This window comes from Nomascus leucogenys, chromosome 14 (assembly GCF_006542625.1).
Source record: "Nomascus leucogenys isolate Asia chromosome 14, Asia_NLE_v1, whole genome shotgun sequence".
Lineage (NCBI taxonomy): Eukaryota > Metazoa > Chordata > Mammalia > Primates > Hylobatidae > Nomascus > Nomascus leucogenys.
In genome coordinates, this window is record NC_044394.1 from 79,849,841 (window position 1) to 79,994,019 (window position 144,179).

Consider the following 144,179-nt stretch of genomic DNA (forward strand, 5'->3'; position numbering starts at 1 on the left):
CAGAAGTCATTTTCATAAAACGTCAGGTGTTTTCTCAGAACGAGATTGACTTCTATGATATTTGTGTTTGCTTCACCTCTTATTTAGTTTTTTTCATGCCTTTTAAAAATAAACTATTTGAGTAGTTTTAGATTCACAGAAAGGTGGCAAAAATAGTACAGAGAATTCTCATATAACCCACACCAAGTTTCCCCTGTAATTAACATATTAGCATGGCACTTTTTCATAAATAATAAGCAAATATTGATATATTTTCCATTTAAGTTCATACTTTATTCAGATCTCTTTAGTTGTTTAACTACTGTCATTTTTCTCTTCCAGGATATCATGGAAATATCACATCACCTTTGGTTGTCATGTCTCCTTAGTTCATCTCCTTAGCTCATATCAACTTCTTATCATACCAGTTTCTTAGTTCATATTAGTTTCTTAGACTTTTCTTGTTTTTGCACAATAGCTTATTAATTGTGGTAAAATATACATAACCTATAATTTATCATGTAAACATTTTCAGTGTACAATTTACTGAAATTAAGTATGCTCGCATTGTTGTGCACCCGTCACCACTATTCATTTTTTTTATTATACTTTAAGTTCTAGGGTACATGTGCACAACGTGCAGGTTTGTTACATACAAATACATTTGAATACATGTGCCATGTTGGTGTGCTGCACCCATTAACTCGTCATTTAGCATTAGGTATATCTCTTATTGCTATCCTTCCCCCTCCCCCCACCCCACAGCAGGCCCCAGTGTGTGATGTTCCCCTTCCTGTGTCCGTGTGTTCTCATTGTTCAACTCCCACCTGTGAGTGAGAACATGCAGTTTGGTTTTTTGTCCTTGCGATAGTTTGCTGAGAATGATGGCTTCCAGCTTCATCCATGTCCCTACAAAGGACATGAACTCATCATTTTTTATGGCTGCATAGGATTCCATGGTGTATATGTGCCACATTTTCTTAATCCAGTCTATCATTGTTGGACATTTGGGTTGGTTCCAAGTCTTTGCTATTGTGAACAGTGCCGCAATAAACATACGTGTGCATGTGTCTTTATAGCAGCATGATTATAATCCCTACACTGTTGGTGGGTCTGTAAACTAGTTCAACCATTGTGGAAATCAGTGTGGTGATTCCTCAGGGATCTAGAACTAGAAATACCATTTGACCCACCACTATTCATTTTTAGAACTTCTCCATCCTCCCAGACTGAAACTTTGTACCTATTGTAAACTAAAAATAAGTCCTGAGGTTCCACCAACTGAACAGACCCCAGCTTGGCCAAGGGGACCCCCAACATCCCTAAAACTGAGTTCCCAGCCACAATGGGATGGGCGGTCAGATGCACCTCTTTATGGTTATGCCTACACCATAGGTGTAGGCATAACCAGCATTAGTGTTAAAATAGAGTTCATGAGACTAAGACACCGAATTATAAACAGGACCTCAGGCCATGCCAGGCAAGGGTGAAGTCACAACTACACTTAAAAAATAAACTATATCCCTAACCGCCACAAGGTTTTTCTTTATCTCTAGCACCTAAATAAATACTATCCTTGAGAGAAGCAAGACTAAAACAATTACAACTCACCCAGTTCACAGGCATTTGACTGACTCAGTTCACAGACATTTGATTAACTGACCCCCTTTTCCACCAGTCTGAACTACAGCTTTCATTGGGTAAGTGACTGATTTCATTAACTTTCTCCTGATGAAAGACCACTGACCACGGACTGCTTCTGGGTTGGTTTACAGAGGTACTCACAGGCCTTTGTGTCCTGAAAGGACTTTTTGATGTAGAGAGCTTAACTGTAACACATCGTATGTTAGGCCTCCACCCCAAAGTGAACATGCGTGGTATGTTACACACATGTTTGTTCAATATGTGTGTCAGGACCACCTTCATGAATATTCATAGCTCTCCCTATAACCTATTGAATATATATGTTTAGCCACCCTGTCCAGCATAAAGCTCCTACCCCAAACACTACTCCTTCTAAGTGCCTGTTTCTGATCTTGGCTGGAAGCACACTTCTCAGCTTGTGGGATGGCCACCTTGCCCCCTGTAACCCTTTACAAGTCTTCTCTCCTTTTCTAAAATTATAAATTGCGAGTTTTTAAAAGTTAACACTATTAAACACTAACTCCCCATTCCCACCTCCCTCTAGGCCTTGATAACTATCATTTTGCTGTTCATATCTATCAATTCGTCTACTCATTCTAGATACCTCCATAAGTGTAAACCTATAATACTTGTTCTTTTAACCCAGCTTATTTGACTTAGCATAATGTTTTCAAGATTCATGTATTAGAATTTTCATTTTTTTAAAAGAATCAATAATATTTCATTATATGTATACTCCACGATTTGTTTATCCTTTTATTGATTGATGGACATTTGGATTGTTTTCACCTATGGCTGTAGTGAATAATGCTGCTATAAACACTGGTATGCAAATATCTATTCAAGTCCTTGCTCAATTACTTTGGGTATGGACCTGGATTATATGGCTGTTCTATGTTTAACTTTTGGTAAATTGCTCTACTGTCTTCCATAGTGCCTGAACTATTTTATATTCCTATCATCAATGCTCAAGTGTACCGATTTCTCCACATTTTGGCTAACATTTATTATTTTGTATTTTTTTGGATATGCCAATGGGTATAAAGTGGTCTCATTATGATATTAATTTGCATTTAATTAGTAATTCCTGATGTTGAATATCTTTGCATGTGCTTATTGTCCGTTTGTACATCTTTATCGGAGAAATGTCTATTTGAGTCTTTGACCATTTTTGAATTGGATTATTTGTTCCATTGTTGTAGAGTTTTAGGAGTTCTTCATATATTCTGGATGTTAATCCTTTACCAGTTATATGATTTGCAAATGTCTTCTCCCAATATATGGGTTGCTTTTTTGTTCTCTTAATAGTTTCTTTTGATACACAAGTTTTTAATTTTCATTAAGTCCATTTTATCTTTTGTTGCCTCTGCTTTTGGTATCACATTCAAAAAATTACTGACAAATTTAATGTTTTTAAAATTTTTATCTATGTTTCATTCTTAGAGTTCTCTAGTTTTATCTATTTATTTATATTTATTTATTTTTTTGAGACAGACTCTCACTCTGTCACCCAGGCTGGAGTGCAGTGGCATAATCTCGGCTCACTGCAACCACTGCCTCCCAGGTTCAGGCGATTTTCGTGCCTTAGCTTCCCAAGTAGCTAGGATTACAGGCGTGCACCACCATGCCTGGCTAATTTTTGTATTTTTAGTAGAGACGGGGTTTCACCATGTTGGCCAGGCTGGTCTCGAGTAAGAGTTCTATAGTTTTAGATCTTACATTTAGGTCTTTTATCCATTTTGAGTTAATTTTTGTACATGGTGCAAGGGAGGGGTACAACTTCATTTCTTTGAATGTGGTTATTCAGTTTCCAAACATTATTTGTTGAAGACTGTCCTTTCCCCTACTTAATACTCTTGGCATCCTTGTTGAAAATCTTTTGAGCATATATGTGAAGGTTTATTTCTAAGCTCTTTATTCTATACTATTGATCTATATATCTTCCCTTGTGGCAGCTACCACACTTTTTAAAAAATTACTCTACCTGCCCCCATCTATTTACTTTGTATTGTAGACTTTGGGGGGTTTAGTGTTTTTATTTTTTTAAATTAAAATAAATAAGGTAGTCCATCAGAAGATAATCTATTTGAGATGCACATTTATGTATTTATCTATCTTTACCATTTTCACCATTTTTAAAATTGACACATAATAATTATAAATATTTATGGACTCCATAGTGATGTTTTGATGTATATCATGTATAATGATCAAATTAGGGTAATTAGCATTTGTTAAAGGACACAAAATTACAGGTTGATAGGAGGAATACATTCTAGTATTCTATAGCACTGTAGAATGAACATAGTTGACGATGATATATTATATAGTTTAAAATAGGCTGAAGGAGGATATTGAATGTTCCCAACACAAAGAAATGATGCACGTTTGAAGTATACATTTAATTGAAGAAAATATATATATATACATTGAAGAAAATATATATATACATTTAATTGAAGAAAATATATATATATATATTTTTTTTGAGACAGAGTCTCTCTCTTTCGCCCAGGCTGGAGTGCAGTGACTCAATCTCGGCTCACTGCAAGCTCTGTCTCCCGGGTTCATGCCATTCTCTCGCCTCAGCCTCCAGAGTAGCTGGGACTACAGGCGCCCACTACCGCGCCCAGCTAATTTTTTTGTATTTTTAGTAGAGACGGGGTTTCACCATGTTAGCCAGGATGGTCTGGATCTCCTGACCTAGTGATCCGCCTGCCTCGGCCTCCCGAAGTGCTGGGATTACAGGTGTGAGCCACCATGCCTGGCCGAAGAAAATATTTTTTAAATTTGCTGCCATGAGTCACGTATTCTGCCTGTGGTTTGTTCTACAATCAAGATAAAGTTAGGGCTGTAAGATAGCTAGGTTTGTCTCATATTTATGGCCAATTCACGTTTTTAATGTGATTCACACCTGTGATAATTCTATCTCAAATAGTCTATTTTAGGATGGAGTTACCCAGGTGAAATCACCCTATCAACATCACATGATCCACCAAATCCTAATAATGTCAGTGGATATGCCTGAAAATGTCAATGGATATGGGGCAAACCGTTTTCCAGATCCGTCTATGACCAAGGTTCAGTTTTTGGTAAGTGAAAAATTTCAGATCTGCTCTTGGTCACATATTGGAGCAAATCCCATTAGTGCAGAATACCCCCTGATTTTAGGAACATGCTCAGTTGTTGCTATTAGTTTTGAGTCCCGTCAGGGATTTTCACCTTCCCAGAAGCTTTCTTTTTTTTTTTTTTTTTATTATACTTTAGGTTTTAGGGTACATGTGCACAATGTGCAGGTTTGTTACATATGTATCCATGTGCCATGTTGATTTCCTGCACCCATTAACTCGTCATTTAGCATTAGGTATTTCTCCTAATGCTGTCCCTCCCCCCTCCCCCACCCCACAACAGTCCCTGGAATGTGATGTTCCCCTTCCTGTGTCCATGAGTTCTCATTGTTCAATTCCCACCTATGAGTGAGAACATGCGGTGTTTGGTTTTTTGTCCTTGCGATAGTTTACTGAGAATGATGTTTCAACATCATTCTCAGTAAACATCATTCCCAGAAGCTTTCTTGTACTAAATGTACAAGAAATAGGACATTGAAGGATGGAGCTCTCAGAAACTTTTATTTTACTACCCTCCTAGTTGTCTTATCATGGGTTCTTATTAAACCATAATTCATTACTATTCTGGAGTTCCATGTCATGGCAGTGGAGTCTACAATGCACACAAAAAAGTCACACAAATTTTTGTTTCCAGTAACTCTTGTATTTTGTTATTTTAGTTGCAGATGGGAACATTTTGGGAAGAGACATCATTTAAAGACAACATACTTCCCTGGTATTCATTTGGTAATTATTAATTGATTGTAATATTATTTATTTATTTTTATTATAAATTGACTATTATTGTCTAAAATTTATGGAGTACAAAAATGCAATGTGGAGTAATTAAATCAAGCTAGTTACCATATCTGTCGCCTCAAATATTTAAAATTCTTCTAGTGAGGACATTTGAAATTACTATTGAAATGCACAGTACTCTATTTTATTTATTTATTTATTTTTGAGACAGAGTCTTGCTGTGTCGTCCAGGCTGAAGTGCAGTGGTGCGATCCCGGCTGACTGCAACCTCTGCCTCCCAGGTTCAAGCTATTCTCCTGCCTCAGCCTCCGGAATAGCTGTACAGGCGCAGGCCACCACACCCGGCTAAGTTTTGTATTTTTAGTAGAGAAGGGGTTTCACCATATTGGCCAGGCTGGTCTCGAAGTCCTGACCTCAGGTGATCCGCCTGCCTTGGCCTCCCAAACTGCTGGGATTACAGGCATGAGCCACTGTGCCCAGCCTCTATTTTTAACTATATTCATCACATTATGCAGTAGAACTCAAAAAGGAGGAAAAGATATTCTTCTTGTCTAATTGGGATTCTGTACCTTGTGGCCAACATTTCCTCATTTCCCCTGCCCCTTAGCCTCTGTGACCACCCCTCCAAAGTCTGCTTCTATGAGTTCAATTATTTTAGATTCCATACGTAAGTGAGAAGATATAGTATTTGTCTTACTGTACCTGACTTATTTTACTTAGCATAATGTTCTCCAGTTCCATTCGTGTTGTCCCAAATGAAAGAATTGTCTTTTTTTTAAGGCTGAATAGTATTTCATTTATCCATTCTTTATCCATTCATTGACTGATAGACATTTATGTTGATTCCATAATTTGGCTATTGTGAATAGTACAGCAGTGAACATGGGAGTGCAGATATCTCTTTGACAAACTGATTTGAAATCTTTTGGGCAAATACCCAGAAGTGGGATTGCTGGATCATATGGTAATTTAGTTTTAGTTTTTTGAGGAACCTCCATATTACTTCCCATAATGATTGTGCTAATTTACATTTTCCACCAACAGTGTGCAAGTGTTCCTTTTTCTGCACAGCTTTGTCAACCACGTGTTGTCATCCAGCTCTTCGATAAAACCATTAAGACAGGTGTGAGATGATATCTCTTTGTGGTTTTAATTTGCATTTTTTAAATGAGTAGCCATATTGAACATTTTTCCATGCATCTGCTGGCCATTTGCATGTCTTTTTTTGATAACTGTCTAGTCAGACTTCTTGCCCGTTTTTTAACTTTTTGTTTTGTTTTGTTTTCTGCTATTGAGTTCTTGGAGCTCCTTATATACTTTGGTTATAACTCTTTATCAGATATGTGTTTGCTAATATTTTCTCCCAACCCTTAGGTTGTTTTTGCAAACTGTTAATTGTTTTCTTTGATGTGCAGAAGCTTTCTAATCTGATGTACTCTCGTTTGTCTACTTTTGGACATGCTGCCCATGCTTTTGGAGTCAAATCCAAAAAAATCATTGCCCTGACCAATATCATGTAGTTTTCTTCCTCTGTTTTCTTCTAGTAGTTTAAGAGTTTCTGATTTTATGTTTAAATCCTTAATCCATTTTGGGTAGTTTTTGTGTATAGTGTGAGAGGTAGGTCCAATTTTATTCTTCTGCATGTGGAAATGCAGTTTTCCCAAAACCATTTATTGAAGAGACTGTATTTTTCACATTGTGTATTCTTGGCAGCTTTATAGAAAATCATTTGTCTGTAGGTATGGGTTAATTTCTGGGCTCTCTATTCCATTGATTTACATATCCTTTTTGCCAATACCACACATTTTAATTACTATAGCTTTGTAGTATAGCTTGTAATTAGATAATGTAATACCTCCAGCTATGTTCTTTAAGTGAGCCACTTTCAGAAGGCAGTTCACTATAATAAAAAGTAGGGTTAGTACCTCTTCTGTGTGATCATAACACTCAGTAAATAAATCAATGATTGCATTAGCCACATTGAAATGTAGGCCCTGAGTTTCTTGATACCTTTATCTTGGTCTTATTCTTATTTGTAAACTAACAGCACTTAATATGCAGGAGGTGAAAAATGAATGTACATTAAACTCACTATTGATCAAATAGTAATTTAACTTTTTCTGTATAACATGTATGCAGTCAGACACTGAAAACAGAATAAGAAAAATACATGTATGTGTGTATATATATATATATATATATATACACACATACACATATACATGTATCTGTAGTTATTGAGCTTATATTTTAAATGGAATATATTTGTTTTAAAATAGTCACCAAATTAGGACAATATTGTAAGTTGTGCTGTAAAGAAAAAAGTACAACATGTTTTAAGTGTAGACAATAGAACCTTTATTTTGTCTCTATGAAGAATGAATAAATATGGTGAAACATTTGTAATGTATATTTATATCAATAATTGGAAATACCTATAAAAAAACAAAATATGAATAGGCCAAGATTAGTTCAATTGCTGAAAGAAAGAATGCAGTAATTGACAAGGAAGGCTCATAAGTGCAATTAATTGGCAAAAGGTGTAAAATTAATGAAAGTCATTTAAGGAAGTTGGACGATCTTCTTGAGAGTCCATTTTTTCTAAATTGGTCACCCTCTGCACAGTGTGATTATCCCCGTTGTTTTTTGCTTGATTGGGCACAGACCTCAGAGCAGCCTGTGATGATGCACGCTCTCCTAGGATGGTCTCAGTAATGAACACGCATTGATGTAGTGAGTTCTTGTAGTAGCTTTGCTTTTCCTGGCAGAAAGAAATGTGCTTCATTAGAGTAAGTGCAGATTTTTCTCAAAACACTATAAATGGCCCTACAGACCTTCTTCTCAGATAGATAGATTGTGATCAGCTCTGAGGCCTTTTTCATCTTTTCATCTCTGCTTCTCTAATATCTATCAAGTACTCAATACTAATCGGTAATCAGCAAATGTTAGTAGAATAAACGAACATTTATATTCCTAAAATTGGTTAAATAGATAAATTGATATATTAACTATAGAATGTTTTAGTTAATAGTTGGTATTTAAATTTATGTTCATTTTTGACATTACCACATATAACTACATAGCAAGTAATTATAGAATATCCGTTTGTATGGAAAAGTTTATGGGTGAAAGCATAAATATGCCTGTAATATGTGCAAACATTTTTACCATATGTGTATACACATATGAACACACACATACAAACATGTATGGTGCCATTTTAATATAAGGAACCACTGCCACAAGGCACACGGCATTTCGCATATAGAAGATGTATAATCTCTTGCTGATAAATGCTTAGGCCAGTAATTTCCTGGAAACCTCATGTACAGGTTTTTGAAGACTTGAAATTCACTGGGTTTCCTCCCCCAAAAATTATGATACATTGTCAGGGTGGAAAGTTTATACACTTAAAATGATTAATTTAATTTGAGCTTCTTGTCCTCTTGTGGACAACTAATTATGCAAGTCACAATATTTTTTTCAAATTTTTTCTGATGTCATTATAAATAAATTTAAAAATATATATATTTCTGATGTCATTATAAATGCATTTTAAAAATGTATTTATATTTGTAGTTAATATATTTATATTAACTAATGTTTTTTGTATTATGAAAATCCAAATGTGTATCCCTAAGATATATATAACAATTCCAAAATACAGGTACATGTAACATTCACACACACACACACACACACACACACACGCACACACACACAAACACTATAAAAACCCAAATATCCTCTTATTTTGTCATCATACCCATCTCCTGGTAATTCTGAGCTGCTGCTAGAAACCTGTGCCACTTTATTCATTATGTCTTAGTATTGATGGCATGGAAAAAATACACTGAGAAAGAATACTAATTTCCCTCATTGCTACAGTATTTTTACTCTTCTTTCTACATATTCTGTATCTTTTTTTCCTATTTTCACAACTTCTATTTTCAAATCCCAAGACTCATTTTTATAAATTAAAATGTACAAAATGTGAAGATGATAATGAGATTTCATGGCAAAACCAAGTAAACACTGCAACATTTTTATACAAATGAATATTTATCCACATACAGGATATAGCCTATGATTATTTATTTTCAAAACAATATGTTTTCTAAAAATTCACACAGACTTCAGTATTTGTTTATATGTATGTTTTAAGTTATAGCTAAGAGGATAGTTTACAAGAATGATTAGGTATAAGATCCTCTGCAACTTAATATTTGTGGCAAAATCATAACTTAGGTGAAATTTATTAGAAGGTGAAATTGCATTAGGATTTTTAATGGAACTGGTGCCAGGTTCCATGTCCGCCTATCGATAGTTTTGTCCAATATACAATAGGCATGAAAACACAATGCTTTATGTTAATGAAACTTTGTTAAAAATGAAAAGTTATTTATCAGTGTCTGATAGCGTTAGGTGATACATACGTACTGACATAGGGAAACTTATATTAAGATTCCTGTCCTCCAAGGCAATGACATTAAATATTAGCAGGTAGAAAATTTTGCCTCAGATGCTGCCATTTAATGATAATGCTCATTTTACTTCAGCTCGTTTTGTGGATAATTTACACTCCACATGAGGTTAAGACCTAATCCATTTGCTTGTTATCCTGTATTTTTAGTTATCCCTGTTAAGCCAATATTCTGCATAATATCTGGAAAATCTTTGGAATCCTAGGCACTTAATTACATAAGATGAGTTTACATTATTAACATAGAAGCGCTATAGAAACAAATGAAGCTCTTTCAGTGAATAGGAAGAAGAAAATAAAAATTGATGTTTAAAGAGAATATTTAAGCTTATTATTTTCCTCCTCTGCTCCCTTCTTTGACATTTTAAATTGCCTGTTTGGGGATCTTTCCCTCATTACTAAATATCTTCAGAGAGCAACCCTGCTCTGCAGCTTCAGAATACAACAGGAAAAAAAGAGAACACTGAAATAGATCCCACAGTGGAGGACAATAAAACTTTATTATGTTCTCACAAAATTCCCTCCTCACTTTTCTTTCAACTCAAAGGTATACAGTTAAAGATCACGTAAATTTTATACACCCCCGAAATCCCTTTTTTTAACACGTCTAAGTTTCTGAAAGGTTAAGCACTTCCTAGTTGAGCAGTTTCTTAATGAGTTCCTGCATATAAACACAAACACATTTCTTTTGTGTATATCAAAATACATGTCTGAACTGACATTTTCTGTCCACCATTGTATCCATGCCTTACTTGTAAAGATGTGGGTGCAAAGGAATTTGGGCACTATTTTAAAAGGCAGCCACCTAAGCCAATTTCAGCAGCAAATTAACATTTAGGGACAATAAGAAACCTATGAATGTTGCAAAAGGAGAAAAGAATAGCACTACAGGGATAGGATAAAGCATATAAAAAGTTACCTTACTCTAGAAATGAAACCTTTAATTATGATGCCTGTGAGAAGAGTGACCTGAATGAAATGGAACGTAGTTGAATGAGCCATGGAAGGTTGAGAATTTGAGTCCCCTTTGTAGATGGCAATTGAAATAAATTCAGCCTTCCCCTCTCCTGTTTCTATCATCCTAAATATGAGGCTCTGTTTCTATATTAGCCTTTCAAAGATACTTTGTTTGATCTGCATTTTCCACTCAACCTTGTTTGCAGTTGAGTTTTGTTAAGTTGTGCTTAGTTATCAATAATCAGTCATAAAAGGATATTGGGAAACCCACTAAGGGGAAAAGTTCCACAGCAACCTGTTTCTTGTAGGCTGAAAAGATTGCTAAACAGATTCTTTCCTTACTTATTCACTAGCTTTTTTATTGTTTATTTGTTTGTTTGTTTGTTTTGAGACAGTCTCACTCTGTTGCCCAGGCTGGAGTGCAGTGGTGTGATCTTGGCTCATTGCAACCTCCTCCTCCTGGGTTCAAGCGATTCTCCTGCCTCAGCCTCCCAAGTAGCTGGGATTAGAAGTGTGTGCCACCACACCTGGCTAATTTTTGTATTTTTTGTAGAGACAGGGTTTCACCATGTTGGCCCAGCTGGTCTCAAACTTCTGACCTCAGGTGATCCACCCACGTCGGCCTGCCAAAGTGCTGGGATTACAGGCGTGAGCCACCTTGCCCAGCCAGCAAACTAGTTTTGACAGCATACTATACGTCAGCCACACTCTAGGCTCTGGAGGTATGAATACTGAATAAAACCACAGAGTCCCTTCTCATAAACTTTTCATTCCATGGGTGAGGGATAGCCATGAAGCAAACATGCAAGTATGCACTAAATTCCCTCCATTCAAAAATCCATAATTGTTCACATTTTAATCTTTGACATTGAGGTTCATCTTACAATTGAGCTCATCTTATATTCACTTTTGGCTAGGTGGCATTTGTGATATGTAAATTTAATTATAATTCTTCATATTTTAGATATTTAATTGAGTCATATGAGTTATGTCCATTGTACCACACATGTTGAATTTATTTGCCATGTAAAAGTATTTTCTAAGAGACCACATTATGACATGACTTCAACGCCAAAATTTTTATGCAGAAATGCACAGATATAAACCAGCAGGATATAAATTTAATATTTGTTAGACGAATATTCATTATTGGAAGAATACCTGAGTTCTATACTTTCCTGCAGAGCAATAAGCTTTAACATGCTGTGGCTGAGAAAACAAAGGTACCTATATATAAATAAACCTGTTGATTTATTTTCCAACTGAGATGTATGCAAAAGGCACTGAACTAATACAGACCAAGCAATTCATCAGAAGGCAGTGCCAAGACCATAATACGAGGCAAGGCCAAAGTCAAGGTGCAATTCAACCAATTTTAAATGCAAATAGTTTATTACTTACATCAATGCTAAAGGGGGGCCAGCTCCCTGCAGTCCTTGTCCTATGTACCAAAAATGATATTAAAACCAAAGATGCCAGGACACAATCCAGCGTGACTTTTGGGACATGCTGAGGCTCAGGAACACAATCTAGACCTTAGCTGAACAGTTGTAAGGTCTGAAGCTGTCCCTTTACGGGGAGGAGCAGAAACCTGAGAGGCAATGAGAAACTGACTTATGATGCCTCCCAAGCTAGACAGGGAGACCAATGCAAGGAACTTTTTGGCAGGGGTGGGAGGGTGAAGGGAGAAAGGGTCTCATTCTGTAGCTCAGGCTGGAATGCAGTGGCACGACCAAGGTTCACTGCAGCCTCAACCCTCTGAACTCAGGTGATTCACCCACCTCAGCTTCCTGAGTAGCAGGGACCACAGATGCATGCCAAGACACCCAGCTAATTTTTTGTATTTTTGTAGAGATGAGATTTGGCCATGTTGTCTAGGCTGATGTCAAACTCTTCGGCTCAAGCGATCCATTCACCTTGGCTTCCCAAAGTGCCAGGATTACAGGTGCAAGCCACCATGCCCTACCACAAGAAGCTTTTGAGGCAGCTCATTACAAGCCCCCCATCCTCTCTTGTTGCAGAGATCATAAGGTGTTCCTAGGTGGATTTGTGCAAGGTCACCATGGCACCATAGCAGAGCAGTTTCCCTACACGCAGCAAATGTGGCTATACCCCTTGGAGGAGAAAAAGATCTTCAGAGTAATAAGAGGCTGGTGTGACAGATTTATGTATTTGACTTTAGTCAAATCAAAAAAGCATCCATTAAAACTTGTACAATATTCAGGAGCAGAGAAGAAAATGCAAAAGTCATTACTAGAACATCATTTAAAAAAATGAATTATTAAAGCTCTTGAATGTACAAAATATGATACTGTGTAGAAAATCAGGGATATAGACAATTTACTCTTTCTTAATATGAACAAGTTTTAGGAATAACTCAACCTTTTTTGTTTGTCCTTTCCATTTTTTTATAAGTATAAGGGTGATAGGTGATAGAAATCCATGCTTAAGTACATCTAAAAGAGCTCTTTTAGTATGATTAAAATAAAAATTCAAATCAAATAAAGTATTGTTTCACAATTTAATTAGCAATATATTGTTGGGAATAGGCCCCCAAAATCTGGCCATAAACTGGCCCCGAAACTGATCATAATCAAAAATTTCTGTAGCACTGTGACATGTTTGTGATGGCCATGACGCCCACGCTGGAAGCTTGTGGGTTTACTGGAAGGAGGGCAAGGAACACCTGGCCCACCCAGGGTGGGAAAACCGCTAAAGGCATTCTTAAACCACAAACAATAGCATGAGCGATCTGTGTCTTAAGGACATGCTCCTGCTGCAGATAACTAGCCCAACCCATACCTTTATTTCGGCCCATCCCTTTGTTTCCCGTAAAGAATACTTTTAGTTAATCTACAATCTATAGAAACAATGCTTATCACTGGCTTGCTGTCAATAAATACATGGGTAAATCTCTGTTTGAGGCTGTCAGTTCTGAAGGCTGTGAGACCCCTGATTTCCCACTCCACACCTCTATATTTCTGTGTGTGTGTCTTTAATTCCTGTAGCGCCGCTGAGTTGGGGTCTCTCCAACCCAGCTTGTCTCGGCAGTATATTTTCTTTCTTAGTGATACATAAAATAACCATGTATCTTACAATCATTGCAACTTATATTTAATTAAATAGTTTATGTCAGGGGATGATAAATGCTATGGAGAAAAATGAAGTGTGGTAAGATGGAGAGAGAAGTAGGGAAGCAGAGACACTCTCCTAAAAGGCATCAGAGGAGCCCTCTGTGATGAAGTGATATTTGAACAGAGACCTGTAAGAAGTAAAATTGGAAGCCACATGGATATCTGGGAGAAAAAGATTCTAGGCACAGGTTACAATATTTGCGAAGATCTTGAGACCAGAACTGGCCTGATGCAACTGAGGAAGAGCAAGGAGGCCTGAGTGGCTCCAGGATTGTAACAAGGGGAGTGCTGTTTGGTGCTGGAGTCAGAGAATCAGCAAGGTGGGAGGTTGTACAGGGTCTTCAGTGCCATGGTTAGTACTCCGGCTCTCTCTTTAAGGAAGAGAGGAAGCCACTGGAGAATTTTGAGGATAAGAATGACATGCTCTGACTCATGCCTCAAAAGCGTCATTCTGGCCACTATTTTGAAAATAGTAATAAGGAACAAGTAGACAGTGAGGAGATCTTTAGTAGGTTTGAGCTTTAGTAGTGATGAAGGTGAACAGAAGCAGATACTGAACACATTTAAAAATTAGAGCCAACGAAATTTGCAGATGGATTGGATGTGGGGTATGTAAGAGAAAGAATTAATAAATGATGCTGAATTCTATGACCAGAGCCACTGGAAAGATGAAATTGCCACCTGCTGAGGTAAGGTGGATTATGGGGGGAAGATGAGGAAGCAGGAGCCAGAAGTTCAATTTTAAATGTGCTATGTTATAGGCTGGGCACTTGGCTTGCACCTGTAATCCCAGCACTTTGGAAGGCGGAGGCAGGTGGATCACTTGAGGCCAGGAGTTCAAGACCATCCTGTCCAACATAGCAAAACCCCATCTCTACTAAAAATACAAAAATTAGCCAGGCACGGTGCACGCCTGTAATCCCAGCTACTCCAGAGGCTGAGGCATGAGAATCACTTGAACTCGGGAGGCAGAGATTGCAGTGAACCGAGATTGTGCCACTGCATTCCAGCCTGGACAATACAGCAAGACTTGGTCTCAGAAAAATAAAAATGAAAATAAAAATAAATAAATAAATGTGTTACACTATAAATATCCTTAATTATCTATCCAGGCAGCAATGGCAAATTGAAAACTGGATGTAAGTGTTTGGTGGTCAAGTAACATATATGAGTAAGATGTTAATTTGGAAGTTATGAGTATATAGACTTCTTTAGAAACGTCTCCTATATTTCCTTCTAGTTTAAATTCTGGTGAAATCTACACCCATGCCCAAATACAGAGAAGAAGAGGGCCCTTATGCCACTCAGGTAAGTGCTGACAGATCCCGATTGTTGAAGAACCAGGCTTTCCTGGGGAGAGGCTGTTCTTTGGACCTTTTTCCCTTCTTTCCCTGCCTCTGAGGTTGCCAACTCTGTGACTGGTTCACCCTGCAGGGCCTGGCTGTCATCTAGCCACTTGAGTTTACAAGTACACCCAGTTTTATAAAGGCAAATCACACTGTAATTACAATTTTGAAAAATGTGAAAAATAATCAACCTGTCTTCAGTCCATTGACCACTCGAAAGGAACCACTGAAAGAAACTCTTCGTCAATGTTTGAATAAGCAGTACCAAATAACAGCCATCAGTACTACCAGCACTGAGTGGTCTACAGAAATATATGATACTCATTGAACCTTAGGTTTCTCATGAAATAACAGAATAAAATATGGTGATATTGTATGAGTAAAATAAACATACTATTTTTATTATTGCCAGCAATATTTATGATATAAAAGTGACTAGCAAAAATTTTTTTGTTAAAATGATAGAAAATTTTCTTATTGATCATGTATAAAGAATACCATGATGAAAACTACAATTATGTCTTTGGTTTTCATTTGTTTGGAATTAGCGAGTACTTCTGTTTCTGGTTAAAACCATGCCTTAATTCAGCAATTCTTAAAATTCCCCAGAGAAAGGATAAATATTTGAAAAGACGTTTTCATTCTACAGTGTACTGTACTTATATCATCAGGTAACTTTGATACAAATGTTAGTTTGGGGGATTAGGGAACAAAAGCAACATATTCAAATGAATTCCTATAATATTAAAAACAGATATCGACTAATGTACCAGGAATTTTACTCTTGCTATTTATTTGAAGTTCTATTCTGCCCTTGTAAATCAAAAACTCATCCAAATGATATTTTCAGTATGTGCAAATGTGAATATGAGCACTGTTGCTTGTAAATAGGGTGGATTTTCTCGGAGCTCAACATCACTACTGATGCATTATTTTATGTTAGAAATGTGGCAGTTGATTGGAAATCATGCCTAAAGTTTTTCTAGACCTCTATTATATCAATTTTTAAGTAATTAGTAACCACAGCTCCCCTTCCTATTTAGGTTTATTTATTTTAACAATAGAAACCAAAATCTTTTACTTTCCAGAAAATTTCAGGAAAATATCACTGATTTGGGAGCTTGGTTTAAAAAAAATAAGTTTCAGGAAACAAAAGGACTGGCAATGCTTAATTTCTTAAGCTAAGTGATGGTATGTGGATATTTATCATATTGTTCGCTATACTGTTTTGGAGGCTAAAATATTTCATAATAAGAAAAATGTGGGCTAGTAGTTGAGCCATTCAAAAAATGAGTATGTAAATAGTTTTTTACTTATGATGGTGACCATACATTTCTCCACCTATGTCATGGCTACATTTGTGCTCACAACTTAATTTGTAATTGACTCTATTTCAGGTTATGACTGGCAAAACCAAGGAAGACCGTTGAAGGATGCTTGACTTTCCAAAGTGGGTTAGAAATGCTTAAGTTGCTTCCCTGCCCCCTCATTTTAATTGCTTTATCTTACCTACAGCCAGACAGTAACAGCAGAGTACAGTTTGGGGAACATTCTGGAATGGTGTAGTGAGAAACTCTGTAAATCCAGCCCTCTATTAGAAGCACTGAAACTGTTGGCAAAAATTGTAAACATTAAACTTTAAACTTTTCCCATCTCTGGAAATTAACCAAAGGCTTACAACACTCTGAAAAGCATTAATTAAAGCAAAGTTGCTGAATCTGGTTAAGAATAGAAGGGTCAGTGGCTTTCACTTTGGCCTACTCCCATTCTCCTCTCTCAAGTGCCGTGACAACCTTGAAAGCTGTTTGCCTCAAAACCAAGCAGTTGTAAAAGCCAGAAGGCTGGAAGTCCCTGGATGCGGATGGAAATTCCTCAAAAGATGCCACCCCCAGTGCTTTACCACTATCTGACCTGTCTTGAAGCTCCCTGGAAAAGCCCCATTTGGGGGTATTGTCATTATTTGACTTGATTCAGAGCTTGCTTTGCAGAAAAAGCCCTATCTCTCGGGTGTTTCTCAACAAACCAGTCAGCAACAATTATTTAATATTGTAGCAGTCTGAGCTGCAATGCCAGCTGGGACAAACAAGAATCTGACTCAATAAAAAATAGAAAATATTAATGGACTCGTAACAAGTAAAGAGATTAAATTAGTAATTCAGAAACTTCCCACAAAGAAGAGACCAGGCCCAGATGGCTTTACTGCCAAACATTTAAGAAAAATTAATACAAATCCTTTACAAAACTCTACCAAAAAATAGAATAGGAGGAAACACTCCTCAATTCTTTCTATGAAGCCACCATTACCCAAATATCAAAACTAGACACAGACATACAAGAAAAACAAAACAAAACAAAAACTAAAGACCTAAATTCCTTATGAATATAAACACAAAAATCCTCAACAAAATGCTAGCCAACTGAGCCCATGATATTAAGAAGAATTATAGAGAAAAAGAAAGAAAAGAAAAAAAATTGATTAATTGGGCTTCATCAAAATTAAAAAACATTTTCTTTGTAAAAGACCCTAATAAGAGGATGAAAAGGCAAGCTACAGAATGGGAGAAAATATTTACAAATTATACATCCAGCAGAAGATTCATAGCTGGAATACATAAAGAACTCTGAAATTTTAATAGTAAAAAAAACAAATATTCCTATTAAGAAAATGGGTGACAGACAGGAAGGGATGTTGTGTCAAAGAGGGTAAACAGAGGGCAAATAAATAAATGAAAACATGTTCAACATCATTAGCCATTAGGGAAATGAAACAGAAAACCACAATTAGTTATTATTCCACACATACCAGAAGGCTATTTTAAAAAAAACAAAAAACAAAAAACAAAACAAAACAAAAGCATGCCATAAAGGATGTTGAAAAACTGCATGGTTTCTTTATTGTTCATGGGAATTTAACATCGTACAGCCAGTCTGAAGAAACATATTGGAATTTTTCTTTTAGTCTAAACATGTAATCATTTTACAATCCATCAATTCCATCCTTGAGCATTTATCTCGGAGAAATGAAAGGAATATTCACATAAAAACCAGTACACGAATGTTTATAGCTATTTTATGCATAATATCTGCAAACTGGAAACACACAGATTTCCTTCAAAAAGCAAATGGGTAAATAAACAGTGGAAAATCGACACTGTGGATTACTACTCAGTAAGAAAAAGGAGCAAACTATTGTTACATGCAAAAACCTGAATTAATCTCCAGAGAATTGCACTGAATAAAAAAGGTCCTTCCCCAAATGTGGCATAGTATAATTTCATTTATATAACATTCTTGAAATGACACAATCATAGAAATGGAGAACAGATTAGTAGTTTCCAGGGGTCAGAAACAGGGGTGGGTTGAGAGAGAAGGTGATGGATGTGTTTGTAAAGGGGCACCACTAGGGAGACTTGTCCTGATGGAACTGTTCAGAATTGTGAATGTATCAATATCAATATTCCAGGACTGGTATTGTACTATATATCTATATGATATTACATTGAGGGGAATTAGATGTAGGGTATATACAATATTTCTATATTATTTCTTTTTAAAAAACTTATTTTAGGTTCAGGGGTATATGTGCAGGTTTGTTACATGGATACATTTGGTGTACAGATTTTTTGTTAGCCAGGTAATAGGTATAGCACACTATAGGTATTTTTTTCAATCCTCACCCTCCTCTCACCCTCCACCCCCATATAGGCCAAGGTGTCTGTTGTTCCCTTCTTTGTGTCCATATGTACTTGATGTTCAGCTCCCACTTACAAGTGAGAACATGTGGTATTTGATTCCTGTTCCTGTGTTAGTTTGCTGAGGATAACAGCCTCCAACTCCATCCGTGTTGTTGCAGAGCACATGATTTCATTCTTTTTCATGATGGCATAGTATTCTATGGTCTATGTGTACCACTTTTCTTTATCCAGTTTTCCACTGACAGGCATTTAGGTTGATTCCATGTCTTTGCTATTGTGAACTGTGCTGGGATGAACACACATACATATGTCTCTTTATGGTAGAATTATTTATATATTTTTGGGTATATACCCAATAATGGGACTGCTAGGTCAAATGGTAGTACCAGTACCATGCTGTTTTGTATAGTAGGTAGGCAGAATAATGATACTTGGCCACACATCAAGGGGGAATCCAAATTACAAATGAAATTACATTTGCTAATCAGCTGTCTGAGATGAAGAGCTTATTCTGGATTGTCAGGAAGGATCCAATGTAATTACAAGATTCTTTATAAGCAATAGAGTGAGTTAAGAGAGCCAATGTCCCAGCGATGCGATGTGAGACGTGCCCCACCGTCTATTGCTGTCTTTGGAATGGGAGGAAATTATAAACCAAGAGATGCAGAAATCCCATTCAAGCTGGAAAAATCTGGGAAATATATTCTTCCCTAGCGCTTCCAGAAAGGAACTCAGTTCTCTGACCGCTTAGTTTAAGCCCAGTGAGGCCTATTTGAGACTTGTGACCTTCAGAATTGTAAAATAACAAATTGTTTTAAGCTGCTAAATTGCAGTAATTTGTTACAGCAGCAGTAAGAAATGATAAACCATGTTAATAAAGAACAAAAATCACATGATTATGTCAATGGAGTCAGAAAAAGTATTTGATAAAATCCAATGTCCTTTTGTGATAAAAATACTCAACAATCTAAGAATAGTAGACAACTTCCTAAATTTGATGAAACGCATCTATGAATAACCCACAGCAAACATAGCACTTTATAGTAAAAGACTGAATGTTTTGCCCCATAAGTAGCAACAAGACAATGATGTCACTTTTGCCACTTCTTTAAAATATTTTTATGTTTGTTCTAGCCAAGGCAATTTAGTAACAAAAAGAAATAAAGGACATTCTTCTTGGGAAAAAAGAGTAAAAATATATCTACTTGCAAATGATATCATCTTATAATTAGAAAATCTTACAGAATCTATTAAAAACTGTTAGAACTAGTAAATGAGTGCAGTAAGTTTACAGGATAGAAGATCAATATAAAAAATGAATTATATTTCTATGCCTGAGAAATTAACAAACTGAAAATGAAATTAAGAAAATTTCATTTACAATAGAATAAAAAATAAAATACTTAGAAACAAATTCCAAAAGAAGTATTAGACTTTCACACTGAAAATTATAATATATTGTTAAATAAAATTAAGAACAATTTAAAAATGAATGGAAAGGCAGCTAAATTTCATGGATCAGAAGACTTAAAATTTTTAATAGGGTAATATTCCCAAGTTAATCTACAGATTCAATAAAATCACTGTCATAAACCCAGATGGCTTTTACTGAAATTGATAGCATATCTAAAAATTTACATGAAAATACAAAAGTTTTGAAAAAACAAAAAATCTTAAGAGGAATAACTTTCTGATTCTGAGGCTTACCACAAAGCTCAGTAAACAAGATACTGTGTAATGGCACAAGGAGAGATGTATATGTTAATGGGATGGATCTGAAAGTCTAGAATAAACTCTTCATTATAGCCAATTGGTTTTTGAAGAAAGTGCCAAGACAATTTAATGGGGGAAAAATATAGAGTAGTCATTTCAAAAAATAGCATTGGGACAACTGGATATTCACATGCAAAAAAAGAAAAGAAATCTAGATTTCTGCCTTACATCATATGTAAAAATTCTTCAAAATAAATTGTTGACCAAAATATAAGGTCTAAAATGACAAACTTCTCAGAAGAAAACATAAGAGTAAACATTCATGACCTGGGGTTAGGCAATGTTATATTAGGCATGATGACAAATCAGATGCACAAAAAGAAAATAAATAATTATTGAACTCCACCAAAATTAAAAACTTGTTCTTCAAATATACTATAAAGACAATAAAAGAGATAAGCTATAGCCTGGGAGAAAAAATTTGCAAATCATATAACTAATAAGGGACTTGAACCCAAATATATAAAGAACACTTGCAATTCGATAATAAAAATGATAAATCGTCCAATTTAAAACTGGACAAATATTTGAATAGAAAATTCTTAAGAAGATATGCAAGTCATCAATAAACACATAGAGTGATAATTAACGTCATTAGTCATTAATGATACCACTTGACACTTATTAGGATTGCTAAAATCAAAATATCTGACTACAGCAAATGTTGGTAAGGATGTGAAGAAATTGAAACCATCATATGTTCCTGGCAAGAATGTAAAATGTTCCCAAAATGGTTTGACAGTTTCTTAAAATATTAAGCATGAAATTAATCTATGGCCCTGTAATTCCACTCAGAAATGAAAGAGAAATGAAAACATATGTCCACATAAACTCTTGTACGAAGATGTTCTTAGCATCATTATGCATAGTAGTAAAAAATTAGAATCCACACAAATGTTCATAAACTAAATTTATAGGCAATTAAAATGTAGTATGTAGTATATCCAAACAATGGAATATCCTTCAATAATAATAAAAAATGAATGAAGTACTGATGCATGCTGCAACCTAAAAGAAGCTTGAACACATTATGCTCAATGAAAGAAAACAGTCACAAAAGATACACAATTTATTCCACTTTTTTGGAAAGTCTGGAAACTGCCTAATGCTGTGATGCCAGTGATGGCAAACAAGAATGGAGACAAAAATGCAAAAAGATTTAAAAACAAAGTGTCTATAGGGTGCTTTATATGGATACAGAAGGCCATGTACACATGCAGTGTTGTATGCCTGTCCAGAAAAGACCTTAAAGGGCACCAATCATTCACCTCCGCCCAACTTGTATCTCTGCACAAGGATGCAGTGAAGGCTGACAGACTTTTAAATGTCCAGAGTGGTGGGTGAATAAATGCCCCAACACACACAAAGCCTCTTGGCAAAAGGCAGGAAACATACAGGATCAAGCCATTTAAAGAAGTCTTGGGCCAATCGTTACCTGACTACTAAGCTAACCAAGCTAACACTTCATCGGCTGCACACCATATGGATAATGGCATTATAGAATTATTCTGGGAAAGTTCTTAAATAAAAATACCACTGCCAATCAAAACTGTCCAGAAGAGACGATATTTGATTTCCAAAGTTATCATATGATATTACCAAAAAATACAGTTTTCAACAAAAATCATAAGATGTGCAAAGAAACAGGAAAGAATGGCCCCCACACAAGAAAACAAGCAGCAGGTGCATGCTGCCCATGAGCAAGCCCAGGTGGTGGAAGTATTAAAAACTTTGAATCAGTTCTTATCAATATGTAAAGAATATTAGGAGAGTGATGACTCACAATTCTAAAAATATCAATAATGAGATGGAATATATATATTTTAAATGGCCAAGTGGAAATTTTAGGGATAAAAAGTATAGTAATTTAAAAAATGTACTAGAGGGGCTCAACACCAGTTTGAGTTGGCAGGGAAAAGAATCAGCAAACTACAAGATGGATCTGTAGTGATTCCTCTTTTAGTCTGAGTTACTAAAATAAAAGGAATATAGGAAAATAAACAGAGCTTCAGAGACCTGTGAGTCTCCATCAAGCACAACATATGCAGCATATGCATAATGTTAGTTGCTGAAAGCTGGGGGAGAAAGGGACAGAAATATTTGAAAAATACATTTATGGCAAGTAAATTCATGAATTAGTAAGCAAGATCTTCCCACAAAGAAAAGCTTGTGCTTAGATGGCTTCACTGATGAATTTTAGTGAAGACGTAAATAAAAATTAATACCAACGTGCCACAAACACTTCCCAAAAATAGAGAAAGAACAAAATTTCTAACTCATTTTATGATTTCAGTGTCACCCTGATACCAAACAAAATTTGTCATAAGAAAAGAAAACCAATATCCCTTGTGAATATGGAAAGAAAAGTGTTAAGATCAGAAACAAGACAAAGATACTCACTGTTTCTCTGCTGTTTAACACATGCTTTGCAGCTGCCCCTCAGAGGCCTGGAGTAACGGCCCTCAGATGTTGAGACAGATGATGCCACACACACCCTGCTTAATTCCATGTGGGTCCTGTGACAAATTACTGCAAACTGCATGGCTTATAATAAAAATAAATTTATTCTCTTACATTTTAGGAGTCCAGAAGCTGAAATCAGTATCAGTGGGCCAAAATCAAGCTGTCTGCATGGGTGCGCTCTGCCCAGAGGCCCCAACAGAGAGTAGGTTTGTTGCCTCTTCCAGCTGCAGGTGGCCGTTTGCATTCTTTGGCTTGTGGTTCTGTCACTCCAATTTCTTCCTTTGCCTTCACTTTGCCTTTTTCTCTATATGTATTTCTTTTTCTCTTCTGGCTGTATCTAATCTCCCTCTTTCTCTAAGAAGGACACCTGGATGATCTGGGATGGCCTAGCCATTCCAGAATCCTTCACTTTCTCACATCTACAAAGACCCACTTTTATGAAATGGAACATTTACAGGTTCCGAGGATTAGAACCTGATATCTTTGGGAGGTCATTATTCAGTCTACTACACACACTAAGAGGGCCTGAGGAGATTTATCACATATACCAAAGCCACTCTGAAAATGGTCCGGGTGAAGGGAAGGGTGAGTGTTTCCAGTTTTTTGGAGGGTGAAGCTGGCATGAAGGTTTCTATACAGGGTAGGTTTTGTGTATCTAGGAAAAGAGCACCTGCACATTCTTTATGAGCTCGAAGAAATGTTAGGCCAAAGGAAAAGGGGAATGGTGGGACTTGGAAGTTGTCAGCTGTCAAATATGAAAAATGAAGTCAGACTCCATTACAACATAGTACTGGAGGTTCTAGCCAATGAAATCAGGCAAAATGACAAAACAAAACCAGTAAAACAGAAAGAAAGGGGGAAAAAAAAGAAAGACATCCAGATTGAAAATCAAGAAGTAAAACTTTATTTATTCACAGTTAATAGCACCCTGTTTATGGAAAATCCTGAAGAATCCAACTACAAGTAAAATGAAAAAAAAGAAAGACATCCAGATTGAAAGTCAAGAAGTAAAACTTTATTTATGCACAGTTAATACTATCCTGTTTATGGAAAATCCTAAAAAATCCAACTACGAGTAAAACAAAAAAAATTAGAATAAATAAACACTTTGGGAGGCTGAGGTGGGCGGATCATGAGGTCAAGAGTTCAAGACTAGCCTGACCAATGTGGTGAAACCCTGTTTCTTCTAAAAATACAAAAATTAGCCAGGCATGGTGGCACATGCCTGTAGTCCCCGCTACTTGGGAGGCTGAGGCAGGGGAATTGCTTGAACCCAGGAGGCGGAGGTTGCAGTGAGCCAAGATCATGCCACTGCACTCCAGCTGGGGCAACAGAGTGAGACTCTGTCTCAAAAACAAACAAACAAACAAACAAACAAAAAGAATGAGTAAACAAGTAGACCAAGGCCACATGAAACAAGATTAGTATAAAAAGTCAATTGTTATTCTATATACAAGCAGTGTCCACTCCAAAATTAAAATTAAGAATACAATTCTATTCACAGTGGCACTAAACATGTACAATACCTAGAAGTACATGTTACAAAAAAGTGTAAGGCTTATAAACTGATCACAAAACTGTGGAGAGACATTCCGTGTTCGTGAGTTTACAGACTCAGTGTATGTTGATGACAGTTCCTCCCCAATTGATGTATGAATTCAACATAATCCCTATCAAAATTATAGCATGCATTTTTTCAGAAATTGATAACCAAATCCTAAAACTTATATGGAAAATGCAAAACATCTAGAATAATCAAAACAATTTAAAAATAAAATATTATTTAAAAATAAGAATGAAGTTGGAGGACTTCTGCTTTCTGGTTTCAAAATTTACTATAAAGCTACAGTTATTAAGGCAGTGCATTACAGACATAGATTAATAGGTAGGTAGATATAAAGGGGTCAAATTGAGAGCATGGCACATACAATTTTTTAAAAAATGTTTAAAAAACCTTGTCAATAAAAAGTGACCTTGTCAATAAAAGACTTTTGCTCATAAAAAGACATTATTAAGAAAATAAAAACGTGAGCAGTCTCCCAACAGACTGGGAGAAAATATTTTCAAAAACACACATCCAATATGAGGTTTGTATCCAGAATTTACAAAGAACCCTTACAAATCAATACTGAAAAGACAAATAAGTCAGTCAAAAAAGTGGGGAAAAAACAGAAGACAGTCTACCAAAGATGATATATAAATAACTAATAAGCACATGAAAAGATGCTCAACATTATTAGTCATTAGGGAAATGCAAATTAAAACAACAATGAGCTATTACTACATACCCATTAGAATTGCTAAAATCCCAAACACAACACCAAAGGCTGATAAGGATGTGGAGAAACAGGGACTTTCATTCATTTCTGGTAGAAATACAAATGGTGAAGCCACTTCAGCAAACAGCTTAGCAGTTTCTTACAAAACTAAATGTATTCTCCCCATGTGGTCCAGTAATCGTGCTCCTTGGTATTTAACCAAGTATGTTGAAAACTTACATCCATAGGAAAATCTGCATACAGATATTTATAGCAGCTTTATTCATAATTGCCAAAATGTGGGACTAACCAAGATGTTCTACAGGTCAATGGATAGATAAATCATAATACATCTATCTATACAATGGAACATTATTCAGTACTAAAAATAATGAGCCACCAAACCACTAAAAGTCATGGAAGAACCCTAAATAAAAATTACTAAGTGAAAGAAGCCAGTGTTGAGAGGCCGTATGTTTCCAAGTGTATGACATTTTGAAAAAGAAAAAAAATCAGAGAGAGTAAAAAAACTCGGTAGTTTTCTCAGGTTTGGGGTAATGGCAAGGGGTCTAAATGGGTGGAGTAGAGAGGATTTTCCTGGCAATGAAACTATTTCAAATGATACTCTAATTGTAGATACATGTCACACATTTGTCAAAGCCCAGAGAACTTCAACACCAAGAGTGAACCTTTGTAAACCATGGGTTTTGGTTGATAATGATGTGGTAATGTTTCTTCTTCTATTGTAACAAATATGCTCTATTGTTAGATGTTTACCATGGGGAAGGCTCTACATGTTGGGGTAGAAGGGTGTGCATGGGAACTCTGCACATTTCACCAACTTTGCTGTGAACCTAAAAATAAAGACTACAGCTTCAGCATGTAAGAAGCTTAGAAGTTGCTACTGCAACCTAGCAACAAATAGAAAGCTGAACAAATGGAAAACCAGTAACTTATTTTATTTTTTTAATTTTATGTATTTATTTATTTATTTTGAGATGGAGCCTTGGACTGTCGCCCGGCCTGATGTGCAGTGGTGCCATCTTAGCTCGCTGCAACCTCCTGGGTTCAAGCTGTTCTCCTGTCTCAGCCTCTGGAGTAGCTAGGATTACAGGCTCATGCCACCACACCTGGCTAATTTTTTGTATTTTTAGTAAACACAGGGTTTCACTATGCTGGCCAGGCTGGTCTCAAACTCCTGACCTCATGATCCGCCCCCCTCAGCCTCCCAAAGTGCTGGGATTACAGGCTTGAGCCACCGCACCCGGCCAGTAATTTTTTTTAAATCAGTAAGATAAGTGATGTCACAAGGCAAACCACTGCCTCCAAAATTGGAGAGACAGGCAGGTAAATATGGAAAAATCGCAAGTTACCAGAGAAGAAACCCATGACTAAAAGCCTTCATGGGAACCAGTGCCAGGGTAGGAAAAATTAAACTGTAGTTGAGAAACTGCCAGAGTCTCAGTGTGGACGAAAGTAAGAGTTAAAAACTCAAAGGGTAGGTACCATGATGAAGAGGGGCCCCTCACATTTTTGTGTGTTTTACCTCCATGAGCTCTACCAGATCTTCACAGTGAATACGAATATCAGAGAAGAATAACCATGCTTTGGCAGAGGGCATTCTCTTTTGCTTTGTTTTGTGTTTGAGACCGGGTCTCACTCTGTCACCCAGGCTGGAGTGCAGTGGCGCAATCTTGGCTCACTGCAAGCTCTGCCTCCCAAGTTCATGCCATTCTCCTGCCTCAGCCTCCCGAGTAGCTGGGACTACAGGCACCCGCTACCATGCCCAGCTAATTTTTTGTATTTCTAGTAGAGACAGGGTTTCCCCGTGTTGACCAGGATGGTCTCAATCTCCTGACCTCGTCGTGATCCACCCATCTCGGCCTCCCAAAGTACTGGGATTGCAGGCGTGAGCCACCACGCCCAGCCAGGAATGTACTTTATAATACATTTTTGGCAACTTGAATGTTGTACAAAATTATCTATCTTAGAAATCAATCCTTGTTTTAATATGTATATGTTCCTCAATATCTTTCAGTCTTCTTTAATTGTCCCTCAGTTTTAATAGTTACAGGATATTGCATTAAATGGATTTGCATAATTTAGTGTTTCTTTTGAGGTCTACTTTGTGTTCAATCTTTTGATAGTACAAACAATTCTTTCAAATAGTCTTGAGACTATTTGTATGTAAGTCTCTTTCACAGGAGTGAATATATATAGGATACATTCCTAAAAATAATAATTGTTAGCATTCAGAATCTTTGTGTTTTTCCTCCTTTTTTTTTTTGTTTGTATTTTTGAGAAACATTACCAAATTGCCCTTCATGGACAGGTAATTTCCTTTTATACATCCTCTTACCTAATTCCATTTTAATTTTAATCTGTTCCTTCTTGTTAAACTTATTCTGCTTCACAGACTAAAGATGTTATTTTATTTTATTGAATTACTTGAGAAATCAGTGTTTTTTTTATTCTAACATTGTATTCTTTTGTGATATTTAAATACAGTGAGAGATTTAATCTTCACTTGAGTCTTCAGGGTAAAGACTCAAATGAAGGTTATTCACTTCCATTACATTGGTATTTTTGGGTCTTCACGTTTCTCTGACTCTAGTTTTTGTAGTTTTCAACTTCAGCTTGATTGTGAAGTCCAGGCTGAGTGATTTCCTATAAATAGGGGCTAGGGCTTACCCTTAGCTTAGTTGTCTGCGTATCAGTATGTTGAACTGTCTTTGCCCAGCTAAAGGACTAATTGATATTTGCAGATTGATTTTAAGGGTTAGCAGGCATTAATAAAGAAGCTCTGCTAATCCAAGTGGCATCGACTCCAACCCCCACAGAAGTAACAGTCAATGCTAAAAACCCTAATCTCAGTATCAAGTTTCCCCATGTCTCTTTCTGTTTCTGTCTGTTGTATTTCTGGACTTTGTAGCTGAGCTATATATCTCCCATGATATAATTTATCCAAGCATTACTTTTCTGTATCTGACTTGTGATTTTCTGAGCGATGAAGTTGTCATTTCTGAATACATTTAAAGAGAAGTTGATTATGGGAGGAGGAAATTGGAAGAGAGGTGCAAACCCTTAGCTGTTTTATTATATCTGCTTTGTTTTCTCAGTGTCTATTAGAGATTATGAGCCATCATCCAAGCTATAAGCAATAAATAAAATATCTCTACATCCTTGTCAAACTACTGTATTTGTATTATCTTAAGCAAAATGTATATGTGATTCTCCTTTCAACTCTGAAAGTTTTGTACCTCCCAAATTTTGACAATAAGTTGGCTATGAATACTAGTTTTTATTGCTGTTTTCTTTTTGTTTATATTTGCATTGATATTTTATTGACAGGTTTGGAGAGATTACATGAAGATAGATGACCAGAGTATGCGTTTAGTTAAAATTCTTGGTTTAATTTGGCATTTGAATCAGGTCATACTCTTATAAGCCACATATTTCTGTCTCAAAGACTTATTGTATAAACCCATATTTAACAATTGTGCTCTCATTTTAAGTAAAATATAGGAGCTAAATCTATAAAGAAATAATATTATCAGAATAATATTTATACAGTAAATAACTATCTGTTAATTTATTTGTATGTAAATTTGCATTTCTATATGGCATAGTATTAAGGAAATTATCCATTTTAGCTTATGTTTCTCTTCATTCTGGATAACATCTATTCTTCCAATATTAAATTTCTTCTAAAATTACTTACTCCATTGGGCCTCTACCTCTGTCTCTTTTCCTGGTGTAGTCTTCTCTTCTACTTATTCACAGTTTTATCCTTGAATTAACTTGTTTTTTCTGCACTCTTTTATTATGCTGGAAACCTTCCTGCCAATTTGCAGGAAAGCAATACTCTTTGTTGATTTCCCTTTGAAAGAGAAAAGCAAGCTTCTAAACTAAGAAAGATCAAATCAGCATAAACTATTAGTATGATATTGTATTCTAAAGTAATGAATGTATCTATAACTAAAGATCTCACTCAGAAACACCTGGAGCTAGTTTATCTTCAATAGTATGCAAAGGCTATATTTAACTACAACACTTAAAAAAACGAATTTTGTGTTTTCCTTTTATTGTTTCAGGAATTACAAATTTTAAATTAACTAGGTGAAGATGGAAAAAATCACATATTGGAAAGGGAGCAGAGGAGAGATGAATCTACAATTTGACCTATTAGAGAAATTAAACTTAAAGGTCCCTTAAATATTACAAAATTACTTCAAAAATAAATCAAGATATTTTATTTTTAAAAGCAAAGAACCATACAACAGATATGTGTTTTTGTTTCCTCTTTTCCATACGTCAGGGTGAAATCAGATGTAAGTAATTTATTAGTTATGAGATACACTCATTCATATTAGTTATGAGATAACTCATTTCTTATGTTTAAAGTTGATATATAATATTCATTTTGAATATTTTCAACTATAAACTTTAAAAGGAGAAATATAAATGCTAACTAATGTATAATTTCCCATTTTCAATGTAGAAAGATATTTTTGTCATGTTCCAAATTTTCATTTATTTTAAATACTTGTTTTTTTTTTTTTTTCTTAAAGGCCAAGGATAATTCTATCAGAGGACAAAGATGGTTGCTTTTAATTGCTCAGTTACTCTATCCAGTGATCCAGCTTTGGCTTCAGGTTGCTATAGCAATTAAAATGGGAAAACTGGAAACAAAGCTTATTAAACTTCATTTAATCCATTATATATGGTTACAGCAACCAAAAAGCTTCCTACAGATTCTGAAATGGAAGCATCACCTCTGCAGATAATTAAGTGTTTTGGTGGGAATTTGTTCGAAAACCCAATGTACAATTAGACAAATATGTTCACATACTATGTTTCATTGAAGTCTACATGAGTGTACATGCTTGTCAACGGGTCCTGATCCTAAATGCTTTTATGCCTGATTAATTGTCGATATCAGGCAGGAGCTTGCTCATTAGCTCCTTGCAGGGTCCATTTTAGATTGCAATGAGCTTCATTTAGAGATGATATGCTGTTAATAAACTGCATTGAATTTTTGTGTGTGAGCAGATCCTGTTGGAAAACATCTAAAAATCTTCCAAAGGGACTGAATAAATTCAGATTATTCTCTTTTGCAAAATTTATCTATTTTGCTTTAATTAAATATAAACTTCGTGTTTGCTCTTTATTTCATATTTTATGTTTTCAATGTATCTGGTGTTTCCCACAGATACACTGACACTGTCAACTAATATTACTTCTGTATGTAAATGAAGCAAACTGATTTTAAGATTCACTAGATCTTGGTAACTAACTTTTTAGACAGACATTGCAGACAAATGTGTATTTTAGCCATTAATAAAAACTCTAAAGGCAACTCACTCAATATTTTTCTCTTTAATTCAATAAAATTATTAGAAGACCTGCTAATAGACCTACTTTATTAACATATGTTGGAAACACAGAGTTAGGAAAATTTTCTAGAAATAATAGCAGGAGATAGTAAAGTTAGCTCAAGAAAGAAGACTTCTAAATGAGACCTGCCCACAATTATTCTTTCTTATTTTGAGATCATAAGTATTTGTTTTGTTTTTTATTTTTTGTATTAAGCTGGATATGAACTAAATTTTGTCATAGAGAAAACTATCCTCTCAAGAATCAGGAAATTTTAAAGAAAGTTAAAATTTTTTAAATGACAAAAGCATAGCTTTATGATTAAACTCACACCTACATACTATATACTAAAAGTAGAATAAGTTTACTGAATAAACTAATGGCTAGTCTCACTATCTTATCTAGACTAGGAGAATTACTTTTTACAAAATGTAGCTCATTTGGCTATCTCCTTGTGTGCTTTTTAGAAAATGTTCCTAACTCCGTAAGTGTCTTCAACATATATTAACAAAACAGGTCTATTATTGGGTCTTCTAATAATTTTAGTGATGTCAAATGATAAAATACATTGTTTGGAGCTGTCTACATGCGAGAAAACATATTGTGAGAAGTCATAGAATTTTGCTTAGAAAGACTTGCAAATATATCAATGAAGGAATCAACATTGGAAATAATAATGTATATTTAAGGATACATATGATATTAGAAATAATCCAATCAATACTTATCTCTAATATAAAATAAATATGATAACAATTACAATAACATCTTTTCTTGTTTTTTAAGTCTTTAATACATTGGAATTTACACTGAAGTTTTCCACTGATTAGAAGTTCTAAAAAATTATAATTATTATGGGTGTTGAATAAAAAGATATCTTGAATAGATAGTAGGAAATATATGTTTTTGGTGGCATTTAGCAGACAATTAAAAATTTTACATCTCAAATCATTCAGTAAATTGCAAAAAAGTCTTGTTTAGTGATATTTTGCAGTTCTCACAAAGACATAGGAAAGGCATTAATGGAATTTTTTATTTCATTAAAACATAAAATAACAGATTCAATTTTGGAAAGAAAAGTATACTTCTTGATGGATATTTTATACTCCATCTATATTATACTTTTTTCTTTTATACTATATTTCTTTTGGTCTCTTTTTAAAAGCAAGTGTAGAAGACAAAGACTTTTCTCTAAAATTGTCACAAAAACACAGGAGTATATGGCTCCTGAGCATCTCTTTTTCTAATAGCCCTATATTTAATGATATATTTTAAAGAATTCTGTGACTTTACTTTTATCAACAACCAAGTTGAAATTAATTCTATATAAATTTTTTATCACATATGAAGATGACTATATATAAAATATTGCTTTGTGCCAGTTTCCAAATACATGCCATAACAATAATTTAATAACTTCTATGAAAGTAAAATGAGGACTCACAACAGAATTAAAAATGTACTCATTAGAAAACAGGCTTCAGGAACATTTGAAATAATAATATCTCTTCAAATGGGATGTACATTCCTTACTAATATGGTTTGGCTGTGCCCCCATCCAAATCTCATCTTGGACGGTAGCTCCCACGATTCCCATGTGTTATGGGAAGGACCCAGTGGGAGGTAATTGAATAATGGGGGTGGGTCTTTTCCATGCTGTTCTCATGATAGTGAGTAAGTCTGAGAAGATCTGCTGCTTTTATAAGGTGGGGTTTCCCTGCACAAGCTCTCTCTTTGCCTGGTGCCATCCATGTAAGATGTGACTTGCTCCTCCTGGCCTTCTGCCCTGATTATGATGCCTCCTCAACCATGTGGAACTGTAAGTCCATGAAACCTCCATTACTCAGTCTTGGGTATGTCTTTATCAGCAGTGTGAAAACAGACAAATACACTTAATAAATAAGGCAACTTTGATTCCTAATGAGATCCTTTCATTCATTCAGGAGATTCTCCTAAAGTGTATGGTGCTTTTCCACCAGTTGGAGTTCAAGGTCTCAGTTCCTTTGTCCAATGATGGCAACTATTCTTTCCAAGCCCTACTCACTGGGAATTGTAGTAATGGCTGTTTCCTGAATATACACTGAACATATTTTGTTCTGTGCTTTTTCTTATAAATATCTAGAATACCTGGAATATCTACTATCCATCTAAAACAGTGAGGGCTGTATCTTCCTGTTTTTCTTGGTCCCTTAATGCTTTCCTGAGCACCATGGGGATGTGCTCCCTTTCATGAAATTCTTACGATTTTTTGCTGTTCCTTTCTTATTTTACTTACATTGCAGTAAAGTTATTGGTTTGGGCAGCATCACAAAATCATGTGATATTGGAATATATATTCATGATTAACCAAGAGAAAGCAAACACAGTAAGCGCAAACTCCATAGTAACACATGAAAATATTTTTTGTTCCCAGCTACGCGGGATGCTGAGGCAGGAGAATGGTGTGAACCTGGGAGGTGGAGCTTGCAGTGAGCTGAGATTGGGCCACTGTACTCCAGCCTGGGCAACAGAGCTAGACTCCATCTCAAAAGAAAAAAAAAAAGAAATAAGAAAACATTTTTTGTAGTGGTAGAGGAATAGGGAAGTTTGTTTTTTTGAGACAGGGTCTCATTCTGTTTCCCAGGCTAGAGTGTAGTGACACCATCACAGCTCACTGAAGCCTTGACCTTCCAAGATCAAGTGATCCTCCTGCCTCAGCTTCCCAAGTAGCTGGAACTACAGGCACACACCACCACAGCCCTTTAATTTTTGTATTTTTTGTAGAGACAGGGTCTTGCTATGTTGCTCGGTGATATGGTTAGGCTTTGTATCCCCACCCAGATATCATCTTGAATTGTAATCCCCAGAATCCCCATGTGTCAACAGAGAGACCAGGTAGAGGTAATTAAATTATGGGGATGATTTCCCCCATGCTGTTCTCGTGATAGTGAGTGAGTCTCGCAAAATCTGATGGTTTCATAAGTAGCTCTTCCCCCTCTGCTCAGCACTTCTCTTTCCTGCAGCCTTGTGAGGAAGGTGCCTTGCTTCCTCTTCACATTCTGCCATGATTGTAAGTATCCTGAAGCCTCTCCAGCCATGCTGAACTGTGAGTCAATTAAACCTCTTTCTTTTACAAATTACTCAGTCTTTAGCAATTCTTTATTGCAGTATGAAATAGACTAATACAACCAGCCTGGTCTCAAACTCCTAGGCTCAAGTGATCCTCCTGCTTGAGCTCCCCAAAGTGCTGCAATTATAGGTGTGAGCCACTGCACCTGGACTAAGGGAAAATAAATTTTAATAAGCAGCCATATATATAGTTCTCGTTGCGTGTGTGTATGTGTATTTCAATTTTGAGTAAATTTATAGAGTTGTGCAATCAACAATCTAGTTTTAGAATATTGTAGTCATTAATCTACTTTCTGTATTTATATTTTAGCCTTTACTGAGCTTTTCCTACAAATGGAATCATACAAAAGATGGTCTTTTGCATCTGACTCTTTTGCATCTGTCTCTGTTCACTTAGCATGATATTTTGAAGTTCATTCACGACTTAGCATCTACCAATAATTTGTCCGTTTTATTACTGAATGGTATTCAATTTTTATATGGCTACATTTCATTTGGTCTATTGAACAGTTGAGGGAAATATGTATTGCTTCCAGTTTGGGGCAGCTATGAAGAATGCTGCTATAAATATAAACATTCCTATGCAAGCCTTTGTGTGGTTGTGTGTTTCCTTTCCTCTTATATTCCTCAGAATGAAATTGGTGGGTTATTTGATAAGCTTATGTTAACTTTTCAAATAACTGCCAAACTTTTTCAAAGTGGCAGTATTCCCCAGCAACTTATGAGTCTTCTTAGTTTTCCATATCTTGGTCAACATTTGGTGTTGTTTTTTTCCAAAAGAGAAAAAAAGAAAAGAGAAGAGAAGAGAAGAGAAGAAGAAAAGAAAAGAAAAGAAAGGAAAAGAAAAAGAAAAGAAAAGAGAAAAGAAAAGAAAAGAAAAGAAAAGAAAAGAAAAGAAAAGAAAAACCCTTCTCGTGGGTGTGAAGTAGCATCTCATTGTTGTTTTAATTTTCATTTTCTTTTTTTTTGAGACAGAGTCTCACTCTGTCGCCCAGGCTGGAGTGCAGTGGCACGATCTCGGCTCACTGCAAGCTCTGCCTCCCGGGTTCACGCCATTCTCCTGCCTCAGCCTCCCGAGTAGCTGGGACTACAGGCGCCCGACACCACGCCCGGCTAATTTTTTGTATTTTTAGTAGAGACGGGGTTTCACCGTGTTAGCCAGGATGGTCTCGATCTCCTCACCTCGTGATCTGCCCGCCTCAGCCTCCCAAAGTGCTGTGATTACAGGCGTGAGCCACCACGCCCGGCCATACTTCATACTTTCAAATGTGCATGTTTTTAATTTCTATTATTATTATTTGCCATTATATACTGGCTACAAGCTCAATTAAAATGTTAAGTAGGAGTGGTGAGAACAGAAATCCTTGCTTTTTTTTCCCCATCTTTCAGGGAATGCATTCAATCTTTCAGCATTAAGTATAAGGCTGGCTGTAGGTTTTATGCAGCCGCCTTTTAGCAAGTTGAGGACATTTCCTTTCATTAGTCTGTTGAGCGTTTTTAATCATGGATGCGTGTTGGATTTTGTCAAATCCTTTTTCTGCGTTTATTTTGATGATCATGGGCTGAATCATTATTTCCAAATGTTAAAATAACTAAATATCAAATGCTTAATAAAAATTGCTTTTTCTCTAATATCTAGAGCCATTTGTATGCACTTAAAATCACTGCATACAGGTGACTACTTTTTTTTTAAGCAGTTGTTAAGGCTGCTTCTGGCTCAGTGAAATGCTGGATTATAATTATTAATGCTAGGAGAATTTTGAACCCTGTCAGAAAACAGGCTCCTTTTGTGATTTAGTAATATATTGGTGAGGAGTAGAAAGGGATTTTCTTTTTTCAGTTTTTTTTAATTGTGGTAAAATATACATAACATAAAACATCTGTAAGTCATTTTTAAATGTACATCTCAGTGACATTCATAATGTTGTGCAGTTACCACCACTATCCATTTCCAGGACATTTTTATCATCTAAAGCAGACGCTTGGTACCCACTAAATATCAACCCCACTTTACTCCCTACCCCCAGACTCTGGTAACCTCTATTCTATTTTCTGCTTTTATTAAATTGCCTTTTCTAGGTACCTCATATAAGTGAAGTCATACTACATTTTTCCTTTGTGTCTACCTTCTTTCACTTAGCATCATGCATTCATGGATTATCCACGGTGTAGTATGTCTCAGAGGAATTTCATTTATTTTTAAGACTGAATAATATTCCATTGTATGTTTATAGCATATTTTTTATATCCACTCATCTGTTGATGATTGACAGACATTTGGGTTGTTTCCACATTTCAGCTATTTTGAATAATGCTGCTATGAACATCAGTGTATAATTTTCTCTTTGAGTCCTTCCTTTCAATCCTTTTGAGTGTCTACCTAGAAGTGGAATTGCTGGATCGTATGGTACTTCTAGGTTTCACTTGTTGAGGAATTGCCATTCTATTTTCCACAAAGACTGCACTATTTCACATTACTACCAGCATTGCACGAGGGATACAATTTCTCTCTAACATTTTCTCTAACACTTTTCTTTCAATAAGAGCCACTCTAATGGGTGTGAAGTTGTACCTCATTGTGGTTATGATTTGCCTTTTGCTAATGATGAGTGATGCTGAGCATTTTTTCAACTGTGTGTTGCCCATTTGTGTATCTTCCTTGGAGACAAGTTTATTCAAGTCCTTTAACCATTGTTTGTTTTTCTTGTTAAGTTTTAGAAGTTATTTATGCATTCTGGATATTAATCACTTATCAGGTATATGACTTACAAATATTTTCACTTGATAGCATCCTTTGATGTACAACATTTTACATTTTGATGAAGTCCAATTTACTTACTATTTTTTTTATTGCCTATGCTTTTGATATCATATGCAAGCAATCTCTGCCAAATCCAATGTCATACAAGCTATTTTTTGTAAGAGTTTTGGAGTTTTACCTCTTAAGTTTAGGTCTTTGATCCATTTTGAGTAAGTTTTTGTATGTGGCATGTGGTACAAGTTTTACATGATTCTTTTGCCTGTGAATATCCAGTTTTCTTAAGTTTCCTTTGTTGAAAGGAATGTCCTTTCCTTCATTAAATGGTCTGGGTACCCTTGCTAAAAATCAATTGACTTTATATGCAAAGGTTTACTCAGAGGCTGTATGTCTATTGCATTGGCCTATATGTCTGTCCTTAAGCCAACACCACACTGTTAGGCCTCTGCAGTGCCTTTTGAAATTGGGAAGTGTAATTCCTCCATCTTTGTTCTTATTTTTCAAGATGACTTTGGCTCTTGAAGTTGCTTGAGTTTTCATATAACCATTAGGATAAATTTTTCTATTCCTGCAAAAAGAAAATCCTTGGTATTTTTGATAGCTATTGCATTGAATCTGTAAATTGCTTTGGGTAGTGTGGTTGTGTCCAGAATTGGTGGGTTCTTGGTCTCAGTGACTTCAAGAATGAAGCCACTGACCCTCGTGGTGAGTGTTACAGCTCTTAAGGTGGCGCGTCTGGAGTTTGTTCCTTCTGATGTACGGATATGTTCGGAGTTTCTTCCTTCTGGTGGGTTCGTGGTCTCGCTGGCTCAGGAGTCAAGCTGCAGACCTTCGCGGTGAGCGTTACAGCTCTTAAGGCAGCGCGTCTGGAGTTGTTCGTTCCTCCCGGTGGGCTCGTGGTCTCGCCGGCTTGAGGAGTGAAGCTGCAGACCTTCGCTGTGAGTGTTACAGCTCATAAAAGGAGTGTGGACCCAAAGAGTGAGCAGCAGCAAGATTTATTGCAAAGAGCGAAACAACAAAGCTTCCACAGTGTGGAAGAGGACCCGAGTGGGTTGCCACTGCTGGCTCAGGCAGCCTGCTTTTATTCTCTTATCTGGCCCCACCCACGTCCTGCTGATTGGTAGAGCTGAGTGCTCTGTTTTGACAGGGTGCTGTTTGGTGCGTTTACAATCCCTGAGCTAGACATAAAGGTTCTCCACGTCCCCATCAGATCCAAGGCCCCACCAGAGCAGCTAGATACAGAGTGTCGATTGGTGCATTCACAAACCCTGAGCTAGACACAGGGTGCTGACTGGTGTGTTTACAAACCTTGAGCTAGATACAGAGTGCCGATTGGTGTATTTACAATCCCTTGAGCTAGACATAAAGGTTCTCCAAGGCCCCACCAGACTCAGGAGCCCAGCTGGCTTCACCCAGTGGATCCCGCACCGGGGCTGCATGTGGAGCTGCCTGCCAGTCCCACGCCATGCACTTGCACTCCTCAGCCCTTGGGTGGTCGATGGGACTGGGCGCCGTGGAGGAGGGGGCGGCGCTTGTCAGGGAGGCTCGGGCTGCACAGGAGCCCACTGAGGCGGGGGAAGGCTCAGGCATGGCGGGTGGCAGTCCGGAGACTTGCCCCGCAGGAAGGCAGCTAAGGCCCGGCGAGAAATCGAGCGCAGCGCCGGCAGGCTGGCACTGTTGGGGGACCCAGTACACCCTCCGCAGCCGCTGGCCCAGGTGCTAAGTCCCTCATTGCCTGGGGCGGCAGGGCCGGCCGGCTGCTCTGAGTGTGGGGCCCGCCAAGCCCACGCCCACCCAGAACTCCAGCTGGCCCGCAAGCGCCGCACGCAGCCCCGGTTCCCGCTCGCACCTCTCCCTCCACACCTCCCTGCAAGCTGAGGGAGTGGGCTCCGGCCTTGGCCAGCCCAGAAAGGGGCTCCCACAGTGCAGCAGTGGGCTGAAGGGCTCCTCAGTCGCCAAAGTGGGAGCCCAGGCAGAGGAGGCGCCGAGAGTGAGTGAGGGCTGTGAGGACTGCCAGCACGCTGTGAACTCTCATGGTCATCTTGGCAAGATTATGTATTCTAATCCATGAACAAGATGTCTTTTCATTTATCTAATCTTTTGGCAATGTTTTGTAGTTTTCAATGTATGAGTCTTTTATCTGCTTGTTTAGATTTATACCTAAGTATTTTTTTCGTTTTGATACTCTTATAAATATAATTTATTTCTTAATTTCCTTTTTACATTGTTCATTGTTAGTGCGTAAAAATACAACTAATATTTGCATGTTGAACATCTGTCTATTATTTGCACACAAAACCACTTTTAATGGGTACAAAGTTAAATTAGGAATAAGTTCGGATGCACTATTGCACAGTAGGGTGACTATAGTTAATAATGTATTGAATGTTCTTGCTACAAATAAATGATAAATATTTGAGGTGATGGGTGTGCTAATTACACTGATTTGATTGATACCCGTTTTACCTGAAACAGTACATACACCATAAATATTTACAATAGTGTATCAGTTTAACATTTTAAAAAACATTTCTAATGTAAAAAGTGTCTCTTAAACTGTGTAGGTTAACTTCTTTATATTTAAATATGCATCTTAAGCAAAATAGTGAAAATAACCATCTTGATTTAATGTTTTTTTCCTATATGTGAATTGTATGTACTTAGGTGAGGACAATAAAATCAACTGAACTATAAGCTTAGAATAGGACTGAGGGATAATTTTGCCCAGCAGTTTTACTAATGATACATTGTTACATTGTTGCTTCAAAACTCTCTCTCTCTGTCTGCCTCTCTCTCTCAATAAATGGCCAAAGCCATCCTGGCTAACACGGTGAAACCCCGTCTCTACTAAAAATACAAAAAATTAGCCGGGCGTGGTGGCGGGCGCCTGTAGTCCCAGCTACTCGGAGAGGCTGAGGCAGGAGAATGGCGTGAACCCGGGAGGCGGAGCTTGCAGTGAGCCGAGATTGCGCCACTGCACTCCAGCCTGGGCGACAGAGCGAGACTCTGTCTCAAAAAAAAAAAAAAAAAATAAAAAAAAAAAAAAAAATAAATGGCCAAAGGGATTAGTACTTTACCTTTGGAGGTCCTCAAAGCATTATTTGGAGTTCATAATACTTCAGCTAGAACCAAGTAGAATCTGTTTTTTTCTGAGGAGTATCGGTAGCATAAATGAGATTATAAACAAAGTACACTTAAGTTATATGAATGCAATGACTGCTATTTATACAAAATTTAAATCTGCAAAAGGAATCAACATGCTTATGGGTTATTAAAATTGTCTAAATTCTTTGGTTCTGTACAGTACATGTGTTGATTTACAAATAAATGATTTATTAAGTGATTAAGAAAAAAATGCAACTAATATTTGCATGTTGATTTTCTATCCTGCAACTTTGCTGTATTTATTTATTAAATTCCAACAGTTTTTCTGAAATCTTTATGCTTATCTACATTTAAGATTATGTCATTTGTGAGGAGAGATTTTCATTCTTCCCTCCCAATTTAGATGCATTTTCTTTCTTTCCCTTGCCTATTGCTCTGATTAGAACTTCCAGTAGGTGGGAATTGAACAATGAGAACACTTGGACACAGGATGGGGAACATCATACACCAGGGCCTGTCATGGGGTGGGGGGAGGGGGGAGGGATAGCATTAGGAGATATACTTAAGGTAAATGACGAGTTAATGGGTGCAGCACACCAACATGGCAGATGTATACATATGTAACAAACCTGCACGTTGTGCACATGTACCCTAGAACTTAAAGTACAACAACAAAAATTATATATATAAAATATATTAAAAAAAAGAACTTCCAGTAATACGTTGAATAGAAGAGACCAAAGCAGCATCACTGCTTATTTCTGATTTTAGAGAAAAAGTTGATTATTTTTAAATATTGGATGTTATCTGTAAGCTTTTCAGATACATTTGTTGAGGAATTTATCTTTTATCCTTAGTTTATTTGGTGCTTTTTATCAAGAAAGAATGTTGATTTTCGTTAGATGTTCTCTCTCCTTTTTTTGTACCAATTGTGATTATTGACTGTTTTCCCTCACTTCATTCTATTAATATTTTCTAGCTTCTTAACATTTAAAATAATGCTAATAATTTAATACATTTTTCTTTTTAAATGTATGCATTTACAGATATAAATTTCCCCCTTATCACTGCTTTTGCTGCATCTCATGAGGTTTTGCATGTGTTTTTATTGGTCTCAAAATATTTTCTAATTTTTCCTGTTGTTCTGCTTTAATGAATTGGTTGTTTAAAGGTGTTTTGCTTAATTTCCACGTATTTTTGAGTTTTCTAGTTTTCTCTTTTTATTAATTTCTAGCTGTATTCTATTGTTACCACACAAGGTACTTGGTATAATTTCAATCTTTTTAAAATTTTAAGACTTAGTAGTGCTTCAGCTTCATTCCATTGTAATCTGACAAGGTACTTTGTATGATTTTAATCTTTTTAAAATTTTAAGTCTTGGTTGTATCCTAACTATACTGGACAATGTTCCACGTGCCTTTGAGAAAAATGCGTATTCTGCTGTCATAGGGTGGAATATGTGTGTGTCTCTTAGATCTAATTGGTCTACAGTGTTGTTTAAGCCCTCTAAATCCTTATTGATCTTCTGTTTTATTGCTCTACCCAATATTGAATTTGGGAGTACTGAAGTCTCTAACTATTATTGTGTAAGTGTCTGTTTCTCTCTTCAAATCTGTCATTGTTCTATCATATATATTGGGGCTCTGAGATTTTATGCGTATGTGTTTATAATTGTTAAATGCTCTTGGTGAATTGAATTTTTATTCACATATAATGCCTTTCTTTGCCTTTTGTAACAGTTTTTGAGTTAAAGTCTATTTTGACTAATATTAATATAATATCTAGTTTGCCTTTAGTTACTACTTGCATGGAATATCTTTTTGTATTCTTTACCTTCAAATTGTGTTTCAAATATAAAGTGAGTTTCTTAAAAACAGCATTGAGTTGAATCATGTTTTTTTTTCTGTTCTGCCTCTATGACTTTTGATTGGAGAGCTGAATCCATTTACGTTAAAAATACATATTGATATAAAGGAAATTCTGCCATTTGCTATTTGCTTTCTATACATCTCATAGCTTCTTTGTCTTTCATTTTCTCCATTAGAGTGTTTTTTTGTGTGTTTAGTGCATTTTTGTAGTGACATGTCTGATTCCCTTATGCTTTCCTATTGTTTACATTCCATAGATGTTTTCTTTGTGATTATCATGGGGATTGCATATAATATCTTAAGGTTATAAGTAATTTGAATTAATTATAACTTGACCACAATTGTGTAATATACTCTACTCTTATAAAGTTACATCCTCATGTTATTAATAATAAATATGTTACAATTTATCATAAGTATATCAAATTACATATTTATACATTGAGTGACTAATAATACAGCTTTAAACTTCTTTCTATGCTTTTGTATTTTAAATTCTGTAGAAAATAAAAAGTGGAGTTATAGACTAAAATTATGGTAACTGTGGCTTATATCTGCCCATGTATTTATCTTTACAGGAGAACATTGTATTTTCATATGGCTTCAAGTTACTGCGTATTGTCTTTTTATTTTGTGGTAAAGGTTTCCCTTTAGAATTTCTTATAGAGCAGTTCTAGTGGTAGTGAATTCCCTTAGCTTTTATTTATCTGAAAATACAGATAAACAAGAAAATTATTATTTTTTATCTGGGAATACAGATGAACAGTAAATAAATTACACTATTTGTAACTTCTCCCTCGTTTTTAAAGAACAACTTTGCCAAATATAGAAATCTTCATTGACAGGTGTTTTTCCAGCCCTTTTTTATTTTATTTTATTTTATTTTATTTATTTTAATTTAATTTTATTTTATTTTATTTTATTTTATTTTATTTTATTTTATTTTATTTTTGAGATGGAGTCTCACTCTGTTGCCCAGGCTGGAGTGCAGCGGTATGATCTCAGCTCACTGCAACCTCTGCCTCCCATATTCAAGTGATTCTCCTGCCTCAGCCACCTGAGTAGCTGGGACTACAGGTGTGAGCCACTGTACCCGACTAACTTTTGTATTTTTAGTAGAGACAGGGTTTCACCATGGTCACCAGGCTGGTCTCAAACTCCTGACCTCAAGTGATTCACCCGTCTCAGACTCCCAAAGTGCAGGGATTACAGGCGTGAGTCATCGTGCCTGGCTTTTTTCAGCACTTCAAATGTATTATTTCTCTGCCTTCTTGCCTCCAGGCTTCTGATGAGAAATTGGCTGATACTTATATTAAACATCCCTTTTATTTTGTTGAATTGCCTTGCTGTTGTTGCTTTTAAAATTCTGTCATTGTTTGGCTTTCAACAGTTTGATTATAATGTGCTTTGGTGTAGATGTTTTTGGGTTTATCCAATTTGGTATTTGTTGGGCTTATTTTATCTGTATATTCATGTCTTTCTTCATATTTGTAAGGTATTTGGCTATTATTTATCTTACCACTCTTTTTTACCTCTCTCTTCTCCTTGATCTGCTTGATGGTGTCCCTCAGTTTCCTTAGGTTCTATTCACTTTCGTTCATTCCTTTTTCTCTTCTGCTCCTCAGACGCAATAATTTCAATTTTCCTATCTTTGAGTTCACTAATCTTCTGCAAATCTGTTGTTGATCTCTGCAAGTAATTTTAAAAATTTCAGTTGCTGTACTTTTCAGCTCCAGAATTTCTGTGTGGTTCTTTTTTATAATTTCTCTGTTTGATGATATTCTCCTTTAGATAAAATATTCTGTTCCAAATTTCCTTTACTTCTTTGTCGAAATTCATTCTTGTCTAGTTGAGCAAATGTCAAGTCACTTTAGTATCTCGGCTTTCTCAGGCACAGTTTATGCCAATTAATCATTTTATTCCTTTGAATGAGCCATTTTCCTGTTTCTTTGTATGCCTCGTGAATTTTGTTGTTTTCATTGTTGTCGAAGATTGGCATTTGATTTTTATAATGTGGTGACTTTGGAAATCAGATTCTCTTCATTCCTTAGGTTCTCTATGTTGGTGTTTCTGTTTTGATTATTAAAATCTGTTGTGTTCTATCTGTCTTGAGACAAACTATTTTTGCAAAGATTATTCCTTGGTGTGTGTATTCACTATTTTGATACCTTAGCTTGCACTCAGCTAATACTTTGACAAAGATTTTCTTGAATTTCAGGATCTGAAACAAACAAAAACAAACAAAAAACCCCAAACAAACAAATAAACAAATGGACAGTCACCTTTCTCAGATTTTATAGACTGCCTCTGTGCTAATGTACTTATTCATGATTTTCTAGGCCTTCCATGAGCCTGGGATTCAGCCAGGGTGAAAGATTAATGGATTTTAAGGAATTTTGAGCATGTGTCTTTCTGGGGCATGCTAATAACGTTCTAAATCCCCCTGTATATACAATTCTTTTTGAATGCCCTAATTTCCCAAAGAGTCTCAACATGTTTCCCCTCTGGGCCTTAGCTGGTGTATTGTATGTCTCCACCTAGAATCTCTAGTTCCAGATGTCTGCAGGATTTTTGTCCTCTTGTGGTTTTTAAGAGACGTTCCTGTTGCTTTCCCTACCTGTACTCTGAACTATACAAGACAGAGATGAGCAAGTCAGTTCTTCAAGTGCTTCTCTAGTCCGGTTAGGATGAACATACACAATAATTTTCAAGTAAAGTCTGCTCTGCTTCCTCCACTTTGAAGTGGGGAATTGGTAACTTATCTGTCACTGCTGAAAAGCACACCATCATCTACTATGAAGGGTCTGGGGGATGCAGAATAAAACCATCAGTAAACATTTTTATCATTTTGAAGATGACTTTTTCTTGATTCAGTATGTGCTTAGTTGCTGTAAAACTTTGATTATTTTCCAGAGCTTCTACAAAGTTGTTTCACACTGTTTATGTTTTATTTTACTTTATTTTTTATGTTTATGTTTGAGGAATAAGAGCTCGGAACTTGTTAGTCTGCCATTTTGCTGACACCACACCCCAAGGGTTCCTATTTTTGACAAGTCTAGAAACACTTTACTTATTCCTTTTTTATTTTCAAAGACCTCTAGGAAAGTGTCAATGTTTCCATAGTCAAGTTTAACATTTCATGATCATTTCTTTTTTCTTTCTGTCATTACTGGTTGTTCTCAGTTATTACCTAATGCTATTTATACATTGTCATTTACTAAACTTCAACGATTATATACAAATAATGAATCAATTAGTTCATGTTTCTATAGACACAAATATAATGGGGCATTTCTTAAAAATAAATATGTATTTTTTTTATTACTTGAGTTCAGGTAGTATAAAATGGGAATTATTTGTGGTTTTGCTATGGTTTGAATGTGTCCCCCAAAGTTCATACTTTGGAAACTTAATTTGCAATGCAATAGTGTTGAGAGGTAGGCCTTTTGAGAGGTGATTTCATGAGGCCAGAGCCCTCATGAATGGGTTAATGCTATTATCACAGGTTAGGTTAGTTACTGCAGGAGTGTGTTCCTGAGTTCAGCTCCCTTCTCCTCTTTCTCACATGTGTTCTCTTGCCTCTCCCCGTTCTGCCATGAGATCATGCAGCAAGAAGTCCCTCACCAAATGCAATCCCCTTGACCTTGGACTTCTCTACCTCCAGAACTGTAAGAAATACATCTCTGCTTTCTTTACAAATTACCTAGTCTCTGGTATTCTATTACAGCAGCAGAAAATTGACTAAGACATGGTTCTTTCAAAATTCTACTTTCTTCCCCATAACCTGCTACTCTGTCAACGTGATTTTCTTTCCAAATTTTCACTAATTACTTTAAACACAATTATTTTGCATTCATTTTTTGGTTATTGTATCAATTTGGGTATGTGAGAATAACAGTTCTCCTATTTGCTGTATCTGCTGGTTCTCTCCATGCTGGCACATTTCCTTATGTGGTGGTTCCTTGAAATCATTGAGCTCATTTTTAGCAGCATTATTTTTTTCTGTAGCTTTACTAGATGCCCTGTATTATGGATTTATTTTGTAGATGGTTTTGTCTTTTCTTCTGCTAGAGCTTTTGGGATATGTATCTTGAGATTCCCAAATTTTAAAAATCTCAAATCAGGACCGTAAGATAACAAATTTGTGTTGTCTACAGTAAGAAAAATAAATAAATAAATTCTAGCTTCAACACCTGAGTGTGGCACAGATTTAATGTCTCTATTTCTCATAGAAAATTTTTCTACACCAGAGATTTGAAAACATGAAAGCTTATTTTCTTCTACTATGGTTTGGTGGAGTGCATATTTTATTTGCCCTTTTTATGAAGTGGGCATAACTTTTAGAAACCTGCTTTTATGCAGGTAATCTCACTGGTAACTCTATACTTTTTTTTTTTTAACTATAAGAAGCTTCCACTTTTTCCCTTTTTTTCTTTTCATTTATCATGTTTCAATACCTGTTTTGAACAATAGAAAGGCATTTCTCTTGAGAAGTTTTTACTTTATTGACTAATTGATTACATTTTACAAAAGCACAAAATGTGTATATGCTCCAGGCATAGTTGAATAATACCAAAATAGAACCGTCAATATTCACTTTGTGAGATTTCAGAGACTTTATTCAATGTCTATGCATAAATATAATTTATTTTAAAGATGCATCAGATAAATTTATTTTTGAAATAATATAGTTCCCTCTAGACAGATATATTTTAGCTAAATACACAAAGAATGATAATATTTAATATTGTTACTTTGTAATTTCCTTTACTGGCCATACATACATATACATGGGAATGTTTAATAAAGGTTAAGAGGAAAATACTTCTTCATCGAGATTCCCAAAGCATTTATCCATTATTGTCACTGAAAGAGGTAACAATATGCCTCCTAAAATTTCAACCTCTTTTCCATGTGTGAAACTATTTGTGAATTTCATTACAATATTTTTCTACTTATTGTCTTGTGTTAACATTTAATATTTATTTTAACCATGTGTGGATGTGTATATATGTGTGTGCTTGTGTGTGTGCATGTGTGTGTGTATGCCTGTCTCTCCCTCTCTGTATCTGTCTCCCTCACTTTATAGATGTAGAGCATAAATGATAAATATTGAAAGTAAAATTGAAACCTTAGTGTCCTACATTAAAGATTTCTCCTTACATGAGGACAGTCGGGTGTTCTTTTTAGCCAATATCATTGTCATAAGGTTAAAGGATGATGGAGAGGTACAGAAGCAGAAGTTTCAGGGGATAGTATCTAAATATACAGGAATTCATCTCATAGAACTTCCAAGTTCTATTAGAATGCTACTTTAATTTCTCCACTTAGCCATTATACCTCTGCATAGCTCAGTGGTGGAAAAGAGTATAATTATACCTGTATAATTTCTGCCTTACTAAATTTAATTAAAATCTCTATTTTGTTGATATTTATGATTACTAAACCCCTAATTGAATGTTGTAGAAAATAACTACAGTTGCTGAGTTTGTGGTTGTTAAGAAGCAGATAACATCAACTAGCTGGATTAAATGACCCGTAGTAGGTAATCAATAAGTGTGTGTGTGTGTGTGTGTGTGTGTGTGCCTGCCTGTGTGTGTGCCAAGATTCTTCTTATTCACATTCCCAGTGTAAATGGCTCTTGGGGTAATGGATTCTTTTATAAGTTGAAATTGCCAACGCTGAATGGTTGTTAGCTAATATTTATATATGACTTTTATGAGGAGAGACATTCTCTACTTCTTTTGGTAAGGAGAAATGAATGTGGAGATACGGCAAGTACAGGAAAATGTTTCAGTTTAACTCCAGCGGCCAGGAAGATAGCAGTTTTATACAAACTTGATCTGTTCTAATTAATTTTTTTCTGATTTTGAGTTTTTGTCACACTTGCACATAGCATAGTCACATATTAACAACTTTTATCATATTCAAATTGCACACACATACACATACATGCACTCCATTTAAAAGATTGGATGGCACTACAATATAGATTAGCACTTCAATGCTCCACATCACAATCTTTAAAATAGATAATGGTTTGGAAGTCTAGCTATTTATTTTCTATTTTACTTCTACCCTGGCCCAAGGAATTTGACAGGCTTTAATTTTTTAATGTGGAAGCCCAGTAGTGAATTTCAGTGGCCATTACTAGAAATATCTCTTCAAATGTGAAAGTAGTGAGTCTCCTGACTACTCGTTGTGAATATACTTTGATGAACATGAGGTATCTTTAGTTTTATTATAGTTTATGGCATCTTTGGCTGAGTTTCAAGCAGAATTTTGCTATTATGCACCAATGGCCAGAAAAGGTTTTATTGTTTACTTTTAGAATAAATATGATTTCACACTGAGAACTTTTTTTTTTTTAATTTTATAGTCTGGACTTTAGAGTCTGAGGCTACAGCCCACGCTGTCCAGTATGTGGGATCTAGATGTGGATAGTGAAATAGTTTTCTTACCAAAGAATTCTTTAGATAAACTGTAGCTGTGTAGATTTGGTTCCAGCTGTGAACAATAGCCAAGGTAAGATAATTCAGCTAGTGTGAGAAAAGCTGAATTGGTCCCACTCTTCCCATTAGGCAATACATGAAACCCACCTGGGGATCTTGGGAAAGTCTGTTCAACACTCCCACTATGCTTCGTTTTGTTTTTCTCCTCCCACTGCCAAACCTCTGTGAACTCCAAAGGACATTCAATCCTTCCAGTTTTCCCACCTGTAATGAAATATACAAGTGTAAAAGCCCCATTAAGAATTTCAATACAATTGCTCTTCTGCTCTTACGTTTCAACCTGTTGAGAATCCTGTTAAGCAACCTCGTCAGAGCTCACTCATCATTGAACCACAAATCTGGAAGCAGTTTTAATGCCATTCCATAGATATGCTATTGGATTTTGTCAAATATAAATTATCAAAAGAAACGAGGCACTAATGCGCATTTGACAATGAATGTCCCTTGGGCTCATTTCAGGCCCACATCTTAATAAGAGCACTTTGCAGCAATGTGTACGTGGCTGGTCTCAGTCCGTGCTTTTCTTAGCTGAGTAGTGCTTGAGCACTCTTCCGTGGACAATGACACACAATTATTGGAGTTTAATTCTAACTTCACTGCGTTTTATATTTTTAAGGAAATTTGGGAATCAGAAATACAACCTGAAAGGCCAGGTTTATGTTCATACAGACTTTTAAAAAAATGTAAGGTATCCAGAATGGTTTTATAGGAATCATTAACTTTTATAAAAGCCACCAGTTTCCTTCTGTCATTAATGATATGCGTAACAGCTTAATGTAATGCTACTTTTAATTATCACAGCCCTTTCTTTTAAATATCAAATTTCCCTCTCTAAACTGTCCTGCCTTCTCTTTAGAGTCTCATCTGTCACTGTAAATGCCATCACTTTATTCCTCCTTTAGATGCACTGACAGGCCCACTCTTATCCCAAGCTTTATCTCTTTTTCCATCCCTTATTGTACTACAAAGATCCCTTTTTCCTAGTTTACAGCTGTATCCGCTTTCCACACGTGGCAAATGATTGCCTCGGTAAAGGTATTTTCTGTTTCAATCTTGTATTTTCCCAAGGGAGAACAAAAGGGACAAGCTTTCTGGAGTTGGTTTCACTGAGAAAATTGTTTAGAATTGCCTCATTCCTCAGCAGATTAACGAATGCATACAATCCCAGCTTAAGTGCTATTGTACTACACAATTTGTCCATTATACTTTGTCCTTTCCATTTAGAAAACCCCTCACCAATTAAAGTAATACAGCCTTCCAATACCTGCTCCCAATTAAATCTGAGCTGTATTACCTGCCCTGATGCAGCTGGTCACAGATTCTTACCACTTACCCATTCATTAGGCTTGTTCATTATCAAGGGGATGGTGGCAGGAATTCAAGCCACTGCCTTCCTTTTAGGGCTCACCAAAATTATCAGCTTTCCACCCAAGGCCCCAATAAGGACAGGATTAAGTATAAGGAGAAGGAATTCATACAGTAGCAACTCTCATTGTTTCTTCTTTCCTCATGTCTTTTCTACCTCAACCCATCAAAAGGATACAGTGCAGGTACAAAAGAACACTCATCTTAATGAAAGGATCACTTTTCTCTCGGTTTTGGGCCCAAAGCGAACCCCCCAGCTTTGTTCTTCTGTCTTAACTGCCCTCCCCCTCCAAGCTCTTTCTGCAAGACCACAGTGAGAACCATAAAGAAAGGCTCTGAAAGTGACCAAGAAGCCCACTTACTGCGAGCTTTGTCATTTAAGAGCAAGGCTTTCCAGCTTCAGGCTGGACTGGATTTTGGGGAAGTGTTATTTTTCTATCCAAGGCTTAAGGCATCTCTAAGGAAGGAGGGGGTTGTGGAGGAATGGAAAGTATGGGGAACTGTGATTTAATTACTACTGGGCATGACTGCGTGAGTGGGTTCTCCCAGATAAATTTTAATCTAAATCCAGTGAACAAAAATATACAACCGGCTTTCTTTACTTTCATTTTGAAGTGGGACATACACGCAGTTAATTCTTTGGTGATTCTGGTGGGTCTCTGTCGTGATTATTGATCAGAAAAGAAAAATAAAAAACAAAACGAAGTTGGCGGGGGGGCAGGCCACAGAAGGGAAAAGGTCACAGACTAAAGAGGAGAGGTATATTTAACGCACTAGAGAGAAAATTCAGGAGAGAAGAAAATACAAGTTAGTTGCTAGGGTTAGGAAATACAAAATTCAGGTAAAAAGGACTATTGATAAAATTAAAAAGTCATGAATTTCTGAACAAGAAGTGCTCCTTCAGCCCTGAGGAGACCAAGCCTGAGAGCTTACCCAGGCACTGTTGGTTCTCGGGGGGGAAAGAGAAGTTCAGTGGAGGCTCAAGTGTCCTTTTATAGGAGAGTACAGAGCAAATTCCACCTATCTTCTCTGGAGAGAAGACACTGAGATCCTGCACCAAAGTGTCCCTTTTAAGATATTTTATTATGAAATTAAATTAATATATATCCTCTTCCGAATTCCTGAATCGTCACCTATCCTTTAGTCAGTAACATTTTTAAAGGAACTTCAGTGATCTCGTGCCTGTACTGAGCAGGCACTGTGATGGAGAAATCTTGATCCTGGAGAAACTACCAGCATTCTCAAAGGAGCAGATATATGGTGGGTGGATAATCAGTGAAAATCCATTCTAAGCAACTTTACTATAAGTCTTTATTGTATACATACAAATCTTATCAATGAACAGCACCATATGCATATCTGTGGCTTTTTTTTTTTCTTACGGGGGGGGAGGTTGTATATTAGTGTTTTCCTCTCAATTAACTTCTAGGCAATTTTCCCAGCTAAATGCATAACATCTTTGGCAAGATGCCAAACAAAACCTTAAGACCCAACACTAAATTCTGCACTTATACAGGCAGCTTAGATTTTCATGCGGTGAACTGGAAGCTTGCCAGCAACTCCCACTATAAACTCAGCAGTGGGAAAGCTATATATATATTTTTTTTATCAAGAAACTCTACTTTAGATTTCCAAGACCACTTGAAAATTGCACTATTTTAATGTGCCTTTTAGACAAAAATAAAAGAAAGATTTAACCTGCTATTAAATTAACCCAATTAGCTATTTATTCCGTGTAACCTTACACTTTGGATGATGTTAAATCAAATAAACTGGCAGGGAATGATTTTTTGTAGTGAATTATGGAAATTACAAGATGCATTCTAGACAATAAGTTCTTATGTCTTTTTCTTTATCCTTTTTACTCTGACAAGATTATCAGAATACTTTAAAAAAAATCCCTTTTTTGTATAGGAAATGGAATTACCCAGGATATAATAAAGCTGAAGGGCCTGGGGAGAAGTGGCTGGAAAATTAGAATGTAAAGGAATGCTCATCAAATAGAAATTTACACGACGGTCATTCCTTGGAAGGCTTGCCATCCATCCCTCAAACTTTGCTTTTTGGTGTGCTTTTACTTGTACATCCCATTCAACACATGTGTTCTTCCAATAATGTCGTACTTTTCAAAGCACTAACTGCTGTCGGGCTGCTTTGGTCCCTAGTCAAGCTTTGTTGATGTTAAATTTAGAACCAAACTCTAAGAATTTGAGTTCATGTCCACTGGGATCTACCAGTTGAGGTAAAAAACACTTTCGAGAACTTGTGTAGTGTCCGATAAATTCTTTTAACACTAAAAAGCTTTTGGAAAACAACATTTTGACGATTTAAGAGGCAGTGAACCAGAAACATATGGATTAAGTTTCCTCTGTAATACTCAGGGGCTTAAAAATTAAGGGGGAAACGCTTGGCCAAACAAATTTTGCCCAACCAAAAAAATTCACAAACCAGGCCAAGATACTTTGCCAAACCTAAATTACTGATGAGCTCTCTTTCCGTAATATTAGCTATTATTATTATTACGTTTTATTTTTGTTTGATAATTCTGGAGTTTTAAAAACATCTGGAACGGTTTCAGAGAACAGCAGTTCACATCAAAGTGATTTTGCAATTTCAAAAACAAATCATAAATCATAACCTAAGAACATTGTGAATTTGTCTACATAAGTTCAAGAGCCAGGATAGTTTGGCCAGGAAGTGGCACACAGTTGTACCCATGGTAAGGGTGCTTAATGTTCAGTAGGTTAGGCCTTGTAAAGACAAGGAGACTCAGAGGATGTGGAGGAAGGAAAAGTCAGTACTTGTGTCATGGCCTCGGGCACCAGTTTCCACCAGACAGACATGAGACAGAAGGCACCACTGGAGAGCTTCCTATAAAAATATGCAGAGAGATGACTCCTTAGGACACCTCAGCAAAACACAAGATATGGACCCCAAAAGAATTGTTAATGTTTTCCTTTTGATTTTCAACAACTTCCAAGAACAGACATAGCAGCTACTTCTGCCTATTGGCCCTCTGTAAGTTTTAGCAACAGCACAGAACTCTCATCACACTAAATAACATCACCAAAATAGCAGGACAGAATACAAGAGTGAAATGAACTATCTCAACCATCTTTTCCACTGACTTTTCCTGTTTGTCATCTGTTCCCTCAAATTGTGGCCGGAAGAAAGCAGGTTCTGTGCTATGTATATGCAAAGCCTGCATTTGAAGAAACAGAAGGAGCCCAGACTAGGAAGCTAAGGGCGCAAGCTGCAAAATATAAATAAAAGAGAAAGAAATAAATAAATACAATGATAAAATGAAAGAAGAAACAAAAGAAACAAACCCCCAAAATGAAAAGAATGAAGGAAAGCAGAAAGAAAGCGGGGAAGAGAAGGGAGGAAGGAAGGAAGGAAGGGAAGGAAAGAGGAAGGAAGGGAAAGTAAAAGGAAGGAGGGAAGGTAGACAGACTCTCAGCACACATATAATATTAAGGGAAAGGAGATTATAGCCAATTTGATGAACACTTGCTATAGATTTTGTCGCATATATAATTTATATTCCTTTGATTTATTTCAAGATTTAATTACCATTTTTTTCCAGCAAGTTGATTATGATTGCATGTGGTATTATAGTGGTAGAGGTGGTGGTAATTGTGGTAATGGGATAGATCAGCATTGAGAAACTTTAAAACTGTCTCTAAGATAGAAGTAAGAGTTTGATATAAACAAACAAAAATCCTTTTTAAATATTTTGAAAGAGCGATAAAAGTCATTTGACATTTAAAGACACTGCAGCAGCAGTTAGTGGACTATGGAGAACTGATATTTATGAAAAAATTGTATTCATACTGCTGAAACATCACATAATACCTGCAAAACTCTGAACAAAGTTATAAAATTAACTGCTCTATATGGTCTATTTTACGTAAAAGGCCATTGTGTCCACAGAATGCAATGGCTATGACAAAAGAAATATTCTTACACTATTGAAAGTATGTTAAATTAATTTTTTTGAAACTCCTAGGAAAGTCCAAGATAGGTGATTTTATTGGTGGAGGTATTTCTTAAATATATACTAATGAGTCAACAGGCATTTGGGAAATAGCTTAACATATTTTTTTTTCTGTCTTCTAACTAGAAAAATATTTTTTTCTTCCATAAGGGCAGTCTAGAAGATTGGGCATGATTCATACTGCATCTTATTACACCCCTGAATTTGTGTCTATTTATGAAAAAATTAGCATAATTTGACTTAAAACTTCTATTACTTTGTAAAAGAGTTATTTCACATATTTCTCACCACAAGCAGCAGCAGGCTCTTAGGAAGAATTTTCTGCTGTGAAGGAGTATTCTATGCTTATATTTATACATAACTACATTCTAACTCGTACAATCCAAAATTACAGGGAGACAGGCTAGAAAAAGAATCTGCATTCACTCAAGATTCTTTGTAAAAAAAATTTAAAAATATCATTGTATTAAAATATTTAAAAAGGTACTCTGTTTTACATGCACTTGCTTTGATTTAGAATGCAGTTTTGAAAACCCACCTCAAGCTTCTCTGGGCACTCTAGCAGGGCCTGCTTGCCTGCTGACAGACGGGCCGTCCTTAGGAACCCAATGTGCCAATTTGCACCTAGCACGGCGTGTGCATTAAAGTTACACGTGGCAGAGCTCTGCAGCATGCACGTCTTTGTTCGGGATGCGAATTGTTAGAAATCAGGGATTATCTTTATTAGGATAAAGGCTAATGCTGTACAAGACCCAAACAAATAAAAACATACATAAAACCCAGAAGCTTTTCAAGTTGAGACTTAGTGTCAGAATCCCAGGTGGGGAGGCAATGTCAGAAAACCTAATTCAGAATTTCTGGTAAAGGTAAATGAAAGGTGACAGGTAGTTCCAAAATCCAGCCACAATCAGCAACTAGAGAGGAGGAGTTACCTAAACTTGAATCAGAATCCAAAATCAGGGTCAAGAGGCACAAGAAGGAGCAAGCCAGGGAGTCCACACTAGCCGGGACTTGGGGACAGTAGACAGCTGATGATGGGCCCAGGGTTTCTTGGTGTTTTTAGAGAGAGTGAGTGAAAATGAAGTGAGGGCTCCGGAAAAAAGGCAGCCCGGAAACCAGGGGTGGGGGTGGGATCAGCAGGTTACAACCCCCTCATCAGTCAAGGTACACACCTGGCAGCCAGGCCTGGCAGGCTTCTGCCGAAGAGGCAGCGAATTCCCACGGTGACAGGAGTAGCAAATTATATAGGTCTAGAGATAGAGATCTATTTATGCAAGTTGTTTATTCAGAAACTAGTCATTATTAAAAGGCTACTAACTACAGGAAAAATATCACTGCCCTAGGGTCAATTGATTTCTGTCCAACACTGATTTCTGAAAAATGAAGATTTCTTTGAAATGGAAAGACAAGATATTGTAAAATATGCATCATTTCAAGACCTCGTTCTTCTGTCTTTGCACTGATCTTTCTGCTCTTTTTATTGATTCATGGATCAGTGTCCAAACATAATTTTACCTTTTTCAACAGAGTTCAAAGCAGGGGAGATGCTATCTCATCAGTTTTCATAATTTCCATATGATTCACCATCTGGCTCTCCCCTGTCTCTGGGGCTTAATTTCCCACTATACCTCTCCGCTTACCACATACACCAGCCACACCTGTAACTCCTTCTGAAAGCCACCGGGTAGTTCTCTGTTTCTCAACCTGCTCATGCTATTCTCTCAGCCTGGACAATTTTCTCTGTCTTCATTTATGCAGTTAACATTTACGGAACCCCAGCTATGTGTTTAATCTGTGCTTGGAAGTGATGAAATGACGCAGTAACCTCTGGAGCTTCCTGTTACTAAAGGCACCAAACTAGTTCACCAAGACTCAGCTCTACCTTCCTATAAAAAACCCACTCTTCTTCCCAATTTTGAATTTGTCACACCTTTTTATGTGCCACCATAGGGATATATATATATATATATATATATACGTATATATATCTCACCAGAGTTTGTATTTTATATTTTAATCAATTGTATTTTATATGTTAATTAATTATATGTGTGTCTCCCTAGTAGAAGGATAAGCTATATGCTCATTATGTCTTCTTCAGTACTATTGGCACAGATACAATATTTTATACATTGAAATTATTAATTTCTTCTTTGGTTAAATGGAAGGTTATAGACTGAGGGATGGATGGATGGATGGATGGATGGATGGACTGACTAATGAATGGATGAATGAATGAATACTTGGATATACGCAGCTGAATATTACACCCTTTTTTGTTTCTTGAATCCACAGTACATTGCCCATGACTGTTCAAGACAATAATTCTGCATTGCCTTCCTGCCTCAACCTGGAATCAGTGACTTTTTAATCTAAGCCGTATTTCCCTTTCAATTAACAAATAGGATAATTTTGTTTCGTCATAGAACTACTCACTGTAAACACAATTGTCTGTGTGCATAATAGTTTTCTGTTACTACACTAAACTTTTATATGGAGTAATGATGTATATTTGTCAATTCAACAATAGAGTATAAGTTTAATATTCAAAAAACATGTAACTGCCATAAGAGGGTCTGCATTGTAGTATGGCATATTTTTATGTCTAAAAGAAAAGTATTTATATGAAAAAAATTAAGCATTTACGTGGAAGAACAGATGATTATTAATTTATATTTGTAAAAAAAGGTTTCTAATTTACTTTCATTATAAAAATTATTCAATCTGAATTATCAATTTATATATCTTCAACTTTCTTCTAGAGATATTTTCAAAATGAGTACATACTATCTTTATACATTTAAAATTCATACATAGTTGATATTCATATTTTAGTAGATTCTATGTAGAAAATGAAAGTTTGCTCTATCATGTTTTGACAATTTAAAAAATTCATTTCTCCATCCAAAAAATCCTTGATACAGTAGACTGATTCTGGCACAGGTATCGTAATTCAGAAATGTGTAAAAAAATGCTCAGAGAAAGGCATATCTAATATCGCGGTCCTAACACATTTGATATAGATATAGTATCGCCGAGCTCATTATAGCAGACCCTATACTATAATTATATTACACACATTTTAAATTATCATTATAATTTAAGTCTGCAATTTTGTTTGGGGCTTAGATTTTCCATATTTGTTCTCACATGTGAATCATTTAAATTGTTGAAGTAGAATCTGTTTAGCTGTTTTGAATTATATGAATGAAAGAAAAAATACTTTCTCTTCAAAGCAAATTAAGATATTTGGGGACTCAAGTGAGACTGTCTGCATTTATAAGTTTCAAAATTTTGGAGTAAATATGAATTTAAAAATATTTTCTAATTTCCCTTGAACACAACTTAAAATTACAAATAAATTAAATATTTGACATAAATCTGATGAAATTATCAGTTTATTCAATGATCTTAATTTTACCAGGAATACTGAAGATAAAATTAACATCATAAATTATTAGATTTGTTCAGTTACATTATTTTGGTGTATGCAAGTACAAGATGTTTATTTTTAATATTTGGTCATGACATTCAGAGGTACAAATTAAATAATGTCCTATTATTGTTCCATTTATGTCTGAAGTACAATTATATAAACATGCAAAAGTCCGAATTTACCAAACATTAATTTACCCTGAGAAGATCCAATATTTGTTCCTGGTAGTTGGGGATTTTAACTGGAGACCTGGATACCATTAGTTCTTTATGTCATGCTCTTATATATTTATACTTTGTAAGGAAACTTGGCAAAAATTTCAAATAAACATAGAAAAGACTTAGGCTAACGTTTCAAGAAATGGAGACTTCTATCTTTCTTCCTAAAAAATTACTTAAAATATCAGCTTTCAGATATTAAAAATATCACTAAGTCTATGTGTATACTCCCCTTACTTTATGTATTTAATTTCATAATTCGGTAATCCTCACTGTATTGTTGTTTCCCTTAAATGTTTGCCTTTGGAAGTCAGCAGAGAGACATCACGATCCCTTTGAACTTTTACTTTTGATGATATAAGTATTTCAAATTATAATAGAACTCCACATGCTAAATTTTGCTCTCCTGACATTTTTAAAACAACAGCAACGACAAAGGGGCACTCGATGTAAATCCCTGAGGACTCACAGTAGCAGCCGAGTCTTACAGGTTCCCTTGGTCTTCAACACTCTCTTGTCTGACCTAGACCGAGTCTAGCAGAGGTGGTTATAAATAACTCCTCAAACACTGGCTGGAGGCTCCAGTATGAACTGGGGCTGCAGCTGCCGTGCACACTCAGGAGAGGGCAGACAGAAGAAAGCAAGACTAGAGATGACTACAGACACAAAAGCATAGCAACTGGCATCCTGTAGTCACTACTTGAGCTTTTCCTCTGTATTTTTCGAGAGATTTTATTAAAATGTCTAGTAGACAACACGACACATTTCTATTTAGCAAGCGCTCTACACAGCAAGAGGCCCACAGAATGTTCATTATTGGAATGAGGAAGAAAGTGTTGTCTGTCCTGCCAGCACCAACATTAATGCCCATTCAAAAGTCTTTTAACCCAAATGGAAGTGGATTTAGCAGGCACTTCAGGCCAACATTATTTGGAAGGATTTTACACATTGTAAGTCATAGTATATACTAAGAAAGAAACTGTGAAACAGTTAACTTGGATTTAAAACGAGAATTCTGAAGGTAGATTGGTATTAGCCAAGTTGTACCAAGAGTAAGTTTCTCCAGCAGCATATAGTACTGCATGACAGCCTCACATAGAAATCAAATTGCCTTTGAAAATTTTAGCTCACTTACTTTATTTTAACACATATTTTGGTATTATTAAGGGAAAGTAAAGTTGCCTTTTTCCCCTTTATTTCTCAATGCTGCGTTTCAACTATATAACTTTCTAACTCCTCCTGAGACTGCTATTTAAATGAACTTGATGATGCAATTGTTTATCAAATAAAGACTACTTTAAAATTATAGTTAACTCCTAATTTGCTATACAGATTTTTTTATTGCCATGTACTAGGCTTCAAAATTTATCCCTCAAATTTCCACTTTAACTTAAGTATATGTAACGTCAATTTTATGTTTTTGTCTTGGGACTGTGGTATTTATGGCCAATATCACCAATGTTCCAATTGCTGTTTAAGCATTAAGAGGTACGTCAGCAGAAATTTTAATTGTCTTACGTTTTAATTTTAATTTTATAATCCTTTCATACTTTCTTATAAGCCATCTTTCCTTTGTGAGCCAGGAGATGAAACATTTTTAATTTGGTTCATCATTTCAGCCCATTTTCTTTTTTTTTTTTTTTTTTTTTTTGAGACGGAGTCTCACTCTGTCGCCCAGGCTGGAGTGCAGTGGCGCGATCTCGGCTCACTGCAAGCTCCGCCTCCTGGGTTCACTCCATTCTCCTGCTTCAGCCTCTCCAAGTAGCTGGGACTACAGGCGCCCGCCACCACGCCCGGCTAATTTTTTTGTATTTTTAGTAGAGACGGGGTGGCCGTGGTCTTGATCTCCTGACCTCGTGATCCACCCGCCTCGGCCTCCCAAAGTGCTGGGATTACAAGCGTGAGCCACCGGGCCCGGCAGCCCATTTTCTTGATGTTTCAAGCATTATTTAGTGTCTGTGTATAGGATGTGATAGTTGTCACTTAGATTTTGTCGATGAAAACTTTTTGCCTGTGTAATGAATGGCTAGTTATAACAAAATATTAATTGTAGTCAATAAAGGAGAAAAATCAGCAAATTTAACATGTGGATGTCATTTACGGATTAAGGTCATCTGTGATTTAAAACAAAAACCTGTAATCTAAAATTTTTTTTTCCTAGTAATTGGTAAGGCAGACTGATCTAGTACAGCACCATCCAATAGAATTTTCTATGATTATGCAAATATTTTATATCTGTCATGTCCAATATGGTAGCCACTAGCCACATGACATTTGGCTTGTGACAGAAAAACTTCATTTTTAATTTTCTTTAATTTTAATTGCTCTATAGTTATATTTAAGTACCAACTGGTCTAGAGCCAGAACATGGGCATTTGAGAATTGATTCCATCTCTTACTGTGTGGTTTGGGATGTCACACTCCCTGGGCCTCAGTCCTTGTATCGGTGAAATACAGGTAATAGTGCCCACCTTGTTGTTATGAAGATTTAACAAGATACCCAACCTTAAACCAGTGCCTGGCATATGTTGAGTAATGAATAAATGTTAGCCATTGCTATCACAGGGGTTTGTATTTCTACAGCAGTCAACCCAGCTTAGCTTTTATTTTCTTAGGTTAGCAACCAAAATAAATAAAGTATAATTGTAACTATGTCAACAAATAGGTTTAGGTTCAACTTTTACTTGTAGTGTAAGTGGGAAGTTCTGGAACTTTCTCTAACAAATGGGTACAAGTGACAGGCCAGTCAAACTTTCCTTAGGTGGAAGCACAGTGATTTTAAGAGATTGTGTAGTCTGCTTTAAAAATACTATTTTTGAATGAAGTTGAATAAGTCTGAACATCTGCATGTGAAAATAAAGCTATAAAACATGAAAAAATTTGATTTATATGTACTGCATAAAATATGCTGTTTTCAGATTAGTTGTATAACCAATGGTGCTAAGGACATTCAAATTAAGAAAGATATAACGTTTAGACTAATTTATGTGTTTTTACTATTGGAAACTTTAATGCTTATATTAACAAATCTATAATTAATATGAAACTTTTTTTCTTTTCATCAATAGGGATGAGGTTTTCTAACTAGCATCTCCCATAGTCAAAATTAACATTAGGGTTTTAGCAGATAAAACTCTAGAATAGAGGTGCCCCTTGAGATTAAACAAGCCTGGGGGCAGAAGGAAACTTCACAGAACCATACCAGTTACTTTCTTTCTTATATTGTCTTATGTTTGAGTGTTATGATGTTAAATTATTTCAAAGTAGAATATGTGAAATAAGAAATCACAGAAAATGAATGCTTCATGGAAAGGCTGATCTGGAGTTGAGACAAGAATATTTTGAAGCATGAAAGCAAGAATCTGTTCTTGGTGTGTTCAAAATGGAACAGGCTTCAGCCTGCTAGGTGTTGCCTCAGTCAGGCTGGTCTATTACAAAATGCTTTGAGAACTATGTTGAAAGTGGGTTGTGTGAATTCACCCCCTTCCAAAATGATTTTTTTTCATGTTGAATTGAGGCTGCTTGAAAATGAATATCAAAAAGCAATGTCAAGGAAGGCAAATATCAGCTGCTGTCATCAACAAATATTTGCTGAATTCTGAGTATTAGTTATGTACAGTGTTACAGGGCTTTCAAAGCAGGTGGATGATGAGACTTTATTTACATTTAAAGCTGATGTTCTTAAACTTGATTAATGAAAGCTTGGGCATCATGTCCAGGCAGTCCTGAAATTATGTGCACACCTTGGTGTGTGAATGTTATGTACTTTTATGTGGGAGGTGGACCAAGGGTAGTATAAGTCGTGAGAGTATCAAAATTTTTTGGTTTGATCCTTAAAGTATTTCATGACTGCCAAAATGTTAACTGTTAATTTCCTCGGATCACATCTAAATGGTAGCTGAGAAAAGCCCAAATGTTAGCCTTCTTTTCATTGTGATGCTATTATGCTAAATAGTTCTAGACATGGAGCTTCTTATGCAGTTCGGTGTGACTGGTGATTACTAATCTGGCTTAAGCCCTGTGTAATCAGTGGTATCCTGACTGCATCTGAGTGCCTGATCAGTCTCTTTCAGATAATCAAAGGGACATTAGTTTTTTCCTGAAGTCCATTACCATGAGTTAAAGGGCTCTATATATCAGTGGTACCCCCCACTTTTTTTCATACTCACACAACCTAAAAAATTTGGACAAACTATGTGCTGTCTAGCATATAATACATAAGCATACAAAATATTTTCTCTTAAATTTAAATATTTTTAAAGAGTGTAACTTCTGGCGTGTTGTAAATATTGACATTTAAAAATAAAACTGCTGTACCACTCCTTAAAATATATCCAATGAAATCTAAATACCATTGAGATTTGATTTTTACCAACATCCATTTAAAAAAAATATGCACAGAATGTTCTTTAACAGTCAGGAATTTTATATTGTTCCTTTTTCTCCTTGAACCCAATTTTCATTCCACTTCCCCCAAAGAAGTTGATTCTGGGGTAATATATTTTTATGCTTAGAAGTCTTTCATTGATAATCAAATCTTGCTTCTTGCAATAAAAAAGTATGTAAATAAAAATTCTAAAAATAATATTCTATGACCGTAATGATTTATGTTTTTCTGGATGGAGTTATCATTATAACTATATTTAGCACACCGTTGATGAAAACAATATAAACATATGATCAGATTTATAGCAAAAGCAGGGAGCCTTGTGATGAGCTAGGACTGGGGTGGTTTCCCCGTAGTGTTTCCTTCAGGTGCTCTATTTCCTTGGCTGTTGTAAGACCCTCCCCTTGAAGTGATACACTCTTTGACAGTAGGGCAGTTAAGAAAGAAGCAACAAACTTTTAAAGTTACTATCAGTCTTCACTCTATTAGATGTCTGAATTCAGAGCATCTGATTTTATAGGCTAAAATATCTATTTGTAATGTCACAGTCTGTCCTTAGAAGAAAACTACAGGAGAAAAATAATACCAGGGAGTGTACACCTACAACATTTTGAATGTTCCCTTTGTTCCAGACCTCAGCATAATGTGCATAGTGCAATGATGGATGGGCAGTCAGTATGCTTCATTTTGTAAAGTGTGGGAAGGTTAGTTCTGATGAGAACATGTCATTCTGAAGGAAAATAATGGGCAGATGAGAGAAATTTTCAATTTGAAGAAGGCCTTTAGCGTCTCAGTAGTTCTAAAACCCATGGAGATATACTGATAAAACTGAATTCCATTGAATTACATCTCCTTGTGTCCGGATCCCTTTTGCCATATGATGTTCCTTCTTTGTTCTATGACTGTCTTTTCTACTTGTGTGAACAATAGAAAGTCAAGAAACTGACGATGTGTAAGTTCTGGTGTCCAGGCTTTAAGAGGCCCTGCAGCTTCTGCTTGGACACTCTTGGGAATCTCAATTCACCACGCTGTGTAGAAGCCCAGTATGGTCTCCTGGACGATGAACAGCCAAATGGAGAAGAACCTAAGCACCTTAGCCAGCAGAGCTGCCAGCCACGCTGGAACATTCAGCCCTGCAGCTGCATTGAGGGAAACCAGTAAAAGCATTACCGAGATCACCCACCCACAGAATTTGGAAGACTTAGAACTCTGTTGTTTTAAGTCTCTAGGATTTGGGGTGATTTGCTCTGCAGTAACATATAACTGATACATCCATTAAATTGAAAGATGTCCTCCAAAATTTTTATTACACTTATTCATTAATAGTCCCTTTCAATGAAATAAAGTTGTTATGTTTGTTATGTAAAATAGTTATGTAAAATAACCAATAGTTATGTAAAAGAACTTAGTTTTTTAAAGATCATCCTAATATAAATTAATATAAATATCTAAAGCTAGATCTGAACACATGAAAACACACATACACATCCACAAACACACAAACTGTTATAGAATCAATTACATCAATCAGATTCCATTCAAAGTATTATAGTCAGGTAGAATTTTCATGAGTATAAAGATCAGAATCTGGCTCATAGTATGTTCAAGAATAATATAGGGAATAATCAAATGAGTTATTTTATTGTGTGAATAATATCGACCCCCTTCTAACAAAAATGACATTGATTTGGGAATTTGGGACACAACCACAACATCTGTAATAAAGCTTGATTTTCCATCATACACAGGCAACATCATAAAGTATTTCTTTTAAACTAAACCACAATTCTTGTAGAGGTCTAAAAGGTTTTATGTAATGCATTAAAAAGCCAAAATAAAAACCAAATGATTTTGGGAGAACTACAAGCTTATTTGCAAACACAGAGTTAAAGTTCTTCTATTCACTTTATGTCTAAATCAATTTTCAATTGCTTTAAATTTCAGTATTTTTTTCCTTGTGGACACTCTGAAATTAAGAGGATAAATCCCCTAAATACCCTCATTATGCTTGACATGCACAGTGCATGTGGTAGAAGAGAGCTGAGAACTATATTTGTCTCCTACAAGACAAAAAGTATGGAGAACTTACAAGGTGAAAATTAATGAAGTCAAAGAGCACTAGAAGAATAAAACACCTTGAAAATAAGTCTTTGAGTGCACACACGCTCTTCACAGGCAAATGAAGGACGTGGGGCACAGAGAGGCAAGATGGTAATTAAAGAGTGGGTGGCAAACAGTATGAGATCTCTTAATTTCCCTCCAAATTAACTTTTGTCTACAGGTATACAATTCCTTATTGGAAACCCTTGGAACCACACATTTTAGGTCACATGCTTCAGAGTGGAGTGGAGCACTATTAGCTGCACATCTAGACTTCAGAGCATCCTCAGTCAGATCCGGGACATTTCCCCATAAACAAGTATCTTAACATTTCTACAATGAAAGGTATGGCTATTTATACTAAATTGGCTAAATGAAAATTAAAATGCTCTTTTATAAGTTCAGGTTGGGTTCTACTACACAATGAGTTTGTTGCCAAACTTACAGAGAAAATAAATAAAAGAAACACTTCTTTTGGAGTTTGGAATTCCAAGCACAGGACTCAGGAGCCTATTAATATCTATGTCTAATTCAGAACTTTCTTTTTTATCCCTGTTTGTGTTTTGATTTTTTATCACACCCTGTTTCTGGATTGTAGTACAATATACAGTGAGGTTTTTATTTTTTTAAACTTGTTTAATCTTTGTCCTTTTCTTGTATCTCTTTTTTTCCTTCATATTCTATATCAATGGTCATAAACAGTGGCTTAAATGCTTTTCTGTCTCAGTTAATATAGGCAAATTATTCTATTGGGAAGATGGGTGAGTCATTATTTACAGATGCCCTAGAAATCAGCCTTTACACATAAAATGAGGACTTTATACTGATAGATCCAGACATACTTCTGACCAGCAAAGTGTCAGATGCAGGAGGCAAGTTAGAAGCATCAACATCAGGATCAAAATCTGTCAAAAGTACTCAAAGATTAAATAATACCCAGATTTTACATGACTCAGGGATCATATAAGTACAGGAAGCCCCTACTTGTCCCATGTAATGGAAATTTAATTTATTTTTTTAAAAATAGGAATACTAAGGATCAACTATGCCAATGTGTGACAATATGGTGCACAGATGGACATTTTAGGTGACACCAGAATTGAAATAAGGGCCTATTAAAAGGAAGAACACTAAATACTCCTTTAACAGCTAAGATTTTAAAGTTCTTGGTGAATTATTTAAATGTTTCTTGAAGAAAATTTAAATTTTTTGTTTTAAAATTGATTATAAAAATAGCCAATATTTAAAAATAAAATATTCCTTTCTAAAATTCCCATCATGTTAGCACTCATTTGATTGCCACTGGTTTCTAAGGGAGATATTAGGTGTTAGCTGACCTGTCCTATTCTCTATCTCCAGGCACATGGCAGGTTACACTCCTCTACTTCTTGGAAGTGGAATGTAGTAGTCATGCAACTCGTTTCGGCCAATGATATATAATGTAAATGTCATAGGTTACTTCTGGATGAGACATTTGAAAGGCAAAGCATAGTCCCCTGTTCTCACTTCCACTGCCTCAGCAGATTTCTGTTTTGAGATGTCAATGTCATCACACGGTAAGTCTCCATCAGTTTGGGTCCCTGAGTGACCTGATGGAGCAGAGCACTTTTCTTCTTTCCTCTCTAACACCAATCCATGTTAGACCTCAAGCATGACTGAAAAATTAGCTTGTTGCTTCAAGCTATTGAGATTTCTCAGATTATGAATTATGGGAGCATAATTCTGGCCATCTGGAACAATTCTGGCCATCTGGAATAATATGTTCTTTATTAAGTGGCTGGTTATCTATGCATCATTCTGAATCTGGATTTTGTATAGCAACTTTCAAAGTCTTTTTAATTCATATTCTAAATACCAGAGCTGAATAGATTGCCTTGCTCAGTTAAGTGAAAACATCATATATCCCCCTTAAATGGTCTAGTAAAGCACAGCTCAACATTTGTCCTATTATTTTAGGACAATGGGATATGGCCATACTTACATATTAATGTTCTATTCATAGAATCACAAATTTGAGGGTTTGTGGCATAAAACCCTCCAAGTTTTTCCCTCACATATAAGAAATTGGTTGTAGTGGTTAATGGAGAGTTGTAGTGATCTGTTCAATGTAAAGGGAGATTCTGGAAAGGCGTGACAGGTGAAGTATTATAAAAGAAAATCAACCGTTGTGCATGAATTTAGAAGAAAGTATATTAATATTGTGGAAGAACAAAATCAGCATATCTAAAGTCCAAAAATAGCCCAAATCCCCACATTAAATTCTATGAATCTCAGTTTAATCTATATATGATAAAATATTCAGGAGCTTAAAGGAATTAAATATTTTAGTAAGAACTAGATATTTTAGCAAAAGTCTTTCACAGTCTCTTTTTTTTTCTCTTACATGAACTTAACACTGGGTCCAAAACAGAAACGCCCAGTTGTGGGGGGAGGTGGGCCCAGTGTCTTCTCAGCACACCTGTGAACTATAGGTCTCGTTTCTACAATAATCCTCAATCCTGGAACTTCATGGTCCCCAATCATTGCTTTTTCTTCATTAATCTTTTGAAATCACAGTCAGGTATTATACATTGGCTGGAGAGAGAAAAAAAATGGAATACTGGAAACTAAAAATAGAACTACCATATGATCCAGCAATCCCATTTCAGAGTATATATCCAAAGGAATTGAAATTAGTATGTTGAAGAGATATCTGCACTCCCAAGTTCATTTCAGCACTATTCACAATAGCCAAGATAGGTAAGCAACCTATCTTGCTTTGTTCATCAATGGATGAATAGATAGAGAAAACATGGTGTGTGTGTGTGTGTGTGTATACACACTCAAAATGGAGTACTATACAAACTTTAAAAAGAAGGAAATTCTGTCATTCATTACAGTGTGGATGGAGCTGGAGGACATTATGCTAAATGAAATAAGCCAGGCACAAAAAGACAAAGACCATATGATCTCACCTATATGTAGAATCTTAAAAAAGTCAATCTCATAGAAACAGAGAGTGGAAAGTTGGTGGTTACTAGAGGCTGGGCGGGGGTGGGAAGGAAGGAAAAGGATAAGAAAAGGGTACAAAATTTCAGTTAAACAGAAAGAATAAGTTTTAGTATCTATTGCACTGCATGGTGACCATAATTAATAATGTATTGTATATTTCAAAATTGCTAGAACAGATTTTTAACATTTTCATCACAAAAATATAAGTTGGTGATAGATATGTTAATTACCTTGATCAACTCTTTCTACAATGTATGCATAGATCAAAACATCCCATTGTACCTCATAAATACACATAATGATTTTATTTCAATTAAAAGTTGAAAATTACATAAAAAGAAAAAAGGGATATTGGCAAATACAATAAAGTTGCCTCGGGGCATCAGTGGTACGCGCTTGTGAACACGCACGCATGTGTGTAGCTGGATTCGCAGATTTTTTAATTGCTTTCAACTGAATTCAGTTTTTTCGAAATTCAACTCTTGCCTAACATGATGATCTGAAATGAAATCCTTGAAAAATTGACTTTTGGGTCTCAATATGTGCGATGAGGCAACTAAAATGTAAAAGGGTATAGTTACACATGCTAACTGTTTTGAGTTACATTAGAAAAAATTATCAATAGAAAAGGCTCAGTTTTTAAGTCCTGTAAGTTTAATAATTACTTCATTATTACATCTTAAAAAAGAGAAATAAAATCCATGTAATTTGGAGAACCAAGGTTTATTTTAAAATGTCATTAACAACATGCTATATTTTTCATTCTGAAAAATGGGTAAAATAAGTTCTTCTTAAAAGACAGTTAATAATAGAATGAAATAAAATATGTGAAAGTGTTTTCCAATAAGAAATCAACTTAACAAATTTAAGATATGGTTTTAATTTTTTATTTTTCTTGGCAACAATTTTAATGTAATGCAATATATTTTTCTCATCAATCTGCATCTTTATGTAAGAAATCTACTCCTTCATATTAACTGCAGACACATTCACTGTACTTGTCAAAGTTGTAAATACCAAGTAAGCTATTTTTTTTTAAGAGAGGGAGTCTGGCTATGTTGCCCAGGCTGGAATATAGTGGTTATTCACACACAGAATCATAATTTGCTGCAGCCTTGAACTTCTGGCCTCAATCATTCCTCCCACCTCAGCTTCTTGAGTTGCTGAAATTACAAGTGCATACCACTGCAGCACCCAGCAAGAGTTAACATTTATCCTGGCTAAATTGAAGTTTATCAAAATGTGGTTTGTAAATATAAAAATAATATTATTTATTCCAAATCCTAAATTTGATCATTTTCAAGGAAATATAATTCTCTTTCAGTAACACACATTGCATCTAACTTATCCACATTTATTTCAGTCATTTGTATACAAATACAGAAACAATTTTAATGATGCTTTTAACAAAAATATTGAAAAAATTAGAATCCTTCAGTTACTCATGTAGTTTTCCTTTATGAATTGCTGCATACTAGTAGTTAAGCGGGAAGACATAATTCTGTGATATTTTAAAAATAAGACTGACGTTTTTTCGAAGCTTATGAGAATATTTATATGAGTGCTATACTTTTGTATTATATCAGCTGACTCACAGATCCACGTATATAAATTCAGCTACAGTTTGCATGTTCAAAAACATCACAAAGGTTTTCAATAACTAGAATTCATGTCTACTGTACTTAAAACCTGGTCCTCTAAAGTATATTGGCAAATGTTTATCAAAATTCTGATAGACAACACCATATCTAAGACACTAAACCTATCCCAAATGCATTAGAAACCCTCCATTCTGCTCCTTGACAAGTCTCTCTTCCTTTGTTTGTTTATTTGCCTTCTAAAGTAGTTGCTTCTGTTAAGTTCATTTTGCTATTTCCTTAAATCTTACCTCCCCCTGCTGGTTGTGCAACACGGAGCGTGTCTAGGTAGAGTAAAAAATAATTTGCAAAGGTTGGAGACCTTTCAGAAGGGCAACTAGTAAAAATACATAGGTTCATATATATGTTTACAAATACATATACACATGTACACACACAATGAAACTAGATTTTTTTATAAATTAGACTTAGATGAGAATTGTTAGGGCAATAATCTATAAACAAAATTTTATGTGAAAGTGTAATATCATAGTTATAACATGAAAGACACTCAAGATATATCCCACATTTATATATGCTAGAATACTGAAGTGTATTTGAGTCAACAGTTTTCATTATGTTATCACATACACAGTTTGCACAATGGCTTATCTGGAACACTAAGAAGACATATACTCAGTTCTATATGTTGATGCAGATATTAGTTGGCCAAAACCATTGATTATCTAGTAATAAATTGAATTTTTGTATGCAACCTTTATTGACTTATCACAGCATAATTTAGTTTACCAGAAGTTTTGACCATTTCCCTCCTTTTAAAATTAGACTGGCTCTTCAACTAGAACTTCTAATCTGTAATGCTGAAAATGCTTGCTAAATCAAACATATACGGAACCACAGGATGCATAATTTTCAGAACTGTGTCTACATGGTCTGCAATTTACATTAAATTGCTATGTTTTGGTTAAATGGCACCTTAGCTTCCAAGCAACTCTTTCAATAGTTGTTTCTTTAATTATTATTTAATTTTGTGGTTATGACTGGTTTTCAGTTAAAGAGGGTACTACTGACAAATTCAATTAAATGAAAATAGAGGACTTAATGGTCCATGCTAATGCTTCATTTCATACATAATATTTTATCATTTTCTGTGCAAATTTGAAATGAGCGCTTGGTTTGTATTAATAAATGCTTACATTTAGGCCACATAAAGTACAGTAATTAAAATACTTTGCTAATATTATTTACTTACAAGTGCTCTAAAAACAATTAACCCGTTGATTCCAATCACTTTTACTAAACCAACTTCCAAGAATACAGTTCTTTGGCATCAAAAAATATTATTGTAATCCTACTTTTCATAAAGTGCCCTGGGTGCTATTTTATTATATTTTAATAGAGCATGTTATACATCTGCCGCTTTCTGGAACACAGATTTCATAGAATAACAGCAAATAAAAATTTAAACAAAACTACCATTTTTTTGAATTTTGAACAAAGGACGCATATGTTATAGATCTCATTTCCAAATATTTAAACTGAGAAATGTAACTGTTTATTGTATTGAAATGAGCAAAAGTTGGTTGTCTTTTGCTCTTTAAAGTAAATGTTACTCTATGGTATTTTTTCTTTAACCTATAACAGAAGTCATCTGCAGACAATTTACATTCCTTCTCATACTAAAAGAAGATATGCTGCCTCCCCAAATGAATAAAGATCTTATTTATAAACATGTTGCAGAATATGTGTTACTTATAATTCAACTATGTAATAACATAGTTCAAAATTAAATAGATATATAAATGTATAAGCTAAACATAAAAGATAAGTTTAAATTCATAAAGTTGGAAATGAGTTTGTATAGGATTATTCAGTTTTCTAGTTTACATGAAAAAGCAACAATTAAACATGTCTAAAATCTTACCTCTAGATATGTGGTCAGTATATTGGCTAATCAAAGCTTTTGGTTTTTATGAAAGTGGCACTCTGGAAATCAGACATATTTAAAACAGAACGATGTGTTTTACTGTTAGTACTTTTTGCTATTTATGTTGAATCAATACCCTAAGGATAAGGAGAAGCAAAATTCCAAACTGACATAAAGTTTGAGATTACAAAATAAATTATGGAAAGGAAAAGAAAATATCTTGAGGTAGTCTGTTCCTTTAAGACCACCAATGAAAAAAGTAAAACGCAAATCAAACTCTTCAGGTAACTAAAGCTTTAGATATGAGCTTTTTAAAAGGCAGAAATATCTGATTCATTAGAAAAAGCCCTTATTTTTAAAAGCAAGCTGGTAATGACAGCCTTAGTTTTCACACGGAAATACAAAGTGTCCAGTGATAATAACTTCATTAGATATGACCCACAGTACTTCAAAGCAGTCTCTTGTAAAGGAAAAGTCACTTGGTTGTAACATATAAAAAGGAATTATTACTATTTTAAAGGTGGGAAACCAAACACAACTTCAGGTCAAACACTGAAGCATAGGATGGCTAAATTTATAACTCAGATGTACCTTGGCACCGAATTCTACCATTTCAATTAGTCTCCAGAAAATTTTCTAAAAATAAGCCTGTACATTTTCATTTGAGAGTGATATTTTGAGTAATTGTAAAGGGCTTGACATAAAGCACATCTAGTGACATTAAGGTATATATCTTAATACATATATTGAAAGAGATCATACGTAATAATATATGATGAATATCAATAGCATCTAAAACAGAGTAGGAATTAAAGTACACACACATACATGCAAATAAAGGGCATGTGTAGTCATTGGAATTGATGGATACAGAGTTAGTTCCACCGTTAGCTAACCAGGAAGAGTTGTGGGAATCAACGTGCTCCCACAGTGCATGCACACACTTTGTGTAGGTCCAGGGAACAGGAGAACGATAAGTAATCCTCATCAGTCACCACTATCTGCAAAGGCTTTATTTCTCAAGACGACGTGCTGCTGACCAAATGGCCAGATTTGATAGAATTGGGCAAAGTAGTTCACTTCAGTTACATAATACTTCTACTATTTACAGAATTATTGAACTCCTTCACTTTCACCATAGAAAATTCTGTGTCTGGCTAATTTTTGATATTATTAAATACTGAGTAAATATTTCAATATGATTTTTCTTGTCTACACTTGAAAATAGCTTCAATTTGTAAAATATTTTTTCTAATTCCTAAAAAAAATCTTATTGTAGAGAATGCTTCTGTCAAAGTATTAATGGCTGAATCCTTTCTCTTTCTGAAGCTACTGTTGGTACAACAAGATCTGATTCTGCCTCTTGCATGGCAAAATATGCCAGAGGAATCAGGAAACTGGTGTTTCAGCATTCAGGTTTGCCTGCTCTTCTCATTTCATGCATGTCACAGTATCTTCAGCAACTGTTGCTCAAAACATAGGAGATGTGAAACTTTTCTGTCTGGTTGCCTTTGGAGAAGTGGATAAATATGCCAACTAGAGTCCAGAACACATCCTTGTAATCACAGAGAAAATGAAACAGCATGCTCTACTTGGGGTAAGGAGATTACACAGCATTGCTTGCTGGACAAAGGAAGATAAACCTTTTTCTCTCTTTGATTCCTTTAAAAAATCCTGGTAGTTGGGGTTTGCCAGGCCCATTATTGACATCATAAGCAATATTCTTAAATGCATATATTTTTGAATGAATAAAAAATACAGATAATCGTACTTAAATCCAAGCCAGAAATGCTTAGAAGACCTCAGCTTGACGTTTGAATGCTACTTACATTAACTGAGTACAATTAGGCATTAACAATTCCAAAACACTCTCTTTGGACAGCATTTGTTAATAATAACATTTGTGTTACACATTTGTTGAAGTCATGCCTAAGATGCAGAATTCATCTACATAACACCCTGCTTTGCTAGGTCTCATCTCACCTGATGGCTCTTCTAGGCATCCCCTTACTCAGTGCCTTCGATCTTACCTGTTGTGTTTCCATTTCACCTCTTTCCCCTTGTGTCCTTGTATAGTTTTTTGAGACAGAATCTCACCTATTACCCAAGCTAGAGTGCAATGATGTGATCAAGGCTCACTGCAAACTTGATCTCCTGGGCTGGAGTGATTCTCCCACCTCAGACTCCCAAGTAGCTAGGAATACAAGGACGCACCATACTGCCAGCTAACTTTTTGGTATTTTTTTGTTAGAGATGGAGTTTTGCCATGTTGCCCAGGTTGATCTAGAGCTCCTGGGCTCAAGCGATCCTCCTGCCTTGGCCTCCTGAAGTGCTGGGATTAAGTGAGCCACTGCAACCACCCAATTTTTAATATTTTGTACCTTCTAAACTAATTGTTGTACTAAAGATATGCTATTGATAAATATTCTTAATATTACTGAAAAAAAAAAAAACACTGTAATGCAGAGATCGGGCCTAGCCACTGGATGACCCACTTATTGCCACGTGGAAAAATACCAAATCAGTACTTTAGTTGCAACACAAATTGCTAAATTAAGCAATTTAGTTAGAAGGAGAATATTAATCAAAGGAAACACTCAGTCTTCAGAACAACTTGATCAGATAGCTTACTAGCTTAGAAGTTAAACAGGAGTAAAATTAAGCCTATATTTCCTCTTCTGTAAGAGACAGGGATAATAACTCTACAGAGGCATTACTTCACTGTCAATTTTGTTTTGCTCTGGTTTTGATGGGGATTAAGATGGAGAAGTGAAAGAAGGAGGAAGAATCTGTGAAACGATGGGGCAAATGAGCTGATGTGTAAAACACTTGGGTTGTATTATGATTGGATTTTGTTACGTTAATCCGAGTAGGTTATCTAACACATACAAACTTCAAATTGGAAACCACTTCGAGCAACTAGTATCTAATAGCGTAATATAGAGAAACTATTAGAAGCAAATAATGGACATATTTAGACAAAATTAGCTTCATCATGTTGAGTAGGCAGTAGGGAAACACTTAATGTATAAAATATGCACACAAAAAGCTGTTGGGGGATAGATAAGGAAGTAAATGTTATTATACTTAATTCTCTTTTAAAAACATAACGCAAAACCTAAAACAGAGCAGGCATACAATCGGTGTTTGTGGGGTGCTGGAATGAATGAATGAAAGATGCCATAGCCAGGGATTCCATCAGGGTAGGCAGAGATACACAGATTGCAACCATAACCTGGTTGTGGCCATATTGATTATTAAAAAAAATACATAAAAATTAAAAAGAATGTTTTCAGATAATGCTCTAAATAATGGCAAAGTTTTTGTAGCTCAACAAATTCAACCATGGTATGTTTTCACGCATAGGTTGTATAAATTATTATTAGGACTTGCTTTATTTATTAGAGAGTTTTGAGGAAAATGAAGTTTATAATGGATGTTTTATGGTCTATTGTTAATATTATGTACTGACTTTTTGGTAGACTTTCCCTGTTTGGAACAAATCCAAAGCATCATACCAGGGCAGTTGGAACATGTCTGTTCTGTAATGTCCATGTGCTAAAAATCCTCTAGAGAGTTCTACTGGGAGAGGATTAAAACTTGTCATTAAGCCAAATAACAAATCTTTGTTGGTTCTCTGCAGTGCACAGCGATGTTAGAGCTCATGTTACAGGTTAATTGCTTTCAGTGGTGGAATAGCCTGAGTAAGGTTTTCCTTGGCTTAGCAGAGTATTAATAAGGAAATCCAACACAACGTGACCACCAATATTAGAGACAGAGAACTCTGGCAGGCTAAGGCAGCCAACGGCCAATGGGAAAGCTCTGTTACCGAGGGACCATCAGATATGCAAAGCACAGAAGTATTTTACCCTGATGTGGTCTACTAACTTTAAGCAACAAAGACTTCGTCCTTAAGCATTTGTGAGATTTGAACACACAGTGCATAAAAGGTTATGTTCCAAGTGCAAAGTGGAAAATAAAGCGAAAGCAAGGCATCAGACAGAAATATAGAAAATTTAGATATTGTCCACTTATTGGATTTCTGTAGCCTGGAAGTAGCCCTGATTATTTTACTTTACTTCAAAATTTTTAAAAGAAAAATAAAATTGTCCATAACTGAAACTTGGGTACCAATTTTATCTACAGCATTTTTTTTTTCCTAGCCTGATTATAAACCCCTGAAAATCAGCATTCTTGGTATAATGGGAATACTGCATATCTTTATAACAGCCTTAGCAGTACTAATTACCCATTCTGTACTTAGAAAGTAGAAGGATCAAGACTATATGCATTTACAGCATCCATGTTTGCAGAGGTAGCTAGCCTGTCAGCATTTTCATTCTGTACAAAATGCCTGAGAAGATTTTAGAAATGGCAAAGCTGCCTCTTTAGCATCAATCTACATTGCAATTTTAGCAAAGCAGCATTACTCAGAACACCATACAGTATATCCTAGTGTACACAGTCAAAGTCCAATTTGAATCTGTGGGATGAATTAAAATACCATATACTAAAGAGCCGTTCAAAAATAGTAAACTACCGTAGCTACCAGCTGCAATTTCTTATTTTTCCTAAAAACTCTTCTCCGTTTGAACAAGATCAGCATATGGCTTTCCAAACTATACCTTTTAATAACTCCATAAAAACGGACTGACTTGGAACATTATACAGCACCGGTAAGAAGGGCTGATGAACTGCACTTCTACTGGGGTCTTCCTACCTGAGAAAAATCGTGCAAAACCCAAGATACACGATAAAACATATATATCTGATCTTTTGCCTTTTCATTCCACTGCCAGTCTTGCCTCCTGCATTTCTACTCCAGTGATTCTGTAGCAAGATACATACCCAATAACAATTGACAGAGCCCGTGCTCCACGGCTGACCACCTAGAAAGAAACGTTCTCTGTTGTGAGTCCTGGCCCTGTGCACAGCCGGCAGAGGTTTCTGCATGGCTTGTGCCGGACAATGTTGTACAATCAGTTTCAAAATGTGGTGTCAGTCAGCGCTCTGGCACATGTGCAACCTCAAAGGGTGAAAGAAGTCGCGACTGGGCTGTGGTCAGTGACTGGTGGCGGGGCTGCGCTGCCAGTGTGGGTGAAGCAGGGTAGAAGGAAACCACTTTCAAGTGATAGCATTTGGTTTTCCCATGATCTGACAACCAGCAACCCACGGAGAGCTTTCCTTTTCTTTTCCTGCGTATCCACCTTCCCCTCCTGCCCTTTTCGCCCTCACCCCTCCCTGTTCACCTCACCCCCACCGGGCCCTGCCTTTGGTGAAAGAAAGAGACCAAAGTGCCACAAAAGGGCAAGGGTAGCTCAGTTTCAGACCCCAGGGCAACATGTGTTCAGCGAACAAGAGTGTAAGAAACACTGACTATAACAGTTAATTCTTTAGACATACGATTTTCTGACTATGGCTTTCTTTTTAGCCATGCATATTTATTGCCATTCAAAGAGATTGTGTCTGCATACCAGCAAACAGCTATTGAGAACACAGCAAATCTTAAAATGATTAAGGCACTGGAGTTTGCTAAAGATGTGGCATGCAAAGAATCACGAGAAAGCCATAGAATATTAAAAAAATATTAATAATGTCAGTTCTAATAATTCAATCTCAGATTTATTTTGCTACAATCCTGTTCCAAGTGGTGTGCCCTGTCTTTTTTCTTAAGAATGAACAAAGATCATGGAACAGATTGTAACCTAGGTAAATTGCATGTCTGTTTACAATTGTATTTCACATATTCTATATATCATTTGCAAACTATTCCCCAAAGAAATATGTATCAAACTTTTGAAAAAAGTGAAGATTTGATGACAAACTGTTTTCCTTTCATTTGTTTCAGATGCTGCAGGAGATTTCATCTGCTGGTTAGGTTTTTTTGTCTGCATTTTGAATATAGTGTCCTGTCATGTTCATCATTTGTTTTCTTTTGTTCTCTCTGCTTTTACATTCATAAACTACATTTCTTGAAATTATATCGCCACCATTAAGCAAAGAGGAATAAAGAAAAAATAGAAGATTGAAGTGAAGTTTACATATGCAATGTAATCATAGAATTCTGATCAAATGTGAATGACAAATGTTTCCACATATCATTTGAAAAAAAAAAATCAAAATGCCCCCCTCAACTCTTTTAACTCATAAGAATATGCAATTTGTGAGTTTTAGGACGTGTCATCACAAAAATGTCTTAGGTTATACTTTGAGGAAAACAGTTAAGTATTGCAGCATATTTATAAACGTGTTTTCATGGTCTGAACCTTTGGGATGAGAAATTATTCCCTAGTAATTAATTGCTGCTACTTTTTTAACTGTCAAAACTAAAGATTAATCTTGCAATAGCAGTTTAACCAGAAGAACAACCAATGGCAATTGCTGAGGAGTATGACTCATAGAAAACACTCAGGAAGAGCAGAGATTCCGAACTAACACTAAATGGATTCTAACAACTCAATTCTAGCATTACTCACAGTGTATTAATAGAACCTCTCTACTCCTAAGTTAGCACTGAAATCAGACAAAAACACTCTCATTAAGAAGAGACATTTCTATCCCACTACAAATAAGGATTCTTAGATTGTACTCATACCAAACACTATTATACAGTAAATATTTAATTATTGTTTGTACTGGAATTTAAATCATTGAAAAAATGCACATTTGTTTTTCTTAAATGTCTTCAAAAATAATTATGAAAAAATAAATCCATATTATCATGTAAATTTGGCATATAGACATGTAATAAACATGTATTCGATGACTAATCATTATAATTAATTATAATAAAGCTTGGGTGTAAAAGTTGGCTTTGTCTTAGAAACTACAAACATGCATGTAGTAGTAAATGATATGGATCACTGGAGAGGCACCTTACAGAGCTTGGGGAAAGGAGCAGTTACCCAGTGAAAATGCTTTTGGCAACTCTTGACCTTTGAGTTCCTAACTTAAAGGACATACAAACAGCACCATTCTCCAGCAAGTTTCCCTTGATAACCTGCTGGAGAGGGGACAGCGTATCCTGAAGCCATTTGACATGCACAATTTAGCAATTATGTCATCAGAGGAGGAATGATTCTGTTAGACCATCAGGGATTGCTGATGTTTACAACCTTTACACGCTTACTAAAATCTAACACAGCATGATCAATATCAGAATGCATTCTCCTTTAGAGCCATGAATGATAGCTCACATTTTATAGGAAAAGCAAATTTGGAAGATTTCAAATGTTTGATTGAATCTATTTTTTTTTAAAGGAAATACGTGAGGGTGTGAGACTATGTGGTGAGGGGATATTCATTACTATATTTAAATGAGGAATAAAAATAAACATGAGTCAAAATGCAATGTGATGCTTTTTTTAACCTTGGATTTCAAAACTAACATTTCTCCAGGTGAAAAATAATAAAGTTTATTTTACTTTACTTTTCAACTAAAAGAAGTTGTTCTTTTTTCTAAGTCTCCCTTGAGCTCACAGCAGTTTATTTTTATTTTACTGTACATGAAGAAGGTTGCAAGACCAATAATGCTAATGCTTTAAATATTTCAATCTAATTTGAGATTCTTAATTCATTTCCTCTGTGAATAATTTAAACTTGTTTTCCTTTTGTTTAGTTTCCTTGATATGAAAACACAATTTGCATTTCTCTTTTTAGCAGGTAAGTTAGCTAGAAAACAGTTTTCTTCCCCCCTCAAAAAGTAAAATCATTTTCAAGCTTTTATAGTCACATAAAAGTGCAGCTCAATGCTTTCACTCTCAAAGCTCTATTTTTAATGGGTTGTTTCCAAAATTTCATGCATTCATCAATCAGATATCAATTGCGGGGTGCCTGATTGGGTCTCCCTCCACCTCCATCGTTCCCTGCTGCCTGGGCACTGCCTGCCAAATGTTGCAGGAAGTGACTTGAATAGCGACAGCAGATCCAGCAGCACCCTCAGTGTGCTGGTGGGTCATTGCCATCCCCACCGAGAACCCAGAACATCTGCTCTCTAAACACAGGGTCTGACGCATAATCAGCTTGCAGAAGACCATCTCTCCCAGTACATCACAGACCCTGGCACCTCGACACGTGCAATTGAACCAGCCCACACACCCACACCTCCACGTCTTCCTCTGATGTCTGGATTTGAAATGCAAAGTCTAGCTTTTAGTTTGTTTTCTTTCAAAAAAAGAAAAGAAAAAACAAGCAAGAAAAAAAACCACATGGATTAAATAATGAATGAATCCCTTTAAGAATCTAATGGAGGACATATACATATGAAAGGAAATGATCACAGTGATAGAGGCAAGTTCAAGTGATAAGGAAAGATTGGTTGGCATAGAAATTGGCTGTTGCTGCTCCAAGGATCCCAAAGTGCACTATTTTTCTGATGTAGTCTTGATGCAAGTGTGATTTTTCAGCATATGGAATGTAGAAGGATAGGGCTCCCCGAACTAAGTCACACAAAATTGATATTCGCCTATGGGGACTTAAGAACTTTTTGAGAACTACCTGGCATGGAAATTTATGTGAAGATTCTTCACAATGCAAAGGATGATACAGTGGCTCTTGAACTATTTCCTTATTGTGCTCATCTCAAACAGATGTCTTTTTGTTCATTGCATTCCTTGCACAGACATATTGGCTGTAACCTTCTGTTTTAGAGGGACTGTGCAGGATGATTTTCCACATGCTGAGATGCTAAACAGGGGTGTGTGCTCCGTGTTTGATTACTCAGTGCCTCAGTGGCAACAGGCAACTGCAGCAATGCCTTTGATAATATTTCTTAGAGGAATTAGGAAAACCGAATTTGGCGCACTTTATTTTTGTTATTAAAGAAAGGCGTTGAATTATCTTTTACTCTTTTTTTTTTCCCTTAGCATATTAGAGTGAATTTCTGGTTCTCTATTTCACAATGCCACACAGACACACAGCATATCATCGGCTGATAAATGAGAGCTTAGTGTATATGAAATTACTGATACTGTGGGTTAACAAAAGCTACCTGTGTGCAAAGTTCTTATGCATCTGTATCTTGGCTTTGTGACCGTGAACAAGTTGCCAAACCTCTTTGAACCTCATAATTTCTAAAATGTGGTAAAATAAAAATTACCGTGTAGCTTTGGGGAGGTCTACGTGAGATCTGCTTCTTATATTTGCTGGCATCTAACAGCCCTCCCCTTCAAGTCTTCATGTAAAATTCCCGGGTACTCATTACCCATCCCCTCCCCCATTCCCAAGGAACACTCTCTCCAGCTTCTTAGCTTTATTTTTCTCTGGAATACTGTCTACCCTTGAACTCCAGGATTTCCCTGTTTGCTTCATTTCTTGTCTGTCTTTCTCTTACTAGAATATGAATTCACCAGAGCAAGGGTTTTTGACTGTTTTGTTTATTACTGCATCCCCATTGCACACTCCGATCCAAATTATATTTCCAGCTCTGTAAATATGGATTAGTTGAGTGGATAAATAAATTTTTACATTAATAAATGAATGGAAAGCCTAGATTTATTTAAAATATCTCTTTTCCATCCTGTGGAGTTACATGGGATTCTCTGCCAATGAATTTATTGAAAATATCTTTTCCTAAACCTTTCAGGGGCCAAATAGAATATTTTCTTCCAAATGTACAAAGTAAAGTCTGTATTTTTTAAAGCATGTTTCCCAAGGCACATCTGACGTTAAATCTAGCATGGAAGGGAACCCTTTGTCCACTCGAGAAAATGTTTCCCTTATGGAAGTTGGACAGCCAGGTGGAAAAATTGCACTATGCTGTCCATCTAGTCGATGAGCCAGCAGTGTGGCACAGTGACCTAGCCTGTTGTAGCCCAAGTCACTAAGCCTAGAAACCACCTTCTAGTCTCTGCCCGTTTTGAACAAGCTGGTGAATCATCAGGACTTCCATTTCCCCATTTACAAAATACGTGCACAGATTTAGTTTCCAGTCTGGCACTAAACTACTCCGAAAATTTTGACATTTCATGTTGTACCCCATGAACTAGATAGGGTAAAGGACAGATTAACCACTTTTTTTTTTTTTTTTTCTGTGAGACGGAGTCTCACTCTGTCGCCCAGGCTGGAGTGCAGTGGCACGATCTCGGCTCACTGCAAGCTCTGCCTCCCGGGTTCACGCCATTCTCCTGCCTCGGCCTCCTGAGTAGCTGGGACTGCAGGCGCCCGCCACCATGCCCGGCTAAGTTTTTTTGTACTTTTTTTTTTTTTTTTTTTTTTAGTAGAGGCTGGATTTCACCGTGTTAGCCAGGATGCTCTGGATCTCCTGACCTCGTGATCTGCCCGCCTCTGCCTCGCAAAGTGCTGGGATTACAGACGTGAGCCACCGCACCCGGCCCAGATCCACCACATCTTATGTCTAATTCCATTCTATGGTAAAACATGAGTTCTGGTGCATTAATAGCTTTGAGGGCTCACCTTTTGTAGCTACCCTGATCATTGGAAGATATGAGAGAAAACAAGTACTAGGAAATAAAACCCAGAGACTGTGGCAGTACCTGGAGCCCGTGGTCCCATCCATATTCCATATCCTCGACCCCCACCTTTTTTTTTTTTTTAAGGAAGAACATCTACAGATTTGTTAAATCAAGAAAAAACAAGAAAAAAACCCTAATTTTAAATGCATCCCTTAATGTCAACTATTCTTAATGTAGATGAAAGTCCACACTGAAAGGCATATGATTACAATAAAGAGAAGGAAGAAAATCTTTCTTTAGGAGGGAAAGTTATAACTTACACATGTTTAGAATTACCCAGAGAGCTATTTGTCCTCCTAATGCACACGGAGGGGCACTTGTATCATCACCGTGAACACTGCATTGAGCAAGCACTCAGATCTTTTGCGGACTATCCATGTCACTTACTTTAAGTGGGAGTGTTAACACCTTTGCCATTTCTCTAAAAATGAGGTTTGCTTCTTTTTGAGTTAAAAAAAAAAAGAGAGATTTCTATAAAAGGGAGCATTAAGCAAGTTAACAAAGTACTTTTTTAGAGGATCAAGCTAAGGAAGGTAATACTTCCTTAAAAGGTTTCACTTCTTATTTCCCACCTTACTTAACAGGATGACAGAACATCCAGGAGAAAGGCTCAAAGGAGAAATATACTGAAACTCAATTACCTGTGTTAGTGAACCACCTACAGATATTTAAAAATATTCTCTTCTCACAGGTACTCAGTATGAACCAAGTGCTTTTTTTATTTGTGTCTCTGATGCTCCATTAACATAATGAAATGCCTGTGCCTTTTTTCACAATAAGAAAAAAGGGCCAAAGAGTGATAAGATATCCATACTAACTGTAAGCCAGTGGACACCGCTTTTAACTGCTTCCTGGCTGCCTAACATGCGTGAAATACCAAGCAGGCCTGGACAGTGTATCTACTTGTAGTTCCCAGGGAACGAGAAGCTGACCTGAGTTTTGATCGGGACAAGAACCCTTTGGTTCCATTGATTTTCTGAAACTTGTGAGATCAGCCGACTGAATTTATATAACACCAGGAAATTTTTAAAGATTCGATGCTCTACCTTCTTTCATTTGATACAGAACTGTTTACCTGTGAATGTAGTCTCTCTGGATAAAACCTCTATCTTTTGCCTGCAGCTTTGGCCACCTTCAATTCACATTCAAGGGAATAAAATGCTCTCAAATAAGATGGAATCTGTATATTGACTATCCAGTCTTTACAAAAAAAATTTTTGAAGTTTCAGATACCAAATAGTCATGTAGAGCCACTCTCATATTCTTTCATTCATCTCCTCCAAAGATAGTGCTGGAATATTGTGCCGAATATTTTCCATTCAACTGTTGATTTTTCAGATTAATTATTGATTACTAATTCAACTTATGTCTGTTCAACAAATCTGAGCACAATAAATTTTGAGATTAATAAGTCATCACTGTGTCCAGACACAGTGCTGGCACTCGTTCTTTGAATCCCTTACAACATGGGGTAGACCCAGCTGCCCTCAGCTCCCTCCAAGCTGTGTCTCCTTCCCGGCGGTTCCTCCTACACTCCTCCTTGTATCACATCCCTGATCAATATTCTCCAGCAGTTCTCCACTGCCTGCACACAGGATCAAGTTCAAACTCCAAGACCTTGCATTCTCTGCAGCTCCCTAATGCTGTCTCTAGGTCCTTCCCATCCTTGCACACACCCAACTCATACCTTACTTTTTCCTGCTCCCAAAAATGTGTTGTCCTCAATGGCTTTCCTGCCTCTTTTGTGTGCTATTTCCCTTCTTAGAATGCCTTCTTCACCCTTAGTTACAGAAACACCCCACTCAAGCCCCTCATCCTCCACAAAGCCTTTCTGAATAGTTCCTGCTAGATGAGGCTTCATTTTCTACCCTTGGTTGTGGTCAGAGCACTATTTTTCATAACGCCCATTCCATTCCACATGGTGATATTTCATTTTTATTTGCTTAATATCTTATCTCACCAAATGAATTATCATCTTGCAGAACACGAGAACTAGGTCGTATTTCTGTACATATATTTGCATCCCTATCCCCTTGTCCCCACCCATAAAGACGTGGAAGAATCTCATTTTAAAATAGAAAACCATAAAGACAAAAAAACCTTGCCTATTGAAACATAAACAAATAATTGAACATTTTAAATGCATTTTTTACTTACAAATTAATTTCTCATGATTTTCATTCATTGGCTTTACTAATAAAAATTCATTATGTATTATTCCACCTGACTTTTAAAGTACTTCTATTAGACAAATGTCCCAAATATGAGAAAACAAATATAAGTTAAATTAAATCCACAAAGCTAAAATTCTCTATGAAATAATTTAAATAATTGAAAGTTTCTCTATGAAATAATTTAAATTTATGGCCCTTTAGATGATTACTAAAATAGGCATGTCTCATAGATTTGAAGTTAAAAATGTGTGTGTGTGTGAACTTCTGTGTTGATCAAGGAGTCAGAGGCAGGGAGGATAAGAGAATGTAGTCTGGGAGTTGCAGCCCAGCAGATAAAAATAATAGAAGGACAACTTAATCATGTGTAATTTAGATCATCTAAGCATTAGGAACCAGCTACGTGAAAAGTGGTATTTTGACGAACTCCATTTGGCAGGGGCCTTAGGCACAAGGCACAGGAAAGTGCCTGTGAAAATTGAGGATGGCCAGGCATGGTGGCTCATGCCTGCAATCCCAGCATTTTGTGGGGCTGATGCAGGTGGATCACTTGAGGTCAGGAGTTCGAGATCAGCTTAGCAAACATGGTGAAACCTCATCTCTACTAAAAATACAAAAATTGGCCAGGTGTGGTGGCACATGTCTGTAATCCCTGCTACTCAGGAGGCTGAGGCACGAGAATCACTTAAACCAGGGATGCAGAGTTTGCAGTGAGCCGAGATCATGCCACTGCACTCCAGCTTGGGCAACAAAGCGAGACTCCATCACAAAAAAAAAAAAAAAGTGAAAGAAAATTCAGGCAAGGAACCAAAATAAAATGAAGAAGATAACATTCGAAGCAGAGAAGACTAGTTCCGGGGACAGGAAGCAAGCACAGAAAGGAAATGTTTCAATCATCCAGGTCAGTCTATTTTAAGACAATGCAAGAGGTTATAGAGTCAAAAGGAAAAGAGAGGGGTAAAGCAAAATATTCTTTCATAAGATAAATGGAAGCATTTATTAATCAAATGAATTTTCCAAATGTTGAGCCAAAGGTAACAGACAATTCAGTTACATAATCAACTAATTAATCAGCATCATTAAAGCATTTATTCATTTATTTAGAGAAGCTCACTGTAGTGGTGGAAACAAACTATACTCTGATTATCCACCTATAATAATGTGTTTAGTAGGCACAGTTATAATATGCTCTAGGAACAGAGATGGGGAGAGAATAATTCTTTTGGGGACTTAAGGGGCTGCTTCATAGATATACCAACTCCATCTTTGTATTCATAAATGGTCTAAATTTCATCAGGCTGTAAGGATTCATGCTCAAAAGCCTATACGAAGGAGCCTAGGGTGTTCCAGAGCAGCACTGCCTTATAGAAATATGATGTAAACGATGTGCATAATTTTTGTATTTTCTGTAGTTACATAAAAAAGAAAATAGAGCTACAATTGATTTAATCATCTAACATGTAATCAACATAAAACATTCTTAATGACTTTTTACACCTTTTATTGGCTGGGGGAGGGAGATGTTACAAAGTTTTTGAATCATAGGAAAAGAAGGACTTGAGTAGAAACAAGGGAAGATGGGTGGGGGTTGTAGTTAGACATATGGGTGAAAATGAAAAAGACAATTCCAGTTTAAATTAACATAAGGTTGTCAGATAAAATATAGGATGCCCATTTAAATTTGAATTTTAGATAAATGATTTTTGGGAGGTGTAAATATGTCCTAAATATTGTGTAATTATACTAAAAATATATTCGTTGGTTATCTGAAATTCACAACACTGTAATGCTCAAGTAAAATCATAAAATCAGAGATCAAAAGTTTATACCAGGATGTTCATGAAGCTAAATTCTAAATCAGTTTACATGCATTTTTACATTTAGTTCTTAAAGCAGCATTATGTGGTAGATCCTTTGTATTGTCCCTAATTTACAGATGAGAAAACTGATTCTTAATTAGATAATAAGTCAAAGGTAGCATAGCTAGTAAATTACAGAACTAGGATTTGAACCTAATTATGTTTTCTACCATTACAGTGCTCATGTCAGAGCTGAAGGATATTGGAAAAATATGGGTTAGAAGTTCACAAAGGGCATAGAAGTCAATAATCTCTAAGCTCACTTGTGACTCTAAAATTTAGAATCTACTTCTGGCACAAAAAAGTATTAAACTGTGGCTTAGATGTAACCAACTCTCCTGCCAAGAATAACTAGAAAATCTGGTAAAATATGGAATCGGAGAGTTATGTAGGCAGCCAAGGCTTCAGGGGCCAAGGTCTCTGAATGGAAAATGCATTAAAGTGAATTAACATTCTGCTCTGCATTCTCTCTGGAGGCATTTACTTCTTAGACTGAGAATCTAAGATGGAATAGCAGCAAAGATGCTGAGCAAAGCTTCTGGTAGTCCCATGGCATTGAGAAAAGAATATATTTCAGATCTGTTATTATAGTCAAGATTGAGAAATCAGGATTCCAGAGGGACAAGAGTGCAACATCTATACTGGTTTTTACTTCATAGCATGTACCTCTTTATGAGCGGTGGTAAGAAATTGATCAGAGCTTTTGACTAGGGAGACAAGAATTAGAATCCAGGGGCTATCGATGGGGAAGGAACTGAAAACAATGTAGACTTTTACTTGGGATCACTGCAGAGCTACACCCTAAAGGTAAGGCTAGCTTTAAAATGAACCAGCACTCACAAAGACGAAAATTCACTGTCAAATCAGCTCAATCACAAACCGGATTAAAGTAAAATATTTCTACTCTAACAGGCTTGAGAAGCAAAAATAAATGTTTTCTAGGGAAGGAAAACATTATTTTGAAACTTTGTTATATTTAATATAAAGTTTTTCTACAAAATTTTATTTAAAAAATTAGTGGAGATAGGACCAAAAACAAAAGAAAAAAAAGAGACAATAGAAATAGATGTACAGATGATCCAAGAACTACTCTTATGAAGCACAGATGATAAAAATTCTGTGATTAATACAATAAAAATGTGTGACTAGATATAAACTTTGAAAAGGAAAATGGAACACATTTAAAGAAGGAAGAGAGTAAACTGAAAAAAAATGAGTTTAATAATAGATAGAACACTGCTGATTAGGATTAGTTAACTCACACATAGTTTAGTGGAGCATATACACTGAAATGCATAGAGAAAAACTCGTGGGAAATATTAAAACAAGAACAAATTCATAGAGCATGAAAATATACATGTTACTGAAGTTCCAGGAGAAAATTAGAGGCAAATGCAACAGAGAAATTTTTCAGGGATGATTTGGAAAAATTTTCAGAAACAATTAAATAATTAAAAATAGATTCTAGAAACACTACCAATCTGAAACATGATTATAAAAGATAAAAATCATAGCAAAGCAGTTGAAATCCAAATATATACTAAAAACTTCCAGAGGAGGGAAAAAACAAATCACTTTCAAAAGAGCAACAGTAAGGATAATAACGAACTTCTCAACTCAAAAACTAAATTTAGAAGATGATATAATGATTTTTTCAAAAATCTAAAATAATATAATTTAACCTAGAATTCTATAGCCAGCTAAAATATCATCCTTCAAAAATGAAATAAAATTATTTTCAGTAAAAGAAGGACTTTTCAAACAGCAGACCTGAAAAAATGACAGAAAGAATTCTTCAAGCAGAAGAAAAATTATCATAGATGGAAACATCGAAATACAAGAAGAAATAGAGAACAAAAAGTTACAGTAAATCTAGATGAATATGTACTATGGAAAAATGTCTTATGTGGTTTAATATATATACTATTAAAATAAATTATCAAAATCCACAAATGACAAAAGGAGATAAATTGCATTAATGTATTGTTAAAGTCTTTGTACTGTCCTGAAATTGGAAAATAATTCTAATTTAAGACATACTGCAATATTTCAAATATACATGCTGATGTTTTAAGATAGCTAACAAAACAAGAAACTGTATAATGAAAAACTTACAAAGGACAAAGGAATGATAAAAAAGTAAATAAGTGAGTGATCAAAACAGAGAAGGAAAGAAGTGGCCAAAAAGCAACAGAGTACAGACAGGACAAATACAAAACTAATAATAAGATATTAGACTTAAACATAAATATGTAATTAATTAAATGCCAATGAACTAAATAATTCAAAATTAGAATTAAAACTTATCAGACTGGATTGACAACAACTGTACACTGTTTATGAGATCAACACTTTAAATGTAAAAGAAAAAAAGACCCTAAAATCCCTGTCCCTAAGAAATCTGATATGACATTAATTAGAAATATTGATGTAAAACTGACTAGACTTTAAAGAAAGATGCAACACTAGTATGTTCATGGTTCAATCACCAGGAAGAGATAATAATTCTTACTTTGTATACACTGATAACACAGGTTAAATATCTATCTGTATTTTATATACATCTATATAATATAGATAAAATGTAAATATAATATAGATAGCTGATATATCTAATATGGATATAATATAAATATAGTAAATATATAGTTTTATATTTATAATTATATTTATAATATTCTATTCTATTTATATTTATAGGAAAACAAATATCTATTATATTTATATTTATATATAATATTTATATTATATTTATAGTATTCTATTTATATTATATTATTAATAAGATATAGATATAATATCCATATATCTTTCTATATATAGACATTATATAAATATAATATGTAGATACATAGATATTTATAGATATATATTTATAGACCTATAAATACGAATATATATCTATAAATATATATCTATAAATATCTATATATCTGTATACATAGATATCTGTATGTATACCTAGATATAGAGATATAAATATCTACATGGAAATTGTTCAGAGCTTTTGGATAGGGAGATAAGATATATCTATATAAATATCTATATGTATATCTAGATAGAGATCTATAAATACCTATAAAGATATAGATCTATACATTTATGTAGATATATATAAAGATATATATATTGTCAGAGAATATCTCCCTGTAAAATTTTGACACATTGTTCTAACTAACTGGCAGAATCACAGGAGCAAATTAGTAAAGATACAGAGGACACAAATAACATAATTAATGAAATGGACCTAATCAAAATCCATAGAGTTTTGCTTGTTTCTCAGTAAGCTCAGAAAATAATATTGAGACTATTGAATAAAAGAAAAGAAGGCATAAATTACTAATAATCAGGATGCAAAAGAGGCTATCATTACATATCCTGCAGTTACTAAAATGATAGTAGGAAAATATTATTAAAAAGGCTATTCCAATAAATCTGATAATTTACATTAAAAATATATATTATGTAGATATAGATATTTATATAGATATTGATGTGTATAAAGATATAGATATATTAATATCTATATGTATCTGTCTACATATTTATAGATATATCAATCAAATGGAGAAATAAAAGGACAAAGGTAATTTAACTACATTGTGAAGGATTTTGACATGTTTTTCCAATTGACTGGCAGAGTCACAGGAGCAAATCTATGGAGATATAGAGGACACATATAGCATAATTCATGAAATGGACCTAATCAACATACATAGAACACTGCAACCAACAATTGCAGCCTATCATTTTTTCAGTTGAACATGGAATCTTTTTAAAAGTTGACCATAATATTAACAAAACACTCAAAATTTATTAGATATACAAGGACGAAAATTATATGGAGGCATATTCTCTTACAAGAGCAAGATTAAACAAGAGTTAAAAGGCACTGATATGGTTTGGCTGTGTCCCCATCCAAATCTCATCTTGAATTGTAACTCCCACAATTCCCATGTGTTGTCGAAGGGACCCAGTAGGAGGTAATAGAATCATGGGGGTAGGTCTTTCCCATGCTGTTCTCGTGATAGTGAATAAGTCTCACAAGATCTGATGGTTTTAAAAAATGGGAGTTCCCCTGCACAAGCTCTCTCTCTTTGCCTGCCACCATCCATGTAAGATGTGACTTGCTCCTCCTTGCCTTCTGCCATGATTGTGAGGCTTCCCCAGCCATGTGGAACTGTTAAGTTCATTAAATCTCTTTTTCTTCCTAGTCTTGGGTATGTCTTCATCAGCAGTGTGAAAACAGACTAATACAGGCACTTAATGAATTCTACAAATTTTTGGTAACTTTTAAATAACGTGTAGATCTAGGAAAGAATCAAAATAAAATTTTTGAGATACTTTTAACTGAATAATATATAATAATAATAAAATGCAGCATATTAAGTTTGTGAGATACAAATAAAGTCCTACCTGCAACAGAATGCTTATCCTTCAATACATATGCTTGGAAGAAGAAAGGCTTTTATCTCAATAATCAAAATATCCACCTCAATAAATTAGAAAATGAATAACAAATTGAATCCAAAGAAAGTGAAAGGAAAATGAAGCAAAAGCACAACTGCAGAACAAAGCTCTAATGCAATATGCAAAAGAAGAATTCTAACAGAGCTGTCATTAGTTCTCTGAAATCTAGTAAGTTGAGAAAATAATATTCAGGCTATTAAATAAAAATAAGGGATAAATTACTAATATCAGGATGCAAAAGAGGCTCTCATTACAGATCCTGCAGTTACTAAAATGATAAAAGGAAAATATTATTAAAATCTCTATGCCAATAAGTCTGACAATTTACATAAAATAGATATACTCCTAGAAAAATTATGTGCCAAAACTGACAAAAGAAGAAATAAAAAATATAGAAAAAACACATTTATTAAATAAATTAAATTGGTAATTTAAAATTTTCCCCAAAATAACCAATATAAGCTCAAATAGCTTTACTGGTGAATTCTTCTCAAGATTTAAGAAAGAAATATCATGAATCTTATACTTTTTGAAGACAATAGCAAAAGGAGAGTCCTTTGAAACTCATTTTATGAGATGCTTTTAAACTCTCCAGAACATTAACAAATAAGAAAATTACACTTTGATCTCACTAAGATAGATGAAAAACTCCTAAAGAAATATGTGAAACAAAATATTCAAAACTAATCCCAGAAATATTCAAAATCGAATTCATGGATCTATAAATAAAGAAAACTATATCATCATCAAGATGGGAATATTAGGTTAATTTAACTTTATAAACACACATCCATGTAATCTACCACATGAACAATGAGAGGAGATAAATTATACTATCTTTTCAATAGATACAGTAGCTGGAGGGAGAGGAGAAGAAGAGATTAGGAGAGGGAGAAGGAGAAAGTAAGAGACAGAGAGAGCAAGAAAGACAATGGAAAGTAAATGAAAAATATTCATCACATATCTACAATTTAATTTTAAAAAGCAAAAAATATGTTTTAGTAAACTGAGGAAGAATGGTATCTTAGAATATCTTTACTAATAATGATACCATTTGTTGAATTAATAAATACCATTAATAAATGGTATATAAGTAAAACAAACATTATTCTTTATACCAGAATATTAATGCCTTTTCCCAAATTAAATTGGGGAAAAGACAAAAATGCTCAGAATCCGCTGGGCATGGTGGCTCATGCCTGTAATCCCAGTACTTTGAGGTCAAGAGATCAAGACCATCCTGGTCAACATGGTGAAATACCGTCTCTACTAAAAATACAAAAATTAGCTGGGTGTGGTGGCATGCATCTGTATTCCCCAGCTACTCGGGAGGCTGAGGCAGGAGAATTGCTTGAACCCAGGAGGCAAAGACTGCAGTGAACCGAGATTGCACCACTGCACTCCAGCCTAGTGACAGAGCGAGACTCCATTTCAAAAAAAAAGCTCAGAATCAACATTTTTATTCAACATTATGTTGGAGGTTCTATTCAGTGTAATTGACAAGAGACATGTATAATTTTGAAAAAATAAAAATGTGAACTTTTGCAGATGGCATAATTGTGTATAAATAACATTTTTTCAAGTCTATAACCCATGTCTTCAGTGAATTTAGTAAATTCAGTGGATACACAGCCAGTGTCCAAAAAAATCAATTGCATTTCTCTATTTCAATAAGAAATTAGTTAAAATATTTTTAAGTACTATTCAAAGTATTACTAAGAAATATGAAATGTTTACAAATATATTTACCAAAATACAAGCAAGACTGTGGCACATGAGTTCAGTGAATATTATAAAGATGTTAATTCTCTCTATAGTCACTTTTTAAATACAATACCAATAAAAACTCTAGCAAGTGTATTTACAGTAGTTTAATTTTTTTGAACACTTCTAAAGACGACCCTAACATTTATATTGAAATGTATATGGTCAAAAGTAGCTAAGGCAATCATGAAGGACATTTCATGAATTTCATTTCCAGATAAAAATAAATGATAATTAAGATAACTTAATATTAGCTTAAGTGTATACAAAGAGACCAATGGAATAGAATAAGGAGTCCAGAAATATATTCCTAAATATATATGGCCAATTAATTTATCACAAAATTGACACTGCAGTGTAGTGGGCAAAGTTTTGATAGTTTTCTTAATGGGTGTTACTAGGTCAATTTGATATTTCTTTTTTCTTCTTTTTTTTTTTTTTTTTTTGAGATGGAGTCTCGCTCTGTCGCCCAGGCTGGAGTGCAGTGGCGCAGTCTCGACTCACTGCAAGCTCCGCCTCCCGGGTTCACGCCATTCTCCTGCCTCAGCCTCTCCGAGTAGCTGGGACTACAGGCGCCCGCCACCACGCCCGGCTAGTTTTTTTGTATTTTTAGTAGAGACGGGGTTTCACCGTGGTCTCGATCTCCTGACCTCGTGATCCGCCCGCCTCAGCCTTCCAAAGTGCTGGGATTACAAGCGTGAGCCACTGTGCCTGGCCTAATTTGATATTCTTAGGGGAAAAATAAATCTTGACCCTGACTCACACCATACACAAATTAACTCTGGTTAAATACAGACTTAATTATGCAAGTGAATAATCATAAAACTTCTTGAAAATATCATAGGAAAATATCTTCAAAGTCTTGAGGATATACAACTATTTTTTACATAAGATACACATCCCATTAATCATAATGAAGAGTTTGGTAAGCAAAGTTATATTAGAATTAATAAATTCAATTCATCAAAAACACCAATAAGAGAGTTTAAAAACTAGAGAGTGATTGAAAATATTAGCAACACACATATATATACATAACAAAAAATACTTGCATCCAGAACATATAACTCTCATTTATTGACATGGAATAGTCAGATAATTTTTTAAAGATGAAATACTTAAATTGGCATTTCATAAAGATGATATCAAAATGACTAATAAACATGTGAATAGCCCCACCTCATTCATGTTAGAAAACTACACATGAAAACCATAATGAGATATTATTTTACCCCCATGAGAACATCTAATATTAATAAGATGAGCAATACTTACTGTTGGCAAAAATAGTTCAATTATTTCAAACACTTTCAAAATAAGTGCATTACCTATGGTAGCAGAATTACATCATCTATTATTGATTTTACACCCAATAGAAATGCACGTATATGTGTACCTCAAAACATGCACAAAAATGTTAATAGCAGGAAGATGTCTAAGTGCCAGAAACTGGAAACAACCCAGTAGGTTAATTGAATGGGATACTCTAAAGCTGTAAAAATAGATAAACCACTGCAATACTTAATATTGGGAATAAATATTATGAACATGTTGAGCAAAAAGACCAATTCTGCACAAAAAGTACATAATCTATAATAATCTTGATTTAAAGTTCAAAAAAGGCAAAATAACTTCATGGTGATAGGACAGTGATGATCTGAGGTGGGTTAGTGACTGAGAGTAGGCATGAGAGGGATTCTAGAGGATGAGCAATATTTTGTTTTCTTCTTTAGGTGTTGTTTACGTGTTTCTGCTAACTTTGTTAGCATTGAGCTAACTTTGTATTGAGCTATATAGTCATAATGTATGCATTTTTTCCATGCATTCATACTACAATGAAGCAGCTATTTTAACAACTGTGGCTTCACTGCTGATTTGAGTAAGGTGTGGTTGAATTATGCAAACTGTAGGCATTTTTAAAGAAGAAATTGGTGTGTTAATTATTTCAAAGTTACTTCATTTGGACTTGATCCCAGACTTTGCATAGGAAAAAAAAAAAGAGAAGAATGTGGCCCAGAGAAATCTAGAGTTTCTGATTTAGGAGCCATAGAGTGAAGGACATGGTGAAGGTCTGAATAGGGAGATGTTAGTTTCAATGTACTGTATAAAGTCTTTGGTGTTATGGCAGGATCTTCAAATGAAACATATACATGACTCAGGACACAAAGAAAAGTTGGTACCATTACAAGGGAGAAGATAAGTGAACAGTCATGGAGGAAAGATTGATAACTCAGTCTTTTCTAGGCTCATCCTTAGCTGATGTAATTATTGTCTGTCCATAACATTTATTACATTTGTCACTCATTTTGACAATTGGTTATGTGTACATTGTCTTATTTTGTCACTTAATTATTTCAAGATGTATTAGGTTGAAGGGTATGAAATTGCCAATATTCAATCTTTTTTTACATACAAAAATGGCAATTTCATAGGGTCCAACTTAATAATGTGTGTGCCCTAGCAAGATTCACTTCCATTAGCATTTGTCTATGGGCCAGCATGTCGCTAAGGTCTCTGGGCTTCACTCATTTTATCCTCCAATGGGCATTCTCAGAGCTGTCACAATGATGACATGAAACTTTCATTTGGAAGTGCTTTGTAAACTCTAATGTAACATCATGCTCAAGTTGTTAAAGTGAAGACTAATATAAACTATGGCTAGAGAAATCTTGCAGAGGAAAGCATTCATGGATTTCAGTGGATCAGTGGATTTCATGGAATGCATTCAGTGGATCTACCTGGAATCTCTGTAACTAAAGGGAGCAAAAGGCACTTTATAATGCATAAGCCAGCAAAAATTATAGAGAAAAGTTAGAAAAAAATAGCTATGTGCTTTCTGGATTTGACATTGTGGTCATTTTGAACATGTAAGTTCTCATGATGTTAGTTTTTCCAAAGGCTTTCATGGACTTTCCTTCTTTGATGCTTCCATGGACAAAATCAGCAGCCTGGCATGCGAGTTCTTTCACAAGTAAGCCTTAGTTTTCATTTCCAGCCTATTTCTGTCCACTCACCTTCTCAAGTAGCTACTATGTGTTAAACACAATGCTAATACAGTAGTGCTCAAAAGTTACAGTGCTTCTATCATCTCAAAACATTCAATGTAACGGACAAGGCAAGCAATTCCAATACAGTGAATAAAGGCTAAGGGAATGAGACAGAGATTTGTGAGTACCTAGCTCAACTCAGGCTCAGGGAAGTGAAGATTGCTTCCCAGGATAATAGATATCCAAGTTTAGAGCTGACAACTGAATGGGTGTTAGGCAGGCATAGACAAAGGCCTGAAGAGGGAGCACGGAATACTCAAAGCTGAAGAGGTGGCAGTATGGGGGCACAGGGCAGAGTGTAGATTTAGAAAGAGGAACAAAGTGGGATGGAAACATTGAGGAGGTAGGAAAGAAACACAACTGTCCTTTGGGTCACACTAAGGGTCTTAGACTTCATCCTAAGAGAAATGTCACTGAAATGATTGAAGAAACGAAGCAGCAGAAAGACATAAAAGTTTGCATTTTAGCAAGGAAACTTTGTCTCACTGGGGAGCAAGAACAGAGGAAAACAGTTCCTGGTAAGACAGGAGGCAGGTAATAAAGGAAAGTGATTGTTGTTGCAATACACAGTTACAAAATGTAGGACTGACCCAGCATGGTGGGAATGGGAATGGAAATGAGTTCTTCCGTTCTTTCAAAAGCATAGAATCAACAGTGTGACATGAGTCATTTTCTATGGAGGGAGAGGGGCTCATCAAACAGGATTCCCAGGTTTCTACTCTGGGCAATAAAGTTTGCTGGTATCCATCTCTAAGGCTGACTGCTTAAGAAGAGTAACAGAATTGGCATGAGTTGCAGAAGAGAGAATGGAGATTATGATTTCGTTTGGAATCTTAAGTTTGAAGAGCTTATCTGTTACCCAGGAAGAGAGATTCAAGAAGCTGAGCAAATCTAGAGCTTGAGAAATATTTGAGGATGGAAGTTTGAATGGGAATAGAAGCCTTGAAAATAGATGAAATTGCCCAGAACAGAGAGCAGAGGGAGTCCAACCGAATGTTCAGAGCAGTCACTACTTTGGCATTTGAGGGATGCTAAAAGAAAAGGCGGGGAGTGGTGGGGGGAGTGGTCACAAATTTGAGGAGAAAGAGCCAGAAAACTGAAGACAGAGCATTTTCTAGGGAAGAGGATAAAGCAGTGTTTCTCGAATGTGAAAACACTTTCAGATGTTGCTAAGAGATTTGCATTGATAAAACTGAGAAGTGCCATTAGTTTTGCACTAAGGAAGGCACTGGTAACCTTAGAAAAGGCAGTACCAAAATCTCACAAATCACCACTAATGAACTTACTCTTGTAACCAAACACCACCTGTTCCCCAATAATCTATGGAAACAAAAAAGAAAAAAAAAGGAAAAGAAAAGGCAGTATTGGTGCAGAGGGCAGCAGCTGAAGATGCTAGCAGAAGATGGTAGTGGAGATTGGGAAAATTTTATATTTATGTTGGAAGACATGAGCATATTTAAATGTCAATGAAAAGTGTGAATACAGAGAGGAAGACTGAGCGTAAATGAAAGAGAAGGCATTTCTCATAAGAATGAAGTTCCTGAAAAAGCATCAGGGGATAGAATTGAGAGCACAAGTATAGAGATTAGTTTTAGAAAGGAAGAAAGATTCTCGTCTGTTTTAAGAGGACGTTCAGAGAACAGGGCGTGTGCAAATGCAAATAATGGGGTATTTTTGATGAGTGAGGCTTGAAGACCCTTCTGTCTTATTGCTTCTATCCTCTTTGAGTTAGAAAATGAAGAAAACCACTGAAAGTAAGGTCAAAGGTGGCATCTGTGTTGTAAAGAGTTTAATCTTAGACCCCAAAGAGGTCTGACATTTGCTCTTGGCCTTGGGTGGTAATCTTTAAACCTTTGGACTCTCATGCCTGGCAGAAATGTCTTTGTTTGCCTGGGTCCTTGACCCACATAAGATAGTCTAACAATATGATTTAGAGTAGGGACTGGCAATGCCAGTGAGACGGAAAATGTCAGCTAGGGTGTTGGGTTCTTTGGGTCATATGGTGTTAGTCTATCCTGTAGACTGAGATCAAACACATGAACAATGGAACAATCAGTCACACTGATGTGATAGGGGCCTGTTAAAAAGTCTAGATTTGAGGTGAGCTTCCTTGGTTGGCAGTATCTGTGTGTATTGTCATACATCACTACTGGAAAAGTACCACGTCTCAATTCCATGGGGAGAGGACAATGGAAGCTCTATGTTGTTTCTTTCCCAGCCCATGCCCTACGCAATTCTTCCCTTGGCTGATTGTAATCTGTATCCTTTCCCCATGAGAACCATAATCATGAATGTTACAGTTTCTGTGACTTCTGTGAGCAGCCCTCTAATGAATTATTGAAGCTTGGGATTTCTCGGGAGCTCCTTGAACTTGGACTTGGTGTCAGAATTGAGACTGGCCTTGTGTGGACTGTGCTCCCTCAACCTGTAGAGGTGGCTAAAACTAGTGCAGCATCATTGAGCCTAGGAGAATAGAGAAGATGAGAAATAACTTCTGTTGAGAATGTGAGCGTGAACTGCAGAGGGGAATAGAAGAGGCTTGTTGGGCAGGCATCACTGAAGACCTGAGCACAGAGTGAGTGGGAGGAGGTAGCTGGATGGCATGGCTCTGCAGCACCAGTGCAGACCTCTGCTCCTCTCTTTACTAGATTCCTCCTGCCTGCCCATCAACAGAGTCTTGGTATCCTGACTATTTCCCACACTTAGTATCCAGTCTCCTGTACATCGCTTTATCCCACTATTTTCCTTCAACTAATTTATTTGAAGACTGCCAGCCATAACCCACAGTGATTTCTGTTCCCTGAAAACATGAACTCTAAAATGGTTTTTTTTCAGCTATCATATCAAATTTTAAAAGTTTAAATTATAATATTTTTCCTCTTATTTCATTCTAGTCATGAAAGCCTTTGCTGCACATTTACCTGAACCTCTGCTGATGGGTCTCCCTGGGACACTGTATGGATATTTAGCAGTTTGCAATAGGCTTGCTGACTGTCCTCCTACTTTTAAAGTGTGCACTATTACACAAAAGCATTAGAGCATTTATACACTTTTATTTCCCCTTACCCTTTGTTACAGAACAACTGTGTCTTTCCCCATGCCCTCAATCATGCATTATTCGTTACAGAAGTACTGTCTTTGCAGCAGCAACCAGTGAAGGAGTATTGGGAATTTTAGCGTGTTAAAATGACAATTATTTTTTTAGCTCTAGGTTATGATTTCCAAGTCATCTTAGGATTGCTGTTTTCCATTAGTCATATGCAGAAGTAACAATTCCTTAATGTTAAGAAATCTTGGGACTCAAGTCAGGAACAAAGGAACAGGCTGTACTGTTGGCTTATAAAGAACATTTACTGGAATGCATTCTTCAATATACAAGTATGCAGAACCACTACAGATAGACAGCTGTGTGTCTAAACATTTGTGACAAACAGAACTCAGATGGGAATCTATTTCTTAAAGGAGAAAAAGGCATCAACATACATTCATCACTTGGGCGTGAGAACAATACAAGCTTACAATATAGGTTGAGCAAAAGAGAGTCAGCTTGCGAAAAATGATGAGTTTTTTTTTATCTCTATGAAATACTTTCTGCAGTTGTCAGCATAGCTTTCTTGCTGCCTTATAATCTTGCAGCCAGTACAACTTTTTGATCATGAAAAAAACTCAGACGACTTTATAGCCAACTTACTGTTAATGACCCAAGATAGATCCTTACTCTGTGAAATCTCATTGTGAACCCTACAGACTAAGGCAGTAAGGAGGTTTGAGGACTGAATGAGAGTCAAATATAGTAACAGTGAGAGACAAATGAACAGAAACATTGAAATGAACTGTCTAGAATTCTTGGGATAACTTTTTAAAGCAAAGTGATTTATTAAAAAAATTATGAGACTGTATAAATCCCTATTGGGTGAGTAGTTATGTAATGAATACATACATGAATACAAACACAGATGGGATCATGAGACAGAGACAACGTATCAGAGGGCCATGATTTTAAAACCAGAAAACTTTCCCCTCTGATGTCAATACATTATGTTAGAAATTGTGACTTGCCTTAAAAAAAAAAAACTCTAAAAGAGTATCTTTTCTCTGTCTAGAATGTCTACTACTACATTTTTTTCCTTTTGAAATACTACATGTAATTAAGATCCAGTTCAATGCTTTGATGAATCCATATTTATAGTGTAGTTGTTATACTGGTCAATCTATATTTCCCTAAAAGTATTAATAAATTGGTTACTTCTTAAAAGTAGGCCATGTCTTATTTGTCATTTCTCACAGGAGTCTTAGCTTAGCCATCAGAAGGATAGTCCTAGATATTGAGGAAATGTTGAATATTGAATGGAAGACACACATTACAATTCAATAATTGAGCCTATCCTAGAATAAAACGAATGAAACAATGTAGAAGCAGCTGTGTTAAATGTAAATAAATAATAGACCACATGGACTAAGTATTAAATGTAAAAATAAACCATACAAACTAAAAAACACAGGTGAATATTAACATGCTCTTATTGTGAGGGAGGGCTTCCTAAGCATACTACCCAGGTGAATCTGTAAATGAAAATATTAATTTGACTATATAAAATTGTGAAAGCTTTGTAATATAAAAATCTGTTAAGTTATATAGCCAAAAGTGCCTACGTGGGATATCTTCTTTCCCATACTAAAAATATGTAAGAAAGGTTTAATCCTTGTAATATAAAAAGTTATTTCAGATCCATAATAATAAGTTCAAGCATCCCAATATAAAAATTGACAACATACAACAACAAACATACCTGTTTCCACACTGCTGATAAAGAGTTACCCAAGACTAGGCAATTTACAAAAGAAAGAGGTTTATTAGACATACAGTTCCACATGGCTGGGGGTGCCTCACAATCATGGAGGAAGGTGAAAGGCACGTCTCAGATGGTGGCAGACAAGAGAAGAGAGCTTGGGTAGGGAAACTCCCTTTTATAAAATCATCAAGTCCACAAGGCTGTTTCCTTTTCTGATATAAACCAAAAATTAAGTCAACAATAGGGTCATCTATTCTTCCTACCATTTAATGCTTTTTTTTGAGATCATGTCTTTAAGGAGTATGTTAGGAAGATTGCTTGAGCCCATGAGGTTGAGACTGCAGCGAGCTGTGATGGTATCACTGCGCTCCAGCCTGGGTGACAGAGCGAGTCTGCCTTTCAAAAAATTTAAAAATTAATAATCTTGTTTTGCATGTTTATAAGAATTTCCTTCCTTCCTTCCTGCCTGCCTTCCTTCCTTCCTTCCTTCCTTCCTTCCTTCCTTCCTTCCTCCCTCCCTCCCTTCCTTTCTTTCCTTCCTTCCTTCCTCCCTCCCTTCCTTCCTTCCTTCCTTTCTTTCCTTCTTCTTTCTTTCTTTTCTTTTTTTGGTTGAGACAGGGTCTGACTCTGTTGCCCAGTCTGGAAAGCAGTGGCATGGCCAGGGCTCACTTCAACCTTGGACTATTTGGTTCAAGTGATCCTCCTGCCTGAGCCTCTTGAATGCCTAGGGCTCCAGGCCTGTGCCACCACACCTGGCCTTTAAAAGCATTTTTGAGCTAGGTAAGCTGGTCTGAACGCACTTCATTCAATTACATATACATTCATTCAATCAACGAACATTTATTGAGTTCCTACCCTCTATTAGATCATGTTGTAGACTCTGAACAAGAAAGGCAAAGTCTCTGCTTTTATGGAGCTAACATTAGAATGAAGAAAGACAGACAATAGCCAGGTTAACAGATAAACAAGGTAATTTCGGTGCAAGAAGAGAATAACTCAGGTAGTCTGCTCAGACATAAATAGGGCAGGTCAATTTTGGTCGATGTGCAGAGGTGGCCTCTCCAAGGTTGCATTTGAAAGAGAAAAAGCCAACCAAGCTAATTTCTAGGAGAGTTCTGGTTCACGCACAGAAAACAGCATATGCAGGAAAGGTCCCTAGACAGAAGACAGTTTGGCTGTTCTAGAAACAGCAGGAATATACAAGTATGCAGAATCACTACAGATAGACAGCAGGAACATGAAATGCAGCTGTAGGATCATGAACAACAGGGGTGGAGTGTGAGAGCCATGGTTGGAAAGGTAGACACAAACTTGTTCATTCAGACTCTTGACAGGAGGCCGATGCTACAGTGAGCCGAGGGGTTGAGCCATTGCACTCTAGCCTGGGGGACAAGAGCGAAACTCCTTCTCAAAAAAAAAAAAAAGGGAAACTTTTTTTTTTTATTTTATATTGCCACTCCTTTTGTTACATTTTATCTACACATTAACATGTGCCTTTAAAATGTTTTTCAGACCTCCAAATCTAAAACATTATGCTACAGGGTAAAACAGACTTCTTTTACTGTTTGGAATACTGTGCTCGTTTTTAAGTTATATAATATACTTGCCTGCATACTCTAAGAAAGATAAATGGTATACTTCTTTCAGGAAGTCAAGTCCAGTGGAGAGTTAGTATACTAACGAGATATATTCTTCAACAATCTTTGGCAAATCTGTCCTTTAATTCACTTTTTATATTCTTGAATTTTCTAATATAGCTCTTTGCTTTAAGTATTTATCTGCTTACATATACATGTGTGTATATGAAAAGAAAGATAGCTGTATCTTCCTCTCCATTTTGTTTGAAGTAAGTGTTGAGGTCTTTATGTAAACCATTTTAATTATGCATTCCATTTATTTATTGAGACAATTTGGGGAATACCTACTGGATGATATAAATAATACAAAATTTTATAAACTAATAATAGGGTTGTAAAACTTATGAATTCCATAAAAGAGTTAGGTTCTAAAAGTACAGGAGAAATATTTTCTATTCCCTGTGTTCCAAAGTAGAAATCACTCATTACATATTTCCACTGTTTCATAGTTCCTGAGTTTCATATGCTAGCGTGTCAGTATCACAACATTTACACTGCATTATTTAAGTCTGGAGCAGTACTATTGAAATATCATGCAGTCTTGTCCCCAAAACAATGAGAAATTCATTATTACTCATGAAATCTATTCAATGAAAGTTTACAAAAAAAAATGGTTAGAGGTAAGACTAGCCTGAGGATTCCCTGGAACACCTTTTGTTTAATGCATGCTAAGTTTTCACCACAGAATAAAAGTAACTTTTACATTTTGTAGGATTGATGAATGGCATGAAGGGTTATGTTTTCATGGCTATTACCATAAAATGACCAAATTTTATTAATTTGATGCCAGTGACATAGAATGTGTGACAACTTTGCCGGCCTGTGGTGATATCCACCCATCATAGTGTTTGTAAAAACATAAATGTGAGGTAAATTGATGGTGTAAATAGAATTGCAAGTACTTGGTCAACTTCTTTGAGAAAAGATAACTTCCGAGAAAAATTGCATATCTGTGACTAGACGTTCTTATCGCTTCATCAAATGGACTGAATGTGTTTGTAGTGGTTCAAGTGACTCTACGTTCTAGAAAAGGGGAATTTAGGTTCTACCTCTGTACCTTGCCTGCCTTTTCTGTCTTCAGAATCCTCTTCACATTGAGATGCTGCTCCAAAACTCTAAAATCCTGAGTTTTCAGTATTTCAAACCGACCTCTAATATTAAGTATATATAATATGTGTTATATAATTATCATCAATTTTTAGTTACCTCTATCTGTGATTATTAATAAGTCCTCAGGTGTCTCGGTAAGTTCCACATTTAAAAAATACCTACTGTTAAGTTTTTGTGAAGCCTGATAATATTGAACTCGTAAGTTGTTGGATTTCATCTCCTTATCCATTCACTGCTAACTGCCAGTAAAAATATTTTAAAGAAGGAGAAAACAGGGAGAAAATCCTTCAGCTATATACTGAGACTAAGTATGCTCATTAAGAGATATTACGTGTTCATTAAGATAAAATTCCCCTTGAATAAAATGACATGTTTTCATGTAGAACTGAGGGTAAAGCACCAAACCCAAGATTGAAGTAGACATTCTTGGAAGTCGTAAGCATTTCTATGAGGACATTTCTAATACATGGACACTTAGAAATTGCTACTACCCCTGCCAAAAAAATTGCACGGGGAATTTCTTAGCTGTGGGAGAACTCAGGTTACTGAAACCACCATTTCAAATATAAACCTATTAACTAAATAGATTCTAACCCAATACATTTATATGTTCCTAAATATTACACAATAAAGTTTTATAGTTAAAGGTCCAGGCTTCTTAGCATGACCTTCTTAGCATGATAAATGTGATTTATCATATGCATTTTACAAAGGTTAATATGCATTTACAAAGGTTATTCTTCATTTATTTGAATAATAGGCTAAAAAAGCCATAATTACAAAAATCAAAAATGTTGCTAAGATGTTTATCTTGTTATTGGGTGCAAAATTTTGCCTCACTTTGAGTTTTGGTAGTGTGACTGTGTTTTAAAACTTTCCAGAAATGGGTCCCTTTATATTCTAAACATCCTCATAGTTTTTCTTATATGACAAGAGCTTCTCTCCAGCTACTCTATCACCAATCACCACATAATTTGGGCAGGTAACCATTTATTTCATTGATAAACCATATTTTCTTACAACTATTCAGGCATAAATATCCCAAATTTGCTGAATATGTGATGTGAATAATTAATGAAAAAACAGACATATTTTAACGATAGAACAAACCAAAGTATTTTTTAAAATACACTATCAATAGTTTATATTGGCAAAAACATTCAATGTCTGCTTGACTAAGAGCTAAGATTGACTGCTGTTTTTCTTAGAAATACACAACTGACTGTTATTGCTTTCTCTCTTGATAAGACCACTGTGTTTTATTTACAGCAGTGAACTCATGAAAGATAGAATCATTATTTTAATTAATTGAACAAGTCCATGATGATTGTCAATTCTGCGCCAGATGGCTATGCTATGCACTGGCCATAGAGAAATTGAGGTAGCACAGTGCTTGGCATGGAAATAAGCCTAGGAGAAGGTTTGCTCATGAGGTGAAGCTTAATGAGAGCTGAGACTTATTTAGGTGGGTAACTTGTGGTGTGGGAAGCTTCCCATGTAAAGAACGGTATGAATGTCTCTTGCATGTATTTACAGTCTTTGTGCTTACTTCAGCAATGCTTTTAGCATAATAGGTTGACTGCAATTGTTTGCTGAGCAAAATTCAGTGACTATCTACATAACCTACTGTTGCTTGACCCTGGGCCTGCCGTTTCAGTCAGTTGTCCTGGAAGTTTCCAAATGGGTATAAAGTGGGTTATTCTATTTTATTTTATGTTATTTTTATTATACTTTAAGTCCTAAGATACATGTGCAGAACACGCAGGTTTGTTACATAGGTATACACATGCCATGGAAGTTTGCGGCACCCATCAACCTGTCATCTACATTAGGTATTTCTCCTAATGCTATCCCTCCCCTAGCCCCCCACTCCCTGACAGGCCCCAGTGTGTGATGTTCCCCTCCCTGTGTCCAGTGTTCTCATTGCTCAGCTCTAAAATGGGTAATTTTAAAAAGGATATAGGCTAGTTAGAGAGATATTATACATTTATAGTACAAGTCAAGTCATTATTAATTACATACCAAAATTAATGGTAAGTACAAGAAAACACCTTTCTTTACTCAACAAATAATTGATTGACCATAATGTATGCTTTTTAGAGGCACAGCATAATTCATCCTTTATGAAGATGGCTGATTTTATGCATGAAAATACATGTATGGTTCTTTTTTTTTTTTTTTTTTTGAGATGGAGTCTCACTCTATTGCCCAGGCTGGAGTACAATGGTGCAATCTCGGCTCACTGCAACCTTGGCCTCCCAGTTCGAGCGAGGCTCCTGCCTCAGACATGGTGGTGGGCGCCTGTAATCCCTTCTGAGTAGCTGGGATTACAGGTGCCCCCCACCACGCCTGGCTAATTTTTGTATTTTTAGTAGAGACAAGGTTTCACCACACTGGCCTGGCTGGTCTCAAAATCCTGATCTCAAGTGATCCACCTGCCTTGGCCTCCCATGTATGGTCCTTGACAGATGATTTTGGTTGAAAGAGCTCTGGTTCTGGGCAGAGCTGGGGTAAAACAGGCGAAAAAAAGAGAGAGATCTGATGTGAAATGCTCACTAAAATGGAAGTGTCAGGCTTTTCATGGGCAACCAGGGATTGAGAGAGAAAGAGGGACTAGGGCAGAGAAGTTCAAGAAGAAAAGTATGGGGAGAATTAGGAGAGAGAAGAGGTCTAGGAAGTTGGCAAGAAACAAGAACCTAAAGGAAACTTTCCACAAGGAAATCCTTATGCTGAAGAGGCCCAACGTATGTTTTACACTTCGGGTTTTGCTGTGCTGTGCTACCCTTCACACTGATTTCCCCTGTTACCCAAAACTTTTAGGAAAGATCTGATGCACAGTGACATCTTAAAGAAGCAGTGTCCACCCCTGGGAAACAGAGGCCCAGAGGAAGAGAAGAGCTGTAGGAACCAGCAACTACCTTTTGGAGTTAAGGGATACAGGAAAGCAATTTGTTATACAGTCTTATTCAGACTTAGGTGCAGAACACTCTTTCTTCAAATTATATTAAAATGAACTATTGAATAGGGAGCAGAATAGCCCCTGACCTCTCTCATGTAAGTATTCACAAATATATTTAATAAGAGACAAATCAACCACTACAATAATTATTATCCGATTTCAGAGATAAAGGCATTTTTAGGCTGGAGTAATCAGCTTTGGCTAAAAAAAGTGACTCCATTGGAGAAGGAAATTGAGGGACAGTAAGAATAAAGTCGGAGGAGGAGGGCATCTCAGATGGAAGTAAGGAAGCAATGCTGGTGTTTAGACTGAACTAGAAGCAACACGTTGGTGTTTATGGGCATGAGCACTGGAGTCAATAGACCTAAATTTGGATCCCCACTCGGATTACTGATTAGTTCAGTAATCTAGAGCATTTTTGCTAACATGTTTGTGTTATGAGGGGAATTAAGTGATAACACTATGCAAAATAATTTCTTTGTGGCTTGGCACATAATCAGTTCTTATAAGGATAGTTATGTAGACTGGACAATTAACAGATGACTAATCATTATGCCTGAAGAAACTGCAGGTGAACGCTATACACTAAAATTTGGGTCTGTTCAGAGCTTGAGTAAGGAGCTACTCGGGAGGCTGAGGCAGGAGAATGCCGTGAACTTGGGAGGCGGAGCTTTTAGGGAGCCGAGATAGCACCACGGCACTCCAGCCTTGGGTGCCAGAGAGCGAGACCCAAAAAAAGCTTTACTTTAAGTGAGAATTCCTTGAGCAAGGGCAAAGATGAATGCAACATGACTATAGGGGAGACTTGTCCCAATTCGGGGGCTCATGTTGCTGCTTGGATAATGATCGAAATAAAATTTCATTGTGAACTTTGGACATCACCTCAAAACCAGCATTGGTGATTACATAAGCAAATGGGGCCAATTCATATCAGCGCTGAAAGACTTTGGAATCAAACTGTGCAATTTATGGCCCAGCTATCTAAATGAGACTCAGAGTTGGGGAAGGAACATATTTTTCTCGTCCTTGAAGGTCAGAGTGAAGCTCTGGCCCATAAAGGCTCATCCTGGCAGAGAGACGCCATGCCCTTGGGGGCTCCTTCTCATGGAGACACCTGAAGCCGAGACAGGGTTGAAGCGTTCTGTTGGGGAAGGAGGGCAGAACCAAACTTTGGGGCTTGCTTTGTGCCTTCAGAGACTTAATGGAAAAGAACCTGGAAGCAAGGAACAGTTAGAGACTATTAGAATGGTCTTTGTAAATACCTGTTCTGTGGATTATTCTCTTCTTTCCATCTTACTATCTAAAAGAAGGATCTATATAATAATGCAATCTTTTGGAATTTACCAGTTCACCTTTTATAAACAGTCTACAATTCTATTAAAGGAATATCCTCATCAGTCTGTGTAAAAATTTTGAGTAAATTTTAAGCTAATGTAAATTATTACTTTTATAGGAAGTGTCGTACATTCTTACCAGGCTAAATAGACTTAGGAGAGGCACTAACCTTATTGTAGAGGAAAAGTCTATCAACAATCTGAATTATAAACAAAACACCCAAAAGTTATGGAAATAAACTGTCATGTTTTCACTAGAACTCATGGATGAAAGAAGGGAACGTGGCTACTCAAAAAATAATCAGTCAACACTTACAAACCAACTGCCTAGACAAGAAGATAAAAATAAATGTAAACACTCAACATTACCATACATATTTTATTTAAGAAATCACAACTTTCTTGTAAAGTGTTATCCCTCAATTTATTTTTTTCCACACATCTTCTTTGGTGATATCATAATACAGTAGTAACTGGTCAGTATCAAAAAAGTCTATACTGCATCTACATTAGTAACAGAGTTTGGTTCCATCTCTGAAGGTTAGAGTTCTTGAGCATATCTCTCAATGTGAGCCCCAATTAATTCAATCCACAAGCAAGATGGGTCACATCTTAGGGAAGGAAAGGAAAGGAGAAGGACTCTGAGGATGTTGACCTCATCAGGACTCAGCCCAACGCCTGACACCTGTGCCCACGTTCACAGGCTGATTAATGGGCTGTCACTTCAGTTGTTGACTGGTGAATTATTTATACTTATACACCACTAAATAATTTAGAGCTGATGTCTTAAATTACAGCTGAGAGTGACTAGAGGAAAGTGGCCTTAAACTCCAACTGGAGATCAATGCCCTTGTTCTTAGGGCACTTTAGAACACAATTTTTGCTGACTGTTCTCAGAAGAAAAGACGGAAAAGAAAATATATGTCAATTTGGGTATAACATGTTAGAGAGGGTGAAATGCTTCAGCAATCAAAGAGAAAGTTGCCTTAAAAAACACAAACAAGATACAGCTCTGAAGGATACTAAAATTTTATAGAAAAAGAAAATATTTGGCTTCAAAATTTAATAATGAAATCTAGAACTACTGTAGGTTTTAAACTTTGCCTTAAAGAAGTTTACCATGCTCTCTTATCACAGAAGATCTGGATACATAGTGATTTTCACCTGTGGCTATTGCATTACACTTTGTTTTCTTTTTATAATGCAGCAAAGATGGCTTAGAAATAAAATATTCATTAATATAACACAGGGTGGGATAGGGCAGTGATGTGATTGCATCTAGACATATTAAATTGAGAAGAGCAAAAGAAAGCAGGGGGAGGTTGAGAAGAAAAGTAAGAGTGTGAGGATTTTTAGCACCTTACTAATACCACAATGTGTTTTCGGAGTAGCCAAATAGATTGCGGAAAGTTATCTTAATAAGTGATTATTGTGTTTAATTTACTAAGACTGAATATGTGTTATGCAAATAAGAGGTAAGTGTTTTAAGACAACATTAAAATATTATAACGAGGGATTTTCTATTAACTTAAATGGAGTTTGTGGAGTGTGTATACGTGTGTGTGTGTTTGTGTTTAAAGAGCATATCAAGGAAAAATGGAATTATTATAAGCTCCACTTCCCCTGATCACTATCTTTTTATACACACTTCATATAAATTTCCTCCCACGTTGGCGTTTACAAGTATATTCTTTTTTTAATACAGGGCAGTATTAAATGCTTGTTTATAGTGACTACTTAATAATTAACTTTGGTGGCTGCATTGACCTGCTCTGACATTACTGATGGCTTGCCTTTCATCATAAGCTTCTTACAAAAAGGTCTTAACAATATTTGCCTAAAATCAGATAGGCCCAGATCTCCAAAGGATGTCCTTTCCTTGATAAATGAAAAAAAGAACTTAACTTACCCTCTTTGCTTTTATGCCATATATTGTATTATGATGGCAAACAGAGAAACAGTGTGGGTGAGTCTTGTGGACAGACAGGATGTGGAGTTTCTTCTGGGCTAGGGGCAGTCCTGCTCTTTCATGACTTTGAATAAGATACTCACTTTCCTCATTCTTTGTTTGAACCACCAATGCTCAATATCTCCCTCTAGTTTCCAGAAGAGGTATTTGGCAATTTCTCTTTCCTGCAATATAATGGTGACTTTGCAAGGCTGTTCATGATTTCTCTTTTAATCTTCATAGCATTTTGAACAGATACAGTCATTTTGACCAAGAATGGGGCGGAATTCTGGAGTGAAAAAGTCCCAAACAAGTCAACCTCCTTTCCCTGGATTTCACAGAATTTCTTAGTGACACAATCGTATTCTGTTTCCAAAATTAGATATAATCATCTTCACCTTTGTAAAGGTTAATAGACACTTAAAACCAACAGCAAGTGATTGGATAGGCTTCTAAATGTGAGTTTCCAAGATCAAACAACCTGGCTTAGTGCTACTGCAAATATCAAAATATTGAAATATTTACTCTTTTAATATAGTACTTGCCATAAACATGTACAACAAGAGGACCAGACAATGAAGCCCATTTGTGACCACAGACCTGAGACTCCTGTCCCTTCCCTAGAAACAAACAGATAGATGGCAACACAACCACAGCAAGGCCTGGATCGGCGACACTCTCTGCTCCCAATGGGCAGTGGTGGGTACAGACCCTCTGTTCCCATGAATTCGAGACTCCACTCCCCCACCAGGAAGCTTCAGGGCTGGCAGACATAGCTAAAATAAGCAGGCTGGCTTGAAAAGCCTCTTTGTCCAGGCAGGCCTGCTGCCTCCCCCACTGAGAGACGCTCAGAAACATGGCGGGAAGCCCCTTCTGCCCCCTTAGAAGGCACCATCAGGGAACAGTGGGAATCTGAGCAGTATCAGACAAACCAAGCAGACCAAAATAACACCATAAAGGCACTAAAAATTAAATTGTCATTCGAACTCCATCCCACAAATGTGTGCTAAACATGACAGAATAATTAACTGCTAAATGATGTAAATAGGATCCAGAGAATCATAACACGATAGACAAAATGTACAAGATACTACTGAAAATCACCCATTATACCAAGGAACAAGAAAAATCATAATGTGAATGAGAAAACTCAATTATCTGATGTCAACTCTGTGATGAAATCAATGTTGGAATCATCTAACAAGGATCTTACAGCAGACATAATAAAAATGCCTTAACCAGCAGTTTCAAATTCTCTGGAAACAAATTAAAAACAACCTGCAAAGAAATAAATGTTATATAAAAGAACCAAATGAAAATTAGGGAACTGAAACTTAATAACTCTGCTTCCCATCCCCACATACACAACACACACATACACACACAATCACTCTGATGGGCCCAGTAGAAGTGTGGATATGACAGGGAATAGGATCAGTTCACTCGAGGACAGATCGATAGAACTCACCCATCTTGAACAACAGGGAGAAAATAGACTGAAAAAAAAGAGCAAGACTATTAATGGGCCACTTGGAATCTCATAATGAGAGGAGAAATAGAGTGAAGCTGAAAAAATATTTAAAGAAATATTCTTTGAAAATGTTCCAAATGTGATGAAAAACACAAGTCTACAGATTTATGAAAATGAGGAAATACCCAAAAGAATAAACTAAAAAAAAAGAAAACAACCACACAATGATGCACCATAATGAAATTGCTGAAAACTAAAGACAAAGAAAAATATATTAATGGTAGCTAAAGAGAAGTAACAAATTACCTATAAAAACATAAATGATCAGGATAGCAAACTTCTCTTCTAAAACAGTGAAAGGCAGGAGGAAATGTAGAATGTTCTACTGCAACAAATATGCCACTTTTTTCAAGTGCTCCCAGAATATTTATCAAGATAGACCATATCCCGGGTCATAAACAAACCTCAACAAATTTAAACGAATTGAAATCATATGGTGTGTTCTCTGACTATAATGGAATCAAACCAGAAATCAGAAACAGAGGGAAAAGGGGATAATTTCTAGACACACAGAGATTAAACGATACATTCTAAATAACCTGTAGGTGAAATAGTAAATCCCTAAGGAATTAGAGATACATAGAATTGAATGAAAATAAAAACATACGATACCAAAATATGGAGAATGCTGCTGATGCAGTGCTGAGAGAAAAATTATACGATTGTAATGATTAATTTTAGATGCTAATTTGCAAGATGTTTGGAGTGAAATTAATATTTAAATTAATGAACATTGATTAAGCAGATTGTCATTCATAATTTGGGCAGGTCTTATTCAACTGACTAAAGGCCCAAATAGAACAAAAAGCCTGGCCTTCCCAAGCAAGAGGGAATTTCCTAGCCAGCTGCCTATAGACTTCATCGGTATGATTAGCTCTTCTGGTCTCAAGCCTGCCAGTCCACCCTGAAGTTTTGGTATTCCAAGACTCAATATTTGCACGAGCCATTTTAGTTTCGAACTCAACACTAGGTAAGAAGAACAAGATAAACACAAAGCAACAGGAAGACAACAATAAAAATCAAAACCAAATCACTAAAATGGAAAATAAGGAAACATAAAGAATAATCAATGAAATAAATTATTCTTTGAAAAATTTCATAAAGTTGATAAACCTCTAAGAGAGGTCACCAATATCATGAATGAAACAGGGGATATAATTATTATACATATTTAATTAATTATATATAGTTATATATGTGTGTACATACTACAGACACACACATATATATATATTTATACATACACACACACAGAGAGAGAAAGAGAGACAAATGTCACGCTTATTTAAAAATCCCAACATAGTTTTATGTAGACATAGACAAGCTTATTCTAAAATTTATATGGGAAAGGACTGGCCCTAGAATAGCTAAAATGACTTTGACAAATGAGCATAAAGTACAAGAAATCCCTCTAGCTTATATCAAGGTAGATACAAGCTACCTTATTAGGTAGCTATAGTAATCAAGTGCAGTATAGCACAGGGATAGACACATGGATTAGTGTAATCCAGTAGACAACTAGAAAATGACCCACGCAAATATGCTCAACTGATTTTTTGAGAAAACAATGCAAAAAAGAATTCAATGGAGGAAGGAAAACTTGATTTCAACAAGTGGTACTGGATCAATTAGATACGTCCATAGCAAAAAAATAAGCTTTGAGCTGAACCTCATAGCTGATCTAAAAACGAACTCAAAATGGAACATGGATTAAAAGAGAACGTAAAACGATAAAACTTTTAGGCAAAAACGTAGAACTAAATCTTTGAGATATGGCACTTGGCAAAGCATTCTTGGACTTGACATCAAAACACAATCCATGAAAGCAGCAAGTTATGAATTGAGTCTCATCAAAATTAAATGATTTCGCTGTGTCAAAGGCCCTGTGAAGAGGATGGAAAGGCAACCTACAAACTGGGAGAAAATATTGCACACCACCTAGCTGACATAAAACTTATATCTAGAAAATATAAAACATTATAAAAAGTCAACAGAAAAAAAAAGCAGCGCTATTAGAAAATGAAATAGGAACACTTTTACACTGTTGGTGGGAATGTAAACTAGTTCAACCATTGTGGAAGTCAGTGTGGCGATTCCTCAGGGATCTAGAACTAGAAATACCATTTGACCCAGCCATCCCATTACTGGCTATATACCCAAAGGATTATAAATCATGCTGCTATAAAGACACATGCACAAGTATGTTTATTGCGGCACTATTCACAATAGCAAAGACTTGGAACCAACCCAAATGTCCAACAATGATAGACTGGATTAAGAAAATGTGGCACATATACACCATGGAATACTATGCTGCCATAAAAAAGGATGAGTTCCTGTCCTTTGTAGGGACATGGATGAAGCTGGAAACCATCATTCTCAGCAAACTATCGCAAGGACAAAAAACCAAACACCGCATGTTCTCACTCATAGGTGGGAATTGAACAATGAGAACACGTGGACACAGGAAGGGGAACATCACACACCAGGGACTGTTGTGGGGTGAGGGGATGGGGGAGGGATAGCATTAGGAGATATACCTAATGCTAAATGGTGAGTTAATGGGTGCAGCACACCAACATGGCACATGTATACATATGTAACAAAACTGCATGTTGTGCACATGTATCCTAAAACTTAAAGTATAATAATAGTAATAAAAAAAAAGAAAATGACCAAAGGGCATGAAGAGACATTTCACTAAGAAGGAGGACAAATGACAAGTAAGCACATGAAAGGATGCCCAGTAATTAGCCATCACAAAATGCAAATGAAAATCACTACAGGATATCTCTACCTAACTAACAATGACTAAAATACAGCCAACATAAATAGTTACAATATCAAATCCTAGTGAGGATGCAGTGAAACTGGATTATTCATACATTGTTCATGGGAAAGTAAACAATACAGCCACTCTGAAAGCCATTTTGGCAATTTCTTATAAAACTGAAGATGCAATTACCATGTGACCCAGCATTTACACTCTAGGTCATTTACCCCAGAAAAAAATTTTAAAACGTATGTTTATGTCAAATACACAATTTTTTAGCAGCTTTATTTAGAATAGTTCCAAACTAGAAATAGTCCAGTTGTCTTTCAACAGATGAAGGGTATGGTATATCCATGTCACCGAATACTACTCAGTAACACAAAGGAAAAAACTATTCGCAACAATGTGGGGAAATGTTTGGGGTATTATTATGGTGCATGAAATAAACCAATCTCAAAAGCCAACCCTATACTGTGTTATACCATTTACATAACAGTTTCGAAATGACAGCATTTTAGAACCCCAAAGTATAAGATAGTGGAGACATAAACTGTCCCACCACAGTCCTGTTAGGTTTGGCAGCTGGGCATAGGTAGCAGAGGGAAGAGAAAGGAAAGTTCTGAAACTATCTAGTTGGTATCATCAGAAAATTAAGACACTCATTAATCACTTATAAGATTATGTTTCTTTGCCCACAAATAACTGCATTTGAAAAGAAAAGGTAGAGAAGCTGACATTCATGGATGAATTAATTTATTTTAAAGGTAGATTTTAAAAATCGGTGGGAAAATTTTTATTGGAGAAGGTGGAGAAGCAAAATTGGAGATCATTAATTATGTATTCATTGAGCAGATGAATGAACAAATGAAACTAGGCAACAATTCTTTATGTACCCACTACCATTGCTGTACATTTATTTATTTTCATAGTGCAAACTGTGTGACAAGGTGTGTTCAACATAGTGAATGGCAGTGAAACTTATTTCTTCAAGATTTTTACTTGAAACCTTTGAATATTTGAACTTAAGAGCATTTGTAAATAAACCATGCATGCATTTGCCATTTAAAAATAACTAGGTGATTTTAAATCCTCTTTAAACAAAAGTATTTGATGAACATAAGTCAAACAGATGCATCAAGACCAACAGGGCATACAAACCTGTGATAAATCATCAGCATAAGGAAAGCTGGCTATGATTGTCTTTGATGGTTTACTAATATTTGAAATTATGAGACCTGGTATGATTTTAAACCTCAGAGATTCCTTTTGATCACTTGGATGGAATCATAGAATCATAGACATTTAAAACTATACAGGTGGAGAAGCCATTTGAGGGAACGTAACATTCTTAGGTATCTAGAGTAGAGCTCCAAGATCCTGGTCCTCCTGGCTTGCTGGCTGGAAACAGTGCCAGCATGACAGCAGCAGCCTCTTGTTAGGAAGGTGCTTCCAATTCTCACGTTCTCCTTGCTGAGCTATTTTGCCAATGAAATAAGCACAGCAGGACTTTGACATTAGGTGTTTTCCTCTGCTAGATCAACTGAATTCTTCTTGCCTTTTGGGTCTTGTATGCCCCCTCTGACCATGCAAAGCGAAATACATTGCCTTTCCCCGTCTATTCTTATTGAAGTGTTTATGGATACAATTTTTTGTACAATTGATCCTACACTAAGAGATGGGGATCTTGATTCTACTGTTTTTCTACGCTCTCAGTTAAGAACAGGTACTGTGTAAACACTGGTTGAATGAATGCTGGCAGATTAACTTTATGTTAATTCCTTTCCCCACACATTTTGTTTTGCAAAAATGCAGAAATGGGATAAGAATGGGAAATCCTTTTGGATTAGATAATGTGTGTTATCTATTATTTAATGGCCTCTTTATAAAATTAATTCAGTAATATCAAGATATGTATTATCTCTCAACACAATAAGGAATATTGAAATAATAATACACACATCTTTTGGAAGCTCATGTGATAATGAAGAAAATGTCACAAAAATAATAATCTGATGAAAGTCAGTAAAATTGTAACTACTCAAAGACAATAATAGTATCTCTTTTTTATGGTTATTTTTCTAGAGCCATGCACAGTGTACAGCATATTGTTTGTACTTGAGAACTAATGTTCTAGGGCGGCAAAAGGGCAATTATGGGACTCCTTAAAGGTGGTTACAAACATAACAAAAGAGTAAGGACAGATATTCCCTATATATAAATGGAACATTTTAATGGGTCCACCTAATCCCATTTTTCTAAGGGAGCATCCTCCTACTCACAAAGCGATTGGAATTAGACAAATGCAAGTATTCCCTTTTCATTATGTGTGAGATTTTCCCTTACTTGAATTTTTGTGTAAAGCCTAATGGGGAAGACCAGGGCTTGGCAAACCTTTTCTGTAGGGAAGCACATCATACATATTTCAGGCTTTCCGGGGGCATGAGTCACTCAACCCTGCCATTTTAACACAAAAGCAGACATAGAAAATGTGAAAAGGAATGCATATTTCTATGTTTCAATAAATCTTTATTCACAAAAACAGGCAGTGGGGCAGAATTGGTCCAATGGCTGTAGTTTGCCAACCACAGTGATAGATGACTAGTGTGAGGCTGTTTTGTTAAATATATGAAATTTGAATTAACCGTTTCTCTAGGTATTTTGAAAGTATATTTAATATTGTTCTTGTTTTCATAACTAGGTAGTGATGTTCATTACACATAAAATATATCCTAAAGAAATAAAATTGCATATCTGTGTAGTTTGCATCATTCACATATTATGTTATTCAATAACGTAGGTAGACTGGTTGAGAAGGCTTAAAGTAGTGGCGAAATTTGGGAGCTATGGCTTTTATTACTAGCTCATTTTTTGTTTGTTTGTTTGTTTGTTTTTGTTGTTGTTGTTGTTGTTTTTTTTTTGAGATGGAGTCTTGCTCTGTCACCCAGGCGCTGGAGTGCAGTGGCGCGATCTCGGCTCACTGCAAGCTCCTCCTCCCGGGTTTAAGCCATTCTCCTGCCTCAGCCTCTCTGGGTAACTGGGACTACAGGCGCCCGCCACCATGCCCGGCTAATTTTGTGTATTTTAAAGTTTTTTACTTTATTGTCTTTGGCAAATCACAGAACAGTTACCCACTACAGTCTTGAAAACAGATGCAACACTATCCACATGGCCCCTGATCTCATGTTCTTATACTAGGTGCCTTTGCATTGCTTCTGACTTTCAGATCAAATTGGATTTTCCGGATATAAGAAAGTGGCCCATAGAGGCCGGGCGCAGTGGCTCACGCCTGTAATCCCAGCACTTTGGGAGGCCAGGGTGGTCAGATTGCGAGGTCGGGAGTTCAAGACTAGCCTGGCCAACTTGGTGAAACCCCATCTCTACTAAAAATACAAAAATTAGCTGAGTGTGGTGGTGGGCACCTGTAATCCCAGCTACTTGGGAGGCTGGGGCAGAAGAATTGCTTGAACCCAGGAGGTGGAGGTTGCAGTGAGCTGAGTTCGTGCCACTGCACCCCAGCCTGGGTGACAGAGCAAGTCTTGGGCATGGAGGGTGGGGTGGCAGGGGAAGAAAGTGGCCAGTAGAATGCTATAGATTTAAAAGTCCTGTATTTGTCAGGATTCTCCAAAGAAAGAGAAACAATAAGACACAGATATACAGAAGGAGATTTATTGTGGGGATTGGCTCATGATATTATAGAGACCAAGAAATCCCACAATTTTTTGTTTATAAGCTGGAGACTCCAGGAAGCTGGTAATGTAATTCTGTCTGAGTCTGAGGGTGTAAGAACTAGGGGAGCTTATTGTGTAAGTTTCAATTTAAAGTTGCAGGCCTGAGAAACTGAAGGATCGCTGGCATAAGTTCTAAAGTCTGAAGGCCTGGGAACCAAGAAATCCAATGTCCGAGGGCAGGAGAAGATGAATGTTCCAGTTCCAGAAGAGAGAAAAAGAATTTGCCCTTCCTCCACATTTTTGCTCTATCCAGTCTCTCAATGGATGGGATGATGGCTGCTCACGTGGATGAGGGCAGACATTCTTTACTCAGTCTACTGATTAAAATGCCCATCTGTTCTGGAAACACCCTCACAGTTATACCCAGAAATGATATTTTATCAGCTATCAGGGTATCTCTTAACCCAGTTAAGTTGACACCTAAAATTAACCATCATGGTCCTCTAAACCGGAGGAGGTGCTGTAGGTACTGGGACAGAAGAGACCTCAGTCAATGTCCAGTTGGATTAGTGTTGACCAGTAGAGAGTGTAGCTAAAACATACATTTCAGACTTCTGAGAGAAGAGGCAAAGCCAGCAGGAGAACACTTAAAGAGGAACAGGGAAATTATAAAGGAGAAATAGGATGCACTCAGCTTAGTTATTCAGAATATAGTGGCTAATTTTCTAGGAGATGTTATGAAAAACTGGCCAAAAGTTTCAGATATTGGCAAACAAAATTAAGTGTCTGGATCAAATAGAGACAACCCCAAATCTTTAAGATACAAAAATAAAACAAAAAAAGAAAACATACATTGTCTTGTGCTCGGCTGCCTACGTCATCTCCCATGAGTGCAGACTCTTCTGACCTCTTCACTTAGTCTCCAGTGCTATCCTTGATCCACTCCATTCTTCATAAAATGCCCTTCATAAAAGTTGCTAATTTACAGCCTCCAGCCATACAAATTGTCCTGCCATTTTCCTCCTAGCTTTTAATTCTCCTGTTGTGAAGCCTGCAGACACCATAGACCACTATTTATTTTGTATCCTTATCCATGACATCTTGGCTCCAAATTTAGGTCCCTAAGCTATCTAAATTGTTCTGCTAACCAAGTTAAATCCCAGAGCTTACAGCAGTTACAGGAAAAGTTTCCTATATCTCATCCTGGTGCTGTAATTGAAATTAAAGTAAATGATTCACACAGTGCACATTAATGTTGGCACGGCTCCCTCTGCCTTCTTCCCAAATGACATTATGAGTTATGCCAAACTAAACTCATTTCCATTTTTGATATGGTTAACGAGTGGTAGATGAGGAGAATGCCATTGACAGAGTATAACTTGATTGCAGTCAGGCATTTAGGGTAAGCAATGACTCTCAGACTTTTCTTTTGGACATGACAGGTAAATGTTAACAGCATGATACAAGAATATTTGAATAAAAATTGCCAAGACTTGATTAATTGCTTGGTGAGAAACAGAAAGAAGAATTCCATTTCTAGTTTTTTTCCTCAACATTCCCTCTTTGACCCAGTCTTGATCAATAAAATTATCAACAGGGCAACCGAAGTTAACATTTGGATATCGACAGTAGTTTAATTTTTAGATGATAGAAAAACCTAAGATAAAGAGCTTATATTGGGTAAGAAAACTACATTTTGAAACAGTCTTAGTGACATTATTCTCAACAACCAAAAACAAAGTTTTATGTATGTTATGACTTAATAAAGGGAAGCTTATGCCACCATGAAAGGCTGCTTTTGAAGATCAGCGCCAAGGCATTTTTTACACCATATTTACACATATCATGTGTGTATATATAAATATATAGTCCAGAGGAAAAACACTAGACGGAAACATACTATCATTTCAGATGCTGTCTTTGAATGGTGGGATTAAGTTTTCTTTTTTTCTTTTACCTTCCAACATTTTCTAAAATTTAGGCAGTAATGGTATTGCTTTCCAATAATAATTTTTAAAAAGACACGAGTAATGGATAAATTAAAAATCTGGTCAAAACCAACTAGTAAAATTGAGCAAGGATGAACATAAAGCCCTGCATTTTCCTTCCAGAATCAACATCGGCCCATAAAGTGGCCCCTGCCACAGAACCCACTTGGACATCGTGTCCCATACCTCCCCACTTACACCACCTCTGGCTCTCACTTCTGGTTCCAATCTGATTGAAACCCCAACAGTGGTTGGTTCTGCGCTCCATACTGTAAGCCTCAAATGTGTCCATGAGTGCATGCCACTGCTTATTTTCCCAAGACAGAGTGAGTTTTTCAATATGTAGAACCTTGTAAAATCAGGACTAGCATCCTGTGTTTGTCACGTTCACCAACATCTTATTAAAGTGTCCAGTATCTCATTTGGTGTTCAAGTTGGTTGATAATGCTTTTCAAAGCACAGACTTGACATACTGGTTGCAAAGTGTTTATATTTCCATTTCTTTCTGCATATCATATCTCAGTGGTAAAATTTCAACATTTTTCCTCAAAACAAGGAGAATCATTGAAAGTATGGTAGCACGTTGAAAATAACATATAGGTTAACAATTGAGAAAAAATTGTCTTTTTTGTAAAAAGAGAGAAGTCATAATATTGAATTTTTACCATTTAATGAGATATTTAAATTACATATAATCAAGAAGAAGCCTATTATTTTAAATCACTTCAAGGCTCTGATATGAGGGGTGAAAAACACGATCCTTTGAAGATATTCCTGCAGCCTACCTACCCTCCAGACTCAGTATTTTAATTTCAGCATTTCTTTCCCGCTCTTAGCTGGAAAAGAATCTGCAGAGACCAGACAAAAGTAGAAGTGACTTCTCTGTTTTCCTTTCACGTGCAGGTAATTCATTGAAGGTCAGCTCTAATTAGGATTTCATTTTTATTAAGATCCCTCACCCAAATTCTCTGTAGGTGAATGCTGGTCAACAGCAGGTTCTTGGATCTGGTAGAAATGGAGGACAAGAGAATCTTGGGCAGCCTATTTTTGGTTTCTTTTTTTTTTTTCCTTTTATATCCAGAGTTCATTGAACACACGATATACTGGATAGCAGAATGCCTGGGACAGAGAATTGAGAACTTTCATCATTCAGTGACATCGTACCAGTAATCAAGTGAGTCCTCCTTCTAACTTTTTTTTTTTAAGTGAATGTGGTACAGTAAAGAGAGTATCTCTCTATGTTTAGAGAAAATATTTTTCTAGAATACAGAATGGAGAATTTTTTTTAATTAGATACAAAGTTTTGAACTGTACTCTGCTACCTTGGGTGCACCATTGAAAAAGTAGTTTTTGCTAAAATTTTTCTTTGTCATGTATAAATTCTGAGATTTCTGTGCTCAACTGCACTCTAGTTAAAGACTAAACCTGGTGTGTCAAATTAGCACCTTGACTGGGTAGTAACTCGTTTCCAGTTCTTTCAGAACTAGAAATATGAGGGCCAAAAGAATTACTCTGGTACAGCTGACTAACAAGAAATTTACAAACAAGACAAAAAAAGATGGCACTTGTTGACTGGAAGTGCTGTGCTAAAGTTATCCCTGGAGGATTAGGGTCAAGTCTTACGATGCCAGAGTTAGTTCCACCTTTTTTTTTTTTTTTTTTTTATGACTCTTTTATCCAGCAACAGTGAGTATTTTCTTCTCACTTTCCTAAATTCTAACCTAACCAACCTGGTGGTCCTGGGGAAAAAAAGGAATAAAAATGTGGTCTGGTAAATTATTTGTACCTGTTTGCCAGACTGTCTTAGTCTAAGGTGTGTTGTATTATTTATTACAATGTATAAATATTTATTAAGCATACAGCATATCTTTTCTCCAAAGAAGAAAAAAAGTCAGCAACAAACACACAAAACTCTAAACTCTTTTCTGAATACTACCAAATTGAAAATTCCAGGTAGATTACAGTTTGAAGCAGCAGCACACTGTTTTGAATGCTGCATGCCACAGACAAGCTCCCCTCTTGGTTCCACCCATGGTGACTCTCATTTTTATTTCTGGTACAAGTGTGCTGAACCCAGCATGTCTCTATGACCTAAGGAAAACTTCCAGGGGCCTCTGAATGGGAAGATATTTATTAGAATTTAAAAACCATAGCTTTTCAGAAATTCAACTCTGCTTATCCTTTGTTGTAATAACAGAAATCACAAAGAATTATTGTAGTTAAACCATTTAGAGTAAAAAAAATTAAAATTTTTCCTATTTATTAAGCATGTTTAACATAATATATGTTGATTAAGAAGTCACCTTAAAATATTTAATTCAATATGCCCTTGAATTAATCTCACTCTTTTCCACAAAATCCATGTGAAGGAATTGTAGTGTTTTGGGTTGACAGATTAAATATTAAAATATTTCTAGTCATGTCATTGCTCATATTTCTGTTTTTCTCCTCATGGAGTCTGAAATAGTATCTAAATATCGGGTTCCGTTAAAATTTTATCTTGTTTTTAAGTTTCGGCACCTGTGAACTGTTAATATGCAGTTCTTTGTCATAGCTTTGTTGCTCTTCTTTGAGAATGCATCAGATAAGCATAAACAGACACACAAACACACACAAAGACACACGCACACACGCACTCTTTCCTTAACATCATTTGAGTCTCAAGGACACTATGCTAGACTAATAAGGAAAATATTCTCTCATATTATGCTAGATAAAAATTCAGGAGTGGAATTCATAAATTAAATACAGAGTAGTGTCTATAAAATTCCACAGAACTAGAGAATAACATCCTAACCAAAGCTAGACCGAAGCTCCATGAGGGTAAGACCAATGCCTGTTTATTTTCAATGCTGTTCCACAGCTGCCTGGCACAGCAGTTAACATATGCATATTTGAAGAACAAATAAATGGATGACAAAACAAATGAATATGTTAATATAGAAGTAAATGAATGCTTTGCTAATGTTACCAATAAAATATTGGTAATTTGGAAAATCCTTCTGATGCTAAACTGTGAAGAAAACATTCTAAAATTAACATGTGCTTCAAAATTTCAAAGTAACTTAGTTTTTATTACTGAAGCAATTCTACTCCAGTTGTTTTAGGACAATCAGAAAACACAGCATGCGGGAAGTAATAATCATCCAAATCTAAGAAATAAATATTGTTGAAATCTTGGAATGTCTCCTACCACATTTCCTTCTGCAAGTCTGTGAAAATTTCGAAAAGTTATATTCTAATGCACACAGTGGTTTTTGTAACTAGTTTTGTCCAGGTAAAATACGTTATGGGCACATTTCCATGTTCATAAATTTATCATTGACATCATTTTTAATGGTGCCATATCATTGAATTTATGTTACCATCTTAATTTTTGTATCAGCTTTAAGTTAGTCACTATTATTATTATTTCTGATAAATATTCACCCCATGACCCACATTCTACTTTGGAGAATCATTCTGCTCCACATTTATCCAAGATTTAGTGTGGATGAAAAAAGCAAGTTCTAGACCCTTTTTGCCTTGCTTGTGGTGCAACGTACTGCTTGCATCTGTTGCTCTGATTCGAAAATCTCATTAATGCCTGGAGCTTGAAAGGAGCTGGAGAGGAGACTGTGATCCTTATTTTTCCTAAAATCTCTGTTAAAGGGAAAATGTCGTTTGTTTTAGTTTATTAAGATGTAAAACGGCTATAAAATGTAATGTGTAAATATACATCATTGACTAGTGGCTTAATTGTCTTCCCTTAAAGCATTTACTTAAGGGTCCCACATTAAAATATATTCTTCAGTAATAGTCAGTCTCCTTGGGAATACATGAAACAGCACATTATGAAATAAGATACGTTTTACATGTGTGTAACTATCTTTGCGAAGCAAATCCTCCTTGTAAGTTGAGATATTAACTGCAATAATTATAACAAAAATAACATTATGGATGTGTTATGTTTTGTGTAAAAGCTGTAATCTTAACCAAAGAGAAAAAAAACCTTTAAGTTAAAATTCAGTAGGCCAATTTGATTTTGCATGGATTAATTCTCTTGTTCTTCTTAAGGCTGTTTTATTTTCTCAATAAAAAGTGTGATTTTAATCATAACAGTTGTCTTGCAAATAAATATTTTTAAAAAATAAAGTAAATTCTCCACTCTACTTGATTACAAAGCTTATTTAGCTCAGAATAGTGTTGCAAATAGTCACTCACCCTTTTGTCCTGGAAAAGTAATGATTTATGCCAAGCACAAGGCAGGAAATATACTTAATTTATTCATTGCACAACCTATACACCACCTCAGGGTGGGGTGGTAGGGAAGGCTGGAAAAACATTGTGAGCTAATAAATTATTTCTCCTTGTTTGGAAGCCTGTCACTATGGTATACTGCTAGTAAAGCTTACAAATGATTTTTATTCTGGAGATGTTAATAAAAAAAGGAAAACATTGAGCTGTATATTAAGCTCTGCCTATTTTTCTTTATAAAATTTCAATAGGAAAATGGATTATTAATTAGGCATCCACCAGAAAATTGTGGACAATGAATCTACATAAAAATAATCTAAAATTTCCATGATTTTTTCTTTTTCTCACATTTGAAAATTTGTTTTCCTGATTTCTGGACTGTCTTCATGTTAGTATTCTCTGCAAATGTCAACATTTGAATAAACTTCCCAGAACCTACTCCTAGACAGACGTCTACACGGTTGACATAATCCAGATAATTCATGCAAAAATACGCAAATAAAAAACTCTTCTTATTGCCTTTGTAACATCCTTATTTCTTTTTTCTTGACCTGAATTACCCCCATATTAGATCTCTGTAGAGCACCAATTCAAAAATAAATATTAACCCAACACTTTATTTTGTGTTGTGTAGACTTGGCAATGTACAGCCAATAAAAGCTACGTTAGAGCATCTGAACACTCAATTTAACCCTGAAAATTTGCATTTATAATTGATGGTTATGTTTAGCTGATTAACAGTATAGAGAAACACTCTGAAGATTACCAGTGAATTCCACTTATTTTGTAAAATAAACCCTAAGTAAGACACTGGTTGAATTTCAATCTACTCGCGATGAGATGGATTATAAGGAATTTCATGTGTAGACTCCTAAATTAATTTTTCTGAAATAAGATAAACACCAAGAGGCAAAAAGTTAAAGAAATAAACTCAGCAAACATAATGACATAGTGAAAAGATTATTTGGTCATATCTAAACAGCTTGAGTGCTGTTGCTGTATGTCTTGAAGCTTTCAAAGGCAGGTAATTTAACATTACATATATTTAAGTTAAAAAAACAAAATGGACCCAAGGATGCTGTTGATGCTGAATAAATCTCAAAATATTAAACAAATTTAGCATTAAACAATGTAAGATTAAGAAAAACAAAAGGGCCCTCTGAGGAAATATTTTCCCTCAATGTCCGTGTCATCTTACAATTTTAAAATAAAATCCCCAATGATAAAGGACTGTCTGCAATAAGATTTAGTGAAATACAGTAATCAATATTTTCATATTTATTTATTGCATTTAATTTCCATTTTAGATAGAAACAAAAATTTAAAATCCATTTTCTTCATTGTTACTGAAAACTTTAAATTTTATCATTGAAGTGCGAATGGGAAGACAAAAATAAAAAACACTTAATCATTCCCTTTAATTGAAGAAGCATTTCATTTGATCAAAAGTGATGAATGGAACTTTTGTTGTTATTGATAACTTTGTGAATTATCATAGATTTTGAGGGAAGAAATAAGAAGAGAAAGTCTACCTACAGAAGAAGCAGTTTGTTGTAGTGAAATGGCTATTGATTACAATCACATCATTAAGGCCTTATCTAGACCTCCAACAAGCCACATCCAGTGTTCTTTATTTATTCAGTATACAAGTATTAACCTTATAACAAGTACAATCCCATGCAAGATGCTGTGGATGATACAAAAGTGACTATGAATTTTGTTTCTTTATAGCTCTCCTTTCTTCCAGAAAGAATTTTAGGTGGTACAAAGACGTAAAACACAGCCATTATGAAAAACAATATGGAGGTTTGTAAAGAAATTAAAAATAATTTCCCTTTTGGGTATACACCAAAAGAAAACGGAGTTTCCAGCTGTAAAGATCTTTGCACTCCCATATTCAATGCAGCATTATTCACAATAGCCAAGATATAAAATGAACCTAAGTGGCCATCATCAGAAGATTGAACAAATAAACTGCAGGGGGTGTGTGTGTGTGTGTGTGTGTGTGTGTGTGTATATGTGTGTGTGTGTGTATAGTGTGTATGTGTGTGGAATATTATTCAGCCTTAAAAAAGAAGGAGATCTTGTAATTTGCCACAGCTTGGGTGACCTGGAGAAAATATGCTAAGTGAAATAAGCCAGACACAAAGAAAAATATTGCATAACTTTCTGTATGGAATTTTTAAGTCAAATATACAGAGATAGGTAATAAATCTGTGGGTTCCAGAGTTGAGAGTGGCTGGAGAAAATGAGAAGATACAGCTTAAAGGAAAAGTAACAGATATGTAGAATAAACATTCTAAAGACCTAACATATAGCATAAGGACTGTCATTATTATTTACAGTTACAGTGGACTGTATTCAGAATTTTTGCTAAATGAGTAGATTATAGCTGCTTTTGCCACAGAGGGGAAAGTGGGCAACTCTGTGAGATGATGAATGTGTTCATTTGCTTCACTATAGTAATCATCTTACTGTATGTATGCATCTCAAAACATCATTTTGTATACCTTAAATATACACAATAAAATTTATTAAAACAAATGAGAAAAAAAACCTCCAAGCAAAACAGAACCAAAACAATGCTTGAAATATATATATATATATATATATTTATATATTTGCATCTTTTCCTCACCTTATTCACATAGGATTCCAATTCTCTTTAAAAACTTGAGGGTCGGGGTTTTCGGCCCTAAGCAACCAGGGAGAGGGGTGCCTCCCTGGAGGTTGGTCGATGGGTTCTGATGTTCTTAAAACAGCAGCAGGCACTAATATGGGGCAGCATGGGCCAAAGTTGCAATAGCAGTGAGGGACGAATCTGCCTGCCCTAGGAGCCCTCACAGATTGGCTCTCAGCTCCAGTGACGCTGCCCGATTCCACACCCCAAAAGACTTTTAATCGCTGATGTAATGCTTAACTAATAGCAGTCTGGCTTTAGTCAACACACTACATCCTGAATGATTAGATTTTCAGAGAATTTGTTTCTTGTTGCTCTCCACAGCACCCATAACAATCAAGAACTCTTATTGACTCAACGTGACCTGATTGAAATTGAATAATGATGGAGTCAATAGTTTGCTAATGGCTAGCAAAAATGACAGAGATTGTTATTTTATTATTATTACTATTATTTCAGCCAGTGCTTTTGTTTCTCTCTTCTTTGAAAAGAAAGAAAACATAATGGGCATGAAAGACAGAAAAACAAATTAGGCAATTGAATGTGCCTCCATGTTATAACCTGTCTTTTTGAAAATATAAATTCTTCTCACAACAGCATGTCTATGACTCATGTTAAACAAATTTTTATTTTGATTTAGCAAAATTGAACATCCTGAAAGCAAAGCAAAAACATATCACATGTAATGATTAGGTAGCAGTTCACAATTAACAAAAAGGTATGGGTGCAGGTAAGATGGCCTCAAGATATCTTGTATATATTTACTTATTTTAACAGTCCGAGCTAAGGTGAACACAGGCATGGAGAACTCAACTGACCCCTCAGTAAGGTCATAAGTTCTCAGGAACATTCTAAATGAGTCTTTAGATATATGCACAAGCACATATATGGAAATCATCTTCTAAAATGACTGACTTTCTTTGACTCCCATAAATAAATAAGCATATATTTCCTATAGTCTTTCAGACATAGCCACAGGTCTTCCTTGCTTGTATTTGCCCCACTCTAACTTTCTTTTGGTGTATTTTCAATATAATTTGTCACTTCCACTCATTTATCTCACTCTTATATTCATATAATTTTATATATGTGCTTTACTGCTAAGAACATTGAACTAATTACACATTGAGGTATTTCCTCATTCCCTTGTTTATGTTCTGTTTCACAAAGGTCCACTAATGATATATTTCTTTTGTCTGAAACTAAAACTAAATCACAACAAAGAACCGAAGATGATTGAAAAGAATTCTGCAGTATTATATATTCCTAATCTCTGCCCAATACTAGTCCCCGTCTTTCTCCCCCTTTCCCCAGGCTTAGCATATTTGTCAGTTTCTTGACTTGAGATTGTGAGCCTACAGGGCAGATGTGATGTACTGTTCCGTCATTCTGCGTGGCTCAGAGCATGATGTTGGTGCTTACAGAAATGTGAAACATAATACCAATAATAATTGCATGCAGTGCATTCAGAAAATGTTCATTAAATAACAGTTATGTAGTAGCCAGCTTTGTGTCTTCCTGAGAATACAGATGAGTGTGTGTGTGTGTGTCTGCATGTGAATGTGTGTGCAGGCATGTAGGTATGTATCCAAATACCACCCCCCCACCACACACACACATAGATTTAGGAAAAATGCATAAACCTTTTCTCCTTTGTTCCTATATGCTTTTCTACTGTCATACTGAACACAAAGTCTCTAATCATTTCTTACACATTATCAACATGCTGTATATTTCAGCTGTGTGTCTAGCTTTGTGTAGGAAAATGGTTTGGGGTGTCAGCTCTGAATAGAGCTCTCTTTTTCAACATTAGTAAAAATAATTTGATCTTAATATTCTATTTTTAGGTAACCAGATTTAATTAAAGTAAAAGTAATCATGTTCTCATATAAATCATTTACTAATTAGTGAACAATAGTGAACTATAAAATGTTTCATGACATTTAATTTTTATTTTTCTTATAAAATTCCTAATGTGTATCACATGAGACACAAACACAGGTCTTCATGTGGGTCTTTAAACTATCTATGAGCAGTAAAAACAAGATCATAATCAATCAGTGGTATGCCGGTACATGACTTGATAGAATGAAATACAACTAGTTTACAAAACCTGGAATGCATTAATTAGGCCTTTATGATTTTGGAAGGAAAACCATGCAGGTGGCATTATCCATATTCTTTATAGAATTTCTGTTTTTAAGATGATCTGAGATAGATATTTTTGAGGTTTCTTGCTATCTCTATAACAGTGAAAAGAGAATTGGGGCATTTTTTGTTATGTTTTTAAATCTCTAAAAGGCAGGCCTGTCCTACTTTCACCTGAACATAACTTCACATTTTATTATCACATTCAGAACAAAGGCTGCTGCACATGAAGTTTCAATTGCTCCAAAGAAAATCCATCTGATGCTATATGGTTCTGTACTAAACAGACCCTAATTTGGTCTGAAAAGAAAATTAAATCCAAGCAAGAATTCAGGAAGAAAAACAAAGAAACCAGGATTTCTTTTGTGTCCTCAAGGGAAAAAAATGTGGGGCATGTAGAATATCAGAAAGCTTTAAGATGCAAAATTTGGCTCCATCTTTTAAAAAATGTTTAATGAGGACCTACTATGTAGAAGACATGGTTCTGAGCATCCTACTTGAATCATTTCACTTAATTATACAACAGTCTTACAATGCAGATGTTATGTGTCCAAGAGTTACAATGGCTCAGAGAGGTTATGCAACATATTTTTCTCACCCAGTGACTAAGTGGTGTAACAAACATTCAGATTCAGGCAAGTCGAATTTCATCTGCATTTAACCGTTTCAACTAATATTTATGTATTAATTTAGCCAATAAGAGAAACTTAGTATTTATGAATATTATAGACAAATCAAGGTTTCAAAATCCTAAATGATTGTTGGATATTTGGGGTAAGATACATGGCCTCTTTCTCTTTTGCAGTAAAATGCTGGCTAGTAAATCTAGCATAGAGCAAGGTAAGAACATTTAAATCCCTTCTTTTGGATTTTTAGCAGCTTTGGTAGAATAGTTCAAATGGTTGACTAAATTAAATTTGGGGAAAAATAGTGGATCTGTTGATTGGCATACCTGTTTTCCACTGATACAGACAATTAAAAATTTATGCAAAAAGATAAAGTTTATAATACTATGTTTCAGTTTCTGTTGTACTAACCACTAGTTGATTTTTCCTGTCTTTTTTTGGCTTTCATTTATAGACCATGGCCAGCAAGTATTCTGCTGTTTTGCTATATGTCAACAGCAACTGCAATTAGAAAGATATTACAAGTCTACTACATGGTAATAGCATCCAAGACAAATCATAGCTGGGCTGCAGATGGCAGCTTCTCTTCAGAAAGGCATTCTTCCTTTTCTCAATGCAGTAATTGTTGCATTTCCCTAGTGGAAGAACCTGAATTGTGGAAATAATGTAAGTTCCACTATAGTTTGAGCACATAAGAGAGAACAATGGTTAGTAAAATTTGAAATGGTTTGAAAAATAATTGTCTGCCAAAATATAATTTGTTTCTCAGAATTAAAAAAATAAGCTGCATCTGTATTTACCATTCAAGCTCTTCTTTAGGCCTTTCCTATATCCTTGCTTGGCTTTCTGTATTTTAAATTTGATAGACTGTCCCTGAATGCATCAGATTCACATAAAGTACAGCCAAAGCCACAAATGATAAATAAATCATTCAAAAGCAGGACATAACCCCAAATGAGAACAAGTTATATGAATGAGAGGGTGGCAACCTAAGTGTAATATTTGTTTCTTAATCCAGTCTATCGTTGTTGGACATTTGGGTTGGTTCCAAGTCTTTGCTATTGTGAATAGTGCCGCAACAAACATACGTGTGCGTGTGTCTTTATAGCAGCCTGATGTATAATCCTTTGGGTATATACCCAGTAATGGGATGGCTGGGTCAAATGGTATTTCTAGTTCTAGATCCCTGAGGAATCGCCACACTGACTTCCACAATGATTGAACTAGTTTACAGTCCCACCAACAGTGTAAAAGTGTTACTATTTCTCCACACTCTAAAACCTAAAGTATAATAATAAAAAAAGAAAAATAAAGAAAAAAAATATTTGTTTCATTTGACATTTGGTGAGCCAGTTCCTGGTGGGGATTTAGTTTCATTTCCATGGCCTCAGTCTGGGACTTTTGGAAGATGTATGTTCCAGGCTGGGCGTAGTGGCTCACGCCTGTAATTCCAACACTTTGGGAGGCCGAGGTGGATGGATAACCTGAGGTCCAGAGTTCAAGACTAGCCTGACCAGTACGGTGAAACCCCATCTCTACTAAAAATACAAAAATTAACCAGGTGTGGTGGCGTGTGCCTATAGTTTCAGCTTCTCAGGAGGCTGAGACATGAGAATTGCTTGAACCCTGGAGGCGGAGGTTGCAGTGAGCGGAGATCGTGTCACTACACTCCAGCCTGGACAACAGAGTGAGACTTCATCTCAAAAAAAAAAAATACGTCCCACAAGTGAGTTTGGAACCTTGAGATCATTCTCATTCCATGGAAAGACAATATAATGAAAAGCACTTGGGGTCTACCAGATAAAACATAAGCCTTCATTGTGACTGTAGGTTATTTGTGTACAAGAGCATGTCAGCAGGGATCAAATGGAGCAACAGAGAGGTGGAGAGTCTCCATCTTCAGAGACAAATCTGGGCACACTTTTAAAATATTTAATTTGTGTTAGGAACTTTTCCACTACTTATTCAGTACCTCAGGTGGTCACTGTCTTTATATTTCCCGCAAGTGTACTGCCCTTCAGGGTAGACCATCATCTGAGCGTTAACTACCTATCAAAATCTGCCCAGCCTTAAACTGACTAAATAAAAACTATTATAATGTTTGCAATCATAATGATAGCCATAAGAAATATTGACTGAGTTGTTTCTATGGAATATTCATTCTTCTGAAGGCTTCATAGCTGTTTGCCCACTTATTTCTTAAAATAATTTTGTGAGATACATAGTTTTCTTGTACAATTTTATGGGTAAGGGATAAAGCCTTCCAAGAAAGATGACAAATGAGAAAGAAAGTAATCAATAAATCAATTCACATAAAACTTTAAATGGCTGGTAACCTTCAGAAATATATGGAATGGAAATACCCTTGTTATCACTGATGATTCCTAATTGACAAATTTTAACTCAATAAAAGAAACAAATTAGAAAAAAATCATGCAGTGGTTAGAGAAAAGGCATTTGAAAAAGCCAACATCCATACATGATAAAAACTTGGAGCAATAAAAAAATGCTAGAGAACTTCTTCAACTCAATAAAGAACATCTAACAAAATTGGCAGCTAATATTATAATTAATGGTGAAAAACTGGGCACATTCTTCCAAGATCATGAACAAAGCAATGATTTCCTCTCTCACCACTTCTATTCAACAGTGTACTGGAAGTCCTGGTTGGCTTAATAAGACAGGAAATGAAATAAAACACATACGGATTGTGAAGGAAAAAATAATATTATGTTCATTAATAGATGACATAATCATCTCTATAGAAATTCCCAAATAATGGATTTAAAAACTTATAAAAGGAAAAAGCCTCCAAGAACTAATAAGCAAGTGTAGTAAAGCACAGGCTGCAAGGTTAATACACAAAAGTAAATTTTTTTCTGTATGCCAACAATGAATAGTTGGAGCTTGAACTTTTAAAAAATATCCTTTATGATAAGAATAGAAGGAAAGGAAAGAGAAAGAAAGAAAGAAAGAAAGAAAGAGAGAGAAAGAGAGAGAGAGGAAGGAAGGAAAGAAGGAAGGAAGGAAAAAAGAGAGAGAAAGGAAGGAAGGAAGAGAAAGACCAACATAGGCATACATCTAACAAAACAGGTACAGGATCTATAATGTGCAAAACTACAAAATTCTGATAGAGGAAATTAAAGATCTAAATAAATTGTGATATACTGCATGTTCATGCATTGAAAAACTCAATATTATGTCAAAAATCAATAATATGGTGATACATCAGTCCTCCCCAACTTGATCTGCAGATTCAATACTGTCTCAATCAACATCCCAGCAGGCTATTTTATAGTTATCAACAACCCGATTGTACACTTTATGTAAAAAAGCCCAAAGATTTGGAACAGCCAATGTAATACTGAAGAACAGCAAAGTAAGAGGACTCCCAACAATCAATTTGAAGACATAATTAAAAGCTACAATAATTAAGACAGTATGGTATTTGCAGAAAAACAGATACATGAACCAATGTGAAAGAATAGAAAGCCCAAAATGGACCCAGGCAAATATTACCTGAACTTTGACAAATGAGAAAAAACATTTATTTTCAGTAAATGTTGCTGAAACTTTTGGACGTTTATGTTTTAAAAAAAGAAACTAGACACAGACCTTACACCTTTCACAAAGTTAATTCAAAATGAACATATACTTAAATGGAAAATGCAAAATTATGAGACTTCTAGAAGAAAATATAGGAGAAAATCTATGTGACCTTGGGTTTAATAGTGATATTTTACATACAACACACAAAACAAAATTCATGAAAATAAATTTGGTTTGACTACTTTATTAAAATTGAAAACCTGTAATCTGTGAAAGACACTGTTAAAAGAATCAAGACAAGCAATCAGCTCTAAAATAATATTTTCAAAACATATATCTTATAAAGAACTTGCATGTTCTTCATGTATATATAACATACAAGGAAATGTAAGCCTCAACATCTAAAATCACCAAACCAATTTTAAAAATAGGTAAGAGATCTGAACAGACATCTTACCAAAGATATAAGATAGTAAATATACATATGAGATATGCTCAACATCAATGGTACTTAGAAAATTGCAAATAAAACAGTGAAATAGCAATACACATTAAAATCGCTAAAATCCAAACACTGAAAATATCAAATGACAGCAAGGATGTGGAGATCTTATTCTTTGCTGGTGGAAACGCAAAATGTATAGACACTTCAGAAGATAGTTTGGCAATTTCTTAGAAATCTAAACATAGTCTTTCCATATGATCTAGCAATTGGATTCCTAGGTATGTATCCAACTGATTTGAAAACATGTCCATACAAAAGCCTGCACATAAATGTTTATATCATCTTTATTCATAATCACCAAAAACTGGAAGCAACCAGTATTTTCAACTATAGGTGAATGAGTAAACAAAATGTGGTACATACATACAATAGAATATTTGTTATTTAGAATTAAAAGGAAATGAGCTTTCAATTCATAAAAGATGTGGATAAATCTTAAATACATATTGCTAAGTGAAAGAAGCTAGGCTGTAAATGTTATATATTGTATATTACATGACATTTGAGAGAGACAAAACATTAGAGATGATAAACAGATTAGTAGTTTCCAGGATGGTATGAAGAGAGTGACAAGATAGTCTAACTACGTTATGAATGTGGGAAAGAATCTGACTGAAGGCGGTGGGGAAAATGGCATTAACCTAAGTAACTTTGAAGGTGAGTGAAATTTATTACATTAAATGGAAAAAGAATTGTATGTGGGTGTTATACTCTTGTTGATAAAGTGTTTTACCCATGGATATATGGGTTAACAATTCTGATGCCATTGTGCATGTATACTGGAATTGAGCAATTACGCAAGTGAATGAACAATCGTGGGAACCATGGTTTTCATTATCGGAGTAGGAAGATTCAGAAAACAAGAAAGTAATCCAGTTTGCCTATTACCACCCCAATATTGTACCCACCCTGCCATAGGGCAGGACATTCTAAGCTATTTCTGAAATTTATAGTTTTTTAAATCACTTTTAAAATTGTCTATTTCTAAACCTCTAAACATTCTTCTTTCCGTTATCGTAATCATCATTATGTAATAAATTAGCAATATATAAATTTAATCCTAGCAACCACCATGGTCTAAGCACTTGGTAAATATCATCTCACTTTGTTTTTATAACAACCCCATGAGGAAAACAGTCTTCTAATTCTCAAGATGACAATAATGAGGATTAGCAATCAGAATCTGACGACGGTATCATAGCTAACTTAGTCATTCCTGAAGCTGACAACTATTTTTGAGCAACTGCCAGATGCCAGTCCTTGTGGAGTCACCAGGTGTATGGTGATGAGCACATTTTCAGGGACCATGTTCCAAGAAAACCTACAGTCTCTATTCAATGACAAATGCTATACAAGGAAACATACTTATGTGCAATTTAAGTGTCAGTTTATAAAGGAAATGAACCAAGGGAGGGTCTTTATTAGTTAGGTGGACAAAGTAGGCTCTTTAAGGAACTCACATGTAAATGGGGGTACAAAGGATATTAAAATCTCAGAGGCCATGAGAGTGGAGGGAGATATGAAAATATGTTCCTAGCAGAGGAAACAGACTACATGACGATGCCAAGGCAAAAACTCTCTTGTTATTGTAGAAACTACTAAGAATTAGTATCTGGAAGAGCAGGTTTACTATGATAGGATTATCACGCTCCATAGTTCTTGCTTTCATTCAAACCAGAACATTACAGAATCTCTCCTATAAACATTTTCTCCTAAATATAAAAGGTGCTTACTGTGGAAAATCAACAAAAGTCAGAAAACACTAGAAGAAAGCAACAATAATCAGTAATCCCATTTTATACAAAAGCCAAATATTTCAGTTTCCAGTTTTCTAGTAGTTTTTCTCTATCAGTGTTTTTTGCTTACAAAACATTGAGACCAAACTACATACTTACAAAATAATAGGCTGGGTGCGGAGGCTTATGCCTGTGATCCCAGCACTTTGTGATGCTGAGGCGGGTGGATCACGAGGTCAAGAGATCGAGACTATCCCGGCCAACATGGTGAAACCCTGTCTCTACTAAAAATACAAAAATTAGCTGGGCATGGTGGCACATGCCTGTAGTCTCACCTACTTTGGAGGCTGAGGCAGGAGATTCGCTTGAACCCGGGAGGCGGAGGTTGCAGTGAGCTGAGATTGTGCCACTTCACTCCATCCTGGTGACAGAGCAAGACTCTCTCTCTCTCAAAAATAATAATAATAATAAACAGATATTTAGGAGTATCAATTCATTATAATAATTTTCCATGTTTTAAATACTGTTCAGTGACATTGTTTAAATGCTACAACTTGCAAGCCAACTTACAAGTATGCCATACTTTAAAAAATACCTTCTTGCTGGTAATTTGTATAGTTTTCTTAATTTTAGGTTATTACATAAATTTTAGGGGAATATTTATAAATAATATTTTGTTTCAATTTCTAGTAAATTTCTCAGAATAAATTATTAAAAGTGGAAATACTCTGCCAAGCAGAATAAGCATTTTTAAGATTGCTGATACATATTGCTGAGTTGCCCTACAAAGCCTTTTTATTAATTAACATTTACATCAGAACTATATGACAGGCCTTGCTTCCTTATACTCCGGGCAACCTGAAACAGTTTTAATGTTCTTTTACTACTTTTTTTTTTTTTTGGATAGGCAAAATATAGATATTGTAGCTTTATTTTGCGTGCCTTTTGACTTCTTCATTTGTGAATTGTTATTCATATTCTTTGACCCTACTCCTATGGGAAATAAATTAATCAATTATTCCAGTGGTAGTTATTAACTCTGTCTATGTTAATTTAAAATATGACTAAGTTGAATACATTCATTCATCATGTTTCTGAACTTTCTCTTACACTTATTTATCTTTGTTCTACTTACTCTCCTACCACACTGTTTAACTTGTTATAGCTTTAGAACATACTTCAGTAGCTGATACTGCTAAACCCTCATATAATTCTTCTATTTCAAACTTTTATTTGCCTTTTTATCTTAATTTACTTTTCCAAACTTTTTTGTTAATCTTAACATAACCCGCTATTTTTGTTGTTTTTGAAATTTTATTGTACTTATATATTTAACTTAGAAATAATTGTATTTATGTTTAATTTTGTACAAGTTCAATTTTATACAAGATTTTTTGATTAACACCTCCATGTTTTCAAGATTTCTTGATGTCCTGACAATATTTTTAGTGTTCTTCCTATAAGACTTAATTATTTGTTATTAAATGTGCTTCTGAATGAATGTGATTTTCCCTTCCCCAAGACTATATGTTTTTATTGCTAGTTCTATAAATCAGTTTTTTGATTTTGTGTATTTAGTGTCAACTTCATCTCAGTAAAAATATTAACTGATTGTATAGTTTCTACTTGATTTACTTAAGGACTCCTGGAAATATATATTAAATAAAGATAATCAAAAAATTTTATTTTTCTCTTTTATTATATAGAACACTTATTTACTTTTATTGAGTTATTGCATTGTCTATAGGTTGTCCCAAAACTTTAAATAACAATTGTAGGCACCTGTGCCTTGTTTCTATCTTTGTCAGCAAAAACAACAAGAAGACTTGACATTTATCACATACTTATCTTGTGCCCAGCACTGCCCTGAGCCCCTTTTTCTTTAGTCTTGATATATTAGAAACTACTTTTTTATTTTTTAATTTATTTTTATTTATTTCTTAATTTTTTTTGAGACAGAGTCTTGCTCTGTCGCCAGGCTGGAGTACAGTGGCGCTATCTCTGCTCACTGCAGCCTCCACCTCCCAGGTTCAAGTGATTCTCCTGCCTCAACCTCCCAAGTAGCTGAGACTACAGGCATGTGCCACCATGCCCAGCTAATCTTTATATTTTCAGTAGAGATGGGGTTTCACCATGTAGACCAGGACGGTCTCGATCTCTGGACCTTGTGATCCACCAGCCTAAGCCTCCCAAAGTGTTAGGATTACAGGCGTGAGCCACAACATCCGGCCGCAACTACTTTTATTTCCATCTTTTATGAAAGAGACACTAAGGCACAGAGAAGTTTAGTAAATTGCTCAAGTTCACGTGGAGAGTTAGTGATAGAGTTAGAGGCATTATTCCAGAAAGTTTGATTCTAGAGTTCAGATCCTTTCCAGTGGATCTTCCCAGCAGTGGTCAAAGGAGTGATGCTAATAGGGGAAAAAAAAAAGAGTATGTAGTGAAAGAAAAGAGTATGAAAAACATATATTTTGTGTCTCTAACCCCAGAATTTTCTTTGTATCATCAGTCATAAAGCTCTATTCTCCTGAGATACAACTTCATAAGAACAATTCTGTTTTCAGGTAACATCTTCCCACTTAGCTATTTGAAACAGTTAGAAATGTCATTTTAAGACTATAGTGTATGGAAAAAATAGTATGTTTGCCTCTTCCTTCCAGTATTCTAATTTGCAATGGTCACAGATTTTGATCCCGTGAAAAGCATTTTAGCTTGTGACCTGCCAAGTGAAGCCATAGGTGGAAACTGAGAAATGGAGAAGACCAAGGTGGAAGTTCAAAGGGGCCACACCAGTCTTTGGCCAAAGCCTGCAGACCCTTTCAATCACTTTTGAATAAACTCCCCATACTCTTGGATTTATGACTCGCTGGACTTCTCACAAAGGGCCAGTGGAAAGAACTGAGTGAATAATTATGATGATTAATTATGCACAAGGACTCATTTCACTCTGTACCTAAGATCATGAAACTTGTGTCCACTTTAATAGGAACTTTATGCCCAGGAATCAAATAGTCCACATGAAGTCTGGGAATGTTTCTTTCTATCTGAGTAAGAAGTTAGCATATGCAATATCATTAGGGAGACAGATCTAAGGAAGGAAACAAAAGGTCTGAATATGTAACCAAAAAGTATTGGTATAACCTTAATATTTTAATGTGTTTAGCTTGCACGCTATCAATATATTCTAATTAATGGAAGTGGGAAGAGAGAGAGAGCATCTAAAGACAATTACATTGAGAGAGATGTGGAGAGAAAGAGAGAAACCCCTTTGCTCCTTCTGGTTACTGAAAAAAAAAAAAAAAGCTTCCAAGCTGATCGCCATCACTCTATCATTCAAAAGTGTTACATTAATCATTAACTTTGGTTGCAGTTTCTCTGGGACTCCAAGTTGGCCTTCCAAACCACGTCCCAAAAGTCCTAACTGGGGGATCTTTATACATTTCCCTCCCCTGCCTGTTTTTTTACTGCACTTATTCCAATAAGCATGCTGAAAAGCATGGTCGCTAAATACTGATTTGCCCATTCAGTAATTCTTAGAGCTGTCCAGGCCTTTGAGACAGCTGTCCCCTCCCAGCTTGAGAATGAGGCCCTCTGGAAGAAGCAGGGAGGGAGACTGCCTTATTAGACAGAAATTGACAGACATAGAATGAAGGGCATGAGCGACCCCTCAGAAACTCATGTGGACCATTGTGGAAGGATTAGCGGAGGAGAACACACTTCAGGAGGCCTGTGGGCATATCTCCACAAAGAGGAGAGAACAGGAGGGCCGTGGGAGGTGGGGTGGAGAGAAGTCCATACTTTTAGTTAATATATTTTATTAGACCTGATTTGGCATTCAGAGTCTTTTCTCAATATTTTGTGTCTGTTTCCTCTCAGCTCTTTAATATTTATCCCATTCAGGGCATTATATACCCTATGATGAGTTGGCATGGGGAATGTTCAATCTGCAGTAATCTGTATGCATTTATATTGCGAGCTGCTCCCTAATTGGTTTTCATCCAAGTAATCCCACAGAGAATAAGGTTACGTGCTGCAAAGGGCTGAGGTGAGAGAGTGGGTAAAAGGGGACTGGGAAGTCTTTTCCTGGCCTTATTAGAATGCTGTGAGCATATGCATTAAGGAGAAAAAGATGTCCATATTTCTTAGGTTCTCCTACGTCATGAATAAGCATATAGTACACCCCAGAGCACACCTAATAAGCCAGAGAGACAAAATAATTTGGGGGCAACTCCACCCATTTCTAAATGATACAATGGCTGGTATAACATAGAATATTAGGTTCAAAAGAGGACACATAAACATAAGTAATTGGAAAATTAATTAAAATTGAGAAAAAATCAGCATTTTATCATAGTTCCATAAGCCTGTAATTTTGGAAGACGTAAGCTTTAGGCAGGCATTTTCATATGTGTTTAAAAACAAGGGCAACTAAAACGAACCATACTTCTGATTGTGTCTTTTTATTATTGTTTTTATCTTCCATGAGTCCCACAGATATTTTTATTCATCTTCAGCAACACATCTAGTGTGGGAGGGCATGTAGCGCACGTGTGTGTATTTGTCTGAGTACGGTCAGTCCCATTGTAAATGGGAATGAAGCTTTGTAGGACTGTGAATATGTTTCACTAATATGATTTCAAGGTGAAAATATTGAGACCTTACCTTAAAGTTTTAAAATATGTGATGAGAATTTACCTCTCTGAAAAAATTTTACATTTTGATTTGTATAAATATTGCAATTGTCTTTACTCCCTGAAAATAGTGTCCATTTTTCACTTGCTATCCTTAGCTGGGCTGGTGCCTTGATTAGGATAATTTGTTTCAAGCGCACTACGGTATAGATAACAGATTGCATAAGAAGACTGGCACTTCTATATTTTCTACTATAAAATGAGAATACCATGCTTGGTCATCATGCTTGTTTTAAAAGTAATTATCGTTTTCCAAGTCCAATTCACTCTCAGAAAAGGAATCCGGAATTAGTCTTTCTAAAACAGAAAAAGAGACAGTGGTGTAATTGTTCTTCCTCCTGGGAAATATGCTTTTCCTTAACTACATAAAGCAACACAAAAACTTCTATAAATAATTACAGTAACAACATGTTATGCGAAGTAAATAAAAAAACACGCTATATATTTAGAATTAAGGAAAGTTAAAACAACACTTTTAAAAACTCTGCATCAGATCACAAAATGAAACCACCCAAAGAAGTTGTAGTAATGTAAGTAGGTGTAACTCTTCGTGAAATCTCACTTTGAATTATCTTATTCTCTTGCTTATATGTCAAGTAACTAATTTTATAAAGGCTTAAATAGAAAAGCCATATTAAAAAAAGAAAGAATGTTTTTCTACCAAGAATCTCATAGGCTCAAAGGCTGTTTAACTTAGCTCAGTCATCTAGTTTATTTTGCATTAGAGGAACTTCTCATTTAATTTACCAGTCCATAATAGGTAACTTTTTCAATATGGAGCTAAAGGTCACTATTATATGTAAGGAAAATTAAGCCGATGTTCTTGGTTGCCTTACAGTTCTCCTAGTTCAACTACTCCAATAAATGAACATGTACAACAAGCCGAAGGGCTTTTTATTACAAATTTAATTCATTTCTCTAGACAACTGTGAAATTTGCCATTGACATTAGTCATTACCCCAAGGCGAACTAAAAGATGATCTCAGTTAATAAATGATCCTTAACAAGGAACGCTCCTATCTCCTGTGATATTGGCACAGGCACATTTTATTAATGCAGGGCTTGCTTCCTGCCAGAACACCAGCATTCACGACTATTTGGTGTGCTTGTTTCCTCTTCCTGCTCCTGATATTAATAATTATGCAACGGGATAATTAGCAACACAAAGAGACAGTACTATGAGCTTGAAGCTAGATTTTCAGCACGTTAACCTTCTGGGAAATAAGAACAGAAGCAAAGAGTCTAGCCAAATAACCAATGCAGGTTGATTTCACAGTGTGTAAAAGGCTAATTATCTGTGAAAAGTCTGACCTCAAGTAACAAAATTACAGAAATGTGCAGGCATTTTATTTTAAATAAAACTCAGAGACACTGCTTCCAATTCGAAAGAAATCTGATTAGCAAATGTATGAAAAAAGATATTTGAAACTTAAACAAAAATAAGCTCTGAAGGAAATTGATAATATCTGGAAATAAATGTTAACGATCAACTCAGACACCTGAGAATGTACGGTAAAAAATAAACTTTTACTTTCTTTCCCTATCCCCAACACACACACACATTACAATGAAGAAAAGAAAAAAAGAAAAAACAAGACGCACACACTCAGTGTGTGACAGAAGTAGGTTAAGTGTATTTTGTTTACTGGAGACAGGCTACAATAAAAAGCAGAAAATATTACTACTTCTTTACAGATACCATATGTAATTCATTCTGATATAGGAATATTTATCCACTAGCAGTAATAACAAACCACAATTTTTGTCATGAAAAAAATAAATTGTATTTGCAAAAAGCAAACACATTACAGAGTGTGTAAAAATGCAATATTCCCATTTTCTAGTCAGAGTTCCAATTTATTGAAGTAACAGAGCAGAAAATGCACTGACAGCTGTTACATTTTATTGCGAATTAGTATATACGTTTTATATCCAGTGAGCAAATGCATGATACATTGTATTCCAGTAATTGCCACTGGCTTTCCAAATGGAAATCAAATGATCTTAGTGCAATTACACTCAGGAGAGTACATAGAACAACCTCTAGTTCTACATTATAGCACTTTAACAATACCAGTATTAGGTATATTTTATTTTTTTAAATGAAAGATTAAAAAGGTCAAGTTGGATTTTAAAAATCAACAAAAATAGTGCTCACATGGTACATGTGCTACCTCAGAAATCCTGAATGACTACTTTTTATTTAAGTTACCCGTATTAGGATATTGTCGTTTGGAATGATCAAGAAGATTAAATAAAGTTTCTCTCCTCTGCCTCCTCTCTCTTTGTTTACTATATCAATATTTTACTATCTGTGATGTCTCTTTCTCTATTCCCCTTTTAGCAATGGAATGAAGGGATTTAAGGTGATGGGAAGAGGGGGCAGGTGTTAGAATACTTTAGAAAATGAGCTATACGCTGAGTTTCCACTTTACCCTGAACAGCCAAATCATCTTTGATTCCCTCCCTCATCCTTCCCCGATAGCTACTCTTCCTAACATGTATGTGCATTAGCTATAGGCCTAAGGAGAGAGCCATTTATTTTCACAAGGGTTAACTGATTTCATAGATCATCTTGCTAATGCTTAAGACTACGGATTAACAGGTAAGCACATTCTAGCATTCTAACTACCTTCCCAGTCATTTCAAATTTATTAGAAGCAAATTTCTTGCATACTTTAAGAACCCTATTTTTTTCTATTTTGGGGGACCTTTATAATATACTTAAACCCTTTTGCTTGGCATCTCGTCCTCTGACAGCTTCCCCACCATCAGTTTCTGTGGTGAAGCCTTCAATAAATCCGGCTGTCTCCTCCCCTCTAGTGGTTACCAGCCCGCCTTGCAGCACAGGGAATGCCGAGATCTTCAGAGGACCCACAGAGGGACATTTGTGTAATTCTTTTGGCTTAGAGAGAAAAGGGGGAAGAAAATCAACTCAGTCATCATTGCAGAAAATAAAATTTATCAAGCATTTAAAACAATATGCTAGCGACGGCTACATCTTAATCAACACCAACCTGCTGACATAGATTTGCAATTTGAGCTAGTTATTAGTGATTGAATTAACAGCATGTCACAACTTGTATCTGGTTTAATAAAAGAAACCAACTAATGCAACAAAATCATAAACAACATGTAGTAGGGCATTCCCCCGCCTCCTCTGGCCGCCACTACCAGGATGGAATTGAAAGTCCATGTAGCTAGAACAAGGAAGATCAGGGGCCACTCCATTTGCACCTTGAAGGGCTGTCCCAAAATAATCCTGGACTTCCTTCTATAGGACTCATTGCATGGTCAGCACAGTGGCCCATCTACAGGAATACCAGCAAAAACAGCGGCAGCCACGGCAACAACAATGCCAACAACACTAATGACATGTCTCACCCAGATGTCAGAAACAATGGTGTCACAAATAAAGCTACTTGTGATGCCATTTGCCACACCACTGCACCTTAAAAATGTATCAGCTTACCATCATCCCCTTACAACAGCTTCTAACCCCAAATAACCCCAAATGTGTTCAGGAACTTATTTGAAAGAAAATGTATTGAGCATAATACTGAAATCAAAAGCATATGCCTTCTTGTTTTTCTATAAAAATATTAATACTATGGGTTTGAGTTTTGAATTATTAAAATATAAGTTAAAGAATTTTGCTACATCCAATGTAACATACAAATAAACTTTGCTATTGAGAAGTGCGTTGATCTCGTTTATAATAAAAGAAATATTAAGGTTCAATTCTGGATATAAATCATGGCTAAATGTACTGAAGTTTCTTAATGTATTATGAAGAATGACTAATGTGGACCATGTCTTACCAATAATTATTTGGATTTACCATTCCACGCCATTCACTGAATTCTTTGTAAAGGAAAGATATAAATGCACGTATGACTTACCTATTCTGAACAGCTTATTTTCTCTCTTTTTAAAGGACAGGCTTTTTTGAGAATTAGTTTAAGTTAATGTTTAAGGAAATGAAGAGAAACTCGCTCTTTTCCAAATTGGTATCATTCTTATCATTGTTGTTTAAAATGTATAGAGTGATTTTTCTTAAAGAATATTTAAAAGTTTTTTAAATTAAAAAATGGTATTGTTATTGATTACCAATAAATTGGTAGAATCAAGTGTTTTTTCAACAATATGCAAACATACAAATAAGGTAAATTTTTTTCTCTCCAAGTTAATCAGAATCCTAATACTAAATCTTTTCAAATGTCTATATGCAGCGAACTAGGGGAAAATCAAGTACACTTATCTTCTGTTTCACCGAAAGGGGTCCTGCAGGGGCTGATCTGATCTCAGTAGAGACTGAAATAAGGTAGTTCCTTGGGGATTGCATTAGATCTGAGTGAATGTGTGGAGCTGAAGCTTGGGGGAAATAAAATAAATCAGATATGGAAAGATGTACATGATCTGTCACAATAGACTTTTTCTTTTTTATGTAAAATCAATGAGAAATCTGAGTGATGATAATTTCCTCTCTAACACATGCAGTAGAATAGTCATTTTGCCTTATTTTATTCTGGTTTGGTGGGTTTTTATTACCTCAACCCAATGGCTCATACAATCCTGGAATAAAGGTGAGGAAACAGTGGCTCAGGGAGCTGGGTGATCTGCCTAAAGCTCAGAATCCAGACCATACTCTATTGTTATTTTCTGATACAAGAAGAATTTTGTATCTCTGTAAGGCATTATATGACAGTTATTTTAGTGGATTTTTCATTGTAGGATTTCTTTAACACCCAATATGCCTTCTAATAGTAGTAGACTATTAGTAATTGATGTACGAACAAGAAACAAACTGACTTTAATATTTTCTTTAGCAAAACAAAATAGGAGTTTCTAAAATTTTGAAACAACCATCCTAAATTTCAAAGAAGAGAAAGGAACTAAATTAATTTGTAGTATCTATAGATTTGGATAAACTACGTTATTTCTTTCTATTATCATTTATCAACAGAAGTTGATTGTAAATGCCACTATATTGGATTCATTTTTAAGAGTAAAATATTTTAATTAACTCGTTCTTCCTCACTTTCTCCATCTGTGCAATAAAATTGTACTGTGAAATTTTTCTATCACTTTTTAAAATAATATCAGAGAGGAAATGTTCCAGGTATCATAAAAGCATACATTTGGGAAAACTAATGAAGTAGCTAGATCATCTCTCGTCACACCTTAATTCAAAGTTGTCTAACCCAAAGCAATATAGAGAGTGGCCACTTCTTTATCCTTTTTGGTAGTAGATTGAGCCTTTTCAGAAGTAAACAATAGGTCCTCAACTTTAGCTTGAGAGATTATCAGGAAACATGATTAAATGTGTTATTCACTTTGGTATCCCCCTTCTGTCTCAAATTTATTTGTTCAACTAATACTTATTTAGTGTCAGGTAATGGCACTTTTAACTGGTGATGCACTGATGAACAACAAACTCATTGTTCAAATGGAGGTTACAATATAGAGGGGAAAATATATGCGAATGATAATCATACAACCAGAAATAGACTTATGCTTTTAAAAGTGTTACACTGGGCCAAATAGAATCAGGCTACGAGGTCTTATAAAGGAGAATAGGTTGACACTTGGTGTCAGAGTGAGTGAAGGATAATCGGATGAAGTAATGGGATACTCAAGGTGAGAAGGAATGCAGGGAAGGATGTATTTATTACATTTGAGTGACGAGGAAGTTACAGGAAGAGCACTTTAGGCAGGGGAGAAATGCAGCATTGCACAGGTAAAGGTAGTGCAGTGGGAAAGCCTCCGAGGACAGGAGGAAGACGAATGGGGTGGGATTAGGGTACAGTGAGGGCGAGCAGAGTGGAAGGCAACCCCAGGGGTATCCAGGGGAGGCCAGCTCTGTCCGGGGAGCCCTTTCTTCTTCAATGTACTGTTCTTAAGTGCAAAGAAAGATGGAAAGCTCTTAAAGGGCTTTTTAGGTGGGATATCAAGCCACTCCACTAAGGTGGGAAGAATAATTTTAAAAAGCAAACGTGGATACAAGGAAGCCTTTGGATTGCCAAAACATAAACACAGATCCTCCGAATTCCTGCTGAGCATTGACTGGTAGCTTATACAGAATATTTCTCTATTTTTCTGAACTGGTTTCTGTTGATATTTTAAAGTAAGAATTTACA